This window comes from Daucus carota, chromosome 6 (assembly GCF_001625215.2).
Source record: "Daucus carota subsp. sativus chromosome 6, DH1 v3.0, whole genome shotgun sequence".
NCBI lineage: Eukaryota > Viridiplantae > Streptophyta > Magnoliopsida > Apiales > Apiaceae > Daucus > Daucus carota.
The window spans coordinates 22,394,043-22,501,568 of record NC_030386.2 but is presented as its reverse complement, the minus strand read 5'-3'; the positions used below and the strand labels follow the sequence as shown (position 1 = coordinate 22,501,568).

At 35.8% G+C, this 107,526-nt stretch overlaps 9 protein-coding genes and 1 non-coding gene across 21 annotated transcripts; 4 read left to right on the top strand and 6 right to left on the bottom strand.

The window, feature by feature from the left end:
- Positions 1-18,047: 18,047 nt before the first annotated feature.
- On the bottom strand, positions 18,048-18,755 carry LOC108226082 (uncharacterized). Its single transcript, XM_017401035.1, has one exon. It carries the CDS (start codon positions 18,753-18,755, stop codon positions 18,048-18,050), a length of 708 nt encoding a protein of 235 aa, XP_017256524.1.
- A 3,303-nt stretch (positions 18,756-22,058) lies between these two features.
- On the bottom strand, positions 22,059-24,055 carry LOC108226081 (agamous-like MADS-box protein AGL62). The gene is made up of 3 exons (XM_017401034.2): positions 23,428-24,055; positions 22,422-22,656; positions 22,059-22,323 (listed from the first exon to the last, which is right to left on the bottom strand). The coding sequence occupies exons 1-3, from the start codon at positions 24,044-24,046 to the stop codon at positions 22,059-22,061; spliced, it is 1,119 nt and encodes a 372-aa protein (XP_017256523.1). The 5' UTR covers positions 24,047-24,055.
- Positions 24,056-25,723: 1,668 nt separating this feature from the next.
- Positions 25,724-35,373, bottom strand: LOC108228151 (aspartate--tRNA ligase, chloroplastic/mitochondrial). The gene is made up of 15 exons (XM_017403652.2): positions 34,868-35,373; positions 34,464-34,607; positions 33,763-33,872; positions 32,516-32,627; positions 32,340-32,411; positions 31,327-31,418; positions 30,886-31,006; positions 29,940-30,062; positions 29,226-29,421; positions 28,950-29,137; positions 28,755-28,826; positions 27,955-28,053; positions 27,761-27,841; positions 26,742-26,799; positions 25,724-26,235 (listed from the first exon to the last, which is right to left on the bottom strand). The coding sequence occupies exons 1-15, from the start codon at positions 35,213-35,215 to the stop codon at positions 26,069-26,071; spliced, it is 1,983 nt and encodes a 660-aa protein (XP_017259141.1). The 5' UTR covers positions 35,216-35,373; the 3' UTR covers positions 25,724-26,068.
- Positions 35,374-36,310: 937 nt separating this feature from the next.
- Positions 36,311-37,352, top strand: LOC135147250 (protein MAIN-LIKE 1-like). Its single transcript, XM_064080140.1, has 3 exons — positions 36,311-36,960; positions 37,060-37,258; positions 37,344-37,352. The coding sequence occupies exons 1-3, from the start codon at positions 36,311-36,313 to the stop codon at positions 37,350-37,352; spliced, it is 858 nt and encodes a 285-aa protein (XP_063936210.1).
- Positions 37,353-38,531: 1,179 nt separating this feature from the next.
- Positions 38,532-39,258, top strand: LOC135147249 (putative ubiquitin-like-specific protease 1B). Its single transcript, XM_064080139.1, has 2 exons — positions 38,532-38,858; positions 38,953-39,258. The coding sequence occupies exons 1-2, from the start codon at positions 38,532-38,534 to the stop codon at positions 39,256-39,258; spliced, it is 633 nt and encodes a 210-aa protein (XP_063936209.1).
- Positions 39,259-41,127: 1,869 nt separating this feature from the next.
- LOC108207549 (protein FAR1-RELATED SEQUENCE 5-like) lies at positions 41,128-43,611 on the bottom strand. The gene has a single exon (XM_064080138.1). It carries the CDS (start codon positions 43,609-43,611, stop codon positions 41,128-41,130), a length of 2,484 nt encoding a protein of 827 aa, XP_063936208.1.
- Positions 43,612-45,242: 1,631 nt separating this feature from the next.
- On the top strand, positions 45,243-49,557 carry LOC108224337 (uncharacterized). The gene is made up of 3 exons (XM_017398909.2): positions 45,243-45,586; positions 46,460-49,158; positions 49,265-49,557. Exons 1-3 carry the CDS (start codon positions 45,406-45,408, stop codon positions 49,337-49,339), a joined length of 2,955 nt encoding a protein of 984 aa, XP_017254398.1. The 5' UTR covers positions 45,243-45,405; the 3' UTR covers positions 49,340-49,557.
- A 695-nt stretch (positions 49,558-50,252) lies between these two features.
- TRNAV-AAC (transfer RNA valine (anticodon AAC)) lies at positions 50,253-50,326 on the bottom strand. The gene has a single exon. It is a non-coding gene; the product is annotated as a tRNA-Val (tRNA).
- Positions 50,327-50,523: 197 nt separating this feature from the next.
- LOC108224292 (pentatricopeptide repeat-containing protein At4g20770) lies at positions 50,524-55,555 on the bottom strand. Of its 12 annotated transcripts, none has more exons than XM_064079900.1 (7): positions 52,794-55,555; positions 52,512-52,694; positions 52,265-52,402; positions 52,029-52,189; positions 51,860-51,901; positions 51,173-51,384; positions 50,524-50,931 (listed from the first exon to the last, which is right to left on the bottom strand). In XM_064079900.1, the coding sequence occupies exon 1, from the start codon at positions 55,327-55,329 to the stop codon at positions 52,972-52,974; it is 2,358 nt and encodes a 785-aa protein (XP_063935970.1). In that variant the 5' UTR covers positions 55,330-55,555; the 3' UTR covers positions 50,524-50,931; positions 51,173-51,384; positions 51,860-51,901; positions 52,029-52,189; positions 52,265-52,402; positions 52,512-52,694; positions 52,794-52,971. The 12 variants fall into 12 exon arrangements, with proteins under 12 accessions (XP_063935970.1, XP_063935971.1, XP_063935972.1 ...); XM_064079901.1 differs by having other exon boundaries at positions 52,315-52,402; XM_064079902.1 differs by having other exon boundaries at positions 52,029-52,140; positions 52,315-52,402.
- Positions 55,556-72,895: 17,340 nt separating this feature from the next.
- Positions 72,896-107,226, top strand: LOC108227164 (serine/threonine-protein kinase TOR). Its single transcript, XM_064079784.1, has 57 exons — positions 72,896-73,254; positions 74,163-74,501; positions 74,598-74,672; positions 74,931-75,103; positions 75,861-75,959; positions 78,828-78,987; positions 79,092-79,235; positions 79,342-79,511; positions 79,603-79,807; positions 79,877-80,071; positions 81,894-82,046; positions 83,952-84,073; positions 84,194-84,293; positions 84,367-84,462; positions 84,959-85,089; positions 85,259-85,361; positions 85,430-85,618; positions 86,127-86,219; positions 86,340-86,375; positions 87,529-87,627; positions 87,710-87,808; positions 87,917-88,079; positions 88,179-88,303; positions 88,408-88,460; positions 89,358-89,481; positions 89,563-89,748; positions 89,961-90,113; positions 90,184-90,336; positions 90,643-90,714; positions 90,822-90,956; positions 91,076-91,137; positions 91,513-91,610; positions 93,313-93,422; positions 93,509-93,682; positions 93,774-93,839; positions 95,291-95,359; positions 95,458-95,568; positions 97,601-97,741; positions 97,834-97,962; positions 98,094-98,253; positions 98,359-98,573; positions 99,290-99,496; positions 101,151-101,264; positions 101,337-101,540; positions 102,127-102,207; positions 102,464-102,538; positions 102,628-102,694; positions 102,825-102,985; positions 103,142-103,315; positions 103,458-103,586; positions 103,674-103,757; positions 104,493-104,554; positions 104,630-104,702; positions 104,807-104,941; positions 105,098-105,271; positions 105,342-105,607; positions 106,943-107,226. Exons 1-57 carry the CDS (start codon positions 73,138-73,140, stop codon positions 106,959-106,961), a joined length of 7,422 nt encoding a protein of 2,473 aa, XP_063935854.1. The 5' UTR covers positions 72,896-73,137; the 3' UTR covers positions 106,962-107,226.
- Positions 107,227-107,526: the final 300 nt, after the last annotated feature.

Sequence of the window (107,526 nt, the reverse complement as noted above, 5' to 3'; positions counted from 1 at the left end):
CACCATCTCCCTTCTCCCCGGCACTTAATTTGTTTAAGTATAATATTAGTCTAATTATCTTTCAATATCTCTTGTGTTACTTGCTCAATTCGATTGGATGAAGAATAATTATTGACTAGTATGTTTTTGCTTTGGTGTGAATGTGTATGACTCACTTTATTATGTAAGAGGTTCTGTGTCCGACTCACTTTATTATTTTACAGGGATAAAACAATTCTTACTCGGAAACAAATTTCTAAAATAACAAATATTACAAATACTTTGAAAATAAAAAAACACCAGAAATTTTTTCCTAAGTTATGAATGCTTATATTTTAGATAATCCTTTGGAGACTTATATTTATACTTTTTTACAATTAAAACATTAATAATATATTATTAATAACTTAGGGAAAAAATATTATTAGTTATTCTTTCCTCACTAAAACAAAATTGAATTGTATCATTAAGAGGTAAAAAAATCCTACCCGACATTCTACTAAAAATAAATAAATAAAATTATTTTACTCTTTTCAAAAAAAAAATCACTATTAATATCTGGATTCCCCATCAAGTCACCTTGACAATTTCCATAGTTCCAGTTCCATGTACAGCGGTGTGATTAGACCCGCGTCAAAATAAACTATACACCCACAAAATATACATTCCGGTAGCCGTTAGTTCGTTACAAAAAAATTTCTGTTTCAGTTGGATATCACAGTACACACACCATTATATATATGGGTTATTGGATTTAGCATGTCATATCTCTGCTATCACAGTACACACTCTGTTTCTTCATCGCTTCATACTACACAGTCTGTATAATCTTGTTCTTTACAATTCCTCTCTCTCTCTCTCCCCCTCAATCTCTCTCTCCTTCCCTCCCTCTCTTCTCGAGCTCTCTCTCCCCGCTCTATCCATCGCGCTCTCTCTCTCTCTCTCCCCAATCTCTCTCTCCTTCCCTACCTCTCTTCTCTCTTCTCTCTCTCTCTCTCTCTCTGTCTCTCTCCCTCTCTCAATCTCACCGCTTCATATGACAACTACAAAGTCTTGAGTATTGATCTTGGGTAAAATGGATGATTTTAGGCAGGAGGTAATCTTGTATGTCAATCGTGTCATCTTAGAAAGACTGGCCAACGACCCAGACAGGCGCACGGCATTGCGTGATTTGGCAAGATATTTCGATAACAACCGCGACTGCACTCCTATCCAACGAAATCAAATGGTCCGTGAAATGTTCGGGGACCAAAATCACGATTTAGCCCACGTCTACATCGGTACGGTGCAAGAGCTCTACGAACCAGCCTCGCGTCTCACACCCGCTGCCGAACGAACCAAAAAACTAATCAAACTCGCCAAGATCTGCTACTGCATTCAATTCTTGGATCTTTATCGCGAACGCTTCCCCGTGCCATCACCTGCTCATTCGAATTTGTCCGATGCGATGATAATGTTCATCGCAGATCGAATGCCTGACTCTGAGTTGTGTGGTCACCTTTGCCAAGTGCTCCTTCAGTTTCCTGATTTCCGCAACGAACTTGAAACAAGAGTTAACCGACACACTTCACTCTTCCGTGACGACGGAGGAGGGGATGGTAATAATCCAGGCGCTGGGAACCCTCCTCCACAATTTTGATTTTCGAGTCAAGATTAATCAAGATTCTTGGTCTACAATAGGGTAAATGCATGGTGTGCAAGAAGAGCATGCATGGGGATTTAATTGAGATGTTTGTTTTTCCGAGAATTTCTGGAGTTCCAAGATCAAGATTCAAGTACCAGCTGGTAGCACATTATGCACCAGGACGAGTTTGTGAATGTAGTTGATTTGTTACTTAGTTTTTTTTGTTCTTGTTTTTTGTTTTAGGGCTGTTCTGATGTAGGGTTTTATAATAAGCTCATGTTTTTGGTTACCACGTACTACTGCAGTAATAGTAATACTGAATATTCTCTTCCACACTTCTTTGTTTTTCTTGGGATCTCTTGTTGTAAGGCTATAATTTTCTTTTGTGTTAGTGTATTTGTCAACAAATTTGATTCTATTAATGACGATCATTTAAATTTAACTTGATAGACTTCATTACCAAAGTATTCGATTAACTGAAATGATTTTTAGTTTTCAGAAAAATTTAAACAAAAGAACAGTATCAAATTATGATACATAAAACTGTGTTTTGAGGTATAAATGAATAATTCCTAAAATTTGCTGACCCTTGTAATAGTTAGCCTTTAATTTTATAAAACAATAAATATATGTATTTATATAACATAATTACATATAATATTGCTAAATTAATTATCATCATGATCTGATTAATCATTTCAAATAAATTTTAAATTATCCGATTGATCATTAACAACGTCTCTGCAAATTTATCAATCACTTTTGACGCTAGTAAATATATTATCAGTACTTTTTTCTGGTTTATGCAAAAGGATTAATATCTATACAAACAATAGAATATATTCAATAAAAATATAGAAGTAGGTTGGGGTTTGGATGGTAAAATCAGACACCATTTAGAATTTGACATGACCCAACTTGAAAAATAGAAGCTACGGTCATATTCGGATAATTTTTTATTCAAATAACTCTTATTGAATATAAATTAGTTAATTTTCGATCAAACAAATTCAAATTGAGGTGACCCCTATGTACATAATATTATATTAGATATATATACTATATATGTCACAAATTTAGAAAAATTTAATATATATTTAAATATAATAATTCACATATAATTTCGCCAATTTCTTATTTACTTTTTCATAATCAGAATTCAGGCCACGTCAGAATAAAATATACACCTACGAAAATATCTATACCCGGCGGGAACAGCCGTTAGTCGTTATCAAGATTCTGTTTCAGTTGGATATCACAATACAAGCACGCGCCTATATATGTATACTTTGACACCACTATATATATGGGGTGTTATTAGACTTGGCATGTCATATCTCCACTCTCCTCCATCTCTCGCTCTCTTCTTACTCTGTTTCTACATCGCTTCATAATACACAATTTGCATAACCTTGGGTTCTTTACTAATCATCTCTCTCTCTCGCCAGCCTTTCCCTCTCTCTCGATCCCCGTCTCTCTCTCTCTCTCTCTCTCTCTCTCTCTCTCTCTCTCTCTCTCTCTCCCTCTCTCTCTCTCTCTCTCCATCTCTCCCTCTCTCTATCTCTCTCTCTATCCCTCTCTCTCTCTCTCTGAATCTCGCTTTTTATTACAAACACACATAGTCTTGACTATTGTTCGATCTTGCGCGAAATGGAAAATTTTAGGACGGACGTAATCTTGTACGTTACTCGCCTCGTGGAAGACCGATTGGCCACCGACCCAAACAAGCTGAGTGCATGTCGGACTCTGGCACGTTATTTCGACATCAATCGCGGTCTCACTCATATCCAACGAAACCAAATGATCCACCAACTCTTCGGGGAACACAATCAAGATTTAGCCCGAGTCTACTTCGCTGCCGTGCAAGAGCAATACGAACCCGCCTTGCGTCTCACACCCGCTGTAGACCGAGCCGATAAACTCCTCAAACTCGCCAAGATGTGCCACTGCATTCAATTCATGGATCTTTATCGCGAGCGCTTCCCCATCGACTCGAATTATTATCAAGTATTGACCAATGCGGTGCATCTGTTCACCACAGATGAAATTACCGAGTCTCAGTTGGCTGCTCACCTTAACGAGGTGCTCCAAATGAATCCTGATTTCCGCAACACGCTTGAAGCAAGAGTAAACCGACTCACTTCGCTATTCAGAGCAGGGGGCGGAGGAGGGGCTGGTAACAACAATCCAGGCGCTGGAAACCCTCCTCCACAAGCTTGATTTTCGAGGCTCGCTACATCAAGATTCAAGATTCTTGGCCTACATTTAGATAAATCATACATTCTTGAAACGACACAAGCAACTTATTCGGGTAAGAGATTCTGCTAAACTTTTTTTGCAGTCGAGAAGATTACATGCATTAGTTAAATGCATGGGGATTTAAGGTGTCTGTTTCCGAAAATTTCTAGAGTTCCAAGATCAAGATTCAAGTACCTTCTGATAGCACATTATGCATTAGGACTAGTTTGTGAATGAAGTTGATTTGTTACTTAGGTTTTTTTTTTGTGTGGATGCTCTTGTGATGTAGGCTTCTATTCTATTACCACTACTGCAATGGATTAATAATACTGAATATTCTCTTCCTGTTGTTTCTTTTTGCTTTGGGATCTCTTGCAGTTTTGGATGGTTATATATATCTTTTTGTGTTAGTGTTTGGCTAGCAATATTTTTTAGGCAAGATGATTTTTGATTTTATCCTAAATTTAAATGTGGAAATTAATAAACAATTATAATAACAGATGTTCTACTTGTAATTGATGAAGCCCTATAACCCTGTTTGCCAATCAGACTAGTGTATCAGATGGTATGCAAGAAAATTCATTACACTAGCAACCAATGTGGTCAGTCTACAAAGCAAATGGTATCCGTCTGTGATTCCGTCTGCAATGTAAATTGCTGGATAATATAGTAGTATTGATAAATTAATAGTTTTATTTAAGTTTTACTTGTCAAGTCATATACTGTAATTCTCCCCTAACCAAAGTAAGCTGCTTAATAAAGGTGACAAAACAACAATTACACAAAGCATATGCACATTTGAGGCTTTAGCTAAAAAGTTGCCATTGATTTAAGTGTTTCAACTGTACAGCGTCCATGAAGTTGGATTGGAGTGGCATGATCAACTATAGTATAATTCTAGGAAGAAAACAAGGCACGGGCCTCTTAATCTTTCTCCTGTCCGCTCATGATCTGAGTTCCATAAGTTACGATAGATGAGAATTCTTCCCTCAAAGATCTCTGTTCTCGGGCAATAAAAGCTTTAACTGCATGCCTGAAGTCAGCTTGGTTTTCTTGGCACTTGCCCTGTTTTTTTCCCCTGCTTTCTCCTCTGTTTCTTAACTTCCTCCCCTCAGATTGATATTGATTTTGTTCCCAAACCCTTCAACATACTCATGATTAAACTCAATGGCAGGGTTATGGTTTTCGGTTTCTTCCCCTTGAAAATCGGAAAATTGATTTAAGAAAAAGAAAATAATCAGTTTTTTTATTGTTTGCCACGTATTATAAAGTGAATATAAAATATAATTTCATAATTTCAAAATTTATTTTTGAAAATTTCTTTGATATGAAGATTCAAAACTTTATTCGATTGAAAAAAAATTCAAAATAATATATGAAACTATATTCTATTAGAATATTAAAATACGTTCCAAACATTTTCATTTTTCTCTTGAATGTTAACAATTTGACGGGTAGGAGGGAGTTCCAGAACAAAAATCAATGACAAACACATAACTATGGTATATGATAAATTAGTACGAGAGCATCCAAATTCTTCCCAAAACGATATGTTAATTTGAGATATTTTAATAGGTAAAATTATTAAATACGTCAAAGTCCTTAATTATTAAATATTTTGTATCATATACGAGCCAACTATTACCGGATAACTTAAAAATCCATACTATTTTTATTGGTGATATTTCCTCTTTATGAGGATTATACATATTTGTACAATAATGTAATTTTAGAAAAAGAATTTGTTTCACAGAAAAATTCATTATCAAAATGAAATACATATAAGACATCCTGTAAGACATCCTCAACGTTTAGACAATAGAATTTTAATGTTCAAAAATAAAAATTTTAAAAATAAACATTTTATTTTGTTGTCTACCTGACAAGATATAAAATTAAACCAAAATTAAAAAGTGTTATTATTAAATTAATAAAATAATTTAACTTCCATAAAATTCTTTTAATATTAATCAAATTATATGGATGTGCATAACATAAATCCTTTAAAAAAAATTACAAATAAGTATCAAAATTCCACAATTTCAAGTGATCAAAACATACTCACCCTCCATTAACCATAACCCGGTAAACACTAGCTACGTGCAGAAGGGGGTTGAATACAAGTATGTGTTGTGTTGTATATGAACGAGTTTAAACTTTCTCTTCCAACATGTACTTGTGCGTATAAAAACTTTTGCGATTACGAACCCGATAATAAGTTCTTTATATAAACCTTATTTTTGAGTTAGGACAAAATTTCATGCATGCCCCAAACCCACTCACAATGCATAATCATGCTATCAATTGAAATGTTGATCGTTTTGAAGTTGAGGGCTAAGTTACTTTATATTATTCTCTCCATCTCTCTTTGGGTTTGTACTGATCAAATTGATTAAAGTTTGACTGAAATTTATTAATATTTTATCAAGTAAAAAAAATAAAAATGCGTCATCATAAATAACTTTTAATCTACTTTAAGATGTAATTCTAAACTTTTTAAAAGAATGACTTATAATCGGTACCAATCTTTCCCTCATCCAACATATATTTCCTTTGTGCATTGCTAATTAACCGATTCAGATATCCATCGAATCCGATAATCGATTATCCATCGAATCGAATAAAACTGTCATTCCTATTTTAGATAAATGATGGATTTTTATCGACTGCAATCAATCAATAATGATGTTTGTGTATGCACACAAATCTAGTACTCTCTCTGGTTCTTTTTACATTTCCCGTTTTAAATATCGGAACTGTTCATGACATGAGACAAATTACTAATTTATGCATAATCTATAGGATCAAATATAGTCATGAGTGATCTCGTTGGATTCGTATTTATGAGTATTTTAATACAATGAAATTTTTATATTTAATACTAACACGAAATTAAAGATATGAATGATTAAAAGTGTGCATTGGCAAACGTGAAAAGGACAAACGGGAAAAGTATTAAGAGACGGAGGGAGTATCATTCTAACCCTTAAACAAAAAGATACCCGAAATAAAATATACATCCACAAAATATTTATACCGGGAACGGCCGTTAGTCGTTACCAAAGATTCTGTGTCAGCAGGATATCAGACACGCTTATTATGTATACTTTGACACCAGTACACCACTATATATATGGGGTGTTATTAGATTTGGCATGTCATACCTCCGCTCTCCTCCATCTCTCGCTCTCTTCTTTCTCTGTTTCTACATCGTTTCATAATTCACACTCTGTATAATCTTGGGTTCTTTACAAATCATCTCTCTCTCTCGCCACTCTCCCTCCTTCCCTCCCTCCATCTCTCTCTCCCTCCCTCTCGCCCTCCCCCTCTCCCTCCCTCCCTCTCTCTCTCTCTCTCTTCATAGTACAGACTCTGTATAATCTTCGGTTCTTTAGAGCATCTCCAACCATCTAAAACCCTTGGTTAAAGTTGAGTTGACATACTTAAAATAAAAAAATTTAGCCAACAGCTCCAAAAACTCAACTCCAACCACGCTCACCTGTTGTCTATAAATTTAGCCAACCTCTTATGGATGGCTAAATTTGTCGAACCTCTACAGGTCTGTAAGAAAATCTGTAGGAAGATTGTACATCATTTATTACCATATTGAACTGATATATTCTATTTTAACAATTTAAAATATTAATAACATATTATTTTTAAATTATAGCCAACCAATATAGTCAGTACCATTGAAGCAAAATGTCTTACAGGTTTCTCTCTTTCGCCACTCTCTCTCTCTCAATCTCTCTCAGTCTCCCTCCCTCCCTCCCTCTCTCTATTTGAATCTTGCTTTTTATGACAAATACGCATAGTCTTGAGTACTGATCGATCTTTGGGTAAAATGGAAAATTTAAGGAGGGACATAATCTTGTATGTTAATCGTCTCGTGCAAGAAAGATTAGCCAACGACCCAAACAGGCTCAATGCATTTCGGAATTTGGAACTTTACTTTGAGAACAACCGCAATTGCACTTTTCTTCAACGAAATCAGATGGTCCATCAAATGCTCGGGGAACAAAATCAAGATTTAGCCTACGTCTACTTCCCAATCGTGCAAGAGCAATACGAACCAGACTTGCATATGATACCCCCTCTGGATCGAGCTAATAAACTAATCAGACTCGCCAAGCTTTGCTACTGCATTCAATTTATGGATCTTTATCGCCAGCGTTTCTATATTCGGTCACCTTTTTATACAGCATTGTGCCATGCATTGAATCTGTTCAGCGCAGATCTAATTACCGAATCTCAATTGTATGCTCACCTTAGCCACGCCTGCCGCCTTGAGTTTCCTGAATTCCACAACGAACTTGAAGCAAGACTTAACCGAATCACTTCACTATTTAGACTCGGGGGCGGAGGGGCTGGTAACAATCCTTCAATTTAATTTTCAGGTCTTCCTACATCCACATTCAAGATTCTTGGCCTACATTTAGAAAAATCGTACATTCTTGAAACAACACAAGCAGCTTATTCGGGTAAGAAAATCTGATAAACTTTGTTTGCAAAGAAGAACATGCATGGGGATTTAAGATGTTTGTTTCCGAGAATTTCTGGAGTTCCAAGATCAAGATTCAAGTACCAGCTGGTAGCACATTATGTTTTAGGAAGAGTTTGTGAATGTAGTTGATTTGTTACTTAGTTTTATTGTTGTTAATGCTATTCTGATGTAGGCCTCTATTATTACCTAATTCTGCTGTAAAAACGGAGGATTGTTAATCGAACTATTATTCTACGATTAATTGTTATAGTCCTTTAACCCTGTTTGCCAATCGGACTAGTGTATCGGATGGTGTGCGTAAGAATCTGAAGCTACATGAGAATTTATTACACTGGCAACTGATGTGCTCTGTCTACAAAACAAATGCTTAGGGAGGTCTCGTATAAATGATTAATTCCTAAAGTTTGCTACAATGGATCCTCGTATAGCTGGCCTTTAATGTCTAGAATGTTAGATATATCATAATTTCAAAAAATTTAAATAATGATAAGGATTTATATGAGATTGTAATTATATATGGTCGATATCTCAAACGGGTTGTGATGAAGTCAGATACATGCACATATATCAATTTTAACAAATTCATTGTGTCTCCATATAAACGAGATTAATTAACGATTTGATTTGTTTTATGTTTGTTCGACTCAATTTTTTTAAATCCGGTATGACCTTCTTATTATTAAATTCATGCTCTTTTTCAACAAAAAAAATATAGTCACTTTACACTAATAAAAAAACCACGCTGCTCGAAAGTGAATAACTGAATTTTCCCTCACAAGGTGGTATATTCAATATTGATTTTTAGATATTTTCTTTCTTTCATATAATCATAATTTATTATTATATTAATAATTTGAATACTTAATAAACTGTAAACATTTAAAAGCTGATCAAACATATAAATCATTGTATAAGTAACTTTCATTTTTGAGTAAAATTATTATTTTTAAATTAAACCAACTAACTCCTTAGAAAAAATCAAAGACCTCTAGTCAACTTCAACATATAGTTCACCTCAGTTTCGTATAAAATCAAAATTCACTATAATACATTGATATTTATAAATTATTACTCGTGCTAATATATTCAAATTCGAATTAAATATACCATCTAAATCGATACTTTATTTTTCGGTGATCAGCCGCTTGTCATTTAGTCGAACTATAGAGTAATATACACCTGAAGATATTTATGCCGGTACCCTTGGCCGTTACCAAGATTCTGTTTCAGTTGGATTTCACAATACACACGCGCGTGTATATACAATTTTACGCCTCTATATATACATGGGCTGTTATTAGTTTGGCATGCCATCTCTCCACTCCTCTCCTCTCTCGCTCTCTTATTTCTCTGTTTCTACATCGCTTCATAATACGTGCTCTGTATAGTCTTGCTTCTTTACAAAGATCTCTGCACTCCATTTCCATCTCTCTCTCTCTCTCTCTCCCTCTCTCTCTCCCTCCCTCTCTCCCTTCCTCTCCCTCTCCCTCCCTCCCTCTCTCTCTCTCTCTCTCTCTCCCCCTCTCTCACACACTCTCCCTGCCCTATCTCTTTCTCTCTCTGCTCCAGCTCTCTCTTTGTTTCAATCTCGCTTTACAGGCCAACTACACAGTCTTGAGTCTTAGATCGATCAATGGGTACAATTATTCCAAATCTTAGGAGGGAAGTCATCTCGTACGCGCATCGTGTCGTGGAAGAAAGATTGGCCAACGACCCACACAGGCTCCATGCATTCCGGACTTTAGCACAACTTTTTCACAACTTCCCTACCCATCGTACTCACCGAGCTCAGATGATCGGTGACATGTTTGGGGAACACAATCAAGATCTAACCCAAATCTACTTCCCTGTGGTGCAAGAGCTATACGAACAAGTCTTGCGTCTCGACCCCCCTCCAATCCAATATGCTAGACTACTCAAACTCGCCATGATGTGTTACCACGTTCAATTCATGGATCTTTATCGCCAGCGCTTTGTCACGCCTTCATCTCATTATTCAAGATTGCAAAATGCGGTGCAACTGTTCATCTTAAATGGAATTACCGAGCCTCACATGTATGATGACCTTGACCAAGTGCTCCATCAGTTTCCTGATTTCCGCAACGAACTTGCAGTAAGAATTAACCGACTCACTTGGCTATTCAGAGGAGGGGGCGGAGGAGGGGCTGGTAACAATCCAGGCGCTGGAAACCCTCCTCCACAAGTTTGATTTTCGAGTTTTACTTCATCAAGATTCTTGGCCTACATTTAGATAAATCATACATTCTTGAAACGACACAAGCAGCTTATTCGGGCAAGAGATTCTGAGAAACTTTTTTTGCAGTCGAGAAGATTACATAAGTATAAATGCATGGTGTGCAAACAAGAACATGGATGGGGATTTAAGATGTTTGTTTCCGAAAATTTCTGGAGTTCCAAGATAAAGATTCAAGTATTAGGACGAGTTTGTCAATGTAGCTGATTTGTTACTTAGTTTTTTAGTGTTCATGCTGTTCTGATGAAGGATTCAAGATCAAGATTCAAGTATTAGGACGAGTTTGTGAATGGAGTGATTTCTTAGTTCGTTTTTTGGTGTTAATGCTATTCTGATGTAGGCTTCTATAATTCTATTATTACCTCATGTTTTTCATAGTAATACTGAATATTCTCTGGGACCTCTTGTAGTTTTGTGCCAAATCTAATTTTAGAAATTAACAAACAATTATAATCACAGATGTTAAATCCGTTTAATATAATGGGTAAGCACACATTAATCCTTTAATCCATAAAATCTATACCAGCTTAATGACCCAGGCTAAGAATCTACTTCTGCTGTAAAAACGGAGGATTGTCAATCGGACTATTATTCTAATAACAAAACAAATGCTTAGAGAGGCCTCACGTATAAATGATTAATTCATAAGGTTTGCTACAATGGATCCTTGTTTAGTTAGCCTTTAGTGTACAACTAGCTGTTCTGATATGGTGTATGAAACGGAGGTTTGCTACAATGGATATATACTATTGATAAATTAACAATCTGTACTTGTCAAGTCATATACTGTATTTCGCCTAACCAAAGTAAGCTGTTTACACAAACCATATGCACGTTTGGGGCTTAAGCTATAAAATTGCCATTGATTCTAGTGCTTCAAATGTACAGACGTTGGGTGAGAGTAGCTATCGTATAATTTTAGGAAGAAAACAAGGAATAGGCCTCTTAATCTTTCTCCTGTCCGCTCATGATCTAAGTTCCATAAGTTACGATAGATGAGAATTCTTCCCTCAAAGATCTCTGTTGTCGGGCAATAAAAGCTTCAACTGCATGCCTGAACTCTTCGCCACTCATTTCATCCTCTGCATAACATCTGGGATTAGAAGTCTTGTGCTCAGATGTTTTTGTGCCTTTCCCACCATTTTCTGTCACAGTTCGCCTTTGTTTCCTGCAGGAATCTTGAGGCTGGTATGTCATGAATTTCTCTGATTGACTCTTCTCTACAGTTCTATCCCTTGCACAGCTTGGTTTTCTTCACACTTGCCCTGTTTTTTCCCCTGCTTTCTCCTCTGTTTCTCAACTTGCTTCACTCGGTTGATATTGATCATTACAAAACTCAGTGGCAGGGCTGTGGTTTTTGGTTTCTCGAGCAGAAAGCTGTCCAGATTTGAAGAAAAGAACGACAACGATTGCATTTCCAAGGATGAAGAGGAATCCAGGACTAGAAATAGTGATAGAGAGACCATGGATACAATCACCACATGCTTTGAAAATTATTGGCAAGTGAGTAGAAATCCTCGAAATAATTTTGACACATTTTGATTGATTTTTATTTATTAACATTGGTAGACCCCTGCATACATAATAATCACACCAATCAAAATAAGTCAAACATATAAATTTTAGTGTTTTTTTTACAGAATATAAAATTTAATGTTAAATGTGCATTTGGACACATATTAGACAAACGCATAATTAAAAATTTTGTATAATTCTCTCTTGTGTTCTATGTTTTTTAAATCTTTATATAATCCCGTGAGATTTCGAACGACGGTTTGATTATGTTTAAAAGTTTACAGTAATTTTGAAAATCAGAATCATATTTAATAAATAATCGAATATATTTAATAAATGTTTAGAAAATAGGTTGGAATATGATGGTGAAATTCGACATAACCCAAAACTCGATATGATCCCACTCGAAGAAATAAAATTTAAGGCCGGATTTAGTTTATTTTGTATCCAAAGAGATTAGATTGGATAATTTTTCACTTAAAAATTCAGATTGGATTCACCCTTAGGACCCGAAATTTATATCACAAAATTTATGATATTTAAAAATGATCTCATTAGTTTATTTCTCCCTACGTCCCATTTTACATGTCCATTTTGACTTTTGATTAGTCAAATTGACTGAAATTTGACTGAATTTTATATGTATCAGATAATTGTGAAAAGTATTACAAATTATACCATTAGAAAGTATATTTAGTCTACTTTAATATGTAACTTTCAGATTTTAAAAATAATAAGTAGATAATTCATAATGTTTAGTCAAAAATTGATCAATTTGACTACTCGAAAAGCAAAATGGACATATAAAAAGGGACGGAGGAAGTATTTATTTTTCCATGATCAGAATTGAGAGTTGAGACCCCTAAAAATAAAATATATACCCCCAAAATATCTATACCGGTAAAAGCCGTTAGTCGTTACCACAATTTGGCATGTATGTATGCTTTTACACCACTATAAATACGGGCTGCTGTTATTAGATTCGGCATGTCATACCTCCACTCTCCTCCATCTCTCCATCTCTCGCTCTCTTCTTTCTCTGTTTCTGCATCGCTTCGTAATACACACTCTGTATAATCTTGGGTTCTTTACAAATCATCTCTCTCTCTCTCTCGCCACTCTCCCTCCCTCTCTCTGTCTCTCACTCCCTCTAACTCTCTCTCACTCTCTCCCTCTCCCTCTCCGTCCCTCCAATTCTCTCTCTCTCTCCCTCTCCGTCCCTCCAATTCTCTCTCCGTCCCTCCAACTCTCTCTCTCCCCCTCTCTCTGTATTTGAATCTCGCTTTTTATGACAACTACACACATTCTTGAGTATTGATCGATCTTTGGGCCAAATGGAAATTTTAAGAAGGGACGTAATCTCGTATATTACTCGTCTCGTGGAAGAAAGATTGGCCAACGACCCAAACAGGCTCAATGCATTTCGGAAGTTGGAACTTTTTTTTGAGAAGTACAACCGCAATTGCACTAATCTTGAACAAAATCAGATGATCTGTCAAATGCTCGGGAAACAAAATCAAGATTTAGCCTACGTCTACTACCCTATCGTGCAAGAGCAGTACGAACCATCCTTGCGTGCAATGCCCCCTCTAGCTCGAGCTACTAGACTAATCAAACTCGCCAAGATAGCCTACTGCATTCAATTCTTGGATCTTTATCGCCAGCGCTTCTCTATTCAGACAACTTTTTATACAGTATTGTCCAATGCAGTGAAGCTGTTCATCGTAGATCAAATTACCGACTCTCAGTTGAATGCTCACCTTAGCCAAGTCAGCCACCTTGAGTTTCCTGAATTCCACAACCAACTTGAAGCAAGAGTTAACCGAATCACTTCACTATTCAGAGGGGCTGGTATCAATTCTTCACTTTGATTTTCGAGGCTTGCTACACCAAGATTCAACATTCTTGGCCTACATTTAGATAAATCATACATTCTTGAAACAATACAAGCAGTTTATTCGGGTAAGAGATTCTGATAAACTTTTTGTTTGCAGCTGAGAAGATTACAATAGCTTAATGCATGCTGCTCAGACAAGAACATTCATGGGGATTTAAGATACTTGTTTTCGAAAATTTCTGGAGTTCCAAGATCCAAGATTCAAGTACCAGTTGGTAGATGCTTTAGGACTAGTTTGTGAATGTAGTTGATTTGTTACTTGGTTTTTTTTTTTTTTTTTTTGTGAATGCTCTTGTGATGTAGGCTTCTATTGCTACTGCGGTAGATTAATAATACTTCTCTTCCAGTTGTTTCTTTTTTCTTTGGGATCACTTGCAGTTTTGGATGTTTTTTGGTTTTTTTTTTGTGTTAATTACACATGAGTACTGTTCTACTTGTAATTGATAAAGCCCTTTTTTCACACAAGTACAAGGTACAACTAGCTTGGTTTTCTTCACACTTGCCCTGTTTTCTCCTCTGTTTCTTTACTTCCTCCCCTCAGATTGATATATTATTGATTTTCTTCTCACACCCTTCAACATACTCATAATTAAACTCAATGAGGAGGGTTATGATTTTTGGTTCTCGACCTTGAAAATTGGGAAATTGATTTTATAAAAAATTAAATCATTCATTTGTTAAAGAGAAATGAAACCATTCATTTGTTGACAGTTTTTCTATTTCTCAACACACAATTAAGATGAATATAAAGTATAGTTTTATAACTCACTTTTGAAAATTTTCTTCTTTATGAATGTTCAGAATTTTTATAATTTGAAAAAATAAAAATAATATATGAAATTATACTTTATTGAAATGTGTCAAATTTTCTCCCTCAAATGTTAACAATGTGATGGCATAGAGAAAACAATGTCTCATGACAAGAATCAATGACCAACAAGTATATGATACTCTGTAATATAAACAGAGTACTGCTAGAGTATTCAAATTGGATATCAAAAATTATTTTTAAATGGCCTGACATGAATGATATGTCAATTTGAGATATTTGATTAATGAAATTATTGAATGTGGGGAGTCCATGATATTTAATAGTCAATTAAATCATTAAACTTGATATTTAGGATTCATTTTAAAAATGAATTTGGGTGCTCTAACATTTTTCATATGAATATATATAGATTATAATTTTTCGATTATGTCATATCATATAAAAGTCAATTATTGGCCCATAACTTGACAATGCATACTTTTTTTTTTATCAGTGATGTTTTCACTTTATGAGGGATATATATATATATTCCTACCCATATGTAATTTTATAAATAAGAATCTATGGTTCAAAAAAGGTTTTTATCAAAATGAAAGAGAAGTAAGACCTCATGAATGTTTACACAATAGAATGTTAATGTTGAAATTAAGAGGTGGTTTGGATAAATTTGAAAAAAATGAATTCTTAATTAAAGTAAAGTAATGAACTAGAAGTGGGAAGTAAATAAGTTACTAAAATGTTTGGAAAAAAAAGTAAAAGCTCGAGAGAAAAGATAGCATTCTCAACTTGTTAAAAGTAGTTTTACTTATTTACATGAACAGGTCTAAAAAACACAAGTCTAGGTATCATTTTGATAACCACCTGACAAGATATAGAATTAAAATAAAATTAAAATATGCTATTCTAAAATTAGTAAAATAATTAAATTTACATGTACACGAAATCCAAACTAATGTAAATCGAAATAAGTGGAATTCAACCAAAAATATTTTATAATTGGACAGTTCATGTGGGAAAATTAGTAAAAGTATTTTATGAATCAAAGAACATTCAAAAATATTCAAAATATTAAATATTCTGTTAAAATACCGGGAAAGGCCGTTAGTCGTTACCAAGATTCTGTTTCAGTAGGATATATACACACGCGCCTGTATGAGTGTATGTATATTTTTACACCACTATATATATGGGTTGTTATTAGCTTTGGCATGTCATTCCCCCGCTCTCCTCCATCTCTCGCTCTCTTATTTCTCTGTTTCTGCATCGCTTCGTAATACACACTCTGTATAGTCTTGGGTTCTTTACAAATCATCTCTCTTTCTCTCTCTCGCCACTCTCCCTCCCTCTCTCCGTCTCTCACTCCTTCCAACTCTCTCTCTCTCCCTCTCCCTCTCCGTCCCTCAACTCTCTCTCTCCCTCCAACTCTCTCTCTCTCTCCCTCTCCGTCCCTCCATCTCTCTCTCTCTCTCCCTCCCTCCAACTCTCTCTCTCTCTCTCCCTCTCCCTCTCCCACTCTCTGTATTTGAATCTCGCTTTTTATAACAACTACACACAGTCTTGAGTATTGATCGATCTTTGGGCCAAATGGAAATTTTAAGAAGGGACGTAATCTCGTATATTACTCGTCTCGTGGAAGAAAGATTGGCCAACGACCCAGACAGGCTCAATTCATTTCGCAATTTGGAACTTTATTTCGAGAACAACCGCAATTGCACTTATCTTGAACGGACTCAGAAAATCTGTCAAATGCTCGGGGAACAAAATCAAGATTTATACCAAGTCTACTTCCCTGTCGTGCAAGAGAAATACGAAGCAGCCTTGCGTGTCATACCCCCTCTCGCTCGAGCTACTAAACTAATCAGACTCGCCAAGATAGGCTACTGCATTCAATTCTTGGATCTTTATCGCCAGCACTTCTCTATTCAGACAACTTTTTATACAGTATTGTCCAATGCAGTCAAACAGTTCATCGTAGATCAAATTACCGACTCTCAGTTGAATGCTCACCTTAGCCAAGTCAGCCGCCTTGAGTTTCCTGATTTCCACAACGAACTTGAAGCAAGAGTTAACCGAATCACTTTACTATTCAGAGGGGCTGGTATCAATTCTTCACTTTGATTTTCGAGGCTTGCTACAGCAAGATTCAACATTCTTGGCCTACATTTAGATAAATCATACATTCTTGAAACAATACAAGCAGCTTATTCGGGTAAGAAAATCTGATAAACTTTGTTTGCAGTTGAGAAGATGACATTAGTTAAATGCATGATGTGCAAAACAAGAACATGCATGGGGATTTAAGATGTCTGTTTCCAAAAATTTCTGGGGTTTCAAGATCAAGATTCGAGTAGCAGCTGGTAGCACATGATGCTTTAGGAAGAGTTTGTGAATGTAGTTGATTTGTTACTTAGTTCTTTTGGTGTTAATGCTGTTCTGATGTAGGCTTCTATTATTACCTCATGTTTTTCACAGTGATAGTACTGAATATTGTTTGGGATCTCTTGCAGTTTTGTACCAAATCTAATTTTAGAAATTAATAAACCTAAAAAAAAATTCTGCTTAATGTGCAAGCACACATTAATCGTTAAATCCATAAAATCTATACCAGCTTAATGACCCATGCTAAAAATCTAATTCTTCTGTAAAAACGAAGGATAGTCTATCGGACTATTCTACTTTTTATTGTTAAAGCCCTTCAACCCTGTTTGGCAATCGGACTAGTGTATGGGATGGTATGCATAAGAATCTCAAGCTACATGAGAATTCATTACACTGGCAACTAATGTGCTCAGTCTACAAATCAAAGGGTTAGGGAGGTCTCAAGTATAAATGATTAATTCCAATAGTTTGCTACAATGGATTCTTGTATAGTTAGCCTTTAGTGTACAACTAGCTGTTCTGATATGGTGTATAAAGTTGGTTTTGAAGTTGTGATCCCTTCTGCAATATAAATTACTGGATACTATTGATAAATTGACAATTTTATATAAGTTGTACTTGTCAAGTCATATACTGTATTTCGCCTAACCAAAGTAAGCTGTTTAGTAAAGGCGGCATAAGAAAAAACACAATTACACAAAGCATATGCACATTTGGGGCTTAAGCTATAAAATTGCCATTCATTTTAGTGCTTCAACTGTACAGCGTCCCTGACGATGGATTGGAGATTAATTAGATAATTAAGCTAAGTATGATCAACTATAGTATAATTCTAGGAAGAAAGCAGGGCACAGGCCTCTTAATCTTTCTCCTTTCCGCTTATGATTAAGTTTCATAAGTGACGATAGATAAGAATTCTTCCCTCAAGGATCTCTGTTGTCGGGCGATAAAAGCTTCAACTGCATGCCTGAACTCTTCCCCACTCATTTCATCCTCTGCATAACATTTAGGATTAAAAGTCTTGTGCTCAGATGTTTTTGTGCCTTTCCTGCCATTTTCTGTCACAGTTCGCCTTAGCTTCCTGCAGGAATCTTGAGGCTGGTATGTCATGAATTTCTCTGATTGACTCCTCTGTACAGTTCTATCCTCAAAGCTACAAAAATCTAACATAGCTGGCTTTTCTTCACACTTCCCCTGTTTTCTCCCCTGCTTTCTCCCCTGTTCCTCAACTTGCTCCTCTTGGTTGATACTGATTTTGTTCTCACACCCTTCAACATACTCAATACAAAACTCAATGGCAGGGCTATGGTTTTTGGTTTCTTGAGCAGAAATCTGTCCAGATTTGAAGAAAAGAACGACAACGATTGTGTTTCCGAGGATGAAGAGGAATCCAGGACTAGAAATAGTGATAGAGAGACCTTGGATACAATCACCACATACTTTGAAAGCTAATGGCAAGTGAGTGGAAATCCTCGAAACAATGAATAAAAACATGCATACCTCCATAAACCTGAATAGAGTGGTTATCTTTTGAAGCCTGTTGTACCTCAAGATTGCATTGGCTTTTTCCACTTTAATATCAAAGCAATCCATTCTCTTGAAATGAAAATTGAGGTTTTTGAATGATTTCACTTAATAGAGAATTGGTTTATGATGATCAAAAAGTTGTCAAATAGAGAGAGTTTGGAGTGAACATAGCAAGGGAAGAAAAGAAGATAATTAATTTCTCTTCTTGTTGTCTTTGGCTTTGGAATGGCTATGGTTGAGAGGCAAGCCTTGTATTTATAGCCTAAAAAAATAATTTATTTTTTATTCTCCCCCACTTTCTTCCTTTATACTTTTGTTAGGGATTTTTAACTGGAATGTTACACACAGTAATCTGCTTCTTTTTTTCCTTCTTAACTACTCAAGATAGAAGATCAACTATCACTAATCTTACATGATCTCAGTAAAAAGAGTTGGATTATTTGTAATTTTGAATATCTAGAAATGCATCAATATTATGTAGCTTGGGATCAATTCAACTACTACTAGATATTGTTAATTATGTCCACATACGTTTGTGAAATCTATAATTTAATCTCATAACATGAATACTGTACTTTTGTTGCACAAGGCACACAGACTCTCTCTGTATATATTCAGGGCACTTGTTGTGTAGCATTGTACAGTTTGCAAATAAACAGGAGAAGACAGGCTTAAGGTTGAAGCTGAAAAATCTTTAGACAAGTCCAGGTGGCAGAAGGTGGACCAAATGTAGGACTATGATTGGCTTTTGAAACCTTTCCTTGCTAAGTAAGGAAGTGCCACATAACCACTATGGCCTTTCAAATTTCAATTCACTACTACTAGTATTTTTAACAGTAATATTGAATTTCTTATGATTCTCCTATCTATATTTTTGGACTACATGGATAATAGTGTATGGGTCCAATTTCCTGACATTCTTTTGTATCAATAATTTTTTTTTTGGGTCATTGAACTTAATTTTATTATCTCATAACACACTCCAAAACTTTTATAGTCCGACGCTTATAATATATTATTATCTCATAACACATTCCAGAACTTCTATGACCCGACGCTTATAATATACTACTAATATCAGATGTTCTGGAACAACCCTGATATAATTGTAGGTCAATATCAAGAAGCTTGTTTACTCAAATACTTTACCTAGCTTTGTTCAAATTTTGTGGAATACTTGTTGTTGAGCTTGTGCCACATCGGTATAGTATCTAAAGTAATGCAATGTTTGTGCAGGTGTAATTGGTTCATATAGGTTTAGGGTCCATAAAAACCCTTTTCCCATACTATTCTTTTTCACTTGGTCCGTGTAAGCTTAAATTAAGAAGTTTGTCTCACCCCATCCTTCCTTTTATTAATACTCTACTCTACAGCCTAAAAGCCTACCAATTTTTCACAAATAGGTTTAATTTAGTCTGTGTCCTTTATTTATGTTATCAAATTGTGCTAATATATCTAATAAATTATCAGAAAAACTTATAACATGGAATAGTAATATGAGATAATCCTCATCTTATCAGGGGTGACTGGTGAGTTTAGTTACCCTTAAAACTTGTTGGATGGTAAGACACGGAGACTGTGCACACTTTGAGATTGGGATCAAGAGCAATCAAATTACTTAAAAAGATGAAAAAAGCTCGAAAGTTTTTAAAGTACTTGGGCCACTTGTCCAAAATATTTGCTGAATGATTGGCTTTTTAGTTGAAGTGGCTCAATTATTTAGCACACAGCTTCCGGGCCTCCATACTCTCACTTATTGTATTTTACTTTTCCTTAAATTTTATATTTACTTACTACTTGTAATATATTATATTATAAGGTGGTGTTTGGCTAGCCATTATAAGCCAACTTCTGAGTTTATAAATTATAAGCACTTATTTTGTACCGTTTGTGTAAAAAGTCAAGAAGTACTTAAAAGAAGTTAGGATTACTAACTTTTGTTTCAGGACTTCTGATTATTTTCCAAACAGTTTAATCACTTAAGTCTTAACTTGCTTCTAACTTCTACTTCACTTTTTTATTTTAATCAAAAAGCACTTATTTTAAACTCACCCAAACGACCCCTAAGTATGTGTCAAATTACACAATTCATCTTTATCTACAGTGATTTATTAGTTGAAAACTTTTTTTTTATGTTTACCTTGAAAGAATGTCTGAGTAGTATTTGGATTTTTTTAAAGAAAACCTCAAATTTAGCTTGTTTGGAGAATAACGAGTTTAGAGTCGATAAGTCGTTTATTGTTTATTATAGGTGATTTTATTTATTTCGAGTCGGTCAAACTTCAATATACCAATTGCTCATAATACATATCATTTTAAGTATTATTATTATTTTAATAATTAAACACACTCGCACACTCATTATCTCTCCCTTTTCCAGGAGATACAGAACAAGAGTTGGTTGATCATTTCACTTATTATCTTCATTCCATTTTACAATCACTCAATTCTCTCTTTCAGTTTTTGAGATGGGCAGATGTGCAGGTTCTGAAGTTGGACAATATACAAACATTTCAATCACTTAACACTATATTTAAGTGTATACAACTAAAGCCAAACTACCACTCAAGATGTGATTTAGACTTGATTGGTATAAATTAAATAAGTACCAACTTTTTACTAAAGATCCCAGTTCCACTTCTGTTTGTGCTCTTAAGGTCCTTTTGAAGAGATAAGGCTTTCATAATTAATTAAACTCAATGCTCACCAAGTTTCAATTTAAACTAATCATAAGTTCCTTAAATCTGATGCACCTTTTGACACATTCTTTTTTGCTGCTTCTTTATTAAATTATTTCCTCCTCAACTAGCTAGGATGATCCACTGCAATGAGAGGATTGATTAGATATGTTTTCTTGTAAGAAAAAAATAATTTTCTTATTAAAATGATACACATGATATGAAATGAGGTGGATTAAGGTTATAATAAGTCGGATTCCACTTATGTTTAGATTCTTTAAATGAGAATAATCTTTTTTATAGATGATCGAATTATTCTTTTCCATCTCAAATTTTGATTCTCATCACTTACAAGAAATATAGGTTTTCAGAATAACTTTAAAACAAATGGTTAGGGAGGTCTCACTTATAAATGATTGATTTCTAAGGTTGGCTACACTGGATCCTTCTGCAATATAAATTGCTTGATAATATTGATAAATTAACAATTTTATATAACTTGTTCTTGGCAAATTATATACTGTTATTCTCACCTAATCAAAGTAAGCCGCTTATTGAAGGCGAGATGAGAATAAACAGAATTACACAATGCAAATGCACATTTGGAGCTTAAGCTCTTCTTATTCTGGACTGGGTGGGAAATTCACTTCATGGCCTAATTTGCGCGTAAATAGTCACTTGCAGTTTCTTATCAGCCTTCAGCTTCAGTTAATGTTATTTCATTCTTAGACAGTGTTTCTGGTTTAGTGGACGAGGAGGAAGTTGTGGCATGAAAACGTTTTCTTGTAACAAAAGCTGGTTGCTTTGGATTTGGAAAAGTTTCTGTTTCACTGCTCAACATAACAACTACCTTTGACATGTTGGGACGATCATCTGGAACAACAACTCCAAAGCTGAAGGCATCGGATTTGACTGAGAACCGTCCTTCTACAGCATATTCAGGAGCCATATAACCACTGCACTAGGCCAAATAAAAATCAATCATTTGTTGTAAATGTAACAGTAAACTGTAGTATTTTAGCTAGGCTCATGGTAGTATTATCGATGTACTTACTAGGTTCCCACAACTCTGGTGGTGTTAGATTCTGTTTCTCTTGGTCCAACAATTCTAGCCAGGCCAAAGTCAGAAAATTTAGGGTTCATCTCCTCGTCTAATAAAATGTTGCTTGCTTTCATGTCTCTGTGAATAACTACAAATATGACTGAGGTTGCTATGACAACACCCCTTATAGTTGAAGATTTCATTTTGCTTTGTCGATTTCCTGTTGGAAGGGAATTCAATCCCTGGTCTGAAACAGAGGAAACATTAGTTTATATGATTACTGAAATATCGAATGAAAGGTACTGAAGCTTGTCATAGTTATTGTGCAGTAGACCCATCTGTTAAATCACTGAGTTAATTGCAAAACACATCCCTTTACTTCGGACCAATTGCACTTATTATCTATATTTTTGATAATTGCACATTTTTGATAATTGCACAATACATTCCTTATATATTTTTGCGCCACATGTTGAACCCTTTTGACTCATTTTCATCTATTTTGACATGGTTAAGCTTTTAACATGTGAGGGTATAGCATTATTCCACCATCTTAAGGATTTTTAAGTCGTCGTAGTCTAAATCGTTTCTCAGTGCAAAATCTATCGGTAAATTTTAAACATCGGACCTGTTCTTAAAAATAAAAAATAGGAATATAGAATATAACAAAGAACTGCAACATTTACATAATGCCAACTGGTATTATGGGCATAATCCGTGCTCCAACCTACAGTTAGGAGGAGGAACTTTAGGACACCCTGTGGGTCGACAGTCGAAAGGAGACGAGTCACTTCTTTATAATATCCATTATTACCACAGAATAATCTTCATAAAAATTTTGTTTAACATATTTAATGTACAATTGTAACCAATAGTTGGAAAAACGAACTTTATGTCCCTGATCAAGCCAAATAATGCATCAATAAAAATAAAGATTTGAAACTGGCTAGCAAGATTCTAGCTCAGAATGTGCATCAAAACTCTCCTGATCAAAAATAGCCATTCCCATATCCATAACCAGGGACATGAGAAGCAGCATTGATCTGATTAGGTTTCGCGTCAAACTGATCAAATCCCCTGTGTCCATTAGACCCGAAAAGTGTCAAATTAGAATTCGCATTCTCAGCCAAGATACTATTAGCTTGAGTATTCACATTTTTCTTCAGCACTTCCATGCATTCCTTCAATTGCTGAAGCTCATCCACCCCTAGCTTTTCGACTGGAGATTCCCACCAAAACTGGCCTTGGCTAGCTTGCCTCATGTCATCAAGCGCCTCGCCTCTTTTCCTCTCCACCTCCATTTCATTAAAAATTTGTGTGAGATGAAAATTGAGCTCACAAACAGTCACACTGCGGTGAGCCTCAACAAGATGGATAGTGCTCGTGTTTGAAGGAGGAGGATTTCGACTGAGAAACCTCTCAATAATCCCCTCCACATTAGGATGACCAAAGGAGAACACTTTTCCAGCCGGAGAAAAGACTATAATGGCAATCTCTACTCCACAGAGCGTGCAGAGCTCACTCGCTTTCTTAAAAAGGCCTGAACGGCGTTTTGAGAAGGTCACTTGCAGGTGATTTTTACGCTCTATTTTCGCAATCTTGATCTTTTGGCGACCAATGCTGGGCTTTTTAGCCATTTCTAAACCAAAAAATCAAGAAAAAGCAGATCAAAATGTGTTTATGATACTGAAACTATGATCTGCAGAGGATAATCATTTGCAATTTATAAGAGGCTTGGCCTTAACACTGAAAGCTGGCAACATTTATTAGCTCCTCCTTTGTTTTATGATAATTAAACATGTTATTTCTGTGACAATTTCAATGATTCGGGAGTTACAAAAATCTCATTCTTAATGCATGGATATTTTGTTAAACGAAATAAATTATCTTATTTAGTATTATAATGATGGTATTTCACATTTTCATATCAAATTAAGCCAATAAATTTTGTATTCAATGCTTGCTGAAGCGATTATGTTAATCTACAGGCTGCACCACCATTCTTCTTTATAAAAGCCGAGTAAAAATTAATTTAATTTACATTTTAAGAAAATTGTTATATCTAATATATAAGCTAATTATTTAGTACATCCCATTGGCCTAAGTTTTTTGTTGTGATTAACGTGACAATTTAGCTGATTATTTCTAGAACTGGGAAACATGATTTACATAAGATCTTGATGAAATGTTGTTAGCTGTAGACGGTGATGAGAAGCAAGGAAGCTATAATAGGATGAAAATTTGTTTGAGATATGCACACGTGCGGTTTTAGAAAAACTGGTCATATTTCATTCCATTTTCTCCGGCATATTTTCTTCGAATCAAATGAGGCCTAAGAGCAACTCCAATGCACCCATTCCTTACCTATATTTGATCTACATGGACAAGATTTGAGGATTGAGAACAAAAAAACTCCTCCAACGCAACTCCTTATCCCCTATTAATTTTAGTTGAGAGAAAGTTCAACCCCTTATTTGAGGGATGAAAAAGCAACCCCTACATGCTCCATGTCATCATCAGCTCATATCTCCTCTTATTTTTCTGTTATTTATTAGTGCAATCTTTCTCTCTCCTTGAATTGTATATATAGATTTAAAATATAGAGAATCAAATAGGGAACACCGTTGGAGCAAAATAGCTTTTTGATCCCCAATATTTTAGGTAACCATTAATATATAATATTTTAGGGGTTGAAAATAGGGAATTGCATTGGCTTACTCTAAGTGCTTTTCAGGAGATATACAATGCGAGCTGGGTAAGTTTAGATTTCTTATAAATTATTTTTCCATGTAAGGATAAAGGATGTCATCGACTTCAGAAATTACAGCAGCCATTTCTCCGATTTGATAATTTGGTTTGATATAATATCAGCAGTACCGAGTCCCCCATAGCCTCAGCCTCTGGCGTGGCTAGCACAGATACTACATCTCTGCAGTGATCTCAGTTTGTGCAGAGGGCTGAAAATCAGGTTAACATAGAGGAAATACTCAATAATCAAGTACGAAATTAGAAGCATTGCAGAGTATTTGTTGTTATGATTTATAAATCGCAGTAAACACGTGTCTCATCTCCTTGACGAGGTAGGTTTTAGAAATTATCCAGTACCATCTAAGCCCCCTCACCTTGTTACATTGGAGGCTCGACGCATATTTTAATGTTTTCATATGATATAGTTAGTTAAATTATTTTGAATTTTTTTCTGAACAAAAATTTAAAAAGAAAATTTTTACAAATAAGTTATAAAATTTTATTTTATATGCGCCTTGCAATGTGTGCCGAGTAATGTAAAAAAAAACATAGACCCAACTAAAATCTCAATCCCAAAAAAATTATTATATACAGGAATACTTCATAATAATGATATAATACAATTGATGTTACATATTCTTTATTCCACAAGGAACAGTGCAAACTGAATTGCAAAGAAAGTTGAAGCTGCATTGAGCAAACAAAAAAAAAAGGCTAATGATTTCCCCATTATGCTGAGGTATCAGAAAACTGCAATGTTTCACGGTGCAATTTACAGTAACCAACATATCTCAGCATTATTCTTTCGCTAACCATCTGGTCATATATTGTTGCAGAATGTGGAACCAACTTTAATCTAACCACAGACTACCTATATAATTCAACTTTTCTAATTTCAGTATTCAAAAATTCTAGGCCTGATATAAAAGATCCTTCAGCTGCTGAGGATCAACCCCAGAAGGCGCACTAGTAAGGGCACACTGAGCACTCATCGTCTTTGGGAAAGCTATGACGTCGCGGATCGAGTTTGCACCAGCTAATAGCATCACTAATCTATCTAATCCAAAAGCAATACCCCCTGCACCAGCAACAGCAAGATTGTTCAGATACACACACAAACAGTGTTGAAAACGTTACAAGGCTGTATGAAAGATTACTAGTTCAAAACACCTGGATATAGTTTTCATTTATATTCTAAAGTCTGAACAAATAGAAAGACTGATGATTGAGAATATAAATGGAAAACCTTTGGTTGTTTTGGAACTTAAATAACAATAAAAGAATGAATCAATTTGGTTGCAAAAAACCTTCTAATGAAATAATTTACAATTTTCATCACTTATGGAACCTGTATAAGATAATTTACTAAAATGGAATAGACTTCCCTGGACTCGTATTATATTGGAGTCCCATATATGTTCTGCAAGCAGAACATGTTTGCAGAACAATATGTTTTGTATTGTTCTGAAAGCAGAACATGTTTGGGACTCCATAGAACCCAACTCTAAAGATGCAATACAACATGACAAGTGGACTCTTCAAGAATATATGCAAATATTTTTTCAGTTTATAGAATATCCTAACCATGTGGAGGAGCACCCATGTCTAATGCCTCTAAAAGATAGCCAAACTTTGCTTCAGCCTGCAGATAAAACAAGACAGCGGCTATATTATCATAGCAATGAACACAATTTAGTACCACAGGATACAGGTTCTAGCATGCAAATGTGTTCACTTCCAAAAAATGTATTCTAGTGCTTGACGAAATAAGCGGCAATGCATCCCAGGATAACAGGATGATGACTTAAGACCTAAAAGATCAGGCATGAATGATAAAATTTCCTAGTCCATGACCTAGTACGCTAATTTAAGAATTGAATGAATGAAAAATTCTATATTTTTAAGTCAAAACTCAGGGGTCATTTGCTAACCGCTTAACCAGACAAATGAAATGGTTCATCTGTTAAGACTGTGTAAGTTTTTTAAGTGCTGAATCATTGAAAATCCGCTGGACGGTTATTAAAATTCTTCTGGATGACTGCGCTTGAAAATAGAAGGATAAACTGGTCCAGACTATTAAACAAGTAACTCATTCACATTCTTTCACAAATAAAACATTTATATGTTGATTTATGTTTTTTAAAACTTACGGTCATAAACTTAAATTTATAATATTTAATATTTGTGGAAGTATGTTTTTTTTTGCCAACTCAAAATATGTTTAAAAAATCATAACGGCTATTATGTCAGAACGAACGGAATAAAACACTAGATATTATTACGTATAATCATTTCCAACTGAAGTCATTGGCCGCGTATCATTATAATATACATGTATAATAAATAGACATTTTCATTCAGAAATTAAAAAAGTTATTTATATTATTCATTCATCCGGCAGCCAGATTATCAATCATTCAGAAAATATTAACTGTTCAGAAATTATAGTTCAGATATTACCAATGACCCCTCAGAAGGAAGGAGATTGATAGATTGAATCTGAAGGAGATTGATAAGATTGATACACAGAACATTAACCTAGAACCTAGCCACTGTATATTGAGCAATTAAATGTTACAAGATTAACTTAATGAAATGCTTACCTGTTCACGCGAGATGCCAATTATTTTTAAGACCTTTTCTTGGACTTCACGCTTATAAATTCTCAAACTTCCACCACCAATCTATGATATAATTCAAAGAAAAAGTCCAAAGGCATTGAACCATTCTCCAATGTTAGCATTGTGACATAAGATTATAATTTAATTACTGCAGGAAAATCTATATGTACACATACCTCAACTCCATTGTAGACCATGTCATAAGCTAAGGCACGAGCCGAGGAAAGATCCTTCATATCTTCGGGGTGAGGAGCAGTAAAAGGATGATGCAAAGCCTGCCATATAGCAAAATTTCAAGCAAGTTGACACTACTACGAATTGGAGATATACACTGAATGACTGAAATACCTACGATATCGCATGAGTGACCCTGGCAAGTAATATCTTTATCCATATTCCGATAATATTAAATTCATTATAAACAGGTTGACCACCAAAATAAATCCCTCGCTATATTAGGCAGCCACAATTGGAAAAATACATCAGTGACCTTTGAAATAATCATACTGTATTAAGTAGACCTTAGGATAATCCTACTCATATGAAGTAGGTTCAACATGGACTTCTATAACATTATACAGAGCACGTGATCGAAATAAATCTCACATGTAGTTAGAACCAAGCCTTAAATTGCTAGCCAAAACCCAAGCATGGAAAAACCAATATGATAAATACAAAATTTAATATTGCATTCAGTTGAAGTATATGAGCTAATATAGCTGTTCTCTTTTTCTGTATTAATCATCACATAATATTGTTTTTAAAAAAAAATCATATGAACGGATATTAGAGTACTTTGTGTTATCACAATACTCAACCAATATCTTCTTGCGTTAATTGTGCACTTGGCACATATATAAAGCTAAGAATGCAGCAGAAACAATTCCATAAACACTACTCTAAATTGAAATATAACGACTCTCACGACTTGCAAATCGATACAAGGACTTCTTTGATGTATATATGAGGTACGAACCTCAAATCTTTCTTCTAAACTGTTCCACTCAAACATCGGAAAGTCGGTTACCCACAGGATGGAATGCCTGGTCTAAATATCATAATTGCAAAAGAATTTGAGTTAGACATTAGTGAGGAATTATTATTATTATTATTTTGGGGTGGGGGGCAACTCTAGCAAGAGAGATTTTTTCTAATTCAATTACAAACTTACATTGTCAACCAATCCCAGCTGATGGGCTACAAATATCCTCAGGCGGTCCAGGGTTTTATTAACAGATGAATGGTTGCCCACTGCAAACAAGATAAGATCCCCTGATTCTGCATTACATCGTTCTAGTAGCTGCTGTTTTCTACTTTGGTCCATACTTGATACAAGGGCAGAAATCCCTTCAACTTCCCCTAGATTATGACAAAAGTCTGACATTAATCTTTGAAGTGTGTGTGTGTGTGTGTGTGTCTGTTGAATTATTGGGAAATTAGTACGTACCATCACTCACGACTTTCAGGTAAGGTAAACCCTTTGCACCAGATTTCATTGCTTCACTGTATAATTCACCTTTCTTAAGAGCGGTGTTTGAATAAGTTTTCCCTCCGGATGGCACACAAAGTGCTTTAATAACACCCCCACTTGACACAGCATCTGCAAACACTTTGAAAGGGGACTCTACAAACACATCAGAGACCTGCATTTATCAATATGTAAAGATGAATAACAAGGCAAACCCCTCTAAGAATCTTAAAATTTAGGAAACGTTCAAAAATGGCTATTGATCTGGAACAACACATTATGTGATCAACACATTACCAACTTATTTATCTTATGAATTATAAACCAACAGAAACAAGTTTTAGATTTATTGGATACTAGTCAAATTACATTATATCAGTTTCAAACTTAGTGCCACTAAAAACAAAGAGGCTTCCCCGTTGTTCGTAGTTTTCTGGAGGTGTCAATAAAAACACACTTGCAGCCTGAATATATTTGCACATAACATTGTGGAAGCAATCATATATTAATGAAGTTGTGGATCATATATTGTCAATGGAAGTGCATATATCGCCAATAAAAATTTATATAGAAGCGATTGCAGGCCTAATATCATATATAAAATTGCATATCTTTATATGGCACTCAAGATTTTATTTTTTTGTGAGAAGAGGTAGGAGGGGGGGGGGGGGGGGGTGAGAGAGAGAGCATTACATCCTTTAATTCAAGATCAAAACGAATATCTGGCCTGTCAGAACCATATCTACTCATTGCTTCATCATAAGTAAGCCTTGGGAAAGGATTTGGTAGCTGAACACCTTTGATCTCTAGAAAAACCTGCAAAAAATTGACCCATTATGTCTTAAATGAAACACTAAGTATCTAGACCTATTAGAACACTTCTGCAAATGTCAAAACAAATTGTTTTATAGTAGGCATCCACTTGTCCAGGGGTCGTAGGCCCACGCCCCACTGCGCTATTCCACAATCCACTATAAGTGCCGTAATGGACATACGTATGGGAAGAAGAATTTTCCTTCATCTAATGTAGCAAGAATATTTTAGGGTTCAAAAAGGTGACAAGCCCATTGTACACTGGAGATTCTCCAGGACAATTTGACTATATTTCCGTTTATATCTTCCAAGTTCCGACAAGTATGGACATTAGAAACAAAAAAAATTTAACAAGCTTTAAGAAAGGCTACTTGCAGGCGATCTGAACAGTTTGTAAATGTACAATTCAACTGTAATTAGAGCTGAATCCAGCTTCCAAAAAATCTTCTACATAGCTCATATGAACCGCCAAGATTAAGTGCAACCAAATGAAAGTGAGTCTGGTCCTGGACTGTAATCTATTGCCACTTCCACTATAACCAACTAGTTAACCATATGATTCAAAACACAGATCAGAACCAAAACCCAAAATAATCAAACCGACATATATAATCTACTACTTGTTCCTAATTTATTTATTTTAATTTCCAATATATTTCGAATAAAACAGGTGTGGACATTTACTAACACTGTATGATCAAAGGCTGTAAGCATAAGAAAGCTCTCATCTCCATCTTTATTAGAAAGCTCTCATCTCTTTTTTTATTAGAAAGCTCATCGCTACTGCCTAGGCAAACTTGAAATAATTAAAAGCAGAAGCACCAACCTGTCTAATCAAATCCTCATTCAACTTTAAAATGTCCTCTAAAGGAGTGAAAGCCAGTTCCATGTCAAGTTGTGTAAATTCAGGTTGCCTATCAGCCCTTAGATCCTCATCCCTGAAACATCTGGCAATACAATTTACATGAATCTAAGAGTTTGTTTCACCATCAACATTGATAGAAATGGCGTGCAATTACTCTGTAAACCATCCTCTTATTTTGAATATATATTACATATATAGTTATTGTCATCTAAGAGTTCTAATGATGCTGGAAACTTGACTTGCTTATGGCTTCTTAGCAAAGAACTGAGAAAAAATTTGTTTACAGTAAAATTACCTTTCAAACACAAACTGGAGAATCCATAACAAGCCAAAAGGAATGAAAATAAAAAGCATAGTAAACCAAATAATAAAGAAAAAATACCAAACTTGCTAACAAATTACCTTGCTATTTGATAATACTTATCAAAACCAGAAACCATCAGCATTTGCTTAAAGAGCTGTGGACTTTGGGGCAAAGCATAGAAAGTTCCTGGCTTCATAATAATGATAAACTATCAGAACTCCAATATTCAAAGATAATGTCCAGGTAGTATTATTTATGAGATGGGAAATCATAGCATGTTTAAACCAAGAACTATAATTAGTCAATTATTGTCTGAGAAGCAAGGGTTCAGGTGACAACTGTAAAATATAGTGTTTCGGGTTCAGGGGGATATGGTATACCTAAATAGTTATAAATACGTCTATAATGTTATATGTGAAAAATTCGTCACAAAAACATAGCTTTTGTTCAAATTAAACCTAATAGTCAAAGTTATTATGTTAGCATCCATAATAGTTACAGTTGATGGTCAGAGATGTAATATAAACAGTAGTTTATCATCCATAATAGTTACGATTGATGGTCAGAGTCATGTAAGATAAACAGTAGAGAACAAGAATGGGGTACAGATTAGTGCAGCAATCCTATAACAAAAGCAAGCTCAAAGTAAAACACAGAACAATTTATTTATTTTTAGAAAAAATTGAACTCAAACTCTGCCCATCCTGCTCCCCCTTCTCCAGATATGATACCAACCGCCGTGCACACAGTACATAGACAAGGTGAAGGAGCCATGCTTCCTAGATTATTGTAAATCCCTCAACTCTTTTGTACATTTTTATGTCTTTAGGTACTATACTGGTTGGTGGAGCTAATAGCCTAATTATTTTATCTTTTACAACCCTCGTCACAGAAAGGTTATGACTACCACTGCAATAAATAGAACTAACAGAGCTCAAATCTCAAAAACAATAAAAAAAAAAAACAAAAAAAAAAACTGTCTTGCGTAATTACATTAGAAACATGACTAATAAGATAGTCAAATTAGAAAAGTAGACCATGATTACATAAGAAACCATGACTTGTAAGAATGTTGAACTAGAAGAGTAGATCGATTGAAGTCATCTTGTACCTGAACTCTTGAAGGCACCAGATAGTCCCGTGCACCCTCTGGAGTAGATCTACACAGTATTGGAGTCTCAATCTACCTTGTAACATTAGAACGTAAGAATCAAAAAAGGAATCACATAGATACATCCTGTATTCAGCACAGACCAAAATATTTTACTAAAATTTTACAATTAATACCTCCACAAAACCATGTAAATCCTCCAGGTACCTACGAATAAATTTTACCACCTGATGTCGCAACATTATATTGGCATTCATCTGTGGTCGACGCAGTGTAAGGCATCGGTACCTGCAACATGTTCCTGAAACCTTTTTATCAATATAACATGGCAGAGGTGTGCAAATGAAACCAAAAACCTATCTATGGAGTGGAAGTAATAAGTATGGCTTATCAACTTAACTTCTTAGAGCATCTCCAGCAGTGTCTTAGTGTCTTCCTTATAAATATTATAAAATATTGAATCCTAGTGATTTAGGACAAGATTTTGTATTTCAACTCCAACAATGATCCTTATAATTCATTCCTTATTATTATTATTATAATAATAAATTTGGAAAGAGATTGATAAAAGATGGAAGGAAGAGAGAGAAATAAGTTACAATAAGAGAGAGAAATGATTTTTTTATTAAAGAAATCAAATAAGGCATGGCTAGTGGTGCCTTATTAATAAGGCATGGAAGGAGGATCCTAGTGATTTAAGGCACCTCTAAGACACTGCTGGAGCACTAATTTATGTCACATTCCTTATAATTGGACTTAGGACATGAAATAGGGAAGCTGCTGGAGTTGCTCTTAGAGCATTTCCAAGAGGCTCCCTATTTGGACTCTTAAATTAAAGGTTGAATCATTGATTAGAAGTATCCCGAAGCAACTTTGCTAGTTGATCCTCAAACCTTTAAAAGCCTACCTTCCGTCCTCCCTTCTCTTATAATATTTAGTTTTATATAATATGTAAGATACTGCCCCATATTAAGTGTCATCACGTAAAGACTATTTTATGATGGAACTTACTAAGAAGCTTCTGTTTTACTAGGGACAAATAACATTCAAGGTAGTTTGCAACACACAGACAATCAAGTGAATAACAACAGATACCTAGTGCAGCCTCATTTTTCTGACATAACTAGAATCAGGTATTTAAGATGAGAAGGGCAAAGGCAGACTTTCCCAGATACCTACTAGGACATTTAGGCTTTTAGGACTATATAGCTATATATCCTGACAAAATGAAATATATAGCATGTGATGTGGAAACTGATGATTAGAAAATGACAAGATTAACATCAAAGGTATAAATATTAAGCTTGCACGCGAACTGCAGTGACTACTTGACATGAATTTAATATTATATAAAACATATATAAACTAAAATATTGGACACGAGTAACTAAAATACGAAACAGAAATACTTTAAACAGGTTACCTCAAGCCGATTTCCTCTTTATATGAATCCTTTGCATCATCAGATGTAGTAACCAAAAATGGCAACTTACATTTTACAGCATTCAAAATCTTAACATTCTCTGCAGCAATCTGAAAAATAAGAAACACCACCAATAATGAAACACATCATTCATTAGAATGAAAAAATATATCTTATACTATTAGACTGCATAACAGACATTAGTATTACACAGTACTAAATTTTACGAGGACCAAATGTCAATAAAGCTTCATTTTAGCATTCTGATTTCCAATATATAGAAAACAACCTTATATGGCCACATATTCGCCTTATATGGTAACTAATATATTATAGACGTGCAAGCAACATATTGAACTAATAACCACACAGTATTATTTACCTTGCATTGTCCAGGAATATGTACTTTTTAGACACGAGACTAATTACCACTCATTTAACTGCAAATTTAGTTTTCAGTACAACTTCATGCTTCCCCTCTTATACAATCACGGATAACCGAATTATCTAAATAAATGTCACTGTCCTACTCAACTGAAACATAACTAATTAGCATGTTTTATTAGTCTTAAAATAACATGAAATGGTAAAACTGAAAGGAAATATTAATGTCAGATGATGAAAATTATAATTAAGGTTGAGTTATCTCCAATTTACAACTAACACATAAATAAGATCAAGCAAGGAATAAGTCAACTCACCTCAATCATGCCAGTCTTCATTTTCTTGTTCATTGACTCAGCAGGCCGGTTTCGAACAACTCCTTCCACACTAATAACATACTCGAGCCTCAGGTCATTAATTATAGAATGTGCTTCAGGAAACTCGTCTGGTAGCGTTGTAACCTAAACAAAAAATTCCAATAATCTACAACCATCATTTCCTCACTAACCAAACCAGATTAATCTCCACTAGTTCCGCTCTCACTCCTAGAAATTTCAAATACCACATTGACAGCAAGCTTCTGCAATCATTTATCAGGTCCAATCCACCAAACCAGTATATGTATATTCCCAAAATACTTCATTTCACAATACAAATTTTACAATCAAACATAATAATTCATGACATAAACACACATATATACATACATAAATGTGTATACCTGAATGATTCCAGAATGGTCTCTTAGATTAAGAAAGCTAAGGCCCCCATGAATCCTATGAAGAGCAACCCAACCACAAAGACAGACCCTTTTGCCCACATCATTCTGAGACAAATCACCACACAGCCCAGTTCTACTAACCCATAAAAGGGTATCTTCAGTGGGTTGTTTAGGAAGTGGGATTAGAGTGTCTGGAGTAGCAGCAGCAGAATTTGAGAGGCTTCTTTTGGGTAACACAGAGATGGGTTTAAAGAATTTGTTGAGATAAAATAGAGGGAGAGGGGGTTTGAGATAAAAAGGTCTAAGCTTTAATGAAAGAGATGGTAAAGCTCTGAGGTACAGAGACATGGCTATACAAATATGTATGCAAGTAATTTTGGAGATGGGGGCTTATCTGAAGAAGTAGAACAAGCAAATGCTTGCAAGGGGTTTTGGACTTGGAACAACAGGATTGGATTCTGTGGTTTGTCAATGCGCGTTGTTTGGTTGAAAAATTAAAAATCAATAGAGTATTTTGCACTTTCGATGTAGCTTAATATTTTCGGGGGTCCAGGTCCCCAGCAATCGGTTGCTGGGGGACCTTTATCCAACACACGGCGTTTGAGCCGTCCGATGGCCCAATCAAGAGCTACGATTTAAAAACCGTCCAGCGCTTTTTTACCGCTGGAAGATTATCGTCCAGCGCTAAAAAACCGCTGGACGAGTGACTATTTTTTACACGTCTAGCGCTAAAAAAGCGCTGGAAAGACAGAGACACATATATATGCTCGAAACACAGACATAACGGATACAGACATTTGAAAACAAAACAGGAGCGAGCGAGCGAGCGATTGCCGAAACTTCATCTTCCACTGCGATCGTGCTTTACCATATCTGTACAATCGTGCTTTAGCAGTAGATTATCGTGCTTTAGCAGTTCATTATCGTGCTTTAGCGGTTGATTTTGGTGCTGGACGAGCTTGTTGAATTCAAGGCAGTGGAGTCGAAGTTTATCGGGTAATCTCACCCCTTCAACCTCGTAGCTTAGGATGTACGCTTAGGATGTTTGTGTGGCTTCGATTATACGTCGTAGTTTGCAATAAAAGCTTGGTTTTTGCTGGTGAATGCAAAGTGTTTGATAAAATGCCTCTGTCAATTTGCTCGTTTGAAAGTGTTTGTTTAAATGCCTCTTAGAACAGGATGATTGCAAACTCTGATTTATACTCTTTCAATGCTCTGTTGTCATGAATTTATGGTTGATTGCTTTAGTTTCAGTTAGTATATACTTGAATTTGTTAGTGAATTCACACTGATTTTGTACGGTTATAATGTATGAATTTGTGAGTGAAATGCGGCTGTTTGAGTGATGCTGATTCATTTGTTGATATCTGTTGTGTTGTGTTGTCAGTAAGCGGCACTGATTTATTGTCGATATATGTTATATGCATTGAATTTGTAAGGGTAATGTATGAATTTCTAAGTGATTCATTGTGTTTGGGATCTGCAGAGATGGAGGACATATTGCCAGGACCGAGCAGCCGGGTGGTTATCACTGACAATGCTTACCATGTCAGTGATAATGTTTGGAGAGGTACGGATAGGGGGCCTCTAGAGTGCTTTGGTGCGAGCCGTCTACTTCATGTTTGGGTTCTGTCTGAGGCACAGAAGGAGCTGTTGCACGCCGTGGGATTCGGATTGTTTGCTAACCAGGATGTGGGGGTACAGAATGACACGGCATTAGTCTCTGCACTCGTGGAGCGGTGGAGGCCTGAGACGAACACCTTCTTCATGCGCCAGGGTGAGATGACTATTACTCTGCAGGATGTGAGTTATATTTTGGGGCTGCCTATTCTTGGGCAAGCCTTGGGAGGGCCAGCCATACAGTGCCCGGCCTCGTGGTTTCGGAGATTTTGGTTCGAGGAACTGAGTGATGAAGATTATGAGGCTGGTTGGAATAAGTCAGGCATCAAGTTCACATGGCTTTATCAGAGATATGGACGGGCAGGTGTGGAGGGTGACCCTGAGCGGATTGCAATTCACACGCAGGCTTATCTTATGCTGGTTGTTGGGGCTGTTCTGTTCCCTACGAGGAGTAGGAGTGTTGTTCACCCGAGGTACATTGGGCTCCTTCGTGATATTTCACAGATTCATACGTAATCCTGGGGTTCTGGTGTCTTGGCATATCTGTATAGGGCTTTGGGGATGGCTGTCAGGAAGGATAACACACACATTGCCGGTTGCATGCTGCTACTTCAGATTTGGAGTTATGAGCGGTTTGATATCGGGTTGCCTTGTCCTTTTCCTCAGGCTGTGAGATTTCCAGCTGCGTTGTATTGGGCTTATCCGAAGACGAAGAGTGTTCTACTTGAGGATAAGGAAGCTGGAAATGCAGAAGAGGTTGTGGTGAAGCCGGTGCTTGGGAAGCGGCGCCGGGGTTCTAAGGGTCCTCACCACAACTTGCCACACTATAGGGCTGAGTTTGATGGCGTCGGGTCAGATCGAGTGAGGTGGACACCTTATGATGAGGAGCCAGAGGAGGTTTATGGAGACGAGGATGAGCCCCCTGTGATTCCACATCTTGATTGGGATCTGATTGAGGCACAGATTGCCGGACAGTCCAGGCTTCCACTTCTCTGCTTCGACATTTGTGAGTTCCAGCATTCTGACAGGGTTTTGAGGCAATTTGGGTTGAGGCCGTGCATTCCGAGGCCACCAGTAGACATGACTGCGTATAGGAAGCCGAAGCAGAGATTCCATGCAGAGAATTGGATGGCTGTGTGGTTCGCAGAGATTGGGCGGTGGAGGCGCTTTTGTGACCGGCCTGACATAGCCCTGTGTGATGATTTAGGGTACACTTCGGAGGCTGCGTACATGGAGTGGTACATGGAGGTGTCTAGGAGGTGAGTGGGGAAGCCAAAGCCCAAGCCTCAATCAGATTATTCCAGTCGTGAGTTGTTTGACAACTACGAGGCCTTCCAGCTTGTAAGTGTTTAGTTAGCTCAAGTTTTTGCAATTACTGTATTGTTCGTTTCGTACATCCATGTTGATTTGACTTTTGATTTTTTGCAGATTGAGTCAGCTATGGACCTAGTAAGGCAGTTGGATGCGCGTATGCCTTCTAGTTTTGTCCCCGAGTTTCGACAACTTGCACCTAAGTTTGTCGACCGATACTCTCGCTTCATGAAGACTGTGAAGGGGCCGGGATTCACCCCTCCAGTCTTTGAGCATCTAGATCGGGCAGACTTGTCTGGGACAGGGTTGGCAGGTGTCGCTGAGCAGGACATCATTCCCATGACTCAGCCTTCGCAGCATATCCCTGAACAACCAGCATCTTCTTCCCGTCCAGACAAGCTGGCACTTGTTAGTCTGAGGAAGGGGAAATGGAAGATGAACAAGCCCCTTTCTCCCACAAAGCAAGATACAATAGCTACAGAATGGGGTTGGAAAGATGGTGTGGTGAAGCTAGACGGGGGGGTGAAGAATGCATTGTACGAGTTGAAGCCTGTCAATTTGCTGACACTGGCTCCGGGATCTTGGATAGATGACCGGATTATTTATGCGTATATGGTACGTTCCTAGACCTCTATGTGTATTCCGTTTTGAATTGATGACCTCTATGTGTACGTGTGTTAAGTAATGTGGTTTCTGTACATATTTCTGCTTACTAACTCTGTTCATGCCACAGATGTTGTTACGTGATAGGGAGGAGGAGATTGCTAGGCTTCATGATAGGAAGCCAACGTACTTTTTTATGGATCCGTTCTTCATTCCCCTTGCCAAGACGAAGAATTGGAAGAACCCCGAGTCGTACGTGAAGTTGCATAACTTCTACTGCGATTATGGAAGTGCTGAAGTGGGGCCGACGATCAACAAGGTTGATTTCATCTTCCTCCCGACTTGCGTAGAGGAGAATCACTGGATTCTATTTGTCTTCTCCGTGAAGACATGGGGCGTTGTCATATTGGATCCTTTATATGATGACGGCAGTTACCCGGAGGAGGAAGAAATAGTGGTACGTACACACTTAATGCACCCACTTATGTCATTATTGAATATGTTTTCGAATATGTTTATAATTAGTACTGACTTGGTTAAACATATTTCAGACGGAGATGTTGCCCGACTTGATTAGATTCTGCGAGAGGCGGCAAGAGGTTTTTCCAGAGGGCCCGGCTCAAATTAGTGCCTTGATGAGAAGGCCAAAGCAAAGCAACCACACTGACTGCGGTATTTTTGTCATGAAGTATATGGACTATATGTTGCAAGGCTTCCATTTACAGTCAATGACTTGGACGAGTTCTGATGTTGAGACTTTCCGCTATAGGATTGCGAAGGAGATTCAAAGGGGAAAAGCAAGAATGATCCCTGGGTTCCTCATGAAGCAAAGGCTGGACAATGCTTCTAGGGCTTAGTTCTTTTGTTATGTTCTTTTTCAGTTGTAGGAATAATTTTGTACTTAAAACTTCAATTGTATTGCCTTTTGTAGAACCTCGTTCAGTTATCTATATAATGCAACCTTCATTTATATCGGTTGTTTAACAACCGTGTCCTATTCCCTTCCCCGAAATTCAGTTGTGATTATTGTTGTTAATTATTGGTTTTGATTTTGGATTGAGTTTTACTTTTGATTTTGGATTGAGTTTTACTTTTGATTTTGGATTGAGTTTCATATTTCAAGTTTCAGTTATGATTTTGGATGTAGTTTTAGTTATGATTTTGGATTGAGTTTCATTTTTCAAGTAGCAGTTTCAAGTTTCAGTTACAGTGTTGATTTTGGATTGGTTTTGGTTTACAGGCAGGCATGACAAAACAGGGGAGATATGGCCAAAATTGTTCCTGTGTTTCCAGCGCTTTTTAAGCGCTGGACACAAAAACTACTCCCAGCCGTCCAGCGCTTAAAAACCGCTGGACGTCTGAGACTTTTTTTGTGTCCAGCGCTTAAAAAGCGCTGGAAACACAGGGACCATTTTGGCTCCCCTGACCTGTTTTTTCCCCATTTTGGTACCATGGAACCCTGTTTTTTGCACCCTTACTCCAAAATCATAAAAATTCATAAAAATTGTATTAAACTTCTAAAAATTCATATAATTTAATACATATTAGGAAATCAGCCAATTTTTACAAATTCATAGAAAATAATAAATTCTTACAAATTCATAGAAAATAATAAATTCTTACAAATTCATACAATTTCATACAAATTAATTGAAAATGCCTAGAATATTGGAGTAGCCAATGGAAAGTCGATGGTGAGGGGTTTCGTCCATGCTAATGAAACAAGTAGCTTGATACAACACCAAAACACTTCCCTCGCGAACCTCTCCCGTCGTGATCATTGGATGATCTTTGGTGTCATCACCAAGCGAAACTAGAATAGACTCGGACCCGTCATACAATCTAAACTTTGCAAGAAGAAACGGATTTGGCTTATCATCAAGATTGTCCGTTTGCAAATTATGTACGAACCCCTTCACATATGCGATACGAATTTGATCTTTTTGGAAACGTGTATCGCGGGGCCTCAAATTGCTTATCTCAGCAATTCGCTCGACATTGACAAGTTCACCTCCATCCCAAGGACGTAGCACAAAACGCCTGTCTCTGTCCAAAGCGTCCGCTCCCAAAAGCCTAATGTGAATGAAATACGGTGGCGGGCATCTCCTTGCCTTTGCCTCCATTTCTCCACTTGCAAACCATCCACACGCTTCACTCCATCTCCTCTCCCTTTCAATTTCTTCCTCCATAGGGTACAAGTTGAAATCTTCTTCTTCAACTACGGGAGCATCTATGAAGAACCCGTTTGCATACGATGGACAATCTAATGCCTCCATTTCTCCACTAGCCACCCATTCACGGGGTTCAATTTCTTCCTCCATAGGATCTAAGTTGAAATCCTCTTCTTCAACTACGGGAGCCTCAATCAAGAATCCATTTGCATACGATGGACCATCTAACGGCAACCGGTCAATAATGTCAAGCATTTCATTGTCCGACGGGGTTGACCAAGAACGGAACCAACTTTCACTAAGAGCCTCCTCCGAGGGTGAAAGCGAATCACTAACATGACTAAGTGTGTCACCACTGTCAGATTGATGACCATTTTCCATTTTTCACCTACAAATAAATATGAAATAAAATAATAAAAAATCACTTTAAATCACATAAAATCTTATAAAAGCACATAAAATCACATGTGACAAGATGACATAAAATGACATAAAATCACATAAAATCAAATAAAATCACATAAAATCACATAAAATCACATAAAAAAGTTACATCTAAGAACTCTTATTTTGGTCTCCAAATTTTTTGCAAGTCCTTATATCATGGCCTTCTTCATGACATTGCTTGCATTTCCTCTTTTTCTTACTAAGGCCTTCAATTGGATTTTTGAAACGTTGTGGCTTCTTCCTACCCTTCGTTTGAGACACTATAGGATCAAGTACCGGCTCGTTCAACTCGTCACCAATATTCTCTTCAATGGGATTCTCAGTATTTGTATTAGGAGCAGCATCAACATTGTCAACACCCATTTTCTCAAGATTTGCAATTTCTCGATTCATCACCTCTAGGGCATACTCATATCTTTCTTTCGAAACCATGCTGCTATGACAAAAACTCATTGTTAACAAAGTCATATGGTTGAATCTTTGACTTGGTGTCAATTCTGTAGATGTTGGATCATCGCAACCCATAGCATAAGGTAGCATACCATCTACCCTATTAGCATCTCTAGTCCAACGACGTTGAATAAATGTTACTGGAATTTGGGCAACATTTTTCTTGTTTAAAACGGCAATGATGTGTCGACACGGGATTCCTAAATGTTCATACATCCGACACACACATCTTCCTGTTACGGCCACTTTGTTGAATTTCACTTCATACATTGTTTTTTTGTCGCTTTCGGTCAGGGGTCTAAAACACCTATAATGTGTGACTTCATCCCCTAATGTCAATTGATCTTTATCCTTCTCGACAAAGTATTTAGAGGCTTCCACCAATTGAACTTGAAATTGGCGAAACATCTCCTTGGTATATATGGAAGCCCCGTCTTGTTCCAAAGCCGTCTTCAACCTCAAGTAACGGGTTTTATTCTTCGTGTCATTGTCCTCCTCCTTCTCCCGCATAAATTGTCTTTCAATTGCTTTTTGTGCATTCTCAACAAATTGCTTCAATCCTGTACTAGAACTAACATAGCTATCAAAGAATGCATTCATTCCCTCGCTCCTCGATGTCGTGGTCTGACCCGCAGAGAATGTACTCTTAGTATAGGCCGAGATCCATTTCTCCTTCAACAAATACAATCCTTGCAACCATGAATGATCTTTCAAATCATACTTCACCACTAAATCTTTCCACCTCTCCTCAAAAATATCCTCCGTCAGTGAATGGTATATGCATTTGTTGAAATCTACTTTGAATGTTCCCGGATGCTTAATATAAAGGGTGTTCAATTTTTCGGGGAACTTCTGGCTTATATGCCAAGAACACAACAAATGTCGGGTTTGGGGTAGTATGGATGCAATTGCCCCCGCCATAGCTTGATCTTGGTCCGTGATTATAGCGTTCGGGTGTTTATCGCCAACCGCTTCAAGCCATGTTCTTAGCACCCATTCGAAACTACTTTTTACTTCATCCCTCATGAGTGCAAATCCAAAAAGAACAGATTGGTAATGATGATTGACCCCTGTAAAAGGCACAAATGGCATGGCATACCTATTCGTTCGGTATGTCGTATCAAAAGCAACAACATCTCCAAAATTACTATAGGCCATCAAACATTTAGGATCCACCCATACTAGATTTTTCAAACGGTTTTCTCCATCCACTTGAGTTTTCACAAAAAACTTCCCACCGCCTTCCTCTTTAAGACGACTTAACAAATCCAAACCCGCTTGAGCATCACTCACTTGTATCTTTTTCTTCCGCTCATCCCGCACTACATTCCTAATATTTTGGCTACCAAAACCAACATTACTAACTCCACCTTGCATATTGCTAAAAAGACTCATGGTTTGGCTAGGGCGAATACCCGACACATTTAACACATTTATAAGATTTCTTGCCGCACTCGTCACATGTCTTTCCCGTTGAATCAAAGTCATCTTACTAGGAGATACAAGATCATGATTGTGTTCTAATTCAACGGTTGTCAACTCCCAATAATCTTTTTTCTTCTTTTTCACAACAAACATCCTAACCTTACAACCACTTCTAGGAAGTTTGTCCCGACGACGTGTGCCCTTACTACTGCCTACACATACTTCTTCATCCACCACATTTTTGTCTTGATTTTCACCCGCGAGTCTACAAACAAACATTCGGGCATATATTTCATCAACTTTTGCCCGTTTCTTTGTTTGTTGTATTTTCACCGCAAACCCATTCTTAAGGGCATATGACCTAATAAATCTATCTGCGTCATCTAAATTATCAAATCTCTGATTCAAATACGGGACTTCCATATTTTTATTTCTTTCATTCTCATCAATAAATTTATTATCCACTCCTTTATCATCACTCTCTACGTTCTCATCAACCTCATCATCACTACTAACAACATTTCGATCATCAATACAATCTTCATCAACACTAACATATTCTTTATCATCAACATTTTCATCATCTTTTAAATCAATAAACACACGATCTACAACACTATCAACCTTAACAACATCATCTACATCTACGTAATCCTTATTATCAACTTTTTTTACTCTTTTTCTTGGAACAAAATCCTCGAACAAAGAATCCGCCATAACAACAACAACACAAACGAAGCAAACAAACAACTAGATTAGAGTTAGAAATTACCACAATCTTGAGTATGCACTTGCTTCTTTAGCTCCAAAGATTATGCACTTACCACAACTAGATTATGCACTCTCCAAATTTTTAAGCTCCTTGATATTTTTTCTAACACTAACCTAAAGTGACCTAAGTACGCGGGTATATGATCATTTCTCTGTGTTTCCAGCGCTTTTTAGCGCTGGACAAGTGAAAATATCAAACTCCTCCAGCGTTTTTTTAGCGCTGGACGTGTAAAAAATAGTCACTCGTCCAGCGGTTTTTTAGCGCTGGACGGTAGTCTTCCAGCGGTAAAAAAGCGCTGGACGGTTTTTAAATCGTGGCCCTTGGTTGGGCCATGGACGGCTCAAACGCCGTGTGTTAGTTAAAGGTCCCCCAGCAACCGATTGCTGGGGACCTGGACCCTATTTTCGGTTGATTTTGTTGATATCCGTATTTTTATGATAGAAGATATTTGATAATTTATGATTTTGAAAAAGATTGTAAATTTTAAATTCTAACTTGACTTCATAGGATAAATTTAGATTATTATTTATATATGAAAAATGTTAATATTTTCATTAAAATTTATCACAATGCAGTTATTTCATATGTCTTCTCTCGATTAAAATATTTGATTATCCAAAATAATAGATTCGGAAAAATAGCTTTAAATACCCGTTAATACCGTCTAATAATTTATCATTTTTTATCTGGAAAGAAAACGTTAAATCATGTAATTGTTTTAACTCATCAAAACGATATACACGAACCTGACATAATGTTACATAAACTGATGTTCTTTCTTTTAATCCTAACATAACGACAGACGATATAACGTTTTTTTATAAATATCCAAAACAATACCTGATGTGGCGTTAATAAATATTATTTCTGACTTTTTTCATGATCCAAATATTTAAGACATTAATTATTAATACAAGATAACGAGGGCCACCCCTAAAATTTGTTTATCAAAATGAAGTGCCTGTTACATGGCTGTTGGCCCCAAGTGTCACATTTTAGCAGTAAAATGGTTCTATTATCATTTCCTGAAAAAATGGTCTTAACTGTCACTTCAAAACGTAACTGCGTGTTGTGTTAACAAAAACGCAACTTGAGGTCATGTTTTCAGTTGAAAACACCACTTCAAGCCGTGTTTTCAGCTCAAAACGCAACTTCAAGTCGTGTTTTTTTGTTCAAAACACAACTTTAAGTCGTGTTTTCAATTTAAAACACAACTTCAAGTCGTGTTTTAAACTGAAAACGCAACTTTAAGCCGTATTTTATTCAGAAAAATCAAAACACAACTTCAAATCGTGTTTTGAAGTAACAATTAGGGTTTTTCGAAAAATGACATTGAAGCTCATTTGGTCTAAAATAATGACTTCTAGAACCTTTCCTCGTATTACATCTTCAAACTAGAACTCGTAAATACACGAACGAAGTTGAACAAAAAACCTTAGCTCTCAAACAGTTCAAAATGAAAGAGAATAATAATAGTAACTTTACACAACTTAAAAAAACAAGAAATAAAAAATAAAAGAAGTCAGAGCAAGAGAGCTGGATGTTAACTTTACTGCAACGGTCACATATTTATTTGACTATATACAAGTAGCCGTTACACTATTTGAGCATTGATTGCTTCAATATATCCAATTTGATTTCAAGAATCTCTCAAGATTTATTTCTACTCTCTCATCTACTACTAACCCACTTCTCCACAGCTTACAATCACAACATAGATACACAACACATTGATCAACATGGCAGGACCCAGATCTTCATCTCCAGTGTTAACAAGACCAACAACAAACCCTAATCTTAGAGCTTCTGAGACCAATTCTTCAATCAGGAGGAGCTTCACAGGCAACCCTTTTGCCAGGCCTTCAGTTCATACAAGTCCCAGAAGTTTTGTTCCCAACACACCTGCAAATAGCCCTGCAGGTATATACATATCCCCATCATTCTTGTTTTTTTTTTTGGTAATGGGTTTTGATTTTTGATGAAAATATTTGGGTGTGATTACTGCTTGTGAATCTTGTTATAGATGTGTAGTTGTTTTTGTTTTAGGGTTTGATAACATGGGATTTCTTGAGATTTTGCTATATATTTTTTTTTTTGGATTTTGAGCTGAAAAAAGGTTTCTTTTTTTTCAAGATGTTGGTTATAAGATATGGGTTTTTATGAATTTTGAATAAAGAGAGTGTTTTTTTTTCAAGATTTTGAGACCGGGCTTTGATTTGTGAAAAATGTATAGTTGCTGTTTATTCTTTATTAGATGTATAGTTTTAGGGATTAATAAGATGGGGCTTCTTGAGATGTTTCTATATCTATGGTGTTTCATTGGAATTTGATTGAGGAAGTTTATTTTTCAAAAATTTGCCTTATTCGATATTCTTTAATTTTTGAACAGAGTTTTTTTTAAGATTTAGATAAAACTCCTTGATTTTGAAGTAAAGACCTATTGAGAGTGATACTTGTCAGTCGTGATGTATGATTCAGATATATAGTTTTGCATGTACATTATCGGGGTTAATATGTTTACAGGAAATGTTTGTTCATATCTCTTACAACTATAGTGTTTAATGTACATTTTGGGGGTTTAAAGCATGCTTTTTCTGTACTTTGTTTTTTGTTTTTTTTTTAAATTCTGAACTGATATTTCGCTAAGTTGCTGATTATTGAAAAAAAGACGTCTGTGTATAGGTTGTATGAACTGTTTGCGTTCTGCCTCTCTAAATTTTAATAGTCTTCTCTATCCCTTTTTGTTAAAGTTTCAGTCCTTTGTTTTGATTTGTTCTTTATTCTGTGTTTCAGAGTTTGGACGAAAACTTCCGGTGGGTAAAGAAGGTTCTTTCAGGGGTTTTGAAGAAAAAGAGAATGAAAAATTGCACAGCTTGAAAGCCATAAAATGCAAATCGCCATTGAAAGCTAGCAAAAACTTCATGTCGCCCACAATATCCGCAGCTTCAAAGTTCACTCCATCACCAAGAAAGAAGATACTAGGGGAGAGGAATGAACCAATTCGAACATCAATCTCATTCTCTGATGGTCAAGAGTCTTCAGTTTCTGACATTGATACAAAATCAGAATCAGGCTTCAACCAGAACACCACTGATGTTTCAAGTGAATTTACTGGTTTCAATAAGAAAGAGGTGCTCAAAGCTTCAAAAAGAGTAACGTTTTCTGATGAAGTAATCCCAATTGCCCACCATGAGTCCAGTCCCTACAACAATTCTTATTCAACCTCCATGTCTCCTGTGGTAGCACCATATGAAGTTTCTGAAACACCAAATAAAGCCGACAATCAATCAGATTATGATTCTGCCGACAATCAATCAGATTATGATTCTGTAATTCTTGATTCCAGTTTGGATCCCAAACCCTTTTCTTCTCCTGCGATAGCACCTCTAGATGCTGACCCATCGTTTCCACCTTATGATCCAAAGACTAACTACCTATCACCAAGGCCTCAGTTTCTTCGTTATAAACCCCACCGCCGGATGGAAGTTTATCTAAGCAAAGAAGGTCTTCACTTTGAAGAAAGTAAGGAGTTTGAGGACACTGATGTCACTGAGGAAACTGACTCTGGAGATTCGCAGAAAGAGTCTGAGGATGGGTCGACAACTGAGACATTACCATCTGAAGAAGAAGAAGCCTCTTTACTTTCTGAACCAACCCCTGCTGGTACTCCCATAAGTGACCAGATGCTTAAACATATTGTTGAAGCTAAACCAGATTCCTTTACAATTTCAAAATCAGAAGAAGAAGAACTCCTGCTATCTGAACCAATTTTCGCAGGTTCTCCCATAAGCACCCAAATGCTTAAACCAGGCCCCGTTGCAAAATTAAAATCTGAAGAAGAGGAAGCCCTCCTTCTTTCTGAACCAACCCCGTCTGGTACTCCCGTAAGCACCCAAATGCTTAAACAAATATCTGAAGCTCAGAGAGCACCTAAACAAGGCTTCTTCACAAGATCAAAATGCATTTCTCTGCTTTTGGTACTCTTGATTGGTTTTGTGTCTATTTCTGTCACGGATGTTTCCATCACTAGTTCGCCTGTTATCAAGGATTTAAGCTTTTATAAGCTTTACGAATCATCTGAAGTTGCTGCGTTAGCAAGAAATAAGATTGATAAGCTGGCAGATAATTTGCAACACTGGTATGATACATCTGAAATTGCTGTACATGCGAGAGAAAATTTTGATGGGTTACTAAAACAGTACCAGCAATGGTATGAATCATTTGATGTTGCTATATATGCAAGCAAATATTCGCATGCCTTTGCTAGAGATTTCAAGCAATATTCATCCCAAACTATCTCTTACCTTTCTAAGCTAATTCCTCGTCTTGGTGAAGTAGATAAACCTATTTCTGGACAATTCTGCAATCTCACTGATTCACAAGAACACTCCGGAGGAGTTGGGTACTTCGACGTCAATCATCAGAAGATAGCTGAAATTCATGATGACTATGAGTTGACGCCTATGGTGACGGAAGAAGCAGGGGGGGATTATCTGGAAGAAAAGGCTCAGTCAGCCAATGTTTTCAATGAGCAAAACGAGGAGTCAGAAATACAAGAAATGATTCAAGCTGAAAAGAATCATTTTGATATTGCAGAAGAGGTTTTGGACCCAGAACAAATCGATGCAGAAGTGCAAAGCAACACAGTGAGTAAAGATCCATTAGCAGATGTGAATGAGCACAATGAGGAGGAATCAAAAATACCAAAAATGGTTCAAGCTGAAAGCTACACCGAAGAGGTTTTGGGCCAGGAACAATTTGATACAGAACTGCAAAGCAACATAGTGAGTGAAGATCAATCAATTTTAGATTCAGCGGCTTCTGAAGCTAAATCAGAAGTGATCACTCCTGTGAAATTTATTTATGAAACCAAATCCAGTAATGATGCAAGCACTCAGAGCAAGCCTGAGGTGGTCTCACAAATGGGATATCAGTTCGATAATGATGCAGGCACTGAGAGCAAGCCTGCAGTTGTCTCCGAAATGGAATATCAGACCGATACTGATGCAAGAAGCACTTCTGAAACTGCATACGAGGTCGACCAGGTGATATCAGAAGTTATTGAAAATAAACCATCTGCCCATGCTATATTGGGGATCTCCTTTCTTGTAATTTCTGTGGTGGTAGCTTCAGCTTTTACCTTCCTTAAATGGAAAAACACCACTGCGGTGAATGGCGTGGTTCATGGTGAACCAAAACAGACTAAGGATATGAATTTAAGCAAAAACCCGTCACATGAAGACAGGGACCTGCAAAACTCTCCAACAAATTATGATATGTCTGGGGAGTCATGTCCATCTGAGATGAGCAGTTTTCAGAATACCTCATCATATAGTAAGGGCCCATCGAAAAGAATGCACAAAGCTCAGAGCCAAGAGAGGAAGTCCAGAGCAAACACCAAACGAGAGTCCTTGGCATCTTCATCAGAGTTCTCGACAGGTTCCCCTTCTTACGGAAGCTTCACAACTTACGAGAGGATTCCCCTAAAACATGTAAGTCTACAACGAAGCCATTTCAATTCTGGTCCTTTTTTTCACTCAAGTAATCAGCATACATATGTAGCCATAACTTGACAAATTTCTTGTTTTGTTCTTTCAGGCCTACGGTGAAGAAGAAATAGTCACTCCAGTGAGGCGGTCAAGCAGGATCAGGAGCCAAATTACTTCTCCATAACAAATGACAAAGTTGGAAAGGCATTAGCATTGACTGTTAGCTGCACATCTCTTATGTGGTTTGAACTGCCTTAGTTGGATTGATTGAATGTAGTAGTAGTAGTGATTTATTGTTTCTTGTTTCGTTGTTATCAGAGTACTCCGCTTCCTAACTGTTGTCCACATTTCTAATGTGATTGATTTAACTTTTTTATAGTGATTTCGAGTTTCCTTAGAATACTTAACTTTCTCTCTTAAAGTTATTATTTCTTCAAGTATTAAGTATTCAGTTGTAGAAGTTTTTTTTGCTAATTTTTACGTCTCATGGCATCCAAGTTGATGAGATAAATTGAACAAGTATGGTCGTCGGTTTGCAAACAAATCTTTGCCAAGTGATTTATTATGCACAGATCATTCTCGAAGATCTAGTTCTACTCTGCATCTCTCAGCTTGCTGCTCACAGCAGTAAACTATCAAACATTCAGAACTCCATGTTAGAGTTGTGCTGAGACTGCAGACGATTATTCAAGCAACTAATAGTTATAGTTTTAAAATGCTAAGGATTTATGCTAAGGATTTATGAAGTTTGAAAATGAATACAGTAAATTAATTTATACACCATTCAACTCTCTGTAAAGAATGAAATCAAAGCAGACCAATTATACTGGGTATTTACAAAAACAAATAAGATCTTCTCGGAAAGACTCCTGAAAATTATCATATTTACAGTCGAAGTCTGCTCAGAAAACCAATGTGTAGTAGGAGAATATTTGAAGTAAAAATGATCCGTACGACTGTAAACACTTTTCATTTTAAAAGCACAAAAATTATATGTGTAACTAGCAGCCTAGTACTCATTTTCATTTAGGAACTTATGAATTGTTTTGTTTTTCCTTTACATTTCGGAAACGCAAGTAACTTCTCAAAAAAGAAGATGGCTTCGCCCGGGCTCGAACCGGGGACCGTCTGTGTGTTAGACAGACGTGATAACCAACTACACCACGAAACCATTTGGAGCAAATCCTCAAACTAAGATATTAGTAATAGATATTAGATTAGTGCAGTAAAACTGATTATTTATTTATTTTTGACAATTCTTTTTAGTATGATACAAATTCTCTTTTGCGAGTAACAGAACAAACAATTATGGCCAAAAGGACCTTACAAAAAAAAAAAATTATGGCCAAAAGGAAAATAGAGAAGCAGAAAGGAAAAAATGTTAAATAAATGAGAATCAGGCAGTGGATACGAGAAAGACCATGAATCATGTCTTCAAATGGTACTGAATATTATACTTTACATCTAAGCAGGGATTAGAGCCTATAGTCTTTAATTGACGAACAGCACGAGCAAATGTACCAGGGCTGCTGGAGCCTGGAAAAACTAAGATTAATCAAAGGCCAGACAGCTGTGCGTAGCCGGCAGGCATTATATTGCAAGAACTTGACTATAATCGACTGACATATCCAGGTCTGCTTGTGGCATTAGTTGGTGCCTGATCGCTTCATATGAAAGTCATTTTGGGAAGCCAAGTTGCAAGGACATACATTCCCTCTCCCTGTATGGAAGCTTTCCAGATAATTTACAATTTGAACAGCAGAGAAGTTTAGCCAGCTGCATAAGTATAAGTACGAGTATAAGTTTAAAACTACAAAATGGGGAAGTTTACTTCACAAATTATGTGACTTGCAGATTTAGCTAGCTCAATTTTTAAGACATCAACATATGACATTTTTACAGCTATTTTTTTTAATCTTAAGACTTTTGTTGTTTACTTTGGACAGTAACTTTCAGTAATCGACAATTTACAAGCATTTCCAGTTCACCAGATAAGCATAAGAGACTTTGTAGTTACCATACAATGTACTGCATATCAAAAATCGAAGCTCCCAGACTGACGCCATCAAAAACAAAGGCTAGCGCATTGATTGGTTGAGTAGCTGAAAACTGATAGTGAGGTGGAGACATCAACATCATTTCCAGAATTCCTTCCAGCACATTGTAGCCCAACTGCAAGGATGATGGCAAGAACCAGGCCGAAGGACCAGTCCCAACAGCAGCAGCAGCCTATATGACAAATTAGATTAGTTTATGAACTTGGTGAAAAAATTCCTTACTAACATTGCTCACTTCAACCAAAGAATGTGCAGTTCAGTATTTTCGTGTGTGGTACATTGCTAAAGCAACTCACTGAAATGAACTTGTTAGAAACAAGAAACTCAAGCTTATGTATAGTGCCAACAATGTTAAGAAAGTCTATATCTTCATTACAATATCTAATGCTTTAAAGAAACAGTTGGATGCAACTGAATTCGAATCGTCATTATGTGTTACTCCTTGCTTACCCTTTTACTGGATTGAACTTTAGTGAAAGAATTGAGTTATTCATATTCTCAGATTTTCAAAGATCACTTCAAACACAAGTTCAACTCTTCAAGCATTAATCACTAGTATAATATTACCAAAGTAATATAAATTCCTCACTATTTTTTAAAAATCAAGCAAATTGCACATGTTTGCAAATATGTGGCACCAAATTCACCTGTTGCACTAATCACCAAAAGAGCACAACCGAGAGAGATGCCTACAATACCAACAAGAAAAATAACATTGGGACAAAAGAGGTAATATCAGGTTAAGAAGAAAAGCATTATGATTTACATAAAAAAATGATGCACGGAGATTCCAAAGCATAGCACAAGCAATCATACTTGAAAGCAGTTCATTGTAACACACTTAGAAAAACATGAACAATTGCTGCACACCAAGACGGCAAAGGAATATATTTTGGGTCCAAAACTATATTTGTTGTGTCGCCTGCCACTGTATTATATCCAAGTAATGCGAGTCAGATCAATAGTTACAGACTAATCTGCATAGCCAAATATCGCCTTTCAGTGTTCGTTTTCTATCTTTTTCTGGTGAGTTTTTAAAGGTATAATAGTACCCATAATAATTTCGTATTGCACTTGCAAGTGGCACAGAGACGAAAGAAACCTTTGCATAGCCAGTGAGAGAGAACAGTTGGAGCACCAAGAGACTTCAATTCCAAGTACTGTTGTGCAGGGTTTAGCTTATAGGAATCCTGTAATATAAACAAACCAAGTGCCTTCAGGAATCATTAAATCTTCTTTTCAAGTATAGCAAACAGATAAAATGAATACAAGAATTTGGCTGTTACAAAAGTTCCTTACTATGACCACCACAATAATTAAGGCAAGTTCTGCTAAAGATATCAGTAATAAAGCTTGGATTACGCCAAGAATGCCACCAATTATTAGAGCTGGTGAGGCTGATGTGATGCTCCTCTTATCAGTTTTGGTTTTCACTATATTACAGCAGTTAGCATGCGAACATTCTGGTACAATCATCAGACTCTGATACAAACACAGGACAAGTATTGATGCAATTTTAGACTGTGGAAACAATTTTTAAATACCCGGTATAAACTGACAAGTATTAATGAACAAACACACCTTCAGTTGGGATTAAGGTATCTCCTTCAGTACTTGCAAGAGAAGTATTCGTTCTTATGTGATCAAGAAAAAGCAATCTTCGAAGCAAGATTTTACAATATACTGGAGGACTATTCATTTGAGTTTTCCCAACATGTGATAACCTATTACCTAGCGATTGCTCTAACACAAGGAGGGATTACAGAATACAGACTGCTTCTGAGTCAGGCATCTCCATATAGCTGTAATGATTAACCATGTGTTGCTTCTCATTCTTATGTTCAAGCCAGCTATAACCTGGATTCTTGACAATGCTCTTCTTACTCATCATATCTCTCACATATTTCACTTCATCCCATCTTCCTAATGAAGAATACATATTGGCCAAAAGAACATAAGGGGCAGAATTTTTCGGGTCCAAAGAAAAAAGTGCATCTGCTGCTCTTCTTGCCAAGGTCACATTATCATGGAACCTACAAGAACTAAGCAAAACTTCCCACACAATGGGATCATCTTTGCACGGCATCTTATCCACTAATACCTCAATTTCATGGAACCGACCAGCACGGCCCAGAGTATCTATCATACAAGTATAATGATCAGAAAGAGGCTCTACTCCATGCTCTGACTGCATTGAGTTGAATATTGCGATTCCATGATCAACCAGTCCTGAATGGCTACAAGCAGTTAAAACGGCAAGAAATGTTATTCCATCCAGTTTTTCACCAGATTGAATCATTTCATTATAGAGATCAATAGCCTTGTCGCCGCATCCATTCTGAGCATACCCATGTATCATTTCGTTCCATGTGATAGTGTTTTTGAAGGGCATTGTATCAAAGAATACTCTGGCTTCATGAACTTCACCACATTTAGAGTACATGTCAATCAGAGCACTTCCTACATATACATCATTAACAACTCCATCTTTGACTATCTGTGTATGTACTTGTCTTCCCTGGGGAACAGATGATGATTTGGCACAACTACTCAAGATGGTAGCATAAGAAAATTGAGTAGGATACAACCCTTTTCCCATCATTTGTTTAAAAAGATTGAATGCTTCCTTATCAAGCGAATTCAGTGATAATCCAGCTATCATAGAATTCCAACAGACAATATCTCTGCCTGGCATCCTATCAAATATAGATTTTGCAACATCTGCCTGATTGCATTTTGAATAAAGGCCAATAAGCCCACTGCCAACATAAATATCAGTGTGATTCAGACCCTTGATGCAGGTACAATGAACTGCTTTCCCCCATTCGAAAAGCCCCAAAACAGCACATGAATTGAGGATGATAGCCAAAGTAGTTCGATCAGCTTGGACATTCCTAAACTGCATTTCCCTGAAGAGCTTGATAGCCTCTTTGAATTTTTCATCTTGAAAATACCCTGAGAGCATTGCATTCCATGAAACTAAGCTTGGACATGCCATGTTACTAAATATTTTACGCGCAGTTTCGACATTCCCCGACTTGATACATGCTGCAAGCATATTGACGTGAGTGACTTCATCAGCTTCAAAACCATATTCTTTCATCATCTGCATATAATCTAACGCCTTACCAATTTGATAATCCTGACCATACCCACCTATCATGACATTCCATGAAACATTACTAACTTGAGGCAAAGAATTGAACACGGCTTCAGCACTCTCCATATCTCGTGTCTTAGCATACATATCAAGTAGAGAATTACCCAAGTGAAGGTCTTTCTCAAAACCAAGTCTAATTATGAGCCCATGTATAAGCCGACCATGAGCGTTACCCAATAATCCCGTTGTGTTACCAATCCCACTTCTTGAAAAAACCCCCAAAACACAAGATAATGAGATAGAGTCCACACTAATACCAATCCTATACATTAATCTGAACATTTTCAATGCCTCTTCGACTTGATCCGTCTCTGCTAAAACCCCCATCATAGCCGTAAAAGACACCTCATTAGGTTCAACCAAATCCTCAAAAGCCTTAACAGCATCACCAATACACCCACACTTAGCATACATACTCAACAAAGCATTGCCCACATACACATTCTCATCCAATCCAATCTTAATCGCAACACAATGCTCCCCTCTCCCACACTTAACATCCCCCATCATCCCACACGCACTCACAACACTCGCCAGCGTAAAATGGGTCGGCACAAAACCCTCCCATTTCATCCCGCGATAAACACCCACCGCTTTCTCCGCCATCCCATTTCGAACCAGAGCACTGATCAACGTGTTCCACGACACCTCATTCCTCTCAGGCATTTCATCAAACAACAAATAAGCATCCTCTAACTTACTAGACTTGCAATAAGCACTCAACATGGCATTACAAGAATAAATATTCTTATGCGGCATTTGATCAAACAGGTGGCGCGCAGTGTTGATTTGGCAACATTTGTTGTAGAGCTCTATGAGACGGTTGGAGAGGAAAGTGTCGTCATAGAGACCAAGACGGAGAATGTGGGCGTGGATGAGCTTGCCTGAAATGTGTGATTTTTTGTCAATGCAAGTCTTTAAGAGATTCGCTATGTAGGTTGTGCTTTTGCTCATCATTTACTTCGCTGTTCTTACTGCTTCATCATAATACCGCAGCAGTAACTTCTCAAAATTTCCCTGCCTGCATAAGGTTGCTGTATATTCCACCCTTCTTCGTCTCCGATTTAAGCATTTTTTCGGTCACAATTACTTGCTTCGGCATTTGTTCTAAATTTGATGATTATCAATCGATCATCAATTTTTCGATTATATTTCTGATTGTTCAATTATATTTCTGATTGTTCAATATATCATAATTGCATATCGTCCCCGTAACTATAGTTCAAAAACGATATTGTACCCATATTTTAGAAACTCAATTCGCACCTCTTATTTTTATGGTTCAAGCCCGAGATACACCCCTCTGCCGTTAAAAACACTATAGTTCAAAAACGATATTGTACCCATATTTTAGAAACTCAATTCGCACCTCTTATTTTTATGGTTCAAGCCCGAGATACACCCCTCTGCCGTTAAAAACGATATTGTGCCCATATTTTTGCAAACTCAAATCGCAGCATCTATTTTTACATTTCAATAACAATACGCACCCCCTCCGTTGAATTCTGTTAACTTCTGTTAAAATACTCCTCCGTCTCAGTTTACATGTATCTTTTGCTTTTAAAGGAGTCAAATTGACTATCAGGTTATCACCGTAAAACCCTTTATCTAAACCTCAGATAAGAAAATTGAACAAGCTCCATAAGACCATACACAACTTCAAACCAGTTTAGGAAGTTCTAAAGTAGAAACCCACAATCAAGCGAAAAATGGATGTAACAAGCACAATTAGAATACACAAGTGACGAAGTCTCGACGAGACTAGAGCTCATAACTCCGTCGAAAGCGACTCCACACGAGTACAAACTCCTCTCCGACATTGATGATCAAGAGGGTCTCCGGTTCCAGATTCCGGTCATTCATTTTTACGCCAAAAAAATGATTTCGTGGATGCACATGTTCTAAACTCGAGAAAGCTCTCGGCGATCACTTTCCTGAAGGTAAACGTTATTTTGTCTTGAGAATTTTGATAATACTTGCTATTGTAACTCTGTTTTTCAGGTATCTTTTCGATTTTCTGTTTGTTACTTTCATTTTCTGATTTATTTTGAGTCGAATTGCGAAAAGGTGTTTGACTTTAATCTTGTTTGTTTGTTGGTATATGTTTGTTTGTTTAATCCATGTGTTTTTGTTTGGTTTTTGGTGTTTTTGGCAATTTTCGTGTTACAAATGAGACGTTTCGTTGTTTGCTTCGCATACGACGAGGCAACTTGACCGATAGCACAGCGGTGGTGGCCGATGGTGGCGGTGACGGCGGTTTCGGGACGGGATCCGGTTTCAGAAAGGAAAGCGCTAATCGTGTCGTGCGTTAATTGTGCATCCTAATTGAAGGCGTTAATTGTGTCTATTTATTAAGGGCGTAAATTGTGCCTCTTGGGCGTAAATCGTGCCTCTTTATTGAGGGCGTTAATTGTGCCTTATTCGAGGGTCTTAATTGTGTCTTAATTAAGGACATTAATATTTTATTATTATGCCTTAATTAAGAGCTTAATTGTCTCAATCACGAGTTATCATGATTGTGGGAATATTTTGATATAATTTGTTAAATATATCGACTTATGTTTTCTTTTTTCTCTTGTTTTATTTTCAGGATTCTTGGAAGAAGACCGGTTTTTCTTTTCGGACATTAAAGTTTTATTGTCTAAATTTCCCCGGTCATCTTGCATGTCCGATGGTTAGATAATAAGCTTTCTTGAATGAAAGAATTATCACGGTGAATTGCCGATTCTCGTTGAGATTTATTCTCATTTTCAAAAAAAAAAAAAGGAGTCAAATAGACTAATTTTTAACCAACTATAAGAAAACATTTATTTATTATTTTCGGATATAGAAAGTTACATATTAATGTAGACTATATTTACTTTTTGATGATATATTTTTTTAAATTTTTTGTTTAATTAAGCTATCCCCAAGTCAAAATGATTTTATATATCAAATGATTTTAAATTTATAGTGAAATGTGTATTAAGTACTTAAAATATACATTATATTTATATATATATATAAATAAATATTCTGTGATATTTATTATAAATAATAATAAATATCACAAATTAAGGATGGAATATGAGGAATGAGATAAGAGATTTTTTATAAAGACATAAATAAATAAGTAAAAAGAAACTTAAGGATGGAATATGAGGAATGAGAAATGAGATGAGAGATTTTTTTTTAAAAAAAACTTATAAAGATAATTTTAGAAATGTTCTATTTCAAAAAGAATGGAAATATGGTCGTGGGAAACCTTGATGCTCGAACACACAATAAAAAAATGGATCTCCTTATAAAACACAAGACACTGATAAATTACAAATCTACTTATATATATCATAGGTGAACATGTACATGTCAAACCTTCCTTCTGAGCAAATAAATTAGTTAACTCAGCCTGATTTCGAACATAATTTAAAAATCAAAATAAAAAACTTATAAATCACATCGAGATATATCAAATATGATATGGAATTAATTTGTTGGAAGATGAAGAAAAGATTGGTAGGAAAAATCAAACTAAAAATGGAAGGATTCTACGAAATCATATGCGAAAGGGTACAGATTTATTGTGTTTGGCGAATTAGAGGAGACATCAGATTAGACTATCTAATGAGTTACATTAGTTTGCAGTTTTTATTTTATTTTTAGTTTGCATTTAATCACAGAACTATATAAGTAGATTTTGGATTGTATATGACCATCCTCTATCTTTCTCAATTTAATATAACTAGCCCTAAAACCCGTGCAAGGCACGGGTACAGTTTCTAGTAATTCAATTTATAAATAGAATTATTTTTCGTTTTGAATAATTTGGTGTGACCGGTTTAATATTATAAATTTAAAATTATTTTTGATATATATATTATAAATATTTAGTTAATTTATCGTCTTGACCATCCCTCTAAATTTCTAATATTATTGTGTTCAAACCATAACATGCGCTCTATTTTATACATCAATTTTAAGAATTTTATTTGGCTTGAATTTTTTATATTTCTCCATTCATGCTACAAAAGGTTCAAGTTTCAAATCCCGTCAACAACAGATCACAAGAAATTATTAATTCAAAACATATAATAAAATTATTAATTATTATAATACACATGTGCATCCCACGGGTTATAGGCAAGTATATTATTAAAGCTAAACATGAAAAAATTTAGTCGTCAATTTGTAGTCGATACGATGAGTTATAACGGTTTGATCACTTGATTAAATTGATTACAGTTGTTAAATTTAATTTTTTATATTTCTACATCTATGCTACTAAAGGTTAATGGTTTGAATCCCGTCAATAGAATATCAAAATATATTATTAATTTCAACAAATATAAGAAAATTATTAGCAATTTAAATACACACGTGTATCGTACGAGTTATAAGCTAGTATATTGTAATTGACAACATAAAATAGTTTGCTATAGTCAATTATATTCCACTCTAAAGTAGAATATGAAAAATATGTTTTACACAGCTTTACATGTATTCAAGTGATATAAGATATTGTGTTAGGAATGACCTACTACATGTCAAATATAATATTTAAGTATATCATCTAAATTATAGAAGTTAACTTGACAAAGATGATTCTCATAAAGATTGTGTTAGGTCCTATTAATTCACTATATATAATAATATAGTGATCACAATATGTAATACAATATGACAATATAAGAGATCGAAAGCAGACAACTCTTATATTCACAAATCTTGATGGTTACAAAAACTCTCTCAGTGATTTATATTCTATCACCAAGAGCTGCTAGGGTTCTTAACAATATACTTGATAACTCAACTCATATAGAGTAACCCTAATCTGTGTTTATATAGACACAGTTACAAAATCAATCTCTGATTTGATATCCTATAAATCAGCTAATAAATCTATCAATCAAAGATTGCTCCAGTTTTCTGTTTAGTTTCCATAGTCAGCAAATCACTCCTCAGCTTCTATCCTTCCTTGAAGTATATCCGCTTCTGAGCTCTTTCCACGTGTAAACTCTGTCAAGTCTTGACTATGTAAACTCTGATCAGACTTTATCAAACTCTGTCAGACTTTACTAAACTCTGATCAGCTTCCAGTTTAAACTCTGATGATTCCTGTTCTAAAACAAACCTTAAGAACATTAGTAATCATCAATTATATCTAACAATCTCCCCCAACTTGTGCATGAATAAGTTATGTGCAAGTTAACAGATAATTGATGATGTCAAAACATTTAAGTCAAATGCAACAGAGTTTAACTATATAACAGAAAACTTTTAAAACTTACAGATACTTTACTCCTTAGTTGCATAGATACCATTTGCTGTCTTTAGATACTCTCTGAGGAGTTCTTTCTCAGCTTCTTCAAGCACTGCAATCATTTGTCTCTTGATCTCTCTCAGCTCTGGATCTGAAACTCCAGTTTGATAAATTGCAGCTCTGAGATCATAAATCTTGTTCTTCTTCAAGTCCCTATCCAGCCTGATATTGTAAGCTTTATCAGACTCTTCATTAAATGCAAGAGTTCTGATTCCACCTATTGTTTCAATCTTTGCTGAATTTTTCTTCATCTCCACCAGCTGTCCTTTATGATTGAGGTATTTAGGAATGAAAGGTCCAGCATTTTTGTTTCCTGTAATCCCCATCTTTCTTCTGATTTGATCTTTTAGCAGGTTGGAGATGTGTTGTCCTGACTTGTTCTTTACTTGAAATATGTATGATACATATCTCAATTCTTCCCAGTGTTTAGCATATAGATCTGCTTCAAGTACTCTAAACACTGTTCCATCAGACATGAAGTAGATAAGGATATTATCTCCTCTGTCATTCTTTACCAACTGGACTGAATCAAGTTTGTCCATTCTGTCTTGCAATACTCCAGTCTTGGGAGCACAGAGAGATGAGGGGTCATCTGGTCTTGATCCTATACTCTGATCAAATTTTTCATATTTGGATCCCAGCCCTCCTTTATCTCTTCCTGCCTTTTGATGAGAAAATGGTTTAATTGAGCCTTTTTCAAAACTTATTTCAGTCATCAGAGTAGGCTTTGCAAATCCAGCCAGTGGAGTAGTTGTTGGTTTGAACACAGCTTGAGCTTTGTCAGAGACTGTGTCTTTCTTTGCTTCCTTATTGACTTGAGCTGTGTCAGAGGTCAATTTTTCTTTTTGAGGTTCTGCAACATGAGCTTTGTCAGAGATTGCAGCTTCTGTTTTCTTTTCCCTCACAACTTGATCCTTGTCAGAGGTTGTAGGCTTCTTCTTTTCCCAGCCTTTCTCCAGATTTTCATCTACTTTGTTTTTACCCTTGGAGTTGTATTCATCTTCAGAGTATACCTTTTTGACTGGTAAACTCTGATCAGCAACAGTAGCTTCCTTGATCAGTATTCCTTTTTCTTTTGGCTTAGTAGTTGACTTTGCAGGCTTTTGGATCTTTCCAGAGTTTATGGCTTCAATATGTTCCTTTTTCAGCTCAGCTTCCTCTGCAGCAATCAACTCCAAATCCAAATTTGCTTCTGGATTTTCTTGTTCAAAAACCAATCTAGCAAGCTCTTCATCAGTCATGGGTTTGTCTGATCCAGTCACTGGTCTTTGCTTAGATCCAGATGTGATGTTGTGAGTTGGACCAGACTTTGTGCTTTGCTTAGATTGTTTCTGACTGTCAGAGTTTGAAACTCTTCCACCAGTTCCTGCTTGAAATCTCTTGTGCTTTGTGAAGTCATCCACATCATCATCATCATCATCCTTCTTCTTTCTCTTCAGAGTTTGATTAGTAGACTTGCATTTGACTTTAGCTACTCTCTCCCCCTTTTTGACATCATCCTCATCAGGAATCAGAATTGATGTGATCAGAGAAAGTGAAGTTTGGATGGCTTCAAGCTGTTTGGACATCTTTTCTTGATTTGATTCAATCATGGTCATCCTTCGGTCCAGAGATTCATTTGCAGTCACCAGCTTCTGTACATTTTCCTTCATAGGATTGATTGTCCTTTTCTTTTCCAGTTCATTTGTCTCCTTGACTTTTGCCACCTCTGTTCTTAGACCATCTATTGATTTAGATGTCTGGGCATGAGCAGGATGAAATGTCTTCAGATATAGAATTGTGCCCTTGAGGCTTGACATAACATCAGAGTTTGTAATCTTCTTCTCTGCCATAGATAAGAACTCTTCAGCTTTAGGTGTTTCCAAGGAATGCTGGTGACTCAACCAGAGTTTATCCCATACTTCAGTTGGAGGATCAACTTGAAGATCCCTGGGAAGTGGCTCAGAGTCTGTGTTTAGAGTTTGTAGCCTGGCATTGTACTGGCTAGTTGACTTCCACTTCTGTTGTGTCAGAGAAACTCCATCATTTGCATCCTTGGCAGTATCTGAACTGGCATCATCCTCAGTATCAGAGTTTGCTTTTTCATCTTCAGGAACAGGATCAGCAACTTTCGCCACATTATCCTGAGCTTGAGCTTCAGACTGTGACTTGATGGGCTTTTCACCAGTCTGAGCAAGAGATTGTAAAGCTTCCACAGCTACTTTGTCAGTTTCCTCAACTACATCAGACCTGTAGTTCTCTGGAGCTGTATCATGAACAATGGCATCCTCAGGAATTTTCAATTGAGATTGAGGAATTGGACCATGATCAGATAATGGAGTTTGAGAATCAGACAAATTTGCTCCAGCTTCAGTTGTAGCTTGTGCATCACACTCTATTTCTTCATCTACTGCAGATGCTGTAGGAGATGCTTTAGGAGATGTTGTAGGAGATACTGTAGGAGATATCAGAGGAACAGCTTGAATAGGAAGCACCATCAGAGCTTGAGAAGTTTCTGGTAGTGTGGTAGATGGTGTTTGGTCTTCCTCAACAGTGAAGTCTGTGATGTCAGCTTCTGGGATTTTTGCCTTTGCAGGTTTTTGAGCCCGTAACTTGAATCTGGCTGTCTTCTGAGGACTTGTGTGAACAGGTTCAGAAACTGTTGTTGGAGTAGGTTCAGAGTTTGCAACTTGTGCAGTTTCTAGATCATCATATTCATATGCTGCAACAAGTCTTCTTCTTTTCTTCTGCTTTGGAGGAGAAGCAGCTTCATTGTGGACATTATCAGAGTTTGCAGCATCAGAGTTTGCTGGTTTATCAGATTTTGTCTTTAGAACTTGTGTATCAACAGAGGTTCTGGTTTTGGTTGTAGAGGGTTGGTCATCAGACTTTGTAGATTTGGATGGTTTTGTAGTTGATGATCTTGGTTTTCTGGTGACTGTGGGAGAGGTTGGATGTTGTGGTTGAGGTTGTTGAGGCTGTTGTTGTGGTTCCTGAGGAAGGTTCAGCCTTGCTCTGAATGGAGCTGGGATTTGCAGAGGTCTGAGAACTGGTCTCTTCTCATCTTTAGATATGAGATCCTTAAAAGCCCTTTTATGAAGTTTAAAAGGTTTGATCTCATCTGCAGCATCAAAACCCACTTCTCCAACAGTGGCATTAAACAACAGTTGGCAAAATCTTGAGAAATATATGACTTTCCTGTTCTCAAGCATTCTTTCACCAATATTTCTAAGAACTAATCTACCAAAATCAAAAGCAGTAGAATAGATCAGAGAATACCCGATCTGTAGCATGTCCATTGGAATAGCATCCCAGTTTGTAGTTTTCTTCTGGAAAGCTCTGGTAATGCAATCAAAGAAAAAACTCCACTCCTTATTAAGCCATGGACGCTTCAACTGACCCAGTTTATCCAGAGATTCGTAGTACCCCAATTCAAGCATCATTGTTCTGAGATTTGCATCTCCATTGGTAATGTACGCAGAATGTTCTGGCAAGTTGAGTGCCTGACGAACTGTTGCTGGAGTAACTGCATACTCCTCCCCGTCATAGGAAAACACAATTGATGGTGATCCATCTGCACCACCATTGTCATATGTACCCGAATTCCAAAAGCTGATGATTTGGCTTCCTGAAAGTCTTGCAGGAGCGGTGAGAGCGGTACCGATGACACTTTGTGCCAAGAATCGCTGAAAGGGATGATAATCCCTTGGGGCTTCAGCAGTGTCAAGGATGGCTGCATAGTTATTAGGAACGAATTCAACACCTGCCAAGATAAAAGCTGTAGTGGCCATTAGAACAGAGATTATGAACAGAAGATGTTTGAGGAAGTGTGTAGACGAAGATTTGAATTGCAGAGAACAGAGTGTAAGAGTTTTGTTTAGAAGGTGAATGTAGAGAGTAAGTGTAAAATTGAATAATAAGCAATAAAATCTGATCTGAAAAACTCTTCAGATTTTGTTGAACTGAGCACGCATGGGCTTTTTGTTCAATCAGACACCTGTCAAAATGTAACTGGTAGATGAGTGTTAGTGGGATGGAGAAACGAGAATAATAATCATGAGTGCAGTAAAACATGCGCAGTAATAAATGCTGATTACACGTTCTCCTATTAAAATGTTTTGCATGTAAACCCACTAATAATACATCCGTTTGAAACACATTCTCTTCACATTCTCTGAATATTTGAAAAAAAAATCAAGATCAAATCTCTCGAATTTTCAAGCTCTGAGATTTAAGACAAAGAAAATAAATTTCTGCGAACCTCAGAATAAAGACATAATTTTCAGAATATTCATCAATAAATCAGAGTTTGTTCTAAAATCCATAGCTCAATAATGTGCTTGTGAAATGTGTGTGTGGTCATGTTAAATCAGAGAATATAAAATTTCACAATTTCGTAATTATAAGGTAGACTTTGAATAATTTATTCAAACTCTCAAAACTTAGACTAGGACATACTCTGAAGATAATCAATAAAATAATCTACCCCCCCCCTTTTTTTTTTTTTTTTTTTTTTTTTTTTTTTTCAGGACGCTTCTCAGTGTGAGTGAGGCACGACCTTTAAATATACTATTGCATTAGTATTTCTCCAGTAATCAGAGATTGTGACTGGTCACCATAGATTATGAAATCTTAGCAATTACTTAATACCAGCAAATGTTTGGTTCTTCCCAGTCACTGTCATATTAACATCTAAGATCTCAAAGGAGTACCATGCTTATTTTTCAGGGGGTTTTGTCTCAGGTAACAAAAACATCAGAGTTTATAATCACTGTCTAGTGTATGAGAGAAAATTTAAATTAATCAGTCTCACTTATAATTAAGATATGTGAAGTAGTAGAATCTCAATGATATCAGCATGCTTAGTGTGAACTAGTGTAGCACAAAATTGAGATCAGGATTAAGGAACTTAGCTAAGATTCATGATTACTCATTCAGAACATGCTTCATGGTATCTTCATAGGTGATTTGTCTCAGAGAAGATAAAAATGAGATCACTTATCAAGATTCAGAGTTCTATAAGCATCAGAGAATATTATCAGAGAATGTTGTCAGAGTATGTTATCAGAGTAAAGCAAACAGAGTATATTATCAGAGAATGTCATCAGATTTTATCAATCAGAGTATATCATGGCAGATGTGTGAGTAATACATATGGTAAGTTTGACAAGTTGAATTTTAAAGATCTAACCAATATGTTTACTCAGTTCCTGATATCATTCCTAGCTCATTCACCAGCCTAGTAAAAGTTGCTTCACTTAATGGCTTGGTGAAAATGTCTGCTAGCTGCTGTTCAGTAGGGACAAAGTGAAGTTCAATGGTTCCTTCCTCCACATGCTCCCTTATAAAATGATATCTTATACTGATGTGCTTTGTCAGAGAATGTTGAACGGGATTTCCTGTCATAGCAATAGCACTTTGGTTATCACAATAAATAGGAATTTTAGAGAAGGATAACCCATAGTCCAACAGTTGATTCTTCATCCAAAGAATTTGAGCACAACAGCTGCCTGCAGCAATATACTCTGATTCTGCTGTTGATGTTGAGATGGACTTCTGCTTCTTACTGTACCAAGAAACTAGTCTTCCACCCAGAAATTGACAACTCCCACTTGTGCTTTTCCTGTCAATTTTGCAACCTGCAAAATCTGCATCAGAGTATCCAATAAGACTAAAATCTGATTCTCTAGGGTACCATAGTCCCAATGATGTGGTTCCCTTGAGATATCTGAATATCCTCTTTACTGCAATCAGATGAGGTTCTCTTGGATCTGCCTGAAATCTTGCACATAGACATGTGGCATACATAATGTCTGGTCTACTTGCAGTCAGATAAAGCAATGATCCAATCATTCCTCTATAGTTTGTGATATCCACTGATGCACCAGTATCTTTGTCTAGTTTTGTTGCTGTTGCCATAGGAGTAGTTGCAGCAGAACTGTCTTGCATACCAAATTTCTTTAAAAGATTTCTGGTATACTTGGCTTGATTTATAAAAATCCCATCTTCAGTCTGTTCAACTTGTAAACCCAGAAAATAACTGAGTTCCCCCATCATGCTCATTTGGTACCTAGACTGCATGAGCTTGGCAAATCTTTGACAGAGTTTAGCATTAGTGGAGCCAAAAATAATGTCATCAACATAGATTTGAACTAAAAGCAGATCATTACCATGATTCAAATAAAACAGAGTTTTATCTATGGTACCTCTAGTAAATCCACTTTCAAGAAGAAATTGAGCTAGAGTTTCATACCATGCCCTTGGAGCCTGCTTTAGTCCATAAAGTGCTTTGTCCAACCTGTAGACATAGTCTGGATGTTTTGGATCTACAAAACCTGGAGGTTGTTCAACATATACCTCTTCATCCAGTTTCCCATTTAGAAAAGCACTTTTGACATCCATCTGAAATACTTTGAATTTCTTGTGTGCAGCATAGGCCAGAAAGATTCTAATTGCCTCCAATCTTGCAACTGGAGCAAATGTCTCATCATAATCAATACCTTCCTGTTGTGAATACCCTTTTGCCACAAGCCTTGCTTTATTCCTTGTAATGACACCCTCACTGTCAGTTTTGTTTCTGAACACCCATTTTGCACCAACTATGGATCTGTCTTTAGGTCTTGGTACTAGGGTCCAGACTTTATTTCTTTCAAATTCATTTAACTCTTCTTGCATTGCTTGAATCCAATCAGGATCTTGAAGAGCTTCCTCCACCTTTTTGGGTTCTGTTTGTGACAGAAAGCAATGATGTAAACATTCATTTGCTGTAGCTGTCCTTGTTTGCACACCTGCTTCTGGATTGCCAATTATCAAATCAGGTGTGTGAGATTTTGTCCACTTCCTAGCATGTGGAAGTTGACCATTTTCATCATTGGATCCTCCCCCTTGATCCATGCTCTCCTGATTCTGTTGATCATTCTCTGTAGCTCCCCCTAAGTCTGTGCTATCAGAGTTTGAATCAGTATTCTCTGATGAGTTTGAGTTAGCATTCTCTGATGAGGCTTGTGTAGAGTCTGGAACATTCTGATGCTCCCCCTCAGCAATTGCTTCATCTTGTGAATTTTTACTAGAGTTTGCTGTATTTTGTTCACAGTCAGAGTTTGACTGTTCATCAGAGTTTGTTGAATCAGAGAATATTTCTTCATTTTCAAAATGCAGTTTTTCATGATCATCCATATCTGCTAAGCCCATAATTCTTTTGTCATCAAATGACACATGTATGGATTCCATGATGACCTTGGTTCTCAGATTATAGACTCTGAAGGCCTTTGTTATCAGAGGATAACCTACAAAAATACCTTCATCAGCTTTTAAATCAAACTTGGTAAGCTGTTCTGGATGAGTCTTCAATACAAAGCATTTGCACCCAAATATATGAAAATACTTCAGATTTGGTTTCTTTTTCTTCACCATCTCATATGGGGTTTTGCCAAGCTTATTAATCAAGGTTGCATTTTGAGTGAAACAAGCTGTTTGAACAGCTTCTGCCCAGAAATAAGTGGGCAATTTAGCCTCATCAAGCATAGTTCTGGCAGCTTCTATAAGAGTTCTGTTTTTCCTTTCCACTACACCATTTTGCTGTGGTGTACCAGGTGCAGAGAACTGTTGCACTACACCTCTTTCTTTGCAGAACTCTTCCATTGTTGAATTTCTAAACTCAGTTCCATTATCACTTCTAATGATTTTCACTTTGTCTTCAGATCCATGATCCAGTTGTGTCACATGATCCATCAGATGCAAGGCTGTTTCATCTTTAGAGTGAAGAAAATATACCCAAGTGTATCTAGTATACTCATCAACAATGACAAGAGCATATTTCTTCCTTGCAATGGATGGTACATTGACTGGTCCAAATAGATCAACATGTAGAAGATGATATGGTTTGTTTATTGAGAATTCAGTCTTACTCTTGAAAGATGTCTTTCTCTGCTTGGCTTTTTGACATGAATCACACAATCCATCAGATGTCAGTAGTGATTCAGGGAGTCCTCTCACAAGCTTTTTCTTTATAAGCTCATTTATGGAATTAAAATTTAGATGTGAAAGCTTCTTGTGCCATTTCCAACTTTCTTCTGCAGAGATCCTTGTAGACAAGCAAATTGCTTTTTCTTCAGAGTTTGTAGGCAAGTGGATTTCATAAATATTCCCATGTCTGTGAGCAGTTACTGCCACTTTGCCTGTTGACTTGCTTACTATCTCACTGTGTTCTTCATAGAAATCAACATGATATCCTCTGTCACAGATCTGACTGACAGAGAGTAAATTGTGTTTCAGCCCTTGAACAAGAGCTACATTTGATATGATGACATTTCCAAGATTGATGTTGCCATATCCCAGAGTCCTTCCTATGTTGCCATCTCCATAAGAAACACTTGGGCCAGCCTTCTCCACAAACTCTGATAGCAGGGTCTTATTTCCAGTCATGTGTCCTGAACATCCACTGTCCAAGACTAGGATATTCTTCCTGTTGCCCTGCAATCATAAAGACCACTAGTTGTTAGTTTTAAGGACCCAGACTTGCTTGGATCCCTTGGCCTTATTAAGTTTGTTAGCTTTTGCAGCGGTATTATTATCAGAGTTTGAGCTAACAGACTTTGCAACAGAGTTTGTACTGGAAACAGAGTTTGTACTTGCAGAGTTTTTATTAACCTTTAAAGAAGGTTTCAATTGATAATAATCATAATACAAACTATGATATTCTTTGCAAGTATAAATAGAATGCCATAAACTACCACAATGAAAACAAGGATCTTGTGGTTTATATCTAATACTACTTTTTCTAACTCCAGACTTTGTAGGTAAAGAGTTAATGTCCTTGTTCTTCCTGCAAAAATTAGCAAGATGATTAGTATTACCACAGTTATGGCATGTCTTCCTAGGTGCATTTGGAACAGGCATGTAGTTATTACTCTTGTCTATGCCAATTTTGCCATTTCTATTTTTCCTAGGCTCCTTGTTTCTGTCATCAGACTTTACCTCTTTAAGCTTATGTTTAAGCTGTTTCTGAGTCATCAGTCCTATGTTAACCTGTTTGGGCTTTTCAGTTTTTAAATTGTTGTTAATCTCTGATTTTGGTCTACATTGTTTAGGCTTAGAGGATTCAACAACAAATTTAACAGGTTTAACCTTAGGTTTTTGAGTTTTAACAAACTCTGTTTTTGATGCCTCAGCTTCTGAGTTATCAGTGTAACCTAGTCCCTTCTTCCAGTTTCCACTACCTAAGATATCCTGAGTAGTTTTGCCTGAGTTAGTCCATGTTTTAATGATCTCTCTTTCCTTGGCAAGTTCTGATTGAAGAGATGCATACCTCTTTGATAATTCATCTTTGACAATGACAGCATCATCTCTTTCTTTTTGAACTTCCAACATTTGAACTAATTCTTTTTCTAGAAAATCATTCCTTTTCTTTACACTCAGAGTTTCAGATTTTAATCTTTCATTCTCTAAAGTCTGATCTCTAAAACTGATATGTAAAGTTTTAAGAAACAATCTTAACTCAGTTATATCTTCAGTATCAAAGGCAAGAGTAGAGTGAGGTACCTTAGCAGGAGATTCAGTGTTGTTGTCAGTGTTTGCCATTAGAGCATAATTGACTTCTTCTTCTGAATCAGATGTATCTGTCCAGTTTCCTTTCTTGGTGATAAAGGCTTTTTCTTTTTCCTTCTTGGCTTTCTTGCATTCAGATGCAAAGTGTCCCTTTTCACCACAGTTGAAACAGGTATACTTGTCAGCTTTTCCAGCTTTTCCTTCTTTCCCCTCATTCTTCTTAAAGTTTTTCTTGTCATAAACTCTGTCAGAGTTTCTGTCTTTCCTTGAAAAACTTTTGCCTTTGTTGAACTTTTTGTAGGCCAACTTCTTGAAGCTCTTCACCATCAATGCTGCTAGCTGCATCATCTCATCATCACTTTCTTCAGAGTCTGAGGGAACATCAGAGTTTGAGTCATCAGAGTTTGATGTCTCAATGTCAGACTTTGTGACATGAGCTTTTCCCTTGCTCTTAGCAGCTTCCTCTTGAACTTTCAGAGCAACTGACTTTGATTTTCCTCCATGTCGTTTGCTCCTCTGTTCCATCTCAAGTTCATGAGTCTTCAGTCTTCCATAAACATCATCAAGAGACATTTCTCCAAGATCAAGATTGTCTCTTATTGTAGTGACTTTCAGATCCCATTTTTCAGGAAGAGCTAGAAGGAATTTGAGGTTTGAGTCTTCAAGATCATATTCCTTGTCCACCAGAGATAAGTCATTCAGCAGTTTGACAAATCTGTCATACAGATCTGTCAGGGACTCACCAGATTTTGAGTCAAAGTGCTCATACTCCTGTGTAAGGATTGTTTTTCTGTTTTTCTTAATGGCCTGAGTTCCTTGACATCTGGTTTCCAGAGCATCCCAGATTTGCTTAGCAGTTTTGCACCCAATCACCCTATTAGACATTGCATTATCAAGGGCACTATGCAATGAGTTATAACGGTTTGATCACTTGATTAAATTGATTACAGTTGTTAAATTTAATTTTTTATATTTCTACATCTATGCTACTAAAGGTTAATGGTTTGAATCCCGTCAATAGAATATCAAAATATATTATTAATTTCAACAAATATAAGAAAATTATTAGCAATTTAAATACACACGTGTATCGTACGAGTTATAAGCTAGTATATTGTAATTGACAACATAAAATAGTTTGCTATAGTCAATTATATTCCACTCTAAAGTAGAATATGAAAAATATGTTTTACACAGCTTTACATGTATTCAAGTGATATAAGATATTGTGTTAGGAATGACCTACTACATGTCAAATATAATATTTAAGTATATCATCTAAATTATAGAAGTTAACTTGACAAAGATGATTCTCATAAAGATTGTGTTAGGTCCTATTAATTCACTATATATAATAATATAGTGATCACAATATGTAATACAATATGACAATATAAGAGATCGAAAGCAGACAACTCTTATATTCACAAATCTTGATGGTTACAAAAACTCTCTCAGTGATTTATATTCTATCACCAAGAGCTGCTAGGGTTCTTAACAATATACTTGATAACTCAACTCATATAGAGTAACCCTAATCTGTGTTTATATAGACACAGTTACAAAATCAATCTCTGATTTGATATCCTATAAATCAGCTAATAAATCTATCAATCAAAGATTGCTCCAGTTTTCTGTTTAGTTTCCATAGTCAGCAAATCACTCCTCAGCTTCTATCCTTCCTTGAAGTATATCCGCTTCTGAGCTCTTTCCACGTGTAAACTCTGTCAAGTCTTGACTATGTAAACTCTGATCAGACTTTATCAAACTCTGTCAGACTTTACTAAACTCTGATCAGCTTCCAGTTTAAACTCTGATGATTCCTGTTCTAAAACAAACCTTAAGAACATTAGTAATCATCAATTATATCTAACAGATTGTACTACAAAAAGTAAGAAAAACTAATATACACTCATTATTTTGATCAAATCTAAGACGATTCATTTGTGCTTTCGACATATTTGATCAATATTGCAAATGATCAGTATACCTTATACAATTATGGACAATCGAGTCATCTACTGCATTATTTTATATCTTATCTTGTATAGACAAAAATTTATATTTTAATTCGATTAGTTTGTTTGTTAATTTTGATAATCATATAATATATTTAAAATGAAACATAATTCAATTATTGAACTACAAAAGTTGTATATCTTAATTTATAAGGATGTTAAATTTTTAAATGAAAACTGATTTAAAGTATGATACGACTACTTAATTATATAATATGGAGAGAGGATGACCATTTTTTAATAAATCTTAACACATAAAATTGATTTTTGTTATTTTAACCTTAAAGGCTAATTCAGTATGTATATATCATTTCTGTATTTTCAATCATAACTATTATACAAATTTTCGTTTTCCTTTCTATTGATGATTTTATTTGATTTTTCACTTGTAGAAAGAAATCCAGTCAAACATATTTCGCCTTTGAATCCGCTCAATCATATCTATTCATAATTGAAGTTTTAATTACTAAATATATATTATCATATCTATGTATACGTACATAATAAGATGCTAATTGATATTCAATTGTAGTGCTCTGTCTAGACGAAATGCAGATGATTTTGATGTCAATATGATTAGCTCAAAGACGTTCATGTTAAAACGTTTTGGATGTCTAAGCAACTTGAATTCATGAATTAAAATAATTTTAAATATTAACTTATTCAAGTGCTATTAAAATTTTCAACTTATTTGAGAGTTTATGTTTCAGTTCTCTTTTCAAATGAATAAAATAACTCATGAATTAATTTAAAACTGATGGTGATTAAGTTTCTCAAAATAAAATATAGTTCACGTGGTCTGCAGGCTATTGCGTGAGCTCGTGGGTTTATCCAGTACGACCCTGAAGGGTAGCGGCTGCGGGTTCCTACATTAAAAGAAATATCAATTATTCTTTTGTTCACACGACACATACATATTATAGGTATGGTATTAAAACACAAAAGACAAAGTAGTGTAATGGTATGAAAGGAGTGGATGTTAATGAATGCTCTCAAGTTTTTTTTTTTTTTTTTGGTCACAAGATACTTTCTCGTATAACGAATTGTATCAGAATACAAAAAGCTGCTGTCAGGAGTTCCTTTCGTTCAAGAAAGTTTACCATCTAACCCTCGGACATGCAAAGATGACCGGGGACGCTTAGACAATAAAGCTTTAATGTTCGATAAGAAAACACCACACGAGCTCTCAAGTTTGATTCTTTGAAACCACAATTTTTTTAACAAATATTAGACAGAAGGATAAATATGTCTTTTCACATGAATAAAAAGTCTCATAATTTACTTGCTCACATGCCCCATGTTGGGCTATTATTAATAGAATAGATAGATTATAATACATAGAGAATTGATGTAATGAATATCATTTGAGAAAATAACTTTTGTTTTATTTTTGTGAATATAGTATGAAGTACAATTCAAAACATGGGTCATGTTCACTTAAAACTCTTTATCTAGGAATTCATTCTTAGAACTTTTAACTTCATTATTAGTAATATTTATTAGGGTTTTGCGACAAAATTATACATAAAAGAATTTCAAATATATATTAAATTTTAAAATTATTTTTAAACACAACCAACACAAAAAAACATAATTTTTTTTTTAAAAAATAGACTTAGATTTTCAAAATCCGTTTAAATTTAGGATTTCTAAGATGATATTAATTGTGGACGTTAACGAATATATTCTCGTGTCCAAGTAGGACGAGAAACGCAGCATCTGGACAAAGTGCGCACAGGGTTTTATAGCCAGCTGGCTCACCACCATCAACAACCACCTTGTTTTCTTGGTTAATCCTCCCGTCACTCCCCCATTTTCACTTTCTGTTTCATCTCTATCTATTCACCACTCTATACTTACGTAATTTACAGCTGCTCCTCGATGTACTTGAGATCTAATTAATTAGGGTTTTGCAAGCGTCAGATGACAACCGCCGTTCAATCGCACCGTTTCTTTGCTCCGGCGGCCGCTGCCGGCGCCGGAAACGTGGACGCGCTCAATAGAGTTCTGAATGATCTTTGCACTAGAGCCAATCCTCAAGTAAGTATGCAAGTTTTGTGTATGTTGAGTACGAGTGTGATTTCGTATGTTCTGTTGCTTCTTTTTTGAGTTCTGTGGTATCGGAAGTTATCGGAATTGTTTACATTCGAAATTAGGCTTCTGTGTTGTGGTTGCTTCAGTTTTCTGTTTTCTTTGTTGCTATGTTCTGTTGCAAGATATATCATCAATTTTTAGTTAAATAGTGTTGTTAATGAAAAGAGGTCAATATTATCCAAGGGATATTAATTTGAGTAGGTGCACATGATTGATTTATTAAATGTGGAATAAGACCTGGATCATCAAGTTCTCAGTGCTCGGTTTGTTTTGTTTAATATATGCGATGTCTTTGTCCCATTAATAATTAGGGGGCGTTTGGTCCATGCTTAATGAGCCTGGTAACAGGAATGGAACCTTTATCCTGTGTTTTAGTGTTTGATTAGCAATTTAGTTCCCATTAGACAGGTAAATCATTCCCTAACTACACCTTGGGATTTTGTATTATTCCCATTTCCATCAAACCCCATTCCCATTCCAATGAACGATCCAAACAGTCCCTCAAAGCTGATTGTCGTTCAGCGCCTTTCAGGTTATTTAATACATAGTTTAGGTTTTTTTCTCAAGTAATTACTCCATTATCCTATTAGCTTTATCCTACTTATATGGGTAGCATGTTAAAATGTTTAGGCTTTCTTTTTAATCAATCTCTCGGGGCCTGTTATCCCCTTTGTTTGATCATGAATGAGCGATTACTTAGATTCTCGTACCCAACCTATCAGGAAAAATAAAAAGAAGATTAGGCTTTATAGTATATATAAACAGAAGAAATTGTATGTCAAAATATTGGTGAATCTATGAGTACCTGTAATTGCTTATCTAGATATATGATTTATATTTTTACTGATCCTCAGGATGGTGCTACATTAGCTTTAAGAAAACATGTGGAGGAAGAAGCTCATGATCTTAGTGGGGAGGCTTTCTTTCGTTTTATGGACCAATTGTATGAGAGATTAACTAGTCTTTTAGAAAGCAATGATGTCAGTGAGAATTTGGGGGCTTTAAGAGCTATTGATGAATTAATAGATTTGAAACTTGGTGAGAATGCCTCGAAGGTTTCAAAGTTTTCTAACTACATAAGAACTGTATTCGAGTCTAAGCGTGACCCTGAAATATTAATCCTAGCGAGTACAGTTCTTGGCCATTTAGCCAGAGCTGGTGGTGCAATGACAGCAGCTGAGGATGAGCATCAGGTGTGAACTCTTTCCGTCCCTCCCAGTAATACTTCTTAAACAATTTTGGGTATTTATTTGATGGTATAAATTATGATTATTGTCTTTATTTCCTAGGTAAAAATTGCGCTGGAGTGGCTTCGTGGAGAACGAGTTGAGTACCGTCGTTTTGCTGCTGTTTTAATCTTAAAAGTAAGTGCCTTGTGGCCCGCATCTTATTTGTTTATCTGGCATGTAGGTTTCTTTTATATTTAAATTCCAAATATCTTGCATTCTTGCACACAATTGTCGTATAATTGCGGTCTGTTGTAAACAACTTCTTAGTTAAGGCACATAAATATTCTGTGAATTTTGTTGCTTTCTAGATGATTTGGTTTTGTTAGGAAGTATTTATTGGCTGATAGTTGATATGTTATCTCACAGATAAGCCTCTTTTCTTTCATGCTACAGGAAATGGCTGAGAATGCGTCAACAGTGTTTAATGTTCATGTAGCTGATTTTGTGGATGCTATATGGGTTGCACTGAGGGACCCAACATTGGCTGTTCGAGAACGGGCTGTGGAGGCATTGCGTGCTTGTCTACGTGTTATTGAAAAGCGGGAGACACGTTGGCGTGTACTGTGGTAGGAGCTTATGTGCCTTAAAATTGGATGGTTTTACTTTTTAGTCTTCAAACTGTGTCATCTTTGGGGGGCGGACAAGCATATATTCTCAATGATTAAAATTTCTATAAGGACTGTGGTGTACACTTATGTTTCAACAATATTGGATTCAATACGTAGTTAAAAATTAATATACTTTACTTACTTTTGCTATTAAGTTTTGGCATTTTTCCTATAAAGGATGAGAGCCAGCATAGGTGTTAAGTGTTTATATAATGAGTAATCTACTGGAAGCAATTCTCTGAAGTGGTTTAATACTATAGCTATATATTCCTAATGGAAATTTTTGTGCCTTAGTTCCGCTGCCACATGTACAGATGTAATTAGATTTGACAAGTTCTGGTGAAGAAATCTGAGTACTTACATGTATTTCTGGGCCTTCTGCCAAAATATTTCAATGATTGGTTATTAAATTTAGATACTTCTGCCCTAGTATGTGTAGTTCGGAAATTTCGGGTGCAGACTCTTGGTACACGCGTCATAGTTATTTGCATCTTCTGAAGATTAATCCCATGCTCTGCAAATAGACACATCAGTGTGTCATTGGCCCTTAGCTATTAAATTTATATCTTTTTTGCTATGAATGTTAGTTAACGCTACACAAGATGAATTAATTTTTTTTCATGTCAGAAGATTAATTATATGTTCTGAAAAAACAAACTTTGCATTTGTAGTTTGCTCTTGGCTATTTAATCTGAATTCTAATGTAATTTTACAGGTACTACCGCATGTTTGAAGCTACCCAAGATGGATTGGGTAAAAATGCTCCTGTTCACAGCATACATGGTTCTTTACTTGCTGTGGGGGAGTTACTAAGGTTGGTTAGTATATTATCTTTCATGTTTTTTTGGGTCACACGTTAAAGGTGTCTGTTTTCTTTTCTGTGAATATTTATTAACACTATTGTACGTTAGAGACCGTCTAAGTTTGAATTTTTTAATTTATTGTAAACTCTATAGAATTAATTTTATAGATGTTGGATATTAATAACTTCAGTAAATTAGTTTGACCATATATTATCATGTACATTCTCATTGGATGTGATTTTACTGAAAATGTCAAGTTTAAAAATATGATAAAGTTAACTTTTGCAATAATGTCGTTTGTAAAGAAATTGTAATTTTATAAGTATATGAATTTTAGGTGAAAGAAAATTTGACATGTTTATATACTCTTTTATCATAAAATTGAAAGTATGTTTATAAAAGATATATTTGTATATTTGTTTCATCTTTGTTTTCATTAGATTTCATTTTTGGTTTTCTAAATGTTTCCGAAATTGTGTTATATTGTTTATCATAATATGAACTATGAAGTAGGTATTATAGAATGCAGAATTCAAATTCTAGTAGGTTATAGGATTCTTTTTAATGAAATAATAAGCAAACAAATTGTGATGGGAATTTTTTTTAGTTAAGTAGTTGAATTATGCCCTATATAATTAGCAATGAGGATCTTAATCCTACAGTCAATTGGTTATAGAATGTTGGATTAGAAGTTGATGTTAATAAATACTCTGATCTTTGTGTTATAGCATTTTAAGAGACCAACCTTCGGTTTATAGCAATTACAACAAATAAAAGGCTCATTAGGGTTAACTTGATAGAAGTCACTTCTCAATTACAAGTATTTTATCACTTGCAAGTAAAATTTATTATTTGAATTTGGATAAATTTGTTGTAATAAGTATATCTTATAACATATTGAAAATTAGCAACGTAACAATAAAATACTATGATTTGCCTGTAAATGTAAAAGGGATATATACATCTCAGTGAAGTTAAATTTCAAAAAATAAAAACAAGTAATGGAAACAAGTACATAATTTGTCTCTTCAAAATTGAAATTATAAGTTGCTTTTAAATCACTTTTACTTATTACACAAACTCTTTGATAGTAAATTTCTTAGTAGTTTTTATAACTTACTCATGAGATGAAGCAAACAAGGCTATAGATGTCAACATAACAACTATGGACTATGGAAGATCAAATTTTCAGTTTCTAACAAGCGTATAAGAATAAAATAAATATGTGGACTAAGGTTTAGTAGTTTTATAAAAACTCAGTCATGAGATGAAACAAACAGGGCCGTAGATGTCAACATAACAACTGTGGACTATGGAGATCAAAGGTTCAATTTCTAACAAACGTATAAGAATAAAATAAATGTGTGAACCAAGATTTAATTCATAGCAATTACACGAAATAGATAACGTCTTTGGTCTACGAAGATCAAAGGCTATTAAGAACAAATGAAATTACGGAAGCTTTCTTTATTATTAGAAGACTAAAGTACATATGAGAATAGTAAATTAATTTTTATGTACTATTTTATGTGATATTTATAAACACACACACACACACACATATATATGGGTTACACTCTATGGAGAACCACCTTATATAGAGCCCAAAGAGAACACCTCTCTATACACACATAAAAACATGTATTAATCACATTATTCATCAAATTTTTAGTTAGTATATCAAAAAATAAAGTTTCATCATCTTACTCCAACAAAATCATCGAAAATTAATCATAATATTTCAGCCGGTTCTACTGCAGAACCATATTTGTCCAGAGTGGTTCTGTAGCATAACCAAATTAAAAAATCACAATTTTTACTTAAGTTGTTAGTGTTCAATTGTTTGTGCATGTTATGTATGATTACTATTATACATTAGAATCAAATTTTATGCATAAGTTATGATTAAATTTAAAATTATCTGTGAAATATTAATGTAGAATCAAATGGTTCTCCACAGGACTCCATATAAGATGGTTCTCTATGGAACAATAGCATATATACACACACACACACACACACACACACACACACACACACACACACACACACACACACACACACACATATATATATATATATATATATATTTGAAAATTCAATATGTGTTATGAACTAGTATGCAACAACATGCCAATTGAGAGGATTCGTAAGAAACAAAAACATTCGTAGTATGCTAGCAACCATGAAGCAATCAAAACTGACATTAGAAGAAAGCAATCCGAGAATTTTTTTGTAGTTTAAAAACTAAAAATTATATAATTTTTTGTAGTTGTGGAGTTCAAACCCATTTATGGTGGGGTTTTGGCGTACTACTGAAACAGCCTTTTTTCTTTCAACAAAGAGTAGGAGGATTTCTCGAACAATTGTTGCATAGTGTAAAATTCCAGTGACTTCCTTTTGTTAGTATCATATAAACAAATCTTCAAAATAAATAGCTGCAATGGTGCTAATGGGGCTTTAAGAACGGAAGATTTCTTAACCATTAAGATTGGCAGTTTATGATGGATAGTTGGAGTGTTGCACAGACAATTATTCTAATTTTCCTCTCTGTAAATACACAACTCACAGAGACACCTTGATACTGCAAAAAAAAATAAAATCATCAAGCTCGATAAACTGAACTGGTTGATGAGAGTAAGCTTCACTATTCTCTGTATAGTAGTCGATTACTTGTTTGGCGATACGGTGTCTGCACTTTGATTATGACATGGTTCTCACTCCATATTTTTTGCATAAAGCCTTTGCTTGCAACTCAATATTGGGTAAAATAATTAATCAGGTGAACTGATGATATTTATGTGTGTGTGTGTGTGTGTGTGTGTGTGTATTGTCATATTGCCATCATTAACGTTACGATCACAATCTCCATGTGACAGGAATACCGGCGAGTTCATGATGTCAAGGTACCGAGAAGTAGCTGAAATTGTTCTGACATACTTAGAACACCGAGATCGACTCGTCCGTCTCAGCATAACTTCTCTGCTTCCTCGCATTGCACATTTCCTGCGTGATCGTTTTGTGACAAACTACCTTACAGTTTGTTTCCATTTCTCTGTTTTCAACTCCTTAGATTGTTAATTGTCTCACAATATTTGGTGCGTCCTCCTTTTGTATATTTACAAGTTTTGTTCACCTTTCAGATATGCATGAATCACATTCTTGCTGTTCTTAAAATACCTGCCGAACGTGCCAGTGGATTTATTGCTCTTGGGGAGATGGCCGGTGCTTTGGATGGTGAACTTTACAATTATTTGCCGACAATAATGTCTCACATTCGTGATGCAGTATGTTTCCACAATATTCTCATTAGTTATGAGTCTCTTGTTGACCTCTGGACTGTTACATAATCCATCCATTTGAGCAATGTTTCTGATAGTATATAATTTGTAGATTGCCCCTCGTAGAGGTAGACCCTCACTTGAAGCTTTGGCATGTGTTGGAAACATAGCAAAAGCAATGGGGCCTGCTATGGAACCCCATGTGCGGAGTCTTTTGGATCCTATGTTTGCTGCTGGTTTATCCTTTACACTAGTAGAAGCCCTGGAGCAAATAACTATTAGGTATCTTGGAGGATTAGAAAGAAATCTGTTATATAAATTGCTAATAACTTGGATCAAGGTCATGACGTGAAAATGTAATCTTATTTTTCAGCATCCCCTCGTTGTTGCCTACTATCCAAACCCAATTGCTGGAATGCATTTCAGCAGTTCTTTCACAATCACATTATGCCCAGACTAAGCCATCTATTACTTCAAATCGACCAAATGTGGCTAGTACCACTCAGCAAATATCCGAGCTTAGTAATTCTGCTCTAGTGCAAATAGGTTTGCAAGCTCTTGCACGGTTTAATTTTAAGGTAAGGTCTCTACTTGGCTGATGGATAATTTTTTTTTTTCTCATTCACTCCTAAACTTTTAGATTTTAGGGTCATGATCTGCTCGAGTTTGCAAGAGAATCTGTTGTCGTATATTTGGAAGACGAGGATGGGAAGACCAGGAAAGATGCTGCTCTTTGTTGCTGCAAATCAGTATCAAATGCTTTCTCCGAAATGTTGCCCTTACAGTATGTCCCCGGCAGGTCCATTCGAGCTAGAGGAAAGAGAAGACGTCTTATAGAAGAGGTCTGTGCATAAGGAAATTGTTAAGGTGTTATATTCCTGTTTTAAATTTAAACTTTTTGTTTGATTATAAAATCTCTCTAATCTGTTCTGGGGATATGGTTTGACCAATATCTATCTCCTTTAAGACTTTTGCAGCTGTAATGAAATCCGAGTTCTTCAATCGCGTCTGCATTATACTATATTTCTAACAGCTTCTTTTTCTCAAATGTTAGTTATTATGCTAATTAGATTTTAATTAAGTTTGTTAGAAAAAATGTATTGATCATGAAATTTTGGATTGATAACAGTTTGACCATTATACGCTCTGTGGATGATTACTTTTAGTATTTAGCTACACTGCAGTGATTAGAAATATAGTAGCTTGGTGGATGGTTACATGGATTGTACATGAACTTGCATATGATTCGAGCAGACCCCAAATTGTGGATTTCCTAATTTTAATGTCTAATTTTTGTTTAGTAAGTTAGTGTTATATTCTTTGCCTAATGCGATTCTAGGATTAGGTTGTTTGGTCTAACCCCTAGTTTTTAAACCATTTAGTATTGTATTATACTAGCTTTTATAACTCGTGATTGCAAGGGTCTTCTTATATTAAATAATTATCTATAAATACGGTCTTAATTATTTTCTTCTAATCATTCATATGTGTGTGTGTGTGTGTGTATTTCAATGAATAGACTAATAATATAAATGTCTTATTTTTATATGTTATTTACGGGATTCAAACCTTAAACCCTTTCTAGTATATACATTTTAAAATATAGAATATTCTTTAGTATAAACTCTGATGGCTATTGCCTATTTGATTTATAGATCCTATGATTATAACTTAACATACCACACTACTAGTGAACCAACCAAATTTAAGTTTCGGCTTTATTAATGTAGTACAGAGAACGTCGATATAAGGAAAAGTTATACGGAGAACACCATTTTATTGGAGGCCATATATGTTTTTGCAAGCAGACAACATTTTATAATTTGAAATGTTCTGCTTGGAGAATATATATGATCTCCAAAGTCTCGAATAAAGTCATGATCTCCCTATAAGATAACCCAATTAAATATTATATATTATATAAAAATCATAGTTTAAATGATAAATACAAACTCTTTATTTATATATGCAAGGAACAGTAGTTGATACACTTGCTTAGTATATCAAGTAATTCTCGACAATGTATCTATTTACATAGTACTGGAAAAATAAATCTATCCTTGTATAAATTTTTTATTTCAATTACAATTCATTATTGTCTCTAGATCTTACTAAAAATTAACTTTATATAAGGATAATAAACTTTTTTCAACTGTAACATGCTACCAGAAACAGCTAAATTTTATGTAAAATATTTTTATATGCCTTATTCAAACTTAAATTATTATTAAATACATAATACATTTACCAGTGAAAGAATAAATAAGCCCATGGTAAGCTGATCTATAAATTAAACTTGTGCATGCTTGTAGTTGTCATAAGTTGGTCAGCATCAATCTTAGCACGACTCCATCCTTAATTTTGCGAATGTATATGACTTGTTGTGCTGGTTAGCAATGCATTTTAATTTTTTTTTAAAAGATGCATTTGTAGTGCTTTTATATTGTATCAGATATCCTAGCCAGTAGTCCCCACATGGGAAGAATTTTATATTGCTTTTGATAGTAGGTTGTTGAGAGCGGAAGCTATTTTAATGTTGGAAAGTAGTGTAAGTGAAGATCTAGTCCAAAATGATTTAAAATCTTGCGAGTTGAATCATAAGCTTAAATGTGAATATAATTAGTATATGAATATATTGGTATTTGATGTGATTTTTTTTAGCAGATCGTGGAAAAACTTCTCATTGCAGCTGTGACTGATGCTGATGTTATTGTGCGACGTTCGATTTTCTCTTCTCTAAATGGAAATGGCGGTTTTGATGATTTTCTTGCACAAGCAGATAGCTTGACTGCTATATTTGCGGCATTAAATGACGAGGTACTTTTTCACTTGAATTTTACATTTTAATATCTAGGGTGGAATGGCTCATTGTCATTTGAACTTCCTAGATCATGGAGTTCATTGGTCCAAACTATGCCACACTATTTTGTTTTTTTCCATGGTTTCCTACAGTGAGATATGGGTGGGTAGATGTGAAGAGGAATTGAGAAAGGTTCTTTTTAGCATAATATGAAGTAAAAAAGGTTAAAATAACACTACCTTAACAATTAGCCCTTCATGTCACAAGAAAACGTCACATGAAGTCACTTTTATATAATTTTTCTGAAGCTCTGTATGTAATCATTGGGCATCAATTTTATTTTATTGGATATTGGGATACCGATGAATTTAAATTTGAATAAACTGATGAAATAAAATTGATGGATGACGATAGAAGACTTTTAACTTGATTAAAATAGTATAGGAAGGAGTTGGATGTTTAAATTTGCCATAAATTAAAAATCATGCTAATATATAGTTTATTGTATGAAATACTATTATCTTATATATAAAATATTTAATTAGATATGAGGTTAACTGTAATTTGTTAAAATTTGGTGACTAACTACAAAAGATTTTTAGTTCAATAATAGTGGGCCTGTTTGGGAGAACTTTTGAAAAAAGTTACCAAGGACTTATCTGAAATAATTGCCAAGTAACTTTTACTTGCAAGTTATTTATTTATGTGTCCTGATAGTTTTACTTATAAGTTTAATTGAGGTGTTTGGTAAATCATCACTTATAAGTTACCTGATATGTATCTATTTATATCATTAATCTATATACTATTTTACGATATGATTTATTTATAGCCAGTTTGTTTTTATCTTTTATTTGTAAATAATTTTTAAATATTGTAATGTTAAATAAAAAGAAAATGTGTATATACATTATGAGTGCGCCCGGGGACCGGGGGGGGGGGGGGGGGGGGGGGAGGTTTGGTTGACCGGGATAGCACTTGCACACACCGAAGTGATCTGATGGCCATCCGAAGTTTGTGGGTATAGGGATCAAGATCTTGTTTGTTAAGATGTGTGATAAGTTAAAAGGAAAAATGGTAGGCTGTGTGTAACTTATAACCCCAAATTTTTTTGTTGCCAAACATGATATAATAGGTGCATATGGGCTTTTGGCCCATTTAAGCTACATATCTGATATCACAAACACACACAATATAGTGCTGGCGGATGAAAGCAACCGGCCCACCTATAAAGTACAAAACGTCATGTCTTGCTTTTATGATTTTTCAAATTCAAGTAGTTGATCGACCTAAACCATGTGCAACACTAGAAACGAAGAGATAAATGAGGCTTGTAAAGGAAACATATATAATTTCTAGGCAAAGACAAGATGTTAACAACTCTACCACCTTAATATATCTCATTCATGTGGTAGAAATATATTTTTTTACAAGTGAAGTTTCGATACACACACACACACATTATCAAACTCGTGGACAGGTTCTTGATTTAAGTTGGCGTTGTTTATACATAGATCATACAAGTAGTGTAACACTCACATATCATCGAGGAGGACTATGATTATTGTAATATTATTGAATACCCAAATTATTGGGGAGTTGATTATTGAGATTATGGAACTGGGTTCTTTTTCTATGGGTTCTAATCCATGTTCTTCTATCCTTTGAGAGTTAGGAAACCCTAGGATAGTTATTCTTCCGAAGCTTCTGAATCACACTACTATACCTTTTCATTGTCATACATCATTTAGTATTTTACTATGCAAAAATGGCAATCATATATGACTATGTGGTGCTTGCTGCCTGGCTTTTACATCACATAGATTGCTAAGAACTACGTTGTAGTCTGGCATCCAAAAATAATATAGATGTCCTGTTTATTAAAATGTATGTTCATAGTGCTTTTTGCTTTCTTGTCATAGGATTTTGTAGTTCGTGAATTTGCGATATCTGTAGCTGGTAGGTTATCTGGAAAAAATCCAGCTTATGTTCTTCCAGCTCTTCGTCGCCATCTTATCCAGCTGCTAACATATCTAGAACAAAGGTAGTGTAAATGTTTTGTACCCTTGTATCTATTAAACAAATTTTAGTATGTAGTAACTAAAGGATTATTCCAACGCCTTACCCTGTCTTCATTATTGAATTCTCTTTTTTATATTCGCAGTGCGGATAGCAAATGCAAAGAGGAAAGCGCAAACTTGTTGGGTTGCTTGATTCGGAATTGTGAACAACTTATTCTCCCCTACATCGCTCCAATACATAAGGTCTGCATATTATGTTCAGTTCTGTTTTTGTGCATCAGTACTTTCCTTACGCTGTAGTTTACTCATATTTCAGGCACTTGTGGTGAAATTAAGTGAAGGGACCGGCGTGAATGCTAATAATGGTATTATCTGTGGAGTTCTTGTTACTGTTGGGGATCTTGCTAGAGTGGTAGGTGACTACATGGTTTTCTTTACATTTTTATTAATGTTCCGAGGGTTGCTTAACATTTATAGAGTCTTTTGTTTGTTATACTTATATATGTGGACAGGCATGCAGAACTACACTGACTTGGTTCTTTTGGTGTGTGTTTTTGCTTTTTATGTTAATATGACGTATGAATTTAAATAACACATTATACGTAAGGTTTTGGGAGAGCTAGTAACTTAAAGAGTAATTCTTGTACTTGTGTTTAATAAGAAAATAATTTCAGATGGAAAGCAACTGGAATTACTTTAGCATATTGTAAAATTTTGTATAATTGTAATAGCTCTTGGCTGTAGTTGATTTGATTCCATATATATGTTTGTATTGGTTTATACTTTATAGGTGCTTGGAATCATTAGATTTAGTTGCATGATTCTGTGCATTATATTGTGTTGTGTGAACTGTGAAAATAATTGTTGATGCCTTGTTTCCTCTGATGGTCATCCTTTTATTACTTTAGGGTGGTTTTGCCATGAGACGGTATGTCCCAGAACTTATGCCATTGATTGTTGAAGCATTGTCGGATGGCCCTGCCGCCACAAAACGTGAAGTGGGAGTTGCAACTCTTGGTCAATTGGTACAGAGTACAGGGTATGCCATTGATTCTGGAGAATCATTTTGGTTGTTTAATATGGTTCTGTTCATCAAGTAATTATATTTATAACCATATTTGGGTTGGATAAACACAGTTATAACCTGTTGCCTGAAAGAATACGTACTAGATTCAATCTGTAAGTTTATTGGTTACGTAATTTTGCAGTTATGTCATAACTCCATATAATGAGTATCCTCAGTTGCTTGGCTTACTATTAAAATTGCTGAATGGTGAACCAGCATGGTCTACAAGGCGAGAAGTGTTGAAGGTAATATGAAGCTATATTGACATTTTTTCGGGTTATGGTGTTGGTTACATTATTCTTTCTGTTAACAGGTAATTGGAATAATGGGCGCTTTAGATCCCCATGTTCATAAGCGAAATGAACAGAGACAGACCTTGCCAGGGTCAAATGGTGAAGTCACCTGGGCAGCTGGTGATACTGGACAGCACATTCAGTCTACAGATGAATTACCTATGGATCTTTGGCCGTCTTTTGCAACATCGGAAGATTATTTCTCCACGGTAAGAATTTTGATGGTTCATTAGTAATTAAGTCAATGTATGGAAGGGGATTTTTTTTAATGCTAAAAGCCCTCTACTAGAAATGCACTACGTAAAGTAAAAGCTTAGCCTGAGGTGGTAATTATCCTAACAAGGTACACCTTGGGGAACCAGCCATTAATATTGCTCGATGGGATATGCATTTTGCTACAGTGTACAAAATTGAAATTGAAGATCAATGTCCTTTTTCTAGATTCAGATACCTCAAACTCTTAAAATCTGCTTTGTTGTGCTTTTAAATAACTTTCACATGTAGAAGCAAAGAACCCATTGCCGCTTTTACAGAATAAAGGAGCAGTAAATTTAAGCGCTGTGCTTGTTCATTAACCTGTTTGCAATAGCATGACTTTTGGGATTTTTTCACATTATATATTAATATTAATTGCAAAATGATTGGCGGGGAGCTGTCTTGATCGCAAACTATAAAATGATTAGAGTTTCACGCCTTCCCTGTTAATTTTTTTTTCAGGTTGCAATTAATTTTCTGATGCGAATTCTTAGGGATCCTTCCTTATCTAGTTACCACAAAAAAGTAGTCGGAGCTCTTGTTTTTATATTTAAGGTTGGTTTGCTTGAAGGCGATGTTATTGTTCTGTTACATTTATTTTGTCCCACCACAACACTATATTGCTAAATTTTGCTCATGATTATTGTGTTTTATATTGATTGCTTGCGAGGTTAGTCAATGGGTCTTGGCTGCATTCCTTACTTACCGAAGGTTAGTCTAATACAATTTGAGTTTTTTTATTTCATGACTTATTATGTATATATGAGTGTTGGTTATAAATATAAATACTGCAGAAGCATGAGAATTATATGCCTCTACTCAACACAACTTTCAGTATCACAAATTATATAATGTATTAAAAAAGTTCTTATAGCTTGTAAAAAAATTATAATTATGTATTAACATGTGAAGATAAGTCCGACCCTGGTAGGGAAGATTTGTCTGTTGTCAAAATATAACATTGCATTCCTATTGAGCACAGCCCAAAAGCTATATTATTTGTACTTCTTTTCTGGGTAATGCAACTATTTGTACTACTGAGTACTGATCATAAAGATGGGACTTCATGTACAATTTTGTTTAATCTGTAATCTCTGTTCTGGCGCCCTCTCCAAAATCCAGATATTTACAACATTCTTCGCTTGGTGGTGCTCAGTCAATATTTTGGCATGACTGTAGCCCACCGACCACTACTAGGAATTTCTTTACATCCCAAAATTTTAATTTTCAAAGCTGACAGCATAGTCTGACACGGGGCAAGTTTAGGATTCAGTGTCTTGCTCCACTATCCTAAATCCTAGTACTAGTAGCAAGATTGGTAATTTTAGAATTTTTATGACATTTTCATATTCATAAAAAGTTACTGGTACTGTGATAGGAAATTTGCAACTTCATATTTAGTCCAGTAATTCTAGTTTTCAAGAGGGCACTCCATATATAACCGTGTGTGTCGTATCAGAAGAATAGAGGAGGGTTAGATGTATGCAGTCCATTCTTCTAGTGAATGGGGAAGGTGGAAGGCTGTGTGCATAGAAGGCTCCTCCTTTTCGAGAAAATATCAATAATAAATGGAAGTTCAAAGTTTATATTTTGAAATTTTTAGATGTGAACTTGTTTCTATCAAAACAACTTGAGTGCAGTTTGAAAGACTTCAATGTATAATTAAAGCAATATTGATCATTCATTCATCTTATTGCACAACATCATAGCAGAAATATCATCTTCTTTTACAGCAATGCGTTACATTTGTATGAGTCCACAAACTGCAATACTGCTAAATTTGAAAAATGAAACTGAGGACTTTATTATATATGTTGAATAATGAATGTAGTATATGGTCCAATTCTTTTTTTAAACTCCCAAGGTTCTACCTGATCTCCTGCAAACCGTTCGTACGTGTGAAGACGGACTTAAGGATTATATAACCTGGAAGCTTGGAACACTGGTGTCTGTTGTGCGTCAGGTATATTTACTTTTCATGGAAGCATTTATTAATATATGGTTAGTTGTATGAGCCCTATATCTATTCTCACGTGCATGTGCAGCACATCCGTAAATATCTTCCAGAATTGCTCTCTCTGATATCAGAATTATGGTCATCCTTCAGCTTGCCAGCTGCAAACCGTCCAGTGCATGGATATCCTGTAAGGCTTAATGCAGTTACCTGCTTTCATAAATTGTTTATTACTATTATTAGGTCTCTGACTGCTGGAATATATATTTTGAATAATCTATTTATTGTCTTATCTCAGACTCTGCATCTAGTTGAACAACTTTGCTTGGCACTAAATGATGAATTTAGAAGTTATCTCCCTGTAATTCTTCCATGTTGTATTCAAGTTTTGAGTGATGCTGAACGTTGTAGTGATTTCACTTATGTTCATGACATTCTTCACACCCTTGAAGTATTTGGTGGTCAGTGCTGTTTGTTTTTGATGTATTTAGGTGCATCTTTGTTTATATTATAATATTTGTATAATGTTTGAGCACCCTCACTTTGTGTTAACACTACAGGGACCTTGGATGGATACATGCATCTCCTGCTGCCTGCACTTATTCGGTTGTTAAAAGTGGATGCATCTGTGGATGTAAAGCGTTCAGCTATCAAAACTCTAATAAGATTGATCCCACGAGTGCAGGTGTGTAGTTAATTATGAATCTAATTAAGAGTTGGTGGTGATGCTTTCATGTCTGTCACTACAGTATAATGAAACTGCATGTTGTTACATCTGTTTATTATCAGGTTACAGGTCATATATCAGCGCTTGTGCATCATCTGAAGCTCGTCTTGGATGGGTCTGTGTTTTCATTTTTGGTCATCCTTTATACGTACTTTGCCCCCATGTGAACATGTTCTTGGCATACATTTATATCCCTTTCCCCTCCCAAGCCAACACATTCCTGCATAGTGGCGGAGTTAAGTAAACACGCATACTTACTAAATATATCTAAATATATTTGTAGTGTCTTTTTACTGGGTTTAATTTTATATCTTCTTCTCTAAAGAAGGAAAGTTAATTAAAGATGTAACAAAATACAATAGTCAAAGGTTGTCATCTTCCGTGTTTTTGATTATAAGGTTGTGTCATTCAATGATTCAGATCTTGCAGCCATTTTTTCTCTGTTTTGCATGCCATAAAATGTTATCCCCCTTGCGATAACTGACTACAGAACTCTCCCAACACCGTAAGGAAATATACTCCAATGACTTAAGGACCAATATATTGATATTTCTGATAGTAATTATAAAGTGAAATTGTACTGAACTCTTAGCATAAATTCGATACAACCCGCAGCAATTTGAGTGGGCGGAATCCCCCGGAGAAAAACTTAATACTTTTCGATAAAAACCCTAATCCTTCTCTCCCCTTTCTGTATTCCCCCTTTCACCTTCATTTACTATTTCCCCCCCTCTCGTGGAAACTCCTTTTCAACCCCTGATTGTTATTTATTTATATTTTCCTCGTCTATTTAAACTTCCCCTGCTGTGGGTCTGTATTTGTAGCAAGCTGTCCCTCTCAACTTTTAGCTGTCTAATGAAAAAGACTTTTTTTTTTTTTTGGGGGGGGGGGGGGGGGGGGGCATCTTCAGCACTTCTGATTTTTTTAATTCTGGGCTTTTATGGTGAGGAAACTTCAGATGCACTGGATATCTTATATATGCTTAAATTAAATAGGTTTTATTTATCCACAGGAAAAGTGACGAGCTCTGCACAGATGCTGTTGATGCACTTTGTTGCCTAGCTCATGCCCTTGGAGAGGACTTCACCATTTTTATTCCTTCAATTCACAAGATCTTACTGAAACTTCGGTTGCGGGTAATCTTTCGTTTAATTTACTTTGCTAAAACATAACCATGGGTTTCTTGTTCTGTGACTGTATTTTTTTTTTCTCCCCAGCACAAGGAATTTGAAGAAATTGCAGGGCACTTGCAAAGACGTGAGGTGCTTATTCTAGGAAGTACAGATGCTCAAAGGTTAATTCAACAAGTTCCTGTTGAGGTTATTAGTGATCCCCTGAGTGATGTGGACAATGACTCGAAAGAGGATAAACTAGATATGCACCGACAGCTCAAAAGTCACGAGGTACTCTTCTTCATTTGTCAATGGCTGCATGATGCATTGGATATTTCCTGGAGATTGTCATACATTATATGTTTGTGCATGTCCATAGAGTTGGACATGGGATGAAAATCTTAAGCTCTTCTGTTTTGTGTGGAATTATTTGACTTGTTATCGTTCCTCTTCATAACGAATGCAAGGAGGTGATTTGTGACTAATCTGATCTTTTTATGAAGGTTAATGAGGGTAGACTACGAACTGCAGGGGAGGCTTCTCAGCGCAGTACAGAAGAAGATTGGGCAGAATGGATGAGACATTTTAGCATTGAACTTCTAAAGGAATCACCCTCACTAGCTTTACGAACTTGTGCAAGGCTTGCACAGTTACAGGTATGGCTATATTACTGAAATGCAGTTTGATAATCTGCTAAATCATGATACTCACTACAAAAGTTTGCAGCCTTTTGTGGGACCGGAGCTTTTCGCAGCTGGTTTTGTTAGCTGCTGGTCACAACTGAATGATGCTAGTCATAGACAACTAGTTCGGAGCCTAGAGATGGCATTCTCTTCTCCTAATATTCCTCCTAAAATTTTAGCTACGCTCCTTAACTTGGTATGCATGTCTTTGCTTAACCTTGTCGTGGAAAAGAATATATATATACACATACATAATACACACACACACACACATATGTAACTGCTACACTGGGCCCAGTTTAAACATACTGCATTGATATTCTTCTCATATATTCTTTAGTGCTCATTGAGCTGGATAGATACCATGGCAGATAGCTTTTAAGTAATGAACTCAGTAAAGAAGTGAAATATTGCTGTCATACTTTCTAAATATCTGAATCCTCTTCCTTGTGGGGCCCTACATTTTAGTTTGCTACTATTAAGTAAAATGAGCTTTTCTTAGGCTGAGTTCATGGAACATGACGAGAGGCACCTGCCTATAGACATCCGACTGCTTGGTGCTCTTGCTGAAAAGGTGTGTAATGTATCAATTTCATAAGTAGTTCAATTACAGACAGCAAGTCAGTGATACTGTAATTATTGTGCGTCAGCATTATGTTTGACCTTAACCCCTGATTTCAGTGCCGAGCTTTTGCAAAGGCTTTGCATTACAAAGAAATGGAATTTGAAGGTGCACAAGCAAACAGGATGGAAGCAAACCCTGTAGCTGTAGTTGAAGCTCTGATTCATATAAATAATCAATTGCATCAGCATGAGGTGTCTATTTGAATTCTGTGGATTCTCTTAGAGCGTATATTACTTTTTATATGTAATTCCTCAGTCTACTTCAATTGAGATAAACCTTACAATTTATAGTTGTTTGTATATTTGTTCAGGCTGCAGTTGGGATTTTAACTTATGCCCAACAAAATTTGGATGTACAGCTTAAAGAGTCATGGTAAAATTACACCTTATTTATGTTTTCATCTAACTTCACCTAGGCGCATATTGCTAATCATATGCATACTTTATGACTTGGAGTGGGTTTTCTTATGTGATATATGGGTAGTCTATGTTTTTGGGCGTGTGGGTGGGGGTCAAATGCCTTCCTTCTACATCTCCCCAGAAGTTGGCTTCCTGTAGATTTTGCATCTTCCTTTCCATATTTTTTTTCATTCTACTTTTATCATATAAAGAGTTTGATTGAACGTAGCAAAAAAAAGAAAAAAAAGAGTTTCTTTGAGGTTGGCGTATCTCTTGATTGCCTACTGTGCATTTTACTCCGTAATGTTACCAATTTCAAAGTGCTAACATTAATTTGCTCCACTTGAAGGTATGAAAAACTGCAACGATGGGAGGATGCCCTCATTGCATATGAAGCGAAAGCCTCTCAGGCATCTAACCCTCATCTAATTCTGGATGCCACACTAGGTTTGTGTTAGCATGACTTTAATTATTATTTTGTCAGTTCTTTGTTGAGAATTATTATCCAGTATGCAATTTGGCAATATTACTTGCTTTTGCGATTCAGAAAGAATCTAGTATATTCCATGATTATATCATGCTATGCTATATAGGTGAATATTTTTAGTCTGTTCCTTGCTGGTAGTGGTGGCCAAATGGGCGGTCCGGGCCGGGCCGGGCCGAATTTTTATCGGGCCGGGTTATAGGAACATGATTCGTAACCGGCCCGTTTGATTAGGCGGGCCGGTCCGGTTCCGGGCCGAATTCGTCTGAATCAGCCCGTGAACCGATTCGCGGGTTCACGAGTTGAAACGGTTCATTTTTATTTATTTTTTTAATTTTTCGTTTTATATTTAAGTTGATTTAATCAATTATTTTTTAAAAATGAATTCATTATTTTGTAAATAAAAGAAGTCGAAAAAAAAAAATCGAGACAGGACAACCACTCAGCGTCAGCCTTAAACTCGCCTTAAAGTGCGAATCATTCGTGATTTGCGAATCAGAATTGATTCGCGAATCACGAATCGATTCACGAATCGCGAATGATTCGCGTCTTTTCTCAGAGTTTAGTTCGTGTTCAGTTATCTTATATTACCATATTTTTTAATTAAAATAAAATAAAATAAAAGAGGATGGTACCTCGTATAAATTTTATTAATTAAAATATATTTTACAATTAATTTGAGAGGACTCCTCTCTAAAAAAACGGAACAAACTGCATCGATACATAAAAAAAAACTACACTAGACAAATTTTAAAATTACAAAACTAAATTAATCTAATTCATTTATGAACCGTTCGTTCGGCTCGTTGAACCGTTGAACAGCTCGTTGACTCGCGGTTCATTCGTTCGATTCGTTCGTTTGAACCACGGGTCGTTCGCATTGTCACCAACTCGTTAATTCGCGGGCCGGTTCCGGGCCGGTTCCGGTTTCCGATATTAGGATTCGTATTCGCTTCGTGAAATATAACGAGTCGGTCCGGGCCGAATCAAGCCCGTCTCGAATCGAATTTTGACGAATTTTTTGCCGGGCCGGTTCCGAACGATCGGTTCAAAACCGCTTGATTGGCCACCTCTACTTGCTGTTTTATCTAAAACAAATAACTTTTGATGACTTGGTACTTTTATCCTACAGATAGGGATTGCATTATTATTGACAGTTTGTGCAATATATGATCTTTAAGTATGTGTTTATGTAGTGTTTGCTCCTTTCAGTGTATGTAATGATTCCAGCCTCATAATTTTCTATTTGCTACACAACTGATCCCCGCTCTTCAGCTAATATGTAGTTATCCATATAGCATCTTCCTATTTTGCATTTTCCACATTCCGATCCTTGTCACCTACTCTGATTTTGCTGCTTATTGATGCTGCGTCTTTTTAAGATCCGGTAAGGGTCATAATACTGTTATATCCTAGTTGATAGCTTATATTTATGAAAAAGTTCTATCCTTTTTGTTTGTGGCAAACTGGTTATCCGTGTTCTTATTTTGAAGTACTTTTAGTTAGTGTTGCCTTTTTAAAATTGCTGTAATGTGTAGTCAAATTTATGCTGACTGTAGTTGCTGGTAAATATAAAAAAGATCACTGATTCATGATCTACATGCACCGAGATCTGAGCAAACATTGATAGTCTATGTATGTTGCTGTTTCATTGTGTACTTTCAGGTAGGATGCGATGTCTTGCTGCATTGGCTCGTTATGAAGAACTTAACACTTTGTGCAAGGAATACTGGGCACCTGCTGAGCCAGCTGCTCGACTGGAGATGGCACCTATGGTTATTCTTTTATTCTTTTATTCACAGGCTTACATCTCCTTGAACAGACTTTCGGTTTTACTTAAGGTGTAATATGAATCTCCCAGGCTGCAAACGCCGCCTGGAACATGGGTGAGTGGGATCAGATGGCTGAATATGTTTCTCGACTGGATGATGGTGATGAAACTAAACTTAGGGTGTTGGGAAATACTGCTGCTACTGGTGATGGAGGTAGTAATGGCACATTTTTTAAGGCTGTTTTATTAGTCCGCCGTGGGAAGGTATTATGTTTTAGTCCATATTTCATACTCTCAATCTGCTCTTCATTTTTTTTCTTTAAGATATTTAATCTATCTTATAATTGTTTTCCAGTATGACGAGGCTCGTGAATGTGTTGAGAGGGCAAGGAAATGTCTAGCCACTGAGCTTGCTGCTCTGGTAAGTAGTTTCCTTAATTCGTGATGATATTATGCAGTATACTTGATCATAGAAAAACTATGATGTGTACCCGTACATGTGCCTGAAAAAAAGAGATATCTTTGCTATTTTTAAATTATTGAGTTGGACACTTACTGGGGTTCATGTCCTGCACTTCGTGAGACTAAATTTAATCCAGCTTGCTTGGGTTAATCTTACAAGGTTACTTGTAGTTATTTCCGTAAGAAGTAATTCCTACTTATAAGGTATTATTGTAATTATAATACATAACCTATAGGATGTAAAAGTTAAAAAGAAAAACAAAATACTGCTAGAAGTTACGCTCAAGAAGGAAAATATATTTATTAGTGAAGTACAAAATTTCAAATTAGTAACTGTAAGTACCTATTTTGTTTTTCTCAGAATTGAACTTGAAAGTTACTTGTACTTTTTACGGGAACATGCAGCTAAGTTACTTTTACACTGATTTTCACTTTGAAAGAGAGAAGTTGCTTATTAGTAGAAACAGACAGGTCTTCGCACATTGGGAAAGCAAGTGATTGATCAATGTTACAGCCTTTCCCTCTCTGAGAAATAGTATCTGTCTCACTTTTAAGTGCAATTAGGAAAAAGTTTCACTAAATTTGTTCTCCCGATTTCAGTGCATGACATTGAGCATCTAGAATTATTTTTGTTGAACAAAATTGAAGTAAGCATGTAACTGTAAATACAATATTAGTTCCACGCTCTCTTAATTTTTCTAAGATGTGCTCCCTGATATGCAACGATATGGCAAAATTCAAATAATGTTCAGATTTACTGGCTCCCAGTATTAAGCAGATGGGAATTGTGGTTTTTCATAGTTGCCTTATTTAAGAGATTAATCACAAGCCTATTAGTCTACTACTGTACCTAGTATTGAAAGATGCATCAATATTGAAATTGAACAGGTTTATGGTCAAGTACTTGAAATGGGGTTACTTGAGTTCCAGTTTGTGCTTGTTTCAAAATATATGTTTAGTCGATATTATTCAAGGTCTCTGTCTCTAAAAAAATTAAATATATTCATTATCTTTTGTTCTTTGCTGTTGTGACACTGGATAAAATAAAAGCAAGATGCCAAGATGAAGAGGATTGGAGATCCAATAAACGATCTCTAAGTAAAATTTCAACTTCAACCTGTTGCATTAGCGGTACCAATACATCCTTATATATCATGTGCATGTCATTAGGCCACTCAGCTCAGTGTTCTATTTTTCATGTAGGTTTTGTTCAACTATAAGTTTGTGGTTGTATCAGATACGTTAAATTTCATTCGAAATTAACTTTAGAACCTGATTGTGTGTGTATAATATGTGTGTGTGTGTCTATACATACATGCATACATGCATACATACATACATATATATATATATATATATATATATGCAATATAATATAGCATCCCTCTAATACTAATTTCCCTTGACAAGGTATTAGAGAGCTACGAACGCGCATACAGTAACATGGTTCGTGTTCAGCAGCTGTCAGAACTTGAAGAGGTACATTCTTATCTGATACCGCTGCCTGAACAGATTCTCTTTCAACAAGTATGCAATGCAGGTAGATAATCGCTGTTCTTCTTCTACTTTTGCAAAAGGTTATCGATTACTGTACTCTTCCGGTTGGAAATCCTGTTGCTGAAGGGCGCCGGGCTCTTATTCGCAATATGTGGAGCGAACGCATTAAAGGCACCAAACGAAATGTTGAGGTATATACTATTACCTCTTCACCCAAGCTCTTCTCAGAAACTTAAATATGTTAATCTTTTATTATATAAAAATATGTATGCAAGCAGAGGAGAATGTTTAGTTTTGAAATACTATATTCAGTGACAAGATTCATGATGATACTTATCTGAATCGTGGTAGTAGTTCTAGGACTTCCATTAGTAAGAATCCATGCTGAGAAGAAAACATCTCAATTAGTTATCAAATTATACTACCATTGACTTAACAGTGTCCCCAGTAATATCCTTGTTGTCCTGTTCATTGTGATACTCGAACAAAGAAAATTATGAACAACGATTTAAAATATGATTTCGAGTCGAATAATTTGAAACATATAACCTGCATCTCAATTGTTGGAACTTTTGTTATGCTGAATTTATGCAACTTGATATATAAAAAAGAATAAATTATGTCATCTATTCGATCAAAGACATAATATCAATACTATCCAATCACATCAAATAATGCCTCTAAAGCATAAACTCTAAGCAGTATGTAGATGTTTAATACAGAATGGCTCTTCAAATGTAATAATGATGGTAGAATATATTGGTGATAGAATGTAATGTGATAATGATAGTATAGTATTGAAGTGATAGGATGGTAAGTAGAAAAATGCTACAAAGGGAATCTATTTACATTTTTTGTTGGGGACCTATTCTCTAATTGTTAGAGCATTATGAATAAAATAAGACTGCAATTAATTTGTGGGCCAAAATCAGAGTATAGCGGAGTCTTTATATTATTAGAATGAGAAGAGACATTCATTTTCATGTAATGTTTGCTTCAGAATGGAATATATAGGTATTGTGACTATGTAACGACCTTAGTTTTAATTAGGAGAAGGAAGCTAGTGCAAGACCCATAAAACACCCCAAAACTTAAAGTGAATGAGAAAGTTAGTCAAAGTATATCCCATGTAAATTAGTGCAACTCATTGAGTGTTATTATGGTATGCCGGTGTGTCCAATAAAACAAAAAATAACATTAAGAAAAAACAGAAAAATAGTACTCCCTCCGTCTCAATATATAAGTCCCTTTTGACTTTTGACTAGTCAAATTGACTATACTTTGACTGAAATTTATAGGTATTATATATTTGAAATTTTTTTAAAAATATATCATCAAAAGGTGAATCAAGTCTTTTTTAATATGTAACTTTTTATTTTGTAAAACAACAAATAAATATTTTTTAATAATTGGTCAAAAATTAGTCAATTTGACTCTTGGAAAAGCAAAAGGGACTTATAAATTGAGACGGAGGGAGTAGATACACTATCTGTCTGTCTCACAAGTGAAAATGAATATACAAAAAGCGAAAAGATGTTTAATAACAATACTCCAATAGTTTTGTACATATGCATGCAGCCTAAAAAATTTACAAAAACAGAATAATATAATTGACAGAATAATATGTAGTTGTGGATATTGATCCTTACCAATCTAAAACGACCATTGGTCCACTAATTTTAGTATGCAAGTAACGTAATCTGTATATTATTCCTAGCAAATCATGGTCAGTGGAGATATCTCAACTATTCACTTTGTTAACTAGTTTATCAGGTTAAAGTGTCATCTTAAATTTTTTTGAAAAAAATTGATGTCGTGGTTACAGTAGTCCTGTTCAATGTTGTGATGAGCGGACTTATAAATCGTAGAATATTTTAGAGATTGAAGGAAAATTGTGGATCACTGTTCAAAAACATTTCAATGAATATAAATCTACAGTTGGTGTCGCGTTGATTATTGCATTCCTTTTCCCTGTAATAAACACATATCACAGGTTGTTCTTGCACTGTTAGCGTGTACACAAGGCCATATATGTAGTTGATATTGCAAATCATTAGAGATAGTTAATTGCAAACTTCGTAGCAGCAAATGTTCATACTAGTAATAGTGCACATCTTTGTGGTTTATACCTTTATATTCAAGTATGGAGATTTTATGTTCTCACACACACATCCTTTAGTAACTGTTTCTACACATTCTTACTCCTAATCTAAAAAATTATAGGTTTGGCAAGCACTTTTAGCAGTTAGGGCACTTGTACTACCTCCTACAGAAGACAGTGAAACTTGGCTCAAGTTTGTATCACTTTGCCGAAAAAGTGGTAGAACTAGTCAAGCAAGGTCAACTTTAGTTAAACTCTTACAGGTGAGCTAGATATGGTTGTGATGTATATGAAGTTCGTGTTGGTTATGATCTTGTGAAAATCCTGACATGTGATTATAAATATGTTTGCAAAGTTTGACCCTGAAACTGCTCCTGCAAATGCGTCATATCACGGACCACCTCAAGTGATTCTAGCTTACTTAAAGTACCAGTGGTCAGTTGGAGATGACAATAAGCGTAAGGAAGCCTTTTTTAGACTCAAGGTATGGTATAAACCTTCATCTTGTGACCTTATAAAAGACTAAGCTAAAAAAAATGACTCCATTATGATTTATTTGTACATTCATTTGTTGCCTATCTGTTATAAGCATACTTGGATTATCTGTAATAACAGGATTTAGCAATGGAGCTCTCAAGTATACCAAGCCTCCAACCAGCCACATTCAGTAGTTTGATAGGTGTTTCAAGTGAACCACTTATTGCTCGTGTATATCTGAAACTCGGGACTTGGCAGTGGGCTCTTTCTCCTAGTCTGGATGACGGATCCATACAAGGTGGGAAAGACTTATAATATATATTTCTGTATCAGCAACTTTTTAAAAAATAAAATAAAATTGTGACTTGCTATCTTTCTGATGCTTATTTACAAATCTCCATAGAAATCCTCAGCTCATTCAGAAATGCCACTTATTGCGCTAAAAATTGGGCAAAAGCATGGCATACGTGGGCACTATTTAATACATCAGTGATGTCGCATTACACTACAAAAGGTCTTCCCAAAGTTGCCGGACAGTTTGTTGTTGCTGCAGTCACCGGATACTTTCACTCTATAGCCTATGCTGCAAATGATAAAGGAGTGGATGACAGTTTGCAGGTTAGCAGTCACTTTTAATTTAAAGTTTTAGTTTCATCTCTTCTGTTTATTGGTCTCTCTTCATTTCACCTATTTTGTTGATACAGCAGTTTATTTTCTAATTCTCTCAAAATGATAGTTTATCAGCATGTCTTGGTACAGTTTGTAAACTACTCAGTAGGATAACTAGTCGATATAGTAGATCATATGAATTATGTACTTATTGCAAGTTTTATGTGCTAAATTTCTGCTTGCATGCATGAGTTCTACACTGTATGTTGTAATCTGTATTTGTTTTCAGATGCATTGCAGAGATTTGTATAATTTCCTCGTATAAGAAACCTATGCATAAGTAGCTAATCCCAGTCTACTAGTAAGATTACTTTTGTCTACACGATTAATATGAAGAAGTTTTGAACCAATCGATATACTCTATATATATATATCATATTATTAAAGTAGAAGCGGAGATCTTTCGTTGGTCGGTTGTACATATTTCGGACCATGTCACTAGGACTTTTATGTTTGAACTGAATCGGCTTTTGCTAATAGTTTCAAGCCTACTGCTTGCCATGTTTCTTTTTCGGGTTTAATAAATCTAACTCTGATTGTTTCTCATTTGAGCAATGCATCTTAGTGCTTCCAGGATATGCTTCATATTCTTACAATGTGGTTGAACTGCAGTATATTCAACTCTGATACTTTTTCATATAAACAATGAATCGTTCTGTTTCCAGGATATACTCCGTCTTCTTACATTGTGGTTCAACCATGGAGCTAAACCAGAGGTTCAACTGGCTATGCAAGAAGGTTTTGCGCATGTTAATATCAACACATGGTTGGTTGTTCTGCCACAGATAATTGCTAGAATACACTCCAATAATCATGCAGTCAGAAAATCGATACAGTTACTACTAGTGCAAATTGGACGTAATCATCCACAGGTTTGATTTAGATTGTTCTTTCCGAATCATATTTCTACTGTAGAGTATAAATCAAATAGAATTCTTATCTTTTCATGCCTTTTATCTGATATTGGCTGCTAAAGGATCCAACTTTCTTATATACATGTATATTTCGATAATATATTTCCTTCTGTAGAAACTTAAGTTGCATGACTGTTTTGGAAACTCTCAAGTTCTAAAAGATTGCAGAGGTCATTTGTATTTACATGAGTAAACATGACTCGTACTTAACTTTCTTACATTGATGCATGTTTGTTATTGTTGGTCTGTTCCCATGCATGAAGCTCTGCATGACAAAGTACTTTTGAAGCATCTCCATGGCCTTTTGCCTAAGACTGTTTTTATGACACTCCGCGGCCCCGCCTCCGCAAGCACCCCCCGGAAAAAAAAATAGTAGCGTACTATCTGAACAACTGTCTCTATTTACCTTGAATAGAGGTCTATTGTCTCGCAGCCAAACCTCTTGTATAGGTGAACTGATGCGAGATCGAGTTGAAAGAGAATTGCAAATCTAAAGTCGTGCAACCTACATAACTGTAACATTACTATCCTCATTTCAAGACCTTCATGGGCATTATTGTAACCTATCTGCTATATCCTAACCCTTCTGCTATATCCTATATCCCCATTGTAGTTGTCTTCAGTAAAGTGTTCCTGTGTTGCATGCCTAGCCAGGTACGTCTTGCACGACCTCAGGCCATTGAAGTCATCTTAATTGCTAGATCTTATATGCTTATTGAAGTTGTCTCCAGTATATAGTTCCGGTGTTGCATGCGTAGCCGGAAGCCAGATGCGTTATGTCTTTCATGACCTTGTAATGTTAAAGTCATTTCCAGTGAATTAGTAGCTTCCCTGGCCCATGAACTCTCTAAATGATCTTGTCAAAGCCCTCTCAAAATTGACAGAAGTAAAAAAAAGGTTAAATTGTTACAAAAAAATGGAGAAGAGATTATTGATTTGACTAGAAATAAGGAGAAGAAGATGCCGAAAAAAGAAAAAGAGAAGCGAAGACCAAATATAAAAGGGAGATCATTACTGAAATTTGGTTGACGGTGGGGTCGGAGTAGGCAGTCGAGATTGCTATTTTTTATCTTTCAACTTTAAACAAAATTAGGGCTTGGGAGACAATCAACCATCTAAGAAGGAATATTGACCATCCTAAAAGAGTCATAACGAGAATATTTAGGACGCCACAGCACGCCCTGGCATCCCCATGATTCTGTTCATGGCGATTTGTTTGTCTTGGTTTTTCTGGGTGTGTGAATGAAGACCACGTTGACGCGGAAACAACAGCGGCAAAGACTCCTATAAAATATAAACACTTTCACGGTATATAAATGTAGAGCAGGTAGATAGAGAGGGGGGATTGAATATATACAGGCGTCGATGGGAAGTGTCTGTTGTTGGTTCATAAATATGGACACTCCGGTATTTTATATTATTTTGCAATGTTTTTGTAAAATTATCTTGTTTGCTTGATTATATTCTGAGCTATCAGTATATACGGGATATTGTGAAAATATATCAGGTTCAGATCTAGACCAATTTATGAACATTGTACCCCCTAAAAATTTGTCATTGTAAGCTGAACTATCATTCTGATGTGTACATGTCAAAATTTTTCATCTTTTAGGCACTCATGTATCCTCTGCTGATGGCGTGTAAAGCAAGTAGCCCCCTACGCAGAGCTGCTGCTGAAGAAGTGGTTGATAGAGTTCGTCAACATAGTGGTGTTCTAGTGGATCAGGTGAGAAAAATTATTGACTGGTATTAAAATTTTGCAGAAAACGATCTATCTCACCATTTTTGGGTTTTGAAGGCACAACTTGTATCAAAGGAGTTGATTAGGGTTGCCATACTTTGGCACGAAATGTGGCATGAGGCATTGGAAGAAGCTAGTCGTTTATATTTTGGCGAACATAATGTGGAGGGAATGCTAAATGTCTTAGAACCAATGCATGAAATGCTTGAAGAAGGGGCAATGCAGAACAGTGCCACTGCAAAAGAGAAGTCTTTTATTCAGGTATTTTTCATTTTCATGAGAATGCGTCTTTTTATTTGATAGCTATAATGCTGAAGGATAAAACCGACAGATTGCAGCATCACGAATATGCAGTCATGCATTGTAGAACCAAGTCACTCCTTGGGTAGATAAATATTAGCCTGTATGCTGCTTCCTGGTAGCTATCTTTAAATTATGTTTAAGCTTATTAACAACCATGTGCATGGAAGTTAAAGTGATTGGAAAGAAAGTGATATATTTTCATATCTGGTATAATGGTATTGGTATAGTGGTGAGCAATGTGATATATATGGTTGTCCTCCAAGATACACGTCTCACATTGGAAAACAGAATAATGAAGAGAAATAAGAAATGAAATAATTAACTGAGGTACAAACTTTAGTCGGTAATTAGATAAGTGACATGTCATGTTATTGTTAACACTCAAGGTATGACCCATATTACTCATTAGTCAAGTTTAATCTTTTTAGGTAAAGCGATGTGTATTTTCTAATGCTTTGTTTTAATTTTCTTGGAGCTTGGTGTTGGTTCTGTGTCCCTATTGATTCTGTCCATCTCCTAAATTTGTCATTCCTGTGAATTTTAGACATATCGCCATGAATTGCTGGAAGCCTATGAATGCTGCATGAACTATAAGAGAACCGGAAAAGATGCTGAACTAACTCAGGTACCTATCACACTGAACTGGTTGTGAAATATTGTGTGCTTCTCATCAATTATCATTGGATGGTTACAAGTCGCTTAAACATCGGCTACTTGACTACTTCTGTGGTGATACCCGTGCAATGTTTACTGCTTCTCTCTTTTTTCTAAAAAGTTGGTTTACACAAGATTTTTTTTTTTTAATCATATGCATATTCTTCATTGCATATCCTGCATCCTCCTAAACTACTTTTGATGTTTGAAATTTCCTGTTTAATTAGGCTTGGGATCTTTATTATCACGTCTTTAGACGAATTGATAAGCAGCTTATTACTCTAACCACACTGGACTTACAGGTAGAATTATTCTTATTGGTGTTGTTTTTACATTTCCATCTAGCAGACTAATTATACTTATTTTCATTTTGTTTGGGGGGCAAAAATAGTCTGTTTCCCCAGAATTGTTAGAATGCCGCAATTTGGAGCTGGCTGTTCCTGGAACCTATCGAGCAGGTGAGAGCTATCATTTAAATTTTTCCCCTTTTTTCAGTAGCAATTGTTGAATAAGGAAGAAATTATTTATTATGCAATCTTCAGATCTCTCTCAATTTAAAATGACATTCTATGAACTTCTGTATGACAGATTTACCAGTGGTGACTATTTCTTCATTTTCACCACAACTTGTTGTTATTACATCCAAGCAACGCCCTAGAAAATTGACAATGCATGGAAGTGATGGAGAAGACTATGCCTTCCTTCTGAAAGGACATGAAGATTTACGCCAAGATGAACGTGTGATGCAAGTAATAGTTATTTTAACTAATTATTCATCATATATGATATGCTGGTGGATGTGCATTGTGTTGTTAAAATCTAAGAAGTTGCTAATATAATCTATGTTACAACTTACAAGTAAAAATTTGGTGGTATATTGGCATCTGAATATTGTATCTTGCCAGCTTTTTGGATTGGTGAACACTCTTTTGAAGAATTCTAGAAAAACTTCAGAGAAGGATCTATCAATTGAACGATATGCTGTTATTCCATTATCTCCTAATAGTGGGTTAATAGGATGGGTGCCCAATTGTGATACTCTCCATGATCTCATTAAGGAGTATAGGGATGCACGGAAGGTATTTTGAAACTCCTTCCCTCGCTCTCTTTCTCTCCCGCTCAACTCCCTTTCCTTTAATTATGTTTTGATTTGTTTAGATCCATAAATTCCCCCTCTCCCCCGCCCTCCCTTTCCTTAAATTATGTTTGTGATTTTTGTAGATCCCTATAAATCAAGAACATAAATTAATGCTTGCGTTTGCTCCGGACTATGATCGTTTGCCACTTATATCTAAAGTAGAGGTGTTTCAGTATGCTCTTGATAATACTGAAGGCAGTGACATGGCAAGGGTGTGTATTCTCTGGGATTTAATTGCATTTTTTTATCTTATCAATTGTAAAATATATTTTAAAACAACCTATGTTCTGCTTTTTTAGGTTCTTTGGTTAAAGAGTCGCACTTCAGAGGTCTGGTTAGACAGAAGAACAAAATTTACCAGAAGTTTGGCGGTAATGAGCATGGTATGTTTTCTCCCTTCACTTATATTTTTTTGCAGTCTTTATAGCTCAGTTGGAATGACTTCTATGTGCTCGTGCTTGTTTATCAAGTTTCCTATGTAAATAATATTCAACACCATCTTTTTACTCTTTAAGCTGAAATATGAGCTTGTTTATGCAATGTATTAAATTTTATAATTCTTTAATGGGCAGAATCCGAGGGTTTAGTCGTGCATTCTGTATAATCATTAAATTCTTCTCAAAGAACTTGGATGATTTTTTGTGTTTATATCTTGAATTGAAAAATCATCGACCTGATTTAGTTAACAGTTTATTTTGGGTAATGGTTACTTACCAAAATTTAAGTACCAACACATCCTACCTCCACCAAGGTTCGGATGCTCGATCTCTCATGACTAATAGAATGGAGCAGTTTCTGCTTCGATACAATGCAAGGGATAATTTGTGGCTATGAGTGCTTGATAGAGAAGCAAAGCATGTACAAGGATGATAATTTATTGGACCATACTCCGTCAGGGTATTCAAATTAAACATGTTATGATCTATTTACAAGATACACTTTTCCAATAGACAAGCACTGTGACGATGTGCTTTAACTACTCATTTTATCACCTGTCCTAATTTTGTTGGGAAGAAAGCCAGCAACAGATGCATCTTGACATTTGTTGCTGGTGAATAATAGCAGGTCATATGCTTAACTGTCACCATTGATCTAATTGCTGCCATCACATGTTTCAGGTTGGCTATGTTCTTGGCCTAGGTGACCGACACCCTAGCAATCTTATGCTGCTTCGGTCAAGGTACTATTTACTGAAAAAGAGTACCCTTGGTAGCTACAGTTTCAAAAAACTCACACGTGGATTACCTTTTTGCAGCGGAAAAATACTTCACATTGATTTTGGGGATTGCTTTGAAGCTTCAATGAATCGTGAGAAATTCCCTGAGAAGGTGTTCTGCTATCGAATTCTTCTGAGAAATTCTTCTGTTTTTCTTGGTATAGGACATTGACATGATACATTTTGTCTACTCTTGCGATTAAATTAATATTGCAGGTCCCATTTCGCCTTACCAGAATGCTTGTGAAAGCTATGGAAGTTAGTGGTATAGAAGGCAACTTTCGTTCAACATGTGAAAATGTAATGCAAGTTCTCAGAACGAACAAATATAGTGTAATGGCTATGATGGAGGTATATGTTATTCCTTGTTGCTCTTGTCAAGTTCATAGAGTTTCTTTGCAACGTCATGTAGAATATTTTACTGATTTTCTCTGACCCATTTTGAAATGATATTATTATTGAGTTGCCTTATTTGGGGTTTAAGTCTGCTGTTTTTCTGTTCTGTAGGCCTTTGTCCATGATCCCCTAATTAATTGGCGTCTTTTCAACTTCAATGAAGTCCCGCAAATGTCAACTCCTGCAGCTGCTCATGTTCCATCGGTTGTAAATATCGATGAAACAGCTTCTAGTCGAGAGTTGCTTCAACCACAGAGGGGTGCTCGCGAGAGAGAACTTCTTCAAGTACTTCCCTGAATTCTAGTTTCTTGATATCTATTTTGCAGCATGTTAATAATATATTAATTTGTTGCAGGCTGTTCATCAGCTAGGTGACGCTAATGAGGTTCTGAATGAGCGTGCTGTAGTGGTTATGGCACGCATGGGTCATAAGCTTACAGGACGTGATTTTACCTCATCTTCTTTGGCGCCAGCTAACTCTATACAACATGCACTCGACCACAGTAACTTAATTTCTGGAGAGAGTCATGAAGTTGAGCATGGACTGTCAGTCCAATTACAAGTTCAGAAGCTGATTCTGCAAGCTACCTCGCCCGAAAACCTGTGTCAAAACTATGTCGGGTATGATTTCTGTTAAAAGTTTTCCCAGTTTCTCATCTTAGCATTATAGTATCAAAGTTCAGGTTTAGGAATCATGCAGTCGCACCCCTCATTCGTACAGGCACTGAAAATAATACTAGAACTGTTATTTGTATTGTGCAATAATCTAGAATATCTCATCATCTCATGAACATATATAAATTTACATACATAGTGATGCTTATAGATCTGTGTGAACGTTAGATGTAATGCGATAGATTTTTCAATGCATTTGAACAATTTTATAATTATGTAATATCCAATCAGAATGTCTGGGTTGCATGTATCTTAATTTCTTTTGGAAAAATATGAACCTTTGAGGATATTGTGCAGCATAACAATAATGCGATGTCATTAATTTTTAGTCTTAACAAATGAAATAAGTCAAATGATTAAAGCAGTTCATTTTACTGTTTATCCTCCATATGCCAAAAAGCATCACAATATGTGCAAGGACTGTAACATGTGTTACTTAAAAAAAGGAACTGAACGGCGTCTCCGAACAAGTGTTGTGCACCAAAACACCAAATTTTGTCATAGGATACATCTATTAAAGAAGGGTTGTTGAGGGAGGGAAAGAAAAGATCAGACCATGAATAGGCTGGGGTTCATCAGAGATGAATATAAGGCAGTTCTTTCGTGGTGAAATATCCCAAACCTATATTTTTATTGTTTATATATTGTAGATCCCACTTGTTATTTTTTGTTGTGTACTAAGTACTAACTGCACATGACGATAGAGTTGTACAGTGAGTTAGGGGAGGGCTATGGAGCCACCAAAGAGAAGACTAGTGTTTCTAGGATAGGTGAAGGGAAATTTCCTTGTATGTAATAATGCATGTCATGGTGTTAGCTTGTGATTTGCCTACCTACATCTATCCTTTTGTCACTATATTTTGTTTATTACATCTATTGGCTGCTAAAAGTCTTCTTTTTTTTTCTTTTCTTTTTGAACCATTCATAATTATTAACACCTCTTAAAGATGTTGTCTTTAGAGGTTAAAGGTTTTCACATACTAGCAGTAAGGTTTGTGTACATCTCACTATACTTCCAAGTGGGACATATTCCGAAATGAGACATGTATGTTCAGTTTGATTTCCACTCTAGTATAGTTGGAGATCATACCAACTCTCTGGGGTTCCAAGTTTGTGATCTTAAATTTGTCTTAATCTGATGATACAAAGATATTTACTTAATACGGATTCCTTGCCTCCTTTACAGGCCAATTTGTTGCACAAGTTCTTGCTATGTAGTCCAAAATTGTTCATAAATGGACCATAAACTTTTGTTCTTACCATGATCTTTTAATTTTTCAGGTGGTGTCCATTTTGGTAAATGAAGAAATATCTCAGGACTCTGTATATATGTTGTACATAAGATGAAGCTTTGTTGTTTGTACCTTGTTTAGGCCTTCTTTTATCCTTATTTGTGTACTGTATATAACATACCCATCAAAGTTGTGTACATATGTAAAATGGTACATTCGAACAGTTAGGAAGCTGTATTGCAAGGTAGCAGAGTACAAAGGCTGATTATTCTAGGTGTATATAAATCCAGCTCGTTACTAGAAACTTTTTATCTGTATATTAATGTTCTTACAGCTCTGTGTATCTATTGAGTTTTTGCTACCGATTATAATGGATTGTAGGAGAAACAGTGGCACATCAAGTTATCATTGATGTGCCGGAGCTCTTGAATCATGCTTTCCACGTCTGAAATGTAGAGGTGTTTGATGAATTGAGCTCATACAGCTCTTGGCGCTTCCACTTGAAAGCCGAGAGTTATTGGGTCGATTGAGCTCAAAATTTCACTTGGTAAGTCTATGCAGAATTGTTCTTAGCTATAACCAGAAAGCCTTCTCAGCATTCTCCGTATGCTTGTCTAAACTTTTCGTTTAAGT

What these genes read in the sequence shown, in the direction of transcription:
- LOC108226082 (XM_017401035.1), bottom strand. Translation starts at nt 18,755, where the DNA reads ATGGATTGCTTTGATATTAAAGTGGAAAAAGCCAATGCAATCTTGAGG.
- LOC108226081 (XM_017401034.2), bottom strand. Translation starts at nt 24,046, where the DNA reads ATGGCTAAAAAGCCCAGCATTGGTCGCCAAAAGATCAAGATTGCGAAA. An exon ending in TGCTGCTTCTCATGTCCCTG is followed by an intron (nt 22,657 to 23,427) that starts GTTATGGATATG and finishes CCTCTGTTTCAG; the next exon opens with ACCAGGGATTGAATTCCCTT. An exon ending in ACCAGAGTTGTGGGAACCTA is followed by an intron (nt 22,324 to 22,421) that starts GTAAGTACATCG and finishes GGCCTAGTGCAG; the next exon opens with TGGTTATATGGCTCCTGAAT.
- LOC108228151 (XM_017403652.2), bottom strand. Translation starts at nt 35,215, where the DNA reads ATGTCTCTGTACCTCAGAGCTTTACCATCTCTTTCATTAAAGCTTAGA. An exon ending in ACCATTCTGGAATCATTCAG is followed by an intron (nt 34,608 to 34,867) that starts GTATACACATTT and finishes TTTTTTGTTTAG; the next exon opens with GTTACAACGCTACCAGACGA. An exon ending in AAAGAGGAAATCGGCTTGAG is followed by an intron (nt 32,628 to 33,762) that starts GTAACCTGTTTA and finishes AACATGTTGCAG; the next exon opens with GTACCGATGCCTTACACTGC.
- LOC135147250 (XM_064080140.1), top strand. Translation starts at nt 36,311, where the DNA reads ATGTATGAATTTCTAAGTGATTCATTGTGTTTGGGATCTGCAGAGATG. An exon ending in AGGAGTGTTGTTCACCCGAG is followed by an intron (nt 36,961 to 37,059) that starts GTACATTGGGCT and finishes GATGGCTGTCAG; the next exon opens with GAAGGATAACACACACATTG.
- LOC135147249 (XM_064080139.1), top strand. Translation starts at nt 38,532, where the DNA reads ATGTTGTTACGTGATAGGGAGGAGGAGATTGCTAGGCTTCATGATAGG. An exon ending in CGGAGGAGGAAGAAATAGTG is followed by an intron (nt 38,859 to 38,952) that starts GTACGTACACAC and finishes AACATATTTCAG; the next exon opens with ACGGAGATGTTGCCCGACTT.
- LOC108207549 (XM_064080138.1), bottom strand. Translation starts at nt 43,611, where the DNA reads ATGGCGGATTCTTTGTTCGAGGATTTTGTTCCAAGAAAAAGAGTAAAA.
- LOC108224337 (XM_017398909.2), top strand. Translation starts at nt 45,406, where the DNA reads ATGGCAGGACCCAGATCTTCATCTCCAGTGTTAACAAGACCAACAACA. An exon ending in ACCTGCAAATAGCCCTGCAG is followed by an intron (nt 45,587 to 46,459) that starts GTATATACATAT and finishes TCTGTGTTTCAG; the next exon opens with AGTTTGGACGAAAACTTCCG. An exon ending in AGAGGATTCCCCTAAAACAT is followed by an intron (nt 49,159 to 49,264) that starts GTAAGTCTACAA and finishes TTGTTCTTTCAG; the next exon opens with GCCTACGGTGAAGAAGAAAT.
- LOC108224292 (XM_064079897.1), bottom strand. Translation starts at nt 55,329, where the DNA reads ATGATGAGCAAAAGCACAACCTACATAGCGAATCTCTTAAAGACTTGC.
- LOC108227164 (XM_064079784.1), top strand. Translation starts at nt 73,138, where the DNA reads ATGACAACCGCCGTTCAATCGCACCGTTTCTTTGCTCCGGCGGCCGCT. An exon ending in CTGGAGCAAATAACTATTAG is followed by an intron (nt 79,512 to 79,602) that starts GTATCTTGGAGG and finishes CTTATTTTTCAG; the next exon opens with CATCCCCTCGTTGTTGCCTA. An exon ending in AAGATGCTGAACTAACTCAG is followed by an intron (nt 102,208 to 102,463) that starts GTACCTATCACA and finishes CTGTTTAATTAG; the next exon opens with GCTTGGGATCTTTATTATCA.